Source organism: Nicotiana sylvestris, chromosome 7, assembly GCF_000393655.2.
Source record: "Nicotiana sylvestris chromosome 7, ASM39365v2, whole genome shotgun sequence".
In the NCBI taxonomy this organism is placed as follows: Eukaryota; Viridiplantae; Streptophyta; class Magnoliopsida; order Solanales; family Solanaceae; genus Nicotiana; species Nicotiana sylvestris.
In genome coordinates, this window is record NC_091063.1 from 42,863,721 (window position 1) to 43,007,899 (window position 144,179).

Consider the following 144,179-nt stretch of genomic DNA (forward strand, 5'->3'; position numbering starts at 1 on the left):
TATCATATTGTGCGAGTTAAAGATGTAGATGCTGGGATACCTACACTTAAGTCTATTGCAGTAGTAAATGAGTACGCGGATGTATTTCCAGATGAACTTCCAGGTATTCTTCCAGAGCGAGAGATTGATTTTGGCATCGATTTGCTTCCGGGAACGCAACCAATATCCATCCCTCTGTATAGAATGGCACCTGCCGAATTAAAGGATTTGAAGGACCAGTTAAAAGATTTTCTAGAGAAAGGTTTCATCAGACCCAGTACCTCACCTTGGGGTGCACCGGTACTATTTGTACGGAAGAAATATGGCTCGTTAAGGATGTGTATCGATTATAGGCAACTAAATAAGGTAACTATTAAGAATAAGCATCCCCTTCCAAGGATAGACGACTTGTTTGATCAGTTGCAGGGAGCTAGATGCTTTTCAAAGATAGATTTAAGATCGGGGTACCACCAGGTCAGAGTTCGAGATAAAGATATTCCCAAGACCGCCTTTAGTACCCGATATGGCCACTTTGAGTTCCTTGTTATGTCCTTCGGGTTGACGAATGCTCCTGCCATATTTATGGACTTGATGAATAGCCTATTCCGGCCATATTTGGATATGTTCATCTTTATTGATGATATTCTGGTTTATTCATATTCAGAGGATGAGCATGTGGATCACCTACAAGCAGTACTCCAAACCCTCCGCGATAATAAATATATGCTAAGTTTTATAAGTGTGAGTCCTGGTTAAAGTCCGTAGTATTCTTGGGGCATATTGTATCCGACGGAGTTATAAAGGTAGACACTCAGAAGATTGAGGCTGTGAAATCCTGGCCTAGACCTACCACTCCGACAGAGATTCGTAGCTTTCTAGGCTTAGCAGGATATTACCGGAGGTTCGTAGAGGGTTTTTCTTCTCTTTCGGCACCATTAACAAAGCTGACGCGGAAAGTGACTAAGTTTTAGTGGACAGAGGCCTGTGAGCAGAGTTTTCAAGAGCATAAGAATAGGTTGACCTCAGTGCCAGTTCTAGCACTTCCAGAAGGTCCAGATGGTTATGCCATGTATTGTGATGCCTCAAGTGTAGGGTTAGGATTTGTCCCGATGCAACATGGGAAAGTAATCGCGTATGCTTCACGGCAGTTGAAGAAGTATGAGCGGAATTATCCGACCCACGACCTCGAATTAGCTGCAGTTGTCCATGCACTTAAGATATGGCGGCATTATTTATATGGTGTTCATGTTGATGTGTTCACAGATCATAAAGGCCTGCAATATATCTTCAAGCAAAAAGAGTTGAATTAGCGACAGAGGCGATGGCTTGAGTTATTAAAAGATTACGATGTTAACATTCTCTACCATCTAGTGAAAACTAATGTTGTAGCAGATTCCTTAAGTCGCCGGTATATGTAGAGGCCGAGAAAAGACAATTAACAAGAGATATTCATCAATTGGCTTGTTTGGGGGTTCGGTTAGTAGACTCTGGCAATAGAGGAGTTGTACTACAAAATACTGCAAAATCATCTCTCATAGCTGAAGTAAAGGAGAGGCAGTATGAGAATCCAGAGTTAGTCAAGTTGAGAGAGCGAGTTCCACAATAGAAGAAGCTATTGTTAGAACTCAAAGAAGATGGGGTTCTCAGATACAGGGGTCGTCTGTGTGTTCCAGATGTAGCAGGTCTACTAGACAGGATTATGTCAGAGGCACATTATTCATGGTATTCCATTCAGCCTGGGTCGACAAAGATGTATCATGACATTAAGGATGTGTATTGGTGGAACGATATGAAGAGGGACATTGCTGAGTATGTCGCTCAATGCTCTAGTTGCCAGCAGGTGAAGATAGAGCACCAGAAACCCGGAGGGCTAATGCAGACTATAGAGATCCCAACACAGAAATGGGAGGCGATAAACATGGACTTTATCACGGGTTTACCTCGTTCTCAACGTAAGTTCGATTCCATATGGGTGATAGTCGATAGGCTCACGAAATCAGCTCATTTCCTACCGGTCAGATCTACATATACAACAAAAGATTATGCAAAGTTATATATTAAAGAGATAGTGTGACTACACAGAGTACCAATATCTATTATATCTGACCGTGGTGCCTAGTTTACAACACATTTTTGGAGGTCTTTTCAGAAAGGTCTAGGGACTCAGGTGAATCTCAGCACAACTTTTCATCCACAAACTGATGGACAAGCCGAGCGCACAATTCAGACACTCGAGGATATGTTACAAGCATGTGTGTTGGATTTTAAAAGAAGTTGGGATGAACATCTACCTCTTATCAAGTTTGCATATAATAACAGCTACCACTCCAGTATCCAGATGGCTCCATACGAGGCTTTGTATGGGAGTAAGTGCAGATCTCCTGTAGGGTGATTTGATGTTGGAAAATCTGGGTTGCATGGGCCAGACTTGGTTCAGCAGGCCATAGAAAAAGTAAAGCTTATTTGGGAGCGGCTGTTGACAACTCAGAGTCGTCAGAAGTCATATTCTGACGTGCGGTGACGAGATTTAGTGTTCAGGGTTGATGACTGGGTATTCTTAAAGGTGTCACCTATAAAAGGTGTGATGAGGTTTGGCAAGAAAGGCAAACTTAGCCCACGGTATATTGGACCTTATAGGATCATTTGGAGAGTGGGCCAAGTAGCTTATGAGTTAGAATTGTCCTCGGAATTGGAGTCTGTACATCCGGTATTTCACGTATCTATGTTACGAAAGTGCATTGGCAATTCTACCTGAATGGTTCCCACGAATGATGTACAGATTACAAAGGACTTGTCATACGAGGAAATTCTGATTACCATCCTAGATTGACAAATCCGTAAGCTACGAAATAAGGACATATCATCCGTGAAGGTTCTATGGAGAAGTAAGAAGGTGGAAGAGATGACGTGGGAATCAGAGGAATAAATGATGTCTAAATACCCCCACCTATTTTAAAATAGAAATATGGCTCGAGATGGGATACCTCAGCACAACCCTATTCAGTCCAGTAGATTCTCCGGTAAGCTCTTATTTTTTACTTTACGAATTTATAATAGACAGCTGCATGAGGCCAAGTATGGCATATATAGTACGTTTTCTGGCTGCGTGGTTTTAGTCTACTATACGGATAAGATCCCAAAGTATCCAAGAGTAGACATTCGAGGACGAATGTTTCTAAGGGGGGAAGGATGTTACATCTCGCGTTTTTCGTACGTTAAAATTTCGTCTCCAGTTAATTGACGTAGACTCGGGGGTGAGATCATCTTGATGATTAATGTATTTACGCTATTTATAACAAGCGATAAATAAGTGTCATGAAGGATAGAGGATGCACGAATTAGAGAAAACGAGTTTCGTTGAAAATGGCAAATTAGGGATAAAATACAGATCAAGTAATAATACCCGATAATTATAAACTAGTACCATACAAGATACCATATGACCACGGTAGTATATGTATATATGAAGTATTTTGAAAATAAATAGAATTTTAAGTAATTTTTAAACCCCCCCCCCCCCGGTTAAGGTGATTCATTGTTTCACCTTTACATGTGTCTTAAAAAGGGCTAAATTATAATTCTTATCAAGAAAAGATTTTTTGTAGGCATTATCTAAACATTATACCTTTGATTTTAAAAAACCAAGAATCTTTTGCTAAGGATTTAAGTGAATAAAGTAAGTCCTTTCCAAGACTTGAATAATCAGAAAAATTTCCCTATTAAATTTCAAACCAAGAAAACGTGAGAAGTAAGTATTAAGTAAAAACTTTTAAGTGTGTTGGATTTTATTCTTTTGAACAAGAGATTAGTAATCACCTTGATGTAAAAAGTTTGATTTTTGAAAAGGTTTCAAAGACACTTGGTCTTAAGAAAAACATTGAAGAAACACAACAGAATCCATTCGTTCAAATCCAAAGCGCAGATACTTAAATCCGATTTTTGGGTTCTAAATTCAATCCACGAAAGTTTCCAACGGGATAATTATACGGAGTTATTCCTACTCCAGGTATGTTAAGTCTAAGATTTTCCTTCATTTTAGCATGATATCGTAATTACACAAGTTTGATAACGAGGCATAAAGAAAAATTCGTATCCCGGAATTTGCGTATATTTTGCTAATCTCGCAAGTTACATATATTTTTTTAGTTTTGTAAGTTACCATATCCTTCTTATCGGTACTGCATGTTCAGTTGAGTATTTTCTTCTTCCGGTCAAAAGAGCAGAAAGTTTACATATATACTGTATTAAAAGTATTTTTATTACCATCGAGCTATAATCAATGGGCAAGCCTCTATTGGGCAACCTCTGATCAGATGGTAAGTTATATGCGATCCTACTGTAGCCAAGCGCATATGAGCGAGCCCAGTTGGTCAAGATATAGAGCCTAGTATGGCCGAGCGCTTATGAGCGAGGCTACTACGGCAGAGCAGATATATATGTATACCGAGCCTTATAAGGCCGGACAACTATTTTACTCACTATATTGAGAGAATTGAGTCAGTATCAACAAATGAGCATCTTTAGATTTTCTTTGACTCCCAGTTGTTTTCAGTTGTTATATTATCAGTTCAGTTTCAGCTTCAGTATATCGCCTTACATATTCGGTACATTATTTCGTACTGACGTCCCTTTCTGGGGGCGCTGCTGTCACGACCCAAAATCTCACCTGTCGTGATGGCCCCTATCGTGGTACTAGGCAAGCCTCAACTCAACATTTCAACACAGAAGAACTTTTAAATAATGGTGGAAGCAGTTAATATTAAATAAAACCTTTTAGAACAAAATATAACTCCAAAGCCCTAAACAATCCATCCCCAAAATCCGGTGTCACTAAGTGTATGAGCATCTAAATAATAGCAACATCCGACTGATAAAACACTATCTGAAATATAGAATAGTACAATATGTAATGAAAAATGAGTCAAGGTCAGCGAACGCCATGCAACTACCTCAATAGTCTCCTGAGTCTCACTCCTCAATCAACAACCACCGTGACCAGAAGTGTCTGGATTTGTACACGAGGTACAAGGGTAATGTGAGTACACCAACTCAATAAATAACAGAAATAAATAAGGAACTGAGAAGTAGTGATGAGCTATGCAAATACATTTATCTCAATAACTTTCAATTTAACAGTTTAAGTCTCATCAGTGCGTGCTCAAGTAAACCAGATATCAAATATTCCAGAAATATGTACGACAAGGACAAATAGCAACTAAGTTCAGCAATTAACTGGAAACAAATACAGCCTCTCCAGGCAACTGTCACTCAGCTCTTCTCAATAGCTCAATCACTCGGCTCTCAGCCCTCAATAATCATACTCAATCGGTACATGCGCTCATTGGGGGTGTGTAGACTCCGGAGGGGCTCCTCCAACCCAAGCGCTATAAACTGCACGGACAACTCATGTGCTGTAATAATATCTGAATCTGCACGGACAACTCACGTGCTATAATGTAATATCTGGATCCGCACGGACAACTCACGTGCTATAATATAATATCTGGATCCACACGGACAACTCACGTGCTATAATATAATATCTGGATCCACATGGACAACTCACGTGCTATAGTATCAATAACCTCACACTTAGGCCCTCGGCCTCACTCAGTCATCAATCTCTCCAGTCTCTTTGGCTCTTAGAAATCATATAAACAGCCCAAACAAAAGTAATATCATATATCAACAATGAACAGTAAGACGGAGGCATAATAAGCAAGAAAAGCTATGACTGAGTACAAATCAACAATTTAGCAGCTAATTTAGCAAGTACACGACGTCCCAGGTCTCAACAATGATCACATAAGGCCTAAACATGATTTCTAACATGAGTTACAGTCGATTTCCATGAAAAATAGAGGAAACATATATTAAACAGTAAGCCAATTGATTCCACAATCTCACGGGACGGACCAAGTCACAATCCATACGGTGCACGCCCACATGCCCGTCATCTAGCATGTGCGTCACCTCCAAAATAGTCATACAACACAATGTCCGGGGTTTCATACTGATAGCATCCTAGGAAGCTCAACTCTATTCAAGGACATGGATGAAGCTTTTGAATCTCAAAGATGGCCTTTAATAAGAGTTCAAGCTAAAGAATTACAAAACAAGATCATTAGACTTCAAGTGCAAATGAAGAAGTTATTAATTGGGAGGAAGAGCTCAAGGATAAAGGATGTGAATTGGCTAGGTGATAGCATCAAGGACAAGGATAGAGTTTTGGAAGCTCCAAGGCCATATACAAGATCTCAAGCTAAAGAGTTGCAAACTAAGGTTGCTAGACTTCAATGGCAAATAAAGAAGCTTTCAATTGTAGAGGAAGAGCTCAAGACCAAAGGAAATAAATTGTCCAAATTTTACAATTATATGGTGGTCCAAATTGAAGTCCAAGAGGAGGAAAATTGGGTTACCAAATCAGCCCTTGAAGTCCACCAATAGGGCTCAAAATGACCTTAAAAGAGGTCCAAAAGGGGGTGTTTCAAAAGGAGCCCAATTGGAGTCCAAACCAATGGCCCAAACTAGTTGTTTTAAGGCCCAAATCTGCCCCAAAGGGTCTTGGCCGCCCCCACCTAATTTTAATGACTTTTCTTACTCTTTAGCAACCACCCTACCTAATTGTAATGACTTTGTATGCCTTAGCAACCACCCTACCTAATTTTAAGGACTTTTATGCCTTAGTATTCCTATAAATAGGGAGTTCTTCTCATTCATAAGATACAACATTTTTTGATTAAGTATATCATACTTTGAGAGTTCTTTTGAACCTTTGTTACTTGTGCTTTGAGATTTATCTTTCAACCTTTACTAGTTCTTAGTTCAAGGTAGTAAGATTACTTCTCTTTTATGATATCTTTGATTCCTTTGTGGTATTCTTAGAAGGCGATTAATACTAGTTATTAATTGTTGTCTCAAGTTACTCGTAAAGTGGTCAAGATCCGAATCTATTGTTTTGATTTGCTTTTTAAGTAAAGGCGTTTGATTTCTTCCATAAATCAAGACGTTGTTACTTTGATCTTGTCAAGGCTATAGAACTTACGTTCTTGGAAGTTCTTGGAATTCTTTCCTTGAATTCGTCCCATATCCTTTATTCTCATCTCTTTAATTCTAGTTGTTCAATTCCTTGTTGTTATTGTTTCCGCATTTACTTCTCAAATTCTTACTCTAATTTGGATTCCCGACCTAGTTGTTATCACATACCCTCAGGACAAGATTTATAACCGTTACTTACCTCAATCCGAGCAAAATCCTACTCTGAAATGCCTTTACCTCTCAAATCGACCTCCGAATGCCTCGAATCTAGCCACAATAATTCGATTCAGTCAATACCATTTATAGGAATTAATTCCCCATGAAATTCTACATTTTCCATTAAAAATCCGAAATTGCACTAAATTCGCTCATGGGGCCCACGTCTCAGAACGGGACAAAAATTAAGGAATATGAACCCCCAACCACGAGTCTAAACATACAAATTTTAACAAAATCCGACAACAATTCGGCCTCCAAATCATTAAATCTCATTTTCAAATCTCTAGGCCCAAATTCTCGATTTACACCTCAAAAACACGTAATCTAGCCGGGATATTCAATAATAATTCAATAATATTGACTAACAATGATCACAAGGGACTTACCTCAAGAATTCCCGTGATTTCTCGCTCAAAATTGCCAAAATCTGAGTTTTGAAGTAAAAAAAAATGACCCAAAACCCGAACTAGTGGACTTAAATCTGTCCAGAATTTCTGGTACTGTTCACGGTACTGTTCATGGGAACTATTTACGGGTACTGTTCACATATGCTGTTCACATGTTGTAGAAAAAATCAGCAACTGTCCAAAGAGAAAAATTCAGCAGCTTTTTTTTATCCGTTAACCTTCCGAAATCCATCCGAGGCCCTCGGGACCTCAACAAAATACACCAATAGGTCCTAAAACATCATACGAACTTAGTCGAAACCTCAAATCACATCATAAAATGCTAAAATCGTGCATCACACCCCAATTCAAGCCTAATGAATCTAAGAACGTCCAATTTCTATATTCGATGCAAAAACCTATCAAATCAAGTCCGAATGACTTCAAATTTTGCATACAAGTCATAAATGACATAACGAAGCTATGAAAATTTTCAGAACCGGATTCTGGCCCCGGTATAAAAAATTCAATCATCGGTCAAACTTTCCAAAAATCTTCTATTTTCCAACTTTCGCCAAAATGCGCCAAATTATCCTACAGACTTCCAAATCCAAATTCGAACATGTGCCTAAGTCCAAAATCACCATACGAAACTATTGGAATCCTCAAAATTCCATTCCGGGGTCTTTTTCATAAAAGTCAAATCTCCGGTCAATTCGATTTTGGGCATATGACCAAGTCCTAAATTACGATACGGAACTACCGGAATGGTCAAAACTATTATCCGGGTTCGTTTGCTCAAAATGTTGACCGAAGTCAACTCAGTTGAGTTTAAAAGCTCTAGTTCACAATTTAATCCATTTTTTACATAAAAACCTTCCGGAAAATTATACGGACTGCGCACGTAAGTCGAAAAATTATTGATAAACTTTTCAAGGGTTTAAAATACCGAGATAATTATTTAATTTAAAGATGACATTTTGGGTCATCACAGCTGCATTTCATGCATGCAGGTTCGGACATACAGACGAGTAAACCTTCTCAGTAGGTGTATGCCCGAGTTCAGCCATATCGGTAAGCTTCCCGTATTTCGGAGTTACCGGGTCTAGCAATTTGGAGTGCATCTTGTGCATATATGTAGATAGGTTAAGGGTAGGTCGGGGCCCTATTCCGATCATAGTACATCTGTCAGTAGAGCCTTGTAGATATATCCTGTCATTTAGTACAATATGTTGGGTTTGTAGGCCTTGTACGTATATTTTGTTGGTTTGTTAGTTGTAGTAATTATGACGGCCTTGCCGGCCCAGCTTTATGTTGACGTTTAGTCAGTGTTAGTCTCTATTCAATTTTATATTTTGCATCGCACATTATCTTGCAATGTGGCCCATGGCCAAAATATGACATTACATGTTCAGAGTGATACGCAAGGATAGTTGAGGCACTGAGTGCCGGTCTCACCCCTAGGCTTGGGGCGTGACAACTAGTATGTCCAGAAAAATTTCAGAAGACAGGCAGTGGAATCCCAGAAGGGATAAATATTTACCTTTGTATGGCTCCCATCCCTAGTAAAGAGAGAATGCTAGGCGACCTGAAGAGCCAATGGATAGAGCAAGGGGATCTAAAAGCAAAAGAATATTTTGTAGAAGTTTTTAGCATAAGGTAATAAACAGATATATTAGCAGGAGAATAAGAAGAGAGTAAATGAAGCATTACGAGTAAGATGTGATAAAAGGGTGGTAACAGTAAATCATAATATGATATGATGACAGAGTCTATAGTCAAGTGAAGGAAAAGACAAGAGGTGACAGGCCTTGAGACACTAAAAGAGTACATGTCAAAAGTCATATCCTTATTTCGAGAAATAAGTTGATGAGTCCAATGTGATTACCAGAACAAAAATTTAGACCCCCGGAGTAAGATAAATTAGCATGGGCTAGTAAACAAGATAAACTGAACATCAATTAGGGATCGAATGATGTGATAATAGTCGACATCAAGAGAATTTTAAAGATCACATTCTAGCAATAATAAAATGGACAACGGAAGAATAACCTTTAAAGGTCATTCAGGAAGACGCTCCACCAAAGCAAAAAATTTGAGCAAAGTTAAGCTTAAGGGATTAAGTGTGCCAGTTACACTAGGTGTCACCATCGTGCATAAGGAATTCAGTTATCCCTCGTAGAGAAGGGTTACCGCAAGGTGAGTAAGAGTCAGTGAAGACGTGAAAAGATGCAAAAGATGAAGAGGTAAATCTTCATAGCATTAAATGCTAGTACTACCCTAAAGGGGGGAAGACAGTGTGATATGGTAGTAAGTCGGAGTTATGCAGTTCAAGTAACTATGAAATAGTAAAGAAATAATGTGGTAAAAAGGCGAAAGGAAGGTGATTGCATTTATTTAGATCCTATAGATATGTTACGACTCTAGAACATTATTCAAGCACGATGTCAGGAGAGGCAGTAAGTGTTCCCACACCAGATATCAATGATAAATAAGTGCGAATGAACATTTGATACATTAGGAGCCAGTGCAAAAGGTAAGTTAAGACAAAAGATGTAACCCAAGAGAGGTTACGCAGAATATAAATATGAGTCCTGGACTGACGAGTAGTTAGTAGTTGATTCAGGAAGAGCTTAATTATGGCTAGTCAAGAGGTATCAGATAAATAAATAGATCATGCAAGATAAACGTAATGAAACCCAGCATAGCAAATTCAGTCTCGCAGAAATAACATCGTAATCCTTGAGAAATATTCAGATAGGAGTTGGGGCAGTAGAAGGTATAGTATAAGTGTTACGGAAATAAAAAAGAGTGTCACTAGGGAGATAATTAAAATTTTAATCCAGAAGCAACCCTACGAGCACAAGGGCGTGGAGGTATGTAACTAAGTATAATGATAGGCAAGTAAGAATATTAGAAATTCTATGGGGTATACAATGTAATAAGCTCGTAGATTTATAAGAGTCAGAGGGTCTTCCCTAAGCACTACAACGAAAGACTAGCTGAGGAAATAAGAAAGAAGGCTTCAACATAAGCATAATATTCCAGATCATATGAGTTGCACGAAATTTCAATAGGCATGGGCACTAAGATAAGTCAACTATTCATGCAACAAGTGGCAGAACGACCAGGAAAAGTAATTGCTTACTTTTTAAAGAAAGTTGAGAAGGCGTGAATGGAATTACTCAATCAATGACCAGAGTTAGTTACGTTATGAACACACTTAAGATTTTGGAGTGTTATCCATGCAACATATATGTTGACAATGATACAGCTGCAGGAGACTCCAGTATAAGTTAAAAGAAAGAATTGAGTCCACGTCACAGGCAAAAGCTTGAATTGATAAAAGGTTATATCATGGATGCTCCATAGTGTCCACGAGGGGCTAAAGTAATAACTAATACCCTGAGTCGTAGATCGGAAGATAGATTAAGCCTACTTAAAGGCTGAGAGAAAATATGAAACTAAAGAGTTACATCAGCTAAATGAATTGGAAGTCTGATTATTAGACCCCGATGAGTATAGAAATCGTGATTCAAAACATTATAGAATCACTCTAAATATCAGAGGTATAAGAGAGATAGTACAACAGTCAAATTCTAAAATGGCTCTATGATAAAGCCAGTTAGAAAAGTACCAGCCTCATAAGGAGTAAGTATGAAACTCCCACTGGATTGTATATACACCAAAGGTGCAAGTATTATAGTAGAGCTTCAAGTTGTGGATGTGAATTTCACCTATGTTGAAGGGTAGTTATGAAAGAGACAAAAAATACGATGCTAGATTTAAAGGTAAGTAAGGTAAAAGTGAATAAGGTATGAGATACTCAAGTGTAGAAGGTTGTGAATAGACCAGACTTCGAATAGAGGGTTAGAAGTACTGTAATTCAGTATCCACAAATGATAGTTGTGTCGTTAGTGACATATCTTCTAGCCTATGGTTTTTAGGTACTGAGAGGTCTAGTTAAGAGAGTAAAGAAGAGTTAGGGATGATGTGATATCTTGCTTGAGGTTCCAAAATAACATAAGAAAATCTGTGGTGCTATCAAGTTAAAGGGAGGTTGCAAGTAGTATAAATAGATATGTGTAGGTCGCAAGCTAAAGTATAGTAGAGTGACAAGGTTTTAGGTAGACTTGAGTAAGGATAAGAAAAGGTAAATGAGAAGGTGACGAAAATAGGTAAGGCCTTAGGATTAAGCCCATCAAAACAAGAGAGCTTATGGTTCCCGTAAGTTATAGAAAGCCATGTATAACCTGAATAATCTCAGAGGAGTTTAATACTAGGAGCATTTGGAAAAGAGGGAATGCTACCCTGGTAGTAGAATAAGGGTGTAATTATGATAAATGTTAAGAGGATGATATGTAGGCTTTTGATTGAGTAATTATTCAAAGAGAAGGGATTTCATGAATTGCATGAGATTAGAATACCCCCATAAGATGAATCACATTGGGACGTGATGAAATATGGTTATTGAAGTATACTATCGTCCCTAGGTGGATTAGGAAAATAACTTCAGATGTTCCCCTATGATACGTGAGCCCTAGTGATAATGTATTACATAAGAGGTTTCAAGTTATCAGTGGTAGATTATAGATCAACATTAAGATAAATCAACAATAGGCAGGAAAAAAGTTCCAAAGTATGGGATGAGATTAGGCCGTCATTCTTAAGATGAACACGAATGAAGAAGAACTAAAGGACTTAGATTTATACTTATAGGATCAACAATGAGAGAGTAACCTAGTGTTGGGTAGCAAACATCAGTAATAATAAACCAAAGTAAGTGTTATGGTATAGTATAACCTACCTAGATGTAGTAAAGTAATAAGGATAGATATACAAGGCTATGAAACAAGATATAGCAATAGTCGTAAGTTCAACAAAGTACCGAGTGAAGGACTTCAGTTCACCTACAGATGCCTAGAGGGACAACTTGCCATAGTTTTGCATATATTCACAAAGTGGGCCTAGAGATTGGCTAAAAGATGGAGGAAATATGATAGAAGAGTTTCATAGGTGGCCGTACAAGGACAGAGTCATACAGGCTGCATGGCAGAAGGTAGCAATAATTACGAGATTGGAAGAATTTCGACCACAAGTCGTGGTGTGAGAAAGAGGCCTAAAAGGGGGGATGCCCTAGCCTTTGGATTTGTTCATAGAGCAGTGGCCTAGAGGGCAAGGATAATATTAAGATATCCATAAAAGCTATAAGTTATGAGACTGATAAGCACATAAGTCAACATTCGAGGATGAATGTTCTAAAGAGGGGAATGATATTACACCCCATGTTTTCATACGTGAGAGTACGTCATAAGGCAACTGATGTAAGCTTACAAATGAGATCATCTTTGAAAGTATATAAAGTAAGTTAATCATGTTAACTTGGAGGTTACAAATATTTAAGATCATGGACTGCAAATACCAAGAGGGTTGGAAGGCTTAGAAGCTAAACCAATTGAAGAAAATAAGTTTCGTTGAAAGTCGACAAGTTGGGAATGTTATAAAATGTACTTTTGGGGTGAGACTATGGTGCTCAAAATGATAAGGAGGTTATGTTATGAGTTAATTTTGTCTTATGATAGTCGTGTGTTATGTTTTGAAGTCAAGTGAGTTGTGGAACAAAATTTGGCAAAGATCAACACAAGTTACATTCATAAATATGCTGAAATTTAGGTCAAATGTAGTTGAGCTTTTCTCCCAATATAATTGGAATTAGGGGATGATCTACCTACAACATTGAAGATATACGAGTATATTTTCTAACTCATTAAACCGTTCATCGATAAGACATAGGAGTAGAGAGATATTTGAAGTTTTACGAGACTGCGCAGACTGCATAGGTACAAGTAGGTATGTCACTAAAGCTTTTTGAGCAATACATTTCGTGTGCTATATGAGGTCTTTTTGGGACATATTATATACCAAATTGAAGGTCTTGGAATTTAGTTTCTAACACTCTTAGCCATTCATTCATACGATATCCAGATAAAATGATATAAGCATCTGTAGAAGAGTCAATAACAGGGTGCCAAGCTAGCACCTCTTTGACTTTTCAAAAATGGATATATATATATATATATATATATATATATATATATATATATATATATATATATATATAGGCATTATGTCGTCTCTTTCGTCACTTTTCCACATACAACGACCAGAATAAAACCCATAAATCAATCCTCAAGCTCTCTGCAAGGGTTTCCAATAATATTAACATCCCGAGTACGAAATCAAGAAGCGATAACACTAGAACAATCCCTATGATATAAGTATCGCTATATCGCCTCTCTTTTTCTTTGTAGTTTGAGTTTTGGATGGTAATTCATAGTTAAGAAGACGTCTAATTTCTGTATTTAAGCTTTAAATATCAAGGAAGGTTGATAAACTCATATCCTAAGAGTTAAAACTCACGAGACGGTGATCGAAAGTCGTGAGTTTGAGTTATTCGACTTGTAGTGGACTGTTTTGTGGGCTGTTTCATATTGTTTTTGGGTAGTCTATTTTGCTGATGTTTTATGGAGTTTTGGAGGATAAAAGGTATGGAGAAACGCCACATAATGACGGAATGGTGGGCTGGTCATTCGTCGTTATATTTTTAGGTTGTTTGACACTACTTTTGTTATCGCTTTATTTATGAAGTGATTAGAGTGTGTGGGTTGTTTTGTGATATATTGTGATGGAGATAAGGTTGAAAAAAGATGCATACATATTTTTATAATTTTTTAATGGTGTTGTTGGTATATGATATTGGATGAGGCCTTGTTACATGGGAGATGCTGCCCAAATTTATGCAAACAAGCTACTAGTTTAAGTTGCGAACTTAGCCTTTACCCAGCACTGATTTTGAATCTCCTTATACTGTGGTAAATTGAGTTGAGTTGTTTGAAGAATTTCTTGGAAGTTATTAAGGACTTAACAGAGTTAAGGTATGTTAAGGCTAAACCTTTCCTTCATTTTGGCATGATCATGTAACTACATGTGTTTGATAACGAGACATAAAGAGAAGTTCATATTCCTGAATTTATGTACATTTTCCTAGTATCATAAGTTACAACATTCTCCCTTATCGGGACTTCATATTCAGTTTAGTTTTGTCTTCTGTCAGCTAAGAGAGCAGAGAGTCTATATATACATAGTATTACAATATTTTTACCACCATCGAGCTATAATCGATAGACAGGCCCTATTAGGCAACCTCTAATCAGATGGTGAGTTATATACCGAGCCTATTGTGGCCAAGCGCCTATGAGAGAACCAAGAATGGCCGAGATACAGAGCCTAGTATGGTTGAGTGCTTATGAGCGAGTCTATTACGGCAGAGCAGTTACACATACCGAGCCTTATAAGGCCGGACAACTATTTTAGTTACTATATTGAGAGAGTTGAGTCAGTATCAGTAGGTTAGTATATCTTCAGATTATCTTTGACTCCCAGTTACTTTAAGTTATTATATTATCAGTTCAGTTTCAACTTTCAGTTATTCTGTTAACTTACATACTCGGTACATTATTTTGTACTGACATCCCTTTTGCCCGAGATGCTATATTTCATGTCTGCAGGTCCTCATTTGGTAGTTGGACAAACCCTCTCAGTAGATAGAGTCAAATATCAGCTTGGTTGGTAAGCTTCACTTCCCCGGAGTTACCAGGTCTAGACCTTGGAGCCCATTTATATATATACATGTTTGATGGGTAGGTCTAGGCCCTGTCCCAACCATGGTACAGTTTAGCTATCTCTAGAGGTTTGTAGGCGAGTTTTGTATATTTTGTATATCAGTTGATGTTCATGGCGGCTTCATGAGCCTGTACAGTTATATATATCAGCTTTTGGGTATGTTTACCCCATAGATGAGAGATGCATTATTTTCAGACGATTTAGAATATGGCCTCATCGGCCTAAGTTGAGGGTTACCCCTCTAGAGTTCACAATCACAACGTGGTACGCTTGGGCTGAGTATGGCACTAGGTGCCGGCCATGCCTCTTCAGGTTTGGGGTGTGATAATTCAGCACTCCAGGCATCCTATTGTGCCTCTGGTGGTCGAGGCCCTCAGATGCATTATTCTGACCAGCTAGCCTGCAGTTCCCCACCAGCTCCTATTAGTGCACCTCCGCTCCAAAGTTTTGCAGGGTGGTTACTCAGGTCGATAGAGTCAGTTTCAAGGTCAGCGGTCGCAAGAGCCGAGGTCCTGCTATACTTGTGGTGATCCGAAGTATATTTTTAGAATTTGTCCTCGTGCATCAAGCAATTCTCAGCACCAGGGTACTCGTGCCATGGTCCCGGCACTAGGTGCTTCACCACCCGCTCAGCCAGCTAGAGATATGGGTCAGGCAGCTAGAGGAGGTGGTCAGGCCATTAGAGGTGGAGGCCAGCCAGCTAGGGCCCATCCTTGAGATGTAGTTCAGAGTGGTGGGGCCCAACCCCGATGCTATACTTTTCCAGCCAAGCCTGAGGCTGAGTCTTCTGACGTCGTTATCATAGGTACTATTTTAGTTTGCAGTAGAGATGCTTTAGTTCTATTTGATCCGGGTTCTATTTATTCCTATGTGTCATCTTATTTTGCTTTGTATTTGGTTGTGCCTCGTGATTTTTTGAGTGCTCCCATGTATGTGCCCACACCTATGGGAGATGCTATTATTGTAGATCGCGTTTATCGTTCGTGTATCGTTACCATTGGGAGCCTTAAAACTAGTGTAGACCTCCTACTTCTTGATATGGTAGACTTTGATGTTATCTTGTGTATGGATTGGCTATCACCTTATCACGCTCTATTGGATGGTCACGCCAAGACGATGACCTTAGACTTGTAGGGGTTGCCTCGATTAGAGTGAAGAGGGACTCGTGGCCATTCTACTAGCAGGGTTATCTCTTATATGATGGCTCAGCATATGGCCGAGAAGGGGTGTCTAGCTTATTTGGCTTATGCCCGCGACTTTAGTGCGGAGGTTCCTTCCATGGATTCCGTACCAGTTGTCCGAGAGTTACCAAAGGTATTTCTTGCAGACCTGCCGGGGATGCCACCCAACAGGGATATCGACTTTTATATTGACTTGGTTCCGAGCACTCAACCCATTTCTATTCTGTCATACCGTATGGCCCCGCCATAGTTGAAAGAATTGAAGGAGCAGTTGCAAGATTTGTTTGATAAGGGCTTCATTAGACCTAGTGTCTCGCCCTGGGGTGCGCCCGTGTTGTTTGTGAAGAAGAAAGATGGATCGATGAGGATGTTCATAGACTACCGACAACTAAACAAAGTCACCATCAAGAACAAGTATCCATTGTCGAGGATTGATGACTTGTTTGATCCGCTTTAGGGTGCCAAAGTGTTTTCAAAGATTGATTTGAGGTCTGGATACCATCAGTTGGGGATTAGGGCATCCGATGTTCCTAAGGTAGCTTTTCGGACTCGACATGGGCATTATGAATTTCTAGTGATGTCATTTGGGCTGACAAATGCCCCAGCAACATTTATGGATTTGATGAACCGTGTGTTCAAGCCTTATTTGGATTCCTTTGTGATTATGTTTATTGATGATATCTTGATTTACTCCCTAAGTCGAGAGGAGCACAAGCAACATCTTCGGATCGTACTTCAGAGTCTGAGAGACATCCAACTATATTCTAAGTTTTCAAAGTGCAAGTTTTAGTTGGATTTAGTCGCTCTCTTGGGGCACGTTATATCAGCAGAGGGCATTCAGGTAGACCCTAAGAAGATTGAGGTAGTTCAGAACTGGTCTAGACCTACTTCAGCTACGGAGATCCGGAGTTTCTTGGGTTTGGCGAGTTATTACCGTCGGTTTATGGAGGGGTTCTCATCTATAGCAGCCCCATTGACCAGGTTGACCCAGAAGGGTGCCCCGTTCAGATGGTCAGACGAGTATGAGGCAAGCTTTTAGAAGCTCAACATTTCTTTGACTACGGCACCGGTGTTGATGTTGCCCACATGTTCAGGATCTTATACGGTATATTTTGATGCATCTCGTATTGGACTTGGTGCAGTATTGATGCAGGATGGCAAGGTAATTGCATATTCTTTACGGTAGCTGACGAGAAGAATTACCCTATTCATGACCTAGAGCTGGCAACCATTGTTCATGTGCTGAAGATTTGGAGGCACTATCTGTACGGCATGCCATATGAGGTATTTACAGATCATCGGAGCTTGCAGTATTTATTCAAGCAGAAGGAGCTCAATTTGAGGCAAATGAGGTAGTTGGAGCTGTTGAAAGACTATAATATCACCATTTTGTATCATCCCGGGAAAGCCAACATGGTGGCCGATGCTTTGAGTAGAAAGTCAGCGAATATGGGCAGCCTTGCATACATTCCAGTTGGTGAGACCGCTTGCATTAGATGTTCAGGCCTTGGCCAATCAGTTAGTGAGGTTGGATGTTTCTGATCCCAGCCGTGTTCTAGCTTGTACAGTCACTCGGTCTTCTTTGTTTGAGTGCATTAGAGATCGACAGTATGATGACCCTCATTTGCTTGTCCTTAGGGATACAGTGCGGCACGGTGGTGCCAAGAAGGTTACTGTTGGGGGTGTTGGAGTTTTGAGGATGTAGGGCCGTGTTTGTATGCCTAATGTGGATGGACTTCATGAGGAGGCCCACAGTTCCCGATATTCTATTCATCTGGGTGCCGCCAAGATGTATCGGGACTTATGGCAGCATTATTGGTGAAGGAGAATGAAGAACGAGATAGTTACATATGTGGCTCGGTGTCTAAATTGTCAGCAGGTCTTTGTGAGCATCAAAGACCTGGTGGTTTGCTTCAGAAGTTAGAGATTCTTGAGTGGAAGTGGGAGTATATCACTATGGATTTTGTTGTTGGACTCCCACGGACTCAGAGGAAGTTCGATGCAATTTGGGTCATTGTGGACAGACTGACCAAGTTAGTGCACTTCATTCCTGTGGCAGTTACTTATTCTTCAGAGCGGTTGGCAGAGATTTATATCCGCGAGATCATCCGTTTTCACGGTGTGCCCATGTCTATCATTTCTGATTGAGGTACGCAGTTCACCTTGTATTTCTAGAGGGTTGTACAGCGTGAGTTGGGCATGTAGGTTGAGCTGAGCACAATATTTCATCCTCAAACGGACGGACAGTCCGAGCGCCTTATTCAGATATTGGGGGACATGCCCCGCGCTTGTGTTATAAACTTCAGAGGTTCGTGGGATCAGTTCTTGCCACTTGCGGAGTTTGCCTACAATAACAATTACCAGTCCAGCATTCAGATGGCTCCCTATGAGGCATTATATGGTAGGCGGTATTGATCGCTAGTTGGATGGTTCGAGTCGGAAGAGGCTCGGTTATTGGGTACAGATTTAGTACAGGATGCCCTGGATAAGGTCAAGATTGTTCAGGATCGACTTCGCATAGCTCAGTCCAGGCAGAAAAGTTATGCCGACCATAGAGTTTGTGATGTTACATTCATGGTCGGAGAGAGAGTGTTGCTTCGGGTATCACCCATGAAGGGTGTGATGAGGTTCGGAAAGAAGGGAAAGTTGAGCCCTAGGTATATCGGACCTTTTGAGATTCTTGAGCGAGTGGGAGAGGTGGCTTACAGGATTGCGTTACCACCTAGGTTATCAGCAGTCCATCCGGTGTTTCATGTGTCCATGCTCTGGAAGTATCAGGGCGATCCATCCCACGCGTTAGATTTTAGCACTGTCCAATTGGACAAGGATTTGACTTATGAGAAGGAGTCGGTGGCTATTCTAGCCCAGCAGGTTCATTATTGAGATCGAAGAGTTATCCTTCAGTTCGAGTGCAGTGGAGAGGTCAGCTCGTTGAGGCAGCTACCTGGGAGTCTGAGTTGGACATGCGAAGTAGATATCCCCACCTTATCACTAGTCCATGTACTTTTCTATGTTCATTCGAGGATGAATAATTATTTTAGAGGTGAAGAATGTGATGACCCGATATGTCATCTTATGTTTTAGGCGAAGCCTTAAACACCTCATTTTATCCGTCCTCAATTTGCGTGCACAATCCGGGCATGTTTCTGGAAAGCTTTTTTGTTAAAAACTGATAAAAATATGAAAATTTTACTTAGAAATCCATACGAGTAGACTTCGAACAACGTTTTGAGAAAATGGACCCGGATTCGTATTTTGACAATCCTGGTAGGTCCATATCATGATTTGGGACTTGGATGTATGCCCGGAATTGAATTCGGAAGTTCTTAGCCAAGTTGTCGGACTTTGTAGAAAATAGAACGTTAAAGGCTTAATGAAATTGAAATGTTTGACCAATGTTTGATGTTTTGGATATCGGGTCTATATTTTGGTTTCGGAACCTAGTATAGGTCCAATACTATAATTATGACTTGTCTATAAAATTTGGTGAGAAACGGAGTTGGTTTGACGTGATTCGGATGCCGGGTTGTGTAAATAGAAGTTTCAAAGTTTTCTTGAAAATTTCATTTGATTTGGTGTTCAATTCATAGTTCTATGTGTCATTTTGGTGATTTGATCACGCAAGCAAGTTCATATGATATTTTTAGACTTGTGTGCACTTTTGGTTTAGAGCCTCGAGGGCTTAAGTGAGTTGCGGATAGGCTACGGAGTGAAATTTGGACTTAGAACACTGCTGGTGTATTTCAGATTTTGTTGCAGGCCTCAGACCTCGCAATTTCGAGGTCAATCTTCACATTTGCAGCCATTGATGGACTCGCATTTGTGATCTACTCATCGCATTTGCCAAGAGTAGCTGGGGAGGCCAGAGTTCGCAATTGCGAACAAATCATCACATTTACGAAGTGGGGCTGGGCAAGCAGTTATGCAAATGCGATCAATAAGACACACTTGTGGAAGGATTAGAGTTCGCATTTGCGAACTATTCATCACAAATGTGATGAAAGCAGGGATGTGAAAACCTTCGCATTTGAAATAGGTGCTTCGCCTTTGCGGGGCTCGCATTTATGAACCCCAGGTCGCAAATGCGACACCTGCAACTGATCAAAACTTGACTTAGACGGGATTTTTGGTTCATTCTTCAAATTTTCAAACTTAGAAACCCTCTTCTTCTCCAAATTATTGGTAAGTGATTTTGAACTAGTTTCTTTCAATCTTTCATTACTTTTCCTAAGATTTCAACCTAAAATCTAAAATTTTCATGGTGAAAATTGGGGGTTTTGGGTAGAATTAGGGATTTTTTGTAAAATGGGTATTTAGACCTCAAATTGAGGTCAGATTCCAAAACAAATTACATAACCAGGCTCGAGGGTGAATGAGTAATCGGATTTTGGTCCGAATTTCGGGGTTGGACCAAGCGGGCCTGGGTATTGACATTTTTAATAATGACCTAAATTGAATTCTTTACAATCGTGGGTAGTTCCTAAGATTAATTCAAATCGTTTGGTTGGCAATTTGCTAGATTCTATTGGTTCAGAGGCTTGTTTGAAAGGAAAAGCTGTGGTTGAGCTTTGAGTTTGGTCATTGGAGCGAGGTAAGTGTCGTGGTTAACCTTGACTTGAGGGATTAGGACTTATTTGTCTATTTTCTACGTATCTAGATGTTGGGTACAATGTATATATGAGGTGATGAGTATTTATGCGTTGTTGTCGGGTCATAACATGCGGGTGGGACTTGTTCTTCGCAATTATTGCTTTCCTGAATCATATTATTCATGCTTAAACTAGTTAATTGTTAAATTGATCGTCATTATCGTATTTATGAGTTTTGGTGATAATTGAGTATTGATTCCGAATTGATATTGGTATTGTGGAACCGTTGTTGAACTAAGGCTTATACTAGTTGATTCTATCTCCATGTTATTACTTGTTCATTGTTATGTGGTAAGGGAGAGTGTTAATGCATGAAAGGTGATGGCGTGCCATATTGCGAGTGTTAATGCACGAAGAGTGATGTCATGCCATGGTGTGAGTATTAATGCACGAAGGGTGATGCCATGCCATATTATGAGTGTTAATACACGAAGAGTGATGTCGTGTCACGTTATGAGAGCTAATGCACGAAGAGTGATGCCGTGCCGTTTCTATTGTTTTATATGGCGAGGTTGAGTAAAAGCACGAAGGGTGATGTCGTGCAATTTTTTTACTGTGTTTAATTATTTTCATTGGTTCAAGGCATATTGGCTATTATAGTTATCATTGCTGTTGTGATTCTTTTATCTGGTATTCCCCCCAGTATGTCCATCTCCCGATATTACTTGTCTAGCTCTTTTTTGTTGTTATTATATACCTATACTGTTATCTGCACGGGTTTATTATGTAGGCATCTTGTCATAGCCTCGTCACTACTTCGTCGAGGTTAGGCTCGACACTTACGAGTACATGGGGTCAGTTGTACTCATACTACACTCTGCACTTCTTGTGCCGATTTTGGTACCGGCCCTAGTTGATCATGAGGTTAGCAGCTGGACTTGCTTGTCAAGAGACCCAAGGTAGATATCCTGGCGTCCGCAGACCCTAGAGTCTCTTCCTAGTCTTATTTTTTTAATGTTTCTATTCTTTCAGAATAATGTATTTCCTTTTAGACTCTATTTGTAGTAAATCATAGTAGCTCGTGAGTTATGACTCCAGATCCTAAATGTTATCAGATGTTATGGGTTTTTGTTATTCCGCAAATCAGTTTTAGCTTAATTGTTCTTGTTATTGAAATTGGCTAAAGGTGGCATTAAGAATCCTCTAAAGTTGGCTTGCCTAGCAAGTGAAATGTTTGGCAACATCACGGTCCCAATGGTGGAAATTTTGGGTCGTGTCATGATTCAACCAACGAGACCCGCAATGAAGAAGATGAAACAACTCAAGTTCGTGAAGGAAAAAATCCTCGACGTGTGAGGAGTCCAACTCCTGATGATGCGGATGATGAACACGTTGTTGAAACGACCAAAATCCCGAGAGAGCATCAAAAGGCAATTATGGATCACCTCTCAAAGCAAGATCAAGTGATGACGAACTTGAAACAGGAGTTATCGGGTGCTTCCAATAATACCAATGCAAGAGCCCCAATTCCGCCCAGCGTTCCAACTAATCAAAGAGTTCAAAGAACCGGTAACAACGCTCCAAGGGAGGAGTTAGATTTTGACGAGGTAGGAGGCACCTAAAGTGGATCTGGGAATGATAACAACGTAAATGGCCCATTCAAATCCGAGCTCATGAGATTCATGAGAGAAATGAATGAACGAATGGATCTGAATGCAAAGGAATTTTATGCTCTGATGGATCAAATCTCGGGAGCACCGCCGGTGTTAAAAGGGTCGGATTCCTAGAAGTATGCACAGCTGTCGTTTAAACAAAGCACTGGAGTTGATACCAAAGAGGTTTAAGATGCTGGATATACCAAAATATGATAGGACTTCAGATCCATAGGAACACATCACAACTTATACTATGACAGTAAAGGGAAACGATCAGGCCCAGCATGAGATCAAATCTGTTTTGTTGAAGAAGTTTGGCGAAACCCTGATGAAGGGTGCCTTAACTTGGTATTCTCTATTATCTAAGCATTTAATTGATTCTTTGGAAATGTTTGCAGATTCATTTATCAAAGCTCATGTTGGAGCAAGAAAGGTCCAGGCAAGGAAGGCGGATATATTCAGAATATCCCAAGGAGAATCACAACTGTTGTGAGAGTTCGTGATCCGGTTCCAGAAAGAAAGGATGTTGTTACTAGTGGTTCCGGATGAGTGGGCAGCGGAGGCATTTACAAAGGTTCTCAACCCGTTGAGCTCTGATACCTCCCAGAGATTGAACGAAAACTTGCTTGAATTTAAGTCAACCACAAGGGCAGATGCTCACAATCACTACGAGTCAAAGATTAGAATATAAAATAATCAATTAGGTTCTCGGTGTCTTCCAAAGGACGGAATCATGATCAGAATCAAGATAAGTTTAAAATTGATTTTGATGCAGATTGGAGGTCCTCTAGGAGTCGATTTCAACCTTATAAGAGGGCCGATGCACGTGGAAATAAAGGTTTTCTGTCATCGAAAAGGTTCGCTTCCAATAGAAAGGCGGACCGTGGTCGAAGTAACAGATCATTGCAAGAGAAAGAGATGTCGGGGTCTTAAGATTCGACATATCCCAGATTATCCGACTACAATTGTAACATCAGTTTGATAGAAATGGTGTTAGTAATGAGGAATATTAAAGAAGCTAGGTTCCCTAAACTAATCCAATCAAACCCTAGCCCTTCCTAACATATGGTGTGAATTTCATGGGACTCACGACCATAGGACTGGGGACTACCGACATCTTCGTGAAGAGGTGGTAATGCTGTTGAAGAATGGTCACTTCAGAGAGTTTTTAAGCGACCGCGCCAAGAAAAACTATGGGAGAAATCGAGATGTTGCAGAACTATCAAAGCCGGCAGCAGAGTCACCTCAAAAAGCTATTGGAGAAACCTTGTATTTATCTTAAAAAATTATTGAATTATGCGTAAATTATTAATTTAGAATCCAGTAACTTAAAAGAATTAGAATACTGAACCCATAAGTTTCAAATCCTGGCTCCCCTCTGCCTTGGAGCAATGGTAAAGTTGTTTCCGTGTGACCTATAGGTTACGCGTTTTATCCGTGGAAGCAACCATTAATTCTTGCATTAGGGTAGGTTGTCTACATCACACCCCTTGGGACACAGTCCTTTCCCGGACCCTGCATGAACGCTATATGCCTTGTGCACCGGGCTACCTTTTCTTTACTTGTAATTAGGATAGTTAAACTTTTACCATGACGAGAACTGTCTACAGTCTATCTTACTCAATTAGAGTTATGTGAAATTGAGCCTTTAGTCTCTAAATTATAGATAAATTCTGATTTTGATCTTTGTGATATTTGGTTAAACACATATAACATTCAATAAATTAAAATGTGGACTTTTGACCCTTGTGCTTGTGATCTTCATAAATTTAACCAATTATTAATCATTAAACTATTTAATTATTCATGTGTTATGTTAACTTCATATTGTTATAGTGTTACTCCATATTTTAGGGCACTATAGTTATAAAAAAATCTATATATACTAACTATGTGGTGGAGATATTCACATTGCAAGGCCAACATTTGTAACATATGTGATTTTCTATTTTACAACTTTAATTTGCAGATTTTTGCCCACCAAAAGCAACAAGAAAATGAAAGAAACTGAAAAGGAAATTCGAGAATCGATTAGGCGTATTATTGACAACAGACTAAAGGCAAAAGAAGCAGGGCACGCTTTTGGTGATGACCTATTGGGTACATTATTTGAATCTAATTCCAATGAAATTGAAGAGCAAGGAAGTAAGGAGTTTGGATTAACTATTAATGAAGTAATTCAAGAGTGCAAATTATTATTTTTTGCTGGTCAAGAGACAACATCAGTGTGGCTTGTTTGGACTATGATTTTGTTATCTAGACATCAAGATAGGCGCGCAAAAGCTAGAGAGAAAGTTTTACAAGCCTTTGGAAATGATGAACCAATTTTTGATGAATTAAGTCGGTTAAAAATTGTAAGTTCTTTCACCATAACTTGGAAAATAACTCATGCATACATAGAACAGAGGAAATTTGAGAGACTAAATTGCAGTCAATTTTTAATAGTAATAATCAAGATTTGTGATATCAGCTGGAAAATCTTATATGTCCATAGAGTCATCTAAGTTGTAATAGCAGAACATTTTGCCTAGATTTTAACTTCTATAGACTGAGAGTGTAATTTGGAGAACAAAATCTTTTCAGATTACATGCTACAACTGGTTAAAATACGTAAAAGTTCATTGTGTGTACGAGCTAAATTCATCTTTTGTTAAAACCAGCATATTGACGGTATCAAAGATATCTATTAGCTTCTAGTTACCATATGTTATAAAGGATTGCTTCTCTTGACTTAACTATCACAAGCAAACATATACAAAGGACTAATGGAGAAGCTAAATTAGGAGATCAACTTTCTTAAAGTTCTGTAGTATGCTTCTATTGGCAATAAGGTAGCCCGGTGCATTAAGCTCTCGCTATGCACAGAGTCTGGGGAAAGGCCGGACCACAATGATCTATTGCACGCAGCTTTACCCTGCATTTCTGCAAGAGGCTGTTTCCACGGCTCGAATGTGTGACCTCCTGGTCACATGACAACTTTACTAGTTACGCCAAGTCACATGACCCTTCACTTCTATTGACGATAGATGCTCATTTGAGTTTATCCATAATGCAGATTGATTAATGAGAGGATTATTTTCAACCTTATACATCAATATATATTTTTTCAGGTGACAATGATCTTGTACGATCCTTAAGACTATATCCACCACTAGCAACACGTATAAGGAGGACTAATGAAGAAACTAAATTAGGGGATCTTCATCTACCAAATGGATCACTGCTCATCATACCAACAATCTTATTACATCAATATACGAGGAAATTTGGGGCGAAGATGCAAAGGAGTTCAAGCCCGAGAGATTTAGTGAAGGTGTCTTAAAGGCAACAAATGGGCAAATGACTTCTTTCCATTTGGAGCAGGACCGCGAATATGCATTGGACAAGACTTCGCAATGTTAGAAGCGAAATGGCTATAGCCTTGATTCTACAACTATTCTCTTTTGAGCTATCTCCATCTTACACACATGCTCCACATTCTAGTGTAGCTTTGCAACCTAGGCGCTCCCTTAATTCTGCAGAGGCCCTAGTTCTTCAGACAAATGAGCCAACTATCTTGTAAGCAAAGGTAGATCTAAGGCAGGGTTCTATAGGTTCAACTGAACTCATAAATTACTTTCGACTTAAATTATGTATGCATATGCAAAAAGACATTTAAAAAGTATACATATGATAAGATCATATTCATTCTGGACTTGCCTCTCTGCTTGTACGAGCATGTTATCTGAAGTTGACTCTACTATTTTATTGTAAAAACCCGGCCAGTCATTTTAAGTGTATTAGCTCTGATCCCCTATTAAATGCTTTTCCCGTATCTCTTTCTGCTTATGTGACTTGCCGGGAGGTTCTGTTTGTGGTTTCTGAGTAATATGAGACACTTAGTCCCTAAAACGAAAGCTTAAGTTCTAAGATTTTTTACCGTAGTTGGAACTATGTGAAGACGACTCCAGAATAGAGTTTTATTTGTTCTGTTAGCTCCGTTGGGTGATCTTGGATGTTAGGAGTGTGTCTGAATTGTTTATTGGAGGTATGTAGTTGAATTAGGCTAGAAATGACGAAAGTTGAATTTTTGGGAAGTTTGACTGGAGTGGACTTGTTGAAATTGAGGTCGGATTCTGATTCTGGAAGTTGGAATAGGTCCGTAATGTTGAATATGTCTTTTGTGCAAAATTTGATGTCAATCGGACGTGGTTTGATAGGTTTCGCGATCAGTTGTAGAAGTTTAAAATTTTAAAGTTCGTTAAGTTTGAATTGGAGGGTGATTCGTGATTTTAGCGTTGTTTGATGTAATTTGAGGGCGCGGCTAAGTTCGTATGGTATTTTAGGACTTGTTGGTATATTTCGTTGAGGTCCCGGGGGCCTCAGGTGGATTCCGGATGGTTAACGGATCAAATTTGGTTTTTTGGAGAATGGCTGAAGGCACCAACTCTGATGTAATCGCACCTGCGCAAGATTGACCATAGATGCGAGCCAAAGGGTACAGGTGCAGTCTGGAGGAGTTTAGCTTGTGGTTGTAGGTGTGACATGAAGGCCGCAAAAGCGGAGTCGCTTTTGCGGAAGTTTGAGCGCAGAAGCGAAGAGGCCTCAGAGGCTTGGGATTGCAGAAGCGGAACGGTCTCCGCAGAAGCGGGATCACGGGTGCAGTCCCTAATCCGCAGAAGCAAAAACCATGGCCATAAGTGGAATCTGCACCTGCGATAGTCTTTCCGCAGGTGCGGCGTCACAGATGCGACTAAGAGCCCACAGTTGCGAAATCGTTGGGCAGAAAAGGCTAAGTTCGAGGGTTTTATCTCATTTTTAATTTTGGGACTTTGAGACCTCGGATTGAGGCGATAATTCAAGGGTTTTTCAGAGAAAGCTATTGGGTATCAATTCTTAACTCATTTATGGTTATATTCCACTAATCTATAGTTGATTTCATCATTTAATTAAGGAATTGAGTTGAGAAAATTGGGAAAAAGGTCGGAGAGTTCATCAACTAAGTTTTTGAGTTTTGATTCAGTTTTTGATATCGGATTTGAATAATTTTGGTACGAGTAAACTCGTGAGAATGGGTGTTCATATTTTGTGACTTTTACCCGATTTCGAGACGTCGGCCCGGGTCGACTTTTTGGGGGGAATTTCTAATTTCTTGCTTAAGCCTTGATTTCATTAATTAAATTAGTTTTTTCTAGCTATACTTATGGTATGTAATTGCTTTTGGCTAGATTTGGGCCATTCGGAGTTGGAAAATTATGGAAAAGGCATTCTTACTGATTGATTGAGCTTGGTTCGAGGTAAATGGCTTGCATAACCTTGTGTGAGGGAGATCCCCTTAGGATTTGGTACTGTTATATTATGTGAGCGTCGTGTACGCGAGGTGACGAGTGCGTACACGGGCTAGTTATTGTAAAAATCCAATTTTTACTGAGTAGTAACCCGTTTTCATTTTGATTGAGTTATACCAGCATGTGTAGTTATTCTGTTTAGTCTAATATCGCATGTCTACGTGTTTTAACTGCTTATTTGAAACTCCGTGCAACATCCCTAGTTGATTTCCTGTTTTTCCTTGATCCGTATTAGTCTTAACTGTAGAATTCTTGCTATTAATTGTTGTATTTATCGGTTGACCTGTGTGTTTACTTTTGGGACTACGAAGCGGTATCTCGGGAGATCCCCTGCACCTTTACTTTTGAGATCACGGGGCGGTACCTCGGGAGATCTCCCTGCACATTTACTTTTGAGACTATGAGGCAATACCTCGGAAGATCTCCTTGCATATTTACTTTTGGGACTACGAGACAGTATCTCGAGAGATCTCCTGTTGTTTTATCCCTGTGTGTTGTACTATTATTTTGCAAGGTTTTCTTCTTTGTTAAATACCAGTCTCTTATTATATTGCTATATTCTCCTACTTTATTTATTATATATCGGTAGGTCCTGACCTGACCTCGTCACTACTCGACCGAGGTTAAGCTTGACATTTATTGGGTACCGTTGTGGTGTACTCATGCTACTCTTCTGCACATATTTTGTGCGCAGATCCGGATACTTCTTATCAGCCACGTCATTAGTGAGCAGTGACAGTTTGGAGACTTCAAGGTATATCTGTCGCGTCCGCAGACCTCGGAGTCCCCCTCTATTCCCTCCTATGTCATTTACCTTCCGTAATTCTTTTCTTAGACTCTACTGTATTGACATACTAATTTTCTTCTGTAGCTTGTGACTTATGACGTTCCGGGCTTTGGGAATACTGTGTATTACTAGAGTGTTGGTTATTGTACATATTGAGCGGCATTGTTATTAGTTATTTAATTATCTGTTGCAGTTAGTTGTTAAGTTTTTACTTCCATCTTTGCTATTTCCGCAATTTGTTAGGCTTACCTAATCGTAAAGTCTAGGTGCCGTCACGACATCTTATGGAAGGAGTTTTGGGTCGTGACAAGTTATTGGTTTCAACATGTGATCGGGATTAACAATTGATAAAGTATCTAACATATTAAAATAACCCAAGTTGACTCTAGCAATTTATATACTCATATGTACTGTAATTAAGATGAAGCAGCTGAGAGAAGCCTTTCATGGAGTACTTGTCACTTCTGAGAGTAGAGATGCTGTGCAACACAATAGCAGCAGCCAGTGTTGCAATTTTTTTGGTATATACATGGAAAGTGTTGAATTGGGCATGGTTTAGGCCAAAGAAATTGGAGAAATACTTAAGACAGAGTGGTCTTAAGGGAGATCCTTACAAGCTACTCTACGGAGATCTGAAGGAGCTGACAACTAGGCACAATGAAGCTAAATCAAAGCCCATCAATTTCCATGTGCTAAATATCAATGACTTTCCATGTGCTAGCTGAAGTTTTAATGTTGAAGTCATATATAGAACTATCAGATATGTCCATTTATAAGTAGCTCATTATAAAAATTGGTTAATTTATAAAATATTATTAATATTAGTCAAATATTATTAATATTAGTCAATTAACTATTTGTAACAAAAAAAAATTAAATTTTTGCTTTTTTTTTGAGTGATTGTTATTAGAATAGATTGGGTATATCTGAATCTCAGTTTTGAAATGATTTGGTGAAGTTTTGAGGTGGTTTGAATTGAAAATTCGAAGTAAAAACCGAACATGGAAAAAAAAAAGTTATGTGTATCATTTGTTTATCACATATGTATCATATTTGTAACAATTTTGTCTAACATGTATATCCATGTATACCTGCGTGTGAGATACATGCGTGATATATGTTTGATACACGTGTTGCAGAAAAAAAATTTGAACTCGATTAAATTATGAATTTTGATACAAAACCGGTCCAAATCACCTCCAATCTTCCTCAAATTTTGTATATTGACTTATCTATATGTTTTCAATGCATTTCAACTATACCCATTGAAAAAGTTTCTGATTTGCTTATATATATATATATATTGTATTTCGTCACCTTATTTGGTATCTCATCTATGAAATTTCCTTTCCGTCTTGCATCTAATGTTGCTAATCACGCTTAAAAATATGAAAGGAGATTTTTGCATGTGATTCTTTGAGAGAAAGAACCTTATTTATTTGGTTTTTTAATTTTTATATGTGCTTGGCTAGTTTTGGTAAATTTATGACTAATGGCTAAATGTTGATAAGTTGAGACTTATTTGGGACATCTGTGTAAGTTTCCCTATATACAACTTCAAGAATATATAGATCTTCCCAGTTCCAAGTACGGTCTTTTTTTCTATACTTGGAAAAGTTGTGAAAATAACATGGGTTAGCCAGTTTTCTGACTGATAATTGAAAAATAATCAGTGTTTGCAAAGTCATTGATATTTAGCTGAAACACGGAAAGTACCAGCATAATATGCTGGAGTATGGAGCTCTTGCGTATAAACTTCCAGCATATTATGCTGGAATATTTCCGGATTTTTGAGGCTATTTTCGTTCAGATTTTATTTTTACATGAAAAAAATAGCTAAATTTTGATTACTTTTGAAACTATGACTATTTTTCAATTATCAATTATAAATCAGGCTATTTCAGATTTTTTTCGCATGCAAAGTTGACATTGTGCTTGACCCGTTAACCCAACGTTCAATAATTTTTATCAAAACCGTCCTTCAATTATACACCAAACTGAAATTATATCCTTTAGTTATTCTCATGAACAAAAAAAATCCCAAAACTATAACAAAGGGAGCAGATGCATCCTAAATCTTCTTCTTCTTTTCTTTTTACTGGAGATGCATCTAGTCCCTAGATCTACTCCAACATTTAAAGCTAACGGTTGCCCAATTACACGTGCACTGCACGTGATTTCCCTCCTCTCCTTCCCTCAAATTCCCCAGCTCATTTGCTACGCTTCAATGACCAGATAAAACTCCAATCAACAACCTTCTCTTCTTTCTTGTCTCCGTTCGTTTAATTTTAATTGGTCATTTGATATTAATCTTTTAGTAGTAATAATTTGTGACTTCAGTGGTAATTTTTGTGGATTCTACATTGCTTTCATGGTAGACACATCGACTTGTCTGAATGAGCTGTTTGATTCAACATATTGTATTTGAAAAAGTGAGCTGTGAAATGCCTATTACATGTTTGGTAAAATGCCAGAGTGAACTGTTTGATTTTGTTGTGAAATGCCTATTGCTTGGTTTTACAGTTATCTGCTGATTTTGTGAAATTGCCTGTTCGTTGAAAAACGGAAAAGATTTGACAGAACAGAAGAAGCAATAAAAGCCCTAATTATTTCAATTACTTCAGGATTGAGAGAGGTGAGAGAACTTGGTTCGTAGGTTTCAATGGATGTTCCAGTTGTAATGACATTGAGGGGAGATTTCACGTGCAGTGCATGTATGGTTAGACAACCGTTAGTTTTTAACGTTTGAGCAGCTGTAGGATGTATTCTGCTCAATTTTCTATAGCTTAGAGATGTTTCTTGTTCACAAGGATACACAAAGGATGAAATTTAAGTATTGGGTATATTTTTGGCAAAAAAACTCCAATATTCAACTGAGCTAAAGGCTGCACTTGAGCTGCTGGAAATTCATTTACCTTGACTTGCTGGAAACCCAAAAATCCGAAATCTCACCCTTAATAGTACAAAAGGTGGTAGTGCAGAGGGAAGCTGTCAGGAAACTGACGCCATTACTTAAGAGAATAGACACTATGAATTCTTAGTTGGTTGGCCACCGCCTCTTGAATAAATGAATGATACATTATGATTTTGATGAAACTTCCTAGGTTTTCCATAAATACAGTAATGGATTTACATTACCACGTTGCCATCACATCACTAGTCAAAATTTTCTTCAGCCTATTATTTTCTTTGATTATCCACTACATTCTTCTTGACTTTTCTTTCTTGTATATGTTTTCCTCTAGGTTGATCGAATGTTGCCAAGGCGTTACACTTAGGTCTCTATCCCATACAACTTTGTACTTAGGTTTTGTCATATATTTCATCTTTACATTTTAGCTAGCGATATTTGACTGAACACGGGGTTAATTCGAAAGAAAATATGTCATTTGATATATACCAAAAGTACCATTAGAGCTTGTGGTCGAGACCGACTCTAAGGTGAAGCCAGTAAGACTGCTACTCTATGCCCCTAAATTTGGGGGGGGGGGGGTCCTATTTTCAGAAAAAATAGGTTATAGGCTTATCGTTTTGTATTCCCTAAATATTGAGAAGATGAATTTGAGAAAGACATAAACATACTTTACGGAGTTCTATATGGAACCTTTAGACTTGAATTTTATCATTAACTGAAAGTGTAAGATGGGAGTGCGGACACCATTGTAAGTAAACTCAGTTCTTTTCTCATTTTTCATGCCTTTGTTTCTTATGCCAATGCCTCAAATATTGCTGTTGAACTACGTTAATTGATTTGAAGGTTCTTATTACTCATTACGTTATGCTCAACAAAAAAAAAAAGATTATCTTTCACCACTGAAATATAGAAATTGGATTTGATAATAATGGTGTAATTTATAAAAAGAAAAAAATTGATGAGCATGTTGATAATCACAAAGTCTCTTGAAGATTGTTTTTTAAAGTTGATTACTTCTTATATATAGTAGACCAAGCCAAGTTTCACTTCTGAGTAGATTTAAAACAATTTGAAGCGTATGTTCTTCAATATTCCTTAAAACATAATAATCACTTTAATATTGACGATTTAGACTTATTTCTGAATTAGAAGTGTTAAATGATTTAGACTTACCTAAGATCAACAATGTTCCAAGAAATATTAAAGAATTAGCTATATTATCAATTGAAAAAGAATAATTAGAAGAAATCAACAAAAAATAACTTTGCATCTCACAAAGCTAAAAAAAAAAAACTTCAAATAAATTAAGATTTTCTTTTTAAGTTTAAAGCCTCCCAAACTTTGGCTTTAGGCCGTAATGTGGTTGAGTTTCCCATGCTTGTGGTCTTAAATATGTCATGACATTTCTATAGCTATAAGAAAATTTCATTGAGGATAGAGTGAGAAGTATACAAAAAGGTATCAATCTTTTCTGAACAGAATAAAAAGGAAAGAGTTTCATATAAAATGGAACAGAGAGTATACTAATAGTGTTAACAATTTGTTGTTGTTGGTTTATACTATTTATGCATCAAAGTATGTCTAATTTAATGAACATATGCCCTTGTTTCATGCTACTTTCTATGAACTTGCTAGATCCCATGTAGTGCAGCGAGGAAATGGACAATGTATCCTTTGCATATTATTTTCACACACCTGATTTAAGAAAAAAAGAAAGAAAAGACTTCTGGAACATGACAAAAGTAACCTTAGAATTTCCAGACTCCGCTTGTGAGATTTTACTGGGTTGTTGTAATAAAAGTAACCTTAGTGTGAGTACGTGATTTTTGCTTCACGAGACAATCGCTCCAAAAGAAACAAAAAATAATAACAATTGATCCTGTTGTACAATTTTTGGATTGTTACATGGCACTGTGTTAATTATTTATGACTTTGGCCCATTTTTACTTTATTAAAACAAAATACAAAAATGTACGTGTCATGCATAATTCGAACCGTAATCCGGTCGCTAAATAGAAAATCATAAACAGGCATCTTCGTCCGTGATTTTGTTTTGTTTGATTTTACCTGTTTTGAATTATTTTAATGTGTGTGCAAATAATTGTATTAGGTGTTTATTTTAATTTGATTTTACTTAGTTTTGTATTTTTATAATAAAAAAAGAAAAAGAAAAAGAAAAAAAAAGAGAGGCCCTTCCTTTTCCGGACTTGGGCTAACAAATTGGCCCAAACAAACAATGCACAAAACCAGGCCTGCCCGGTCCAGTCCAACCTGATACCCAGGGTGTCCAAACGACGCCGTTTTAATCCAGTTTGATCCAGGCCGTTGATCTCAGATTGATCAACGACCAAGATCACCTCCCCATAACCCACTAATGGCCCCGACCCGTTTCCACCCGGACCAACCCAAACCCTTTACCCCCGAAACGGCACCGTTCCACTTAAGCCCTCAGATCCAGACCGTAGATCTAGATTGATCTAACGGTTGAGATCAACCCACCCATTCCATATATAAGCCTTTAACATACCCTGCCCCCTATCCAATACCCCAGCCTTCGTCTCCACAGACCCTTCCCCTCAAACCCTAGCTGCCCCCATCTCCCTTCACCAGAAACCCGGCGGCATGAACGCCGGTGACCCCACCCTCAACATCATAGAACCCCCTTGCCATCCGGAACACGGATCTGTTAACCATGTAGTTCGAATCCCTTCCCACCTTCTCGAATCTTCATTTGAAGATTCGAGTCAAAACTCGATCTACACGGTTTAACCCCAGTTTCACACCAGACACTCCCCAGACCCCCCTCGTGACCAAACCATGCTTGGTTTGGTCTGAATCTGATCAGGGAAGCATGAATCCCAGATCTGAGTTTTGGAACTTTGTGATTCTTCGTCACTGGTCCGTATCCGTTCAACCGAAGAGATTAAGGTCTAATGGACTTTAATCAAAGTGTTTCTCATCTGAGAAACACTTCGATTAAAGTCCGTTCAGCCTTAAGAAAGGCCTGACCAAGTCCGAGTTAAGGTTTTGATTTTTCAAGGTTTAAGGTGAGTTCTTTCTTTTTCTTTATTTGTTTTGGTCCATCTGATTTATGGTGAAGGTCTGTTCATGTTTTGTTTGTGTCCCCGAATTTTATCAACTATGCCCTGTCCATTTTGCCTGAACTTTTTGCTGTTTGGTTAAGTATCTTCTTGTACTTGTTCTGATAGTGTGTATGTAGGTATTTGTTGTGCAATTAGTTGAATTCCAAATTTGTATTGATTAACTGATTCCTCGAAGAACAATTCTGCTCAGTCAATATAATGCGAACCTTGTGTGATACTGTTAAATGTCGGATTTTTGGCTACGATTGTATGTGTTATAACTAATATAGTCGAGTCGACATATGTCGTCAATTGGTTTCAACTGTCTGAACAAAAATAAATCGATTTGCTTCTGTTGAACATTGCCTGAATCAATTAAGAACCAAGTTCAATTACTTATAGTTGTTAATATGATTTCAGAAACCTAAGGCTTGGTCTGTAATTGAAATCTGAGTTGATGGCATGTGCACTTGTGCACAGCATGTGCATTATGCACAGCCTGTTTCCTGCGTAAAAGGGCTTTTGATTTAAAAATGGTTTGACAGCATATGCTGTCAGATATATTCTACTGCCCATACCTTGCTTTAGTTTAAGAAGTATTAAGCCTTTTAAAAGGATAAGTCTGCCAGGGAATGTTGATGGGGGTTAATACTTAAATAACTAATTGAAATCTGAAAATGTGAAAGCACATGGGAGGGGTATTTTGATGGCCTAAAACAGGCTGTTAAAGTGATGTTAAGGCTTATAAAAGGGGGAGAGATAGACAGAGGGAGTGGACCCAGAGAGAAAAAAAAAAGATTGAGAGGAGAAAAATACACACACTGAGAGGAATTTTTGAAAGAGAGAGTTGAAATACATACAGATATATATACATACAAACAGAGCATACAGAGATAGAGAGAGACACTGAGAGGGAACATCCGAGAGTTCAAATTCTGAAAACAGGAACTGGAAAAGATTTCTTTTAATAACTTCAGTATAATTTCAAAACTGAAGATTGGTTTTAGATTTTGGAAAGAAAGGAGATAGAGGGTGGATATACAGAAAGCAGAAACTGTCTTTTCTTCCTGCTAATTGTTCGATTCCCAGTTTGTTTAACCTGTTTCAAATAAGTGCTGATTTCCCCTCAAGTATCAGCTAGGTTTCTTTTGTTTTGGTTCTTATTGGTTTGCCTTCTTTTGGAGTTGGACCGTTTGAATCCTGAGCCCACTTCTCTGCTTGTTGCTGTCATTTTTGTTGCCTCTGCCCATTGGCTATAACTGCATCTTGCACTGGGATTTTGTTTCTATTTGGTTACCTGCTGCTGCTGCTGTTATTTGGTTTCCTGCTGCTGCTGACCTTTCCCTGTCATTCTCTTCTTCCTCTTTGCATTTCAGCATTCCAGGTACACATTTCAAATCCTATGTGGGTGTAAACTGTAACCGTTCGAAAGCATGAAATGAAAGGAATTCCAAGAAGTTTAAATGTCTGTCTGTAATGCTCGTGGTCTATTGCTCCTTTCGTATGAATTGATCAGTGTATAATTCAATAGTAAAAATGCCAGTTAGTTAATGCTTAAGCTGAGTTTTAGCCTCTTGTATCTTAGTTTATAGTTGTTTGTTGATATGGGTTAAGTAATGGTGTGGTACGTAGGATGTACAAATATTTGACACAGTGACTGATCAGATTCTTGTTTTAGCTATAATGATATGCATAGGATAGGATACTTCCACCTTACACAATGATGTTCTGTTTTATTTTAGTTTCTTTCGTCAAAACCCGCTAGGCAGTATATAGGAGCGCGTTCGAACCCCCAGTGATAATAATGCTTAGTGGGTTAATTCCCTTAACCTAGCCTAAATGAGTCTAGTTTGAATTCAATTCAAGAGATGTTTTGGATATGAGCATAGCATTTGTCACGTAATTTCTTTATCAAAGTAGAACATTTCTCATAAAAGTAGGACGTCTTTTACTTTACAAATAACTAATCAGAAATTGATAAGATTTAGGCCCAAAGCATATACTTGAATTGACATGTATCTTCTTTCTTCTATTTTAGATTGAACATAGTTAGAAATGTAGCCACTTTAGGATATCCTTTTCTAAAATAGAGGCGAGCCTCGCCAAACAAAAATGCAAAATTGCGTGGCCCTCAATAAATAACCATAATAATTATTTAGAGTCCAGGATAGGCCGTTTAGCGAATTTCATGGCCTTCCACAAAAATAATAACGCGTTAGACTCTTTAGGCGCGGCTTAATTAAACCATATTCTTAAATTCGGGTGCACATTGATGTGACCCAAATCCAAATCTCAACGAAGTCCAAATGTGTTGACGATCACGGGCGCATTGATTGTGACGTGGTTCGAGATGCATTTTCACGACGTTGCAATTCTATAAAAATAAGTGATAATGATAAAAGCGGTTTAAACTTAATAAAAGCACGTAAGTCATAACATGTATTTAAATCAGATATTTAGCCATTATAACAATTTAAGCGACCGTGCTAGAACCACGAGATTCGAGGGTGCCTAACACCTTCCCTCGGGTCAACAGAATTCCTTACTTAGAATTTCTGGTTCGCAGACTTCATTTGGAAAAGTCGAAAATTTCCTCGATTTGGGATTCAAGATAAACCGGTGACTTGGGACACCAAAAGCTAAACCTTTCCCAAGTGGCGACTCTGAATTAAATAAATAATCCCATTTCGAATATTGTCACTTAAATTGGAAAAACTCCCTCGCGCATTTAACCCTTCGGGGCGGGCGCGCAAAAAGGAGGTGTGACAGCTCTGGCGACTCTGCTGGGGAACTTGTAAACCCAGAACCACTGGTTCAGGGTTCAAGAATTCGAGCTTAGAATAATTGTTATATTTGGCTTTATTATCTGATCTTTATTACATGTTTTTGCATAACGTGCTAAATGTTGTCTTTTACCGCTTTGATATTATCTGAACTGTATATAAACTGTGCCGAAACCCTTCTCTTCTTACCTCCGGGGAGAAGCTCGCTGGTCGAGACTCCCTATTCTGTTAGTGTCAATACCTGAAATAAGAAAGAGGTCGGACAAGTTACAAAGCCGGACGATCTCGCGGGTCCCCGGTACGTAGCCCCCTCCTCGACTCGAGTTGTCCGCTCGGGTACACAGTCTAGAACAAATACCCAGGTTACGAACCTAGAATAACTTGACTTCATGCCGGATCCCTAATAGGAACGCTTATTTGCATCACGTTGCATTTGACTTAGGGGACTCAACACAGGGGTTGGGTCCGTCTAGGACAGGCAACCTGAAATGAAAAAGACCACCCTGTTGCATCCTATTTGTTTTGTGCATTTATTTGCTTCGGTTCCGCATGCTGACCGGTTTCTAAAAAGGGGAAAATAGCAGCGTAGGGAGATAATTACTTATTTTGGAAAAATAAAACCAATGTTCAAGTATTGTCAAAACCTCGCCGGAATTTTTCTAAAAAAAGGGGGGAATAAAAACAAAATTTGTCTTCTTAGTTTGAATTATTAAAAAAAAAAATACAAATTTTTTTTTTCTTTTTTTATCATTTCCAAAATCAAAAAGGAAGGTATTTATAAAAAAAAACGGAAAATTCATAATTCAAAAAATGTGTTGTTTCTTTTGTAGTACCCCTTTTATAAATTCAGACTAATAGTCCAAATATTGCCTAAAAAAAATATTTTCTTTAGTCTTTATCTTTTTTCAAAAATAATAAAAAAATACTTATTCTTGATTTCTAGGTTTATTTGATTTTCTCTATTCATGATATGCCCGAACTATGCCGGTTTGATTCTCACCGGATGTGAGATACGTAGGCAACCCTCGTCGGGTTCAACCCCATTTTGCTAAATAGCCAGAAATCAATAAAAAAAAATGTGTCAAATTTTTAAAGAGCCATAAATAAGTCAGGTGACGTTGTTTTGTCATAAATAGCCGAATGTTCCCGAAAGGGACGCCGGAAGGCTGACTTTGCATAAACAGCCACCTTTGGGTCTTGTTTAGCATTTTATCCAATAGACCCACACAGCCTTAAAATCTTCGTCCCCGAAGTGTTTAAAGGCCGTGTTCAAACTTGATCCCCTTTGTAAAAATATTTTTGAGTCAGTCATTTTTGTTAAAATCACCTTAATAAATGTGCAGGATGAGCACGATGCAAAATGAACATTTTTCAATAATGACCAAAATCCCTGTCAAGTTACGGCTATGGTGGAATGATCTAGGTGTTGAAGGACAAAATGAGGTTAAGAAATATCTGAAAGGTCTTGTGGGTCTGTTGGAAATCCAGCCTCGGGGAGATATCATAAGAGCTTTGGTTACCTATTGGGACCCGGCGCACAATGTTTTCCATTTCTCTGATTTTGAGCTCACCCCGACTTTGGAAGAAATGGCCGGATACATCGGGAATACTGAACTTCCGTTGAGGGAAAAATACTTGGTCGCCCCGAGAGTCGTCACGGTACATCGGTTCCTAGATTCATTGAAAATACCCAGAACAGTCCACAACCCGGATCTAGCAGCCGAATTCTGTACTCCATGCTTCATATATGATAGGTACGGTCATGAGGGGGATTCAATAATCCAATCAACAAACTGTGCAGCAAAGGAGTTCGTCAGAAGTGGGACGAGCACAGACGGGTAGCGTTCATGATAATATTCCTGGGCCTTCTGGTATTTCCAAGGAAAGATGGAAACATTGATTTGAAGATATCTGGGGTCGTCAGCACTTTACTCATGCAAAGTGACAGTACTCTCGCGCCTATGGTAGTATCCGACATCTTTCGAGCTCTCACAGCTTGTAAAGCTGGGGGAAATTTCTTCGAAGGTTGTAACTTGCTCCTACAGGTATGGATGACCGAGCACCTCTGCCATCATTCCGAGATTTTGAGCCATGGTTCCCCGGAAAAGACCCGCTTAGAAGAATCTTACACGAGAACCAAAGAGATCATTTTGCCCAAAGGAGTCCTGGCATGGACCTCGTTCTTTCAAGCTCTTACTGCCAGCCAAATACAATGGACGTTGGGATGGTTGCCTGTTGATGAGATCTTATATATGTCGGCGGCTAAAACTCATTTCTTGCTGATGGGGCTTAAGAGCATTCAACCTTACGCACCCGGCCGAGTTTTGAGACAGTTCGGAAGATGCCAGACAGTACCTCATGAGGAAGATCTTAGCGCTCAAGCAGTTGAGATAAGTCCTAACGGACAGTTCCCAGAAGCAAAGATTCGCCAAATCTGGAATGAGGGTCAATATTTGAAATCAGATACTTGCGTGCGGGATCGAGCCAAAGGAGAGACGGCGCCAGGTTACCTTGCATGGTATAGAAGGGAACTTGAGCATGAAAGGCCAGCTAAGAGACCCCACATCCGGAATTTCACCGAATCATCGCAAAGACAGTGGGATTGGTTAGCGAAGGAAAGAGGCTATTGCGCCGAAATCAGCAGGTTGAAGCAACAAGTAGAAAGCTTGAAATATGAGCACAATCTGCAAACTGCTACCAATTTGGGAGAACGGAACGGGTTAGTTCAGGAGAACGAAATGCTCAAGGCCCGAATCAAACAGATAAGGTGGGAGGCGGATAAACAGCCAAGGCGTCGATCAGACGAACACCTGATAAAAAGGCTAAAAAGTGAAATCAGGGAATGGCAAGATGGTTTGGAGAAATCTGAAAACATCATAGCAGAGCTCAGGGCACAGTGGGATACAAGAGCAGATAAGCATCGTCGATACCTGAATCAATTGGAAGGCGGCCACGAGAAAACTGTTGCTGAAATAAAGGGGGAGATGGCTACACTTAAGACCAAAGCAGCTAATCAGGCCAAGGATTTCCAAATTGAGAGCAGATACTGGTACGACTCAATAGCCTAGATGAAGTTAGAAGTACGGCGACTGAAGCATCAGCATGTACAAGATGCTCAAGTCTTCAAGATATGCAGCGATCAGATAAAACGCCTGCTCGAAGAGAAGAAGCAAACCAGAGATAGGATCAAGGCCATTGCCCATGCCATCACCAGACGATGTCTACGATGTGAGAACATGTCCAGCGTTACCGTCCTCTCGGCAGTAATGGGTTATGTCAAGCAGACTATGCATGAGCTGGAGCAACTTGAGAGGGATCTCACGCCTAGGACCGCGGTGAGGCCGAACGATGCCCCGCGGACACCAATTTTCAAAACCATAATGCACTCATAGGTCGAATCTGTATCTTAGCATTTTCTGCCTGTTTTCCATCAGGGTGATTTTAGTCTATGTTGAGTCTAGGTTTATTTTCGAAGTTTGCTTTTTCTTTCGCAAAATGTAGTTTGTAATAGACCACTTCAACAATAAAAAGGTTGCTTCTTTTACGCCATTTGTGTTTTTCGAACTACGTAATGATGTGATTCACGTAGGCATCGTGATACGTAGGCAATCCTCATCGGATCCGATCGCATTTCTGTTACTGCAAAATAAAAAAAAATAAAAAAAAAATAATAAAAAAAAACATAAAAGAAAAACAAAAGAGAAAAAGAAAAAGAAAAGAAAGAAAAAAGAAAACTAATAAAATGCCGGAATGACGCATGCTCTCGTAGCAAACATATAGTAATCCACTTAACTGTATAGGTGCATCATGCCCAACGTGAGATTAACTATATGTTATTTGCTACAAATTAACCGTGCGTTTGTCATTGAGTATTCCAGGGTTTTTGAAAAGACGGTTGGTTTGGTGAAAGTCTGGCCTCGCACTCATATTTCACGAGGTCAAGGAGAAGTGTTCAACTACCTGTTGTTAGGGCCAGAAGCAGTACTCACACTTACTTCACCAGGTCAAAAGGAAGTGTGGAAATGTCTTCAGAAATTCCATTGCAAACGATCCCTGTTTCTGAGGAGAGCTCAATCTCAGCCGTCCTCACACCTGAATCCACAACTGCGGAGGAAAATAGAATCCTACGGCTCCGCATGTTGGAAATGCTGGACGACTGGAACAATGGGAAAGAGCCGCCAAGTGTCGTCCCCGGATTCCCTGAATTATTCTCCAGGTCAAGCGGGACTTCTAATGTCCCCATAAATTATCCTGCTACCCCATTCGGGTACCCAGCCACCTCAGCCTTCTCTGCTGGATCGCCTTCTGAGCCTCATCCCCGAATGTCGGCCACTGATGCAAGCATGAACATCTTTACTGCATCGCCTTGCCCGGTTACAGCACAGCCTACCACGTACAAGCCAAGCTTTGACTCATCCTCTTCTACATTCCAAGCACCATCGTTCTCAATGGAACCAACTAGGTTCGCTACCAGTACTAATCCTCTACCGCCTCAGTGCGAGCTTGCACCAGGGCAGGATCAGAACCCCAGAATTGCAGAACAAAATGAGATTGCCAAGAGAATGAGAAGCCTTGAACAAAGTTTGAAGAATATGCAAGGATTGAGCGGACAAAAGAGCGTCTCTTACGCCGACCTGTGCATGTTCCCTCACGTGCACCTGCCAACGGGTTTCAAGACCCCCAAGTTCGAGAAATACGATGGGCACGGTGACCCCATTGCGCATCTTAAGAAATACTGCAACCAATTGCGGGGAGCCGGCGGAAAAGAAGAACTGCTAATGGCATATTTTGGGGAAAGTCTAGTAGGGATAGCTTCGGAATGGTATATGGATCAGGAAATGTCCCGATGGCATATATGGGATGATCTCGCCAGAGATTTTGTAAAACAATTCCAGTATAACATCGACATTGCGCCAGACCGAAACTCTCTGTCGAATTTGAAGAAGAAGCCTTCGGAAAGCTTTAGAGAGTATGCTATTAAGTGGCGTGAACAGGCGTCGAGAGTGAAACCTCCCATGGATGAAGTGGAAATGGTCACTACCTTTCTCCAGGCTCAAGAGTCTGACTATTTCCAAAACATGATGTCAGCCATGGGTAAGCCATTCGCGGAAGCGATCAAGATTGGAGAGATGGTGGAAAATGGTTTGAAAACAGGTAGGATTCTGAGTCAAGCAGCCATAAGGGCGACCTCCCAGGCCGTCCAAAGCGGGTCCGGAGGAACGACAAGGGGGAAGAAGAAGGAAGAAACGACTATGGCAGCCTCTGAAGCAAGGGAGTATCGTCATCCCAGGCCCCATTTTCCGGAAAGAGCCCCACAACACTACTACCCCCACTCAAATTTGGCATATGCTCATCAACCTTATATGGTCATGAATGCCCAACCTTATAACCATCCACCACAACAAGCCAACCGAGGCCCAGCTCCACCTCCCAGAAATCAGCCTCCTTACCGCAACCACTATAACCCACAACCCCCGCAGAATAACTACCGCCCCCAGGAGCCACCTCGACGGCGGACTTTCACGCCCATCGGTGAACAATACTCTACTTTGTTCCCTAAGCTAGTCCAGTTGGGTTTCTTGCAACCAATCCCCCAAACGAGGCAAAACCCAACATCGCCTTCTTACAAAGCCGGAGTCAGATGCGCCTATCATTCAGGGGCCGAGGGACATGATACAAACGACTGCTGGTCATTGAAAAGAGTGGTCGAAAATTTGATAGAGCAGGGGAAAATAGTGCTAAGGGACGAAGAGATCCCGAATGTGACTAACAATCCATTGCCCGCTCACAATAATGGGCCGCTGATCGGAATGATTTGTGAAGACAAAGAGTTCGACCCTGCTCTGAAAGCCATAATTGCCATTGTCGACACGGGGAAGAGGCCTGAAATAGACCAGAAACCAGAAAAGGGGGAGGAGGCCAAGGCTATAAAGAGCAAGCCTGAAAAGAAGATAGAGAAGAAAGTGGTCCCTGTAAAAAATGAAGTTCTTTACATACCACGAGGTCGAGCTGAGAAGACGCAGAACTTCGGGATCAAAAAGACAAAACCTATGTACGTGCCGAAAGGGGCCTATGTGGTCCGGGGGACGATTCAACCACCTCGGCTGAATGAGCCAGTGGTTATCGGACGCGTGCCACAAAAGCCAATGACCAACCCGTCCACAGTGCCGTGGAATTATCAAAAGACTTTGGTGATGTACAAAGGTAAAGAGGTCATGGGAGAACTTCCAGAAAATACTTTCATTGGAAGGTATTCAAATACCCAAGAACTGAACAACGCCACACAAAGGCGCTTCCCGCCAAAGAAGCCCGTGAGTGTTGAAGAAGCGGAAGTGTTCTTCCAACAAATGAAAATGCCGGATTACGAAGTGATAGATCAGCTGCGCAAGTACCCTGAGCAAGTATCCATGCTGTCATTATTGATGAGGTCGACTGAGCATCAAAAGATCCTGCTGAAAACCCTGAATGAAGCATACGTACCAGTCGAAACCTCGGTGGAGCAACTAGAGCGGATGACAGAAAGATTCTTCGCCGTCAAACCAAATCTCTTTCAGCAAAAATGATTTACCACCGGAAGGAGCAGCACACAACAAGGCCTTGCATTTAACAGTTAAATGCGAGGACTACTATGTCAAGCGGGTAATGTTGGATGGGGGATCAGGTGTTGACATTTGCCCGCTCTCCACGCTACAAAGAATGGAAATTGGGACAGGAAGAATCCGACCCAACAATGTCTGCGTAAGAGCTTTCGACGGCATCAAGAGAGATACCATGGGAGAAATAGACCTGTTGTTGGTCATAGGACCAGTCGAATTTCGAGTCACCTTCCAGGTGATCGACATGGACACATCCTACAATTTTCTCCTTGGCAGACCTTGGATCCATGCGGCAGGAGCCGTTCCTTCCACTCTTCACCAGATGGTGAAGTTCGAGTACGAAGACCGAGAGATCGTGGTCCATGGGGAAGATGAGCACGCCATTTATCGGGACCCATCCATCCCGTACCTTGAACCAAGAGAAGGAAGCGAACATACGGTCTATCAAGCTTTCGAGGTTGTACTGGCAGAACAGCACGAAGAGGGAATACCCTGCCCCCAGCCTTTCCTGTCTAACGCCTCGTTTATGGTGGCCAAAGAGATGATCCGGCATGGATTTAGGCCAGGGAAGGGGCTTGGGCGAACCCTTCAGGGAATAACAGAACCCATTACTTTGCCAATCGTCAAGAAACCTTTTGGACTAGGTTTCAAACCTACTCCAGCAGACGAAGAGTGGGCAAAGAAAAGGAAAAATGAGGGTTGGAAGTTACCACAACCACTGCCGGATTTATACGCAACTTTCATCAGGCCGAGCTACATTGAAAAAGAAGATGATGAGGTCTTCACAGCTGAGGAAATCGAGGAGATATGAGGGGCAATGAGAGAGATGCTCTACGAGGTCCACATGGTTCAACCAGGTGAAGGCACAAGCACTGCTGAGATGCTGTACATGGGGCCGAGCGCCCAACTTCAAAACTGGGAGGCCACGCCATTCCCGACTAGACGGAAGTCCGGGTAGACCTGTCCTGCCACCTTTCCTGTGTCACAAGTTATCTCCAGGACATAACTTGAACGTTTTCTTCCTTTCAATTGTTGTTTTGAATTCCTAAGTTGTAAACATTGTTGTCTTCCAACTTTCCAAAGAAAATATAAAAAAAATCATCATTGCTTTCCCATTCTTTCTTTTGTTCTGATTTTTATTACTTTTCCTCTTATCTTCCTTTTCAGTCCTAATAATGCGGCTTTAAATATGACATGCTTGCGGACTTCACGCCCAGATCACAATGAGTTATTTAACTGCGAATTAATGAACCCAGAACCAGAATATGATGCGGAAGAGGCTTTTAGGGAGATAAACCGAGAGTTGGAATATTTCGAGAATAAACCTAAGCCAAATCTGAATGACACTGAACCGGTAAATTTAGGAACCCCGGAAGAAATCCGGGAGACCAAGATAAGCATTCACACGGACAAGAAAACGCGAGAGGCGATAATTCAACTTCTTTTTGAATTCAAAGATGTGTTTGCTTGGTCATATGATGACATGCCGGGACTAGGTGTTGATCTAGTGGTTCATAAATTGCCGATTCATCCTGATTGTCCTCCAGTTCAACAAAAGCAACGAAAGTTCAAAACTGAGGTCAGTGACAAGATTAAGGAGGAGATCACCAAGCAACTGAAAACAGGAGTGATCCGGGTAGTCCAATATACAACATGGTTGGCGAATGTGGTTCCAGTACCAAAAAAGGACGGGAAAACTCGAGTATGTGTAGATTACCGAGATTTGAACAGAGCAAGTCCTAAAGATAATTTCCCGCTGCCCAACATCCACATCCTCGTTGATAATTGCGCCAAACACGAGATACAGTCTTTTGTAGATTGTTATGCTGGGTATCATCAGGTACTGATGGATGAAGAGGACGCCGAAAAAACTGCCTTCACCACGCCTTGGGGCACCTACTGCTACCGGGTCATGCCGTTTGGTTTGAAGAATGCGGGGGCTACTTACATGAGGGCCATGACTGCCATTTTCCATGACATGATGCATCAGGAAATAGAGGTGTACGTGGACGATGTGATAGTCAAATCCAGGACGCAGGATAATCACATCCAAGACTTGAGGAAATTCTTCGAGAGATTAAGGAAGTATGACTTGAAGCTAAACCCAGCCAAATGCGCTTTCGGAGTTCCGTCGGGCAAACTTTTGGGCTTCATCGTAAGCAGGAGAGGAATCGAGCTAGATCCCACTAAGATAAAATCCATCAGAGATCTACCTCCCCCGAGAACAAAGAAAGACGTGATGAGTCTTTTGGGCAGGTTGAATTACATCAGTAGGTTCATTGCCCAGCTGACAAGCACGTGCGGGCCCATATTCAAGCTGTTGAGGAAAGACGCAGCGATCAAATGGATAGTTGAGTGTCAAGAAGCCTTTGATAAAGTCAAAGAATACCTTTCGAATCCCCCGGTCTTGGTCCCTCCAGAACCGGGAAGACCACTTTTCTTGTATCTAACAGTCTTAGAGAACTCTTTCGGTTGCGTCCTCGGGCAACACGACGTAACCGGAAAGAAGGAGCAAGCAATTTACTACTTAAGCAAGAAATTCACCGGCTACGAGGCCAAATACACTCTGCTGGAAAGGACATGCTGCGCTCTCACATGGGTTGCTCAAAAGCTGAGATATTATCTCCAAACCCACACTACGTTCCTCATAAGCAGGTTGGATCCTTTGAAGTATATATTTCAGAAACCAATGCCTACTGGGAGACTGGCTAAATGGCAAATCTTGCTTACGGAATTCGACATAGTTTATGTCACTCGCACGGCAATGAAAGCCCAGGCATTAGCAGATCATTTGGCCGAAAATCCGGTCGATGAGGAATACCAGCCATTGGATACCTACTTTCCAGATGAAGAGGTAAACACCGTAGAAGTGATCTCGGAGGAAGCTCATGTTTGGAAGATGTTCTTCGACGGAGCCGTGAATGCCAAGGGTGTAGGGATTGGGGCAATTTTGATCTCGCCTTCTGGTCAGCATTATCCCGCCACAGCTAGACTTCGTTTCTTTTGCACAAATAATACAGCTGAGTATGAAGCCTGCATCATGGGCATGCATATGGCAATCGATCAGGATGTCGAAGACTTACTGATTATGGGAGATTCTGACCTGATCATCCGGCAAGCTCAAGGCGAATGGGAAACTCGGGATGTCAAACTTATCCCATACCGACAACATGTGGAGGACCTCAGCAAGCGCTTTACATCAATAGAATTCAGGTACATTCCGAGGTGTCACAATGAACTGGCAGATGCACTTGCTACTTTGGCTTCAATGCTACCCTACCCGGGCAACGCCCACGTCGATCCTTTGGAAATCCAAATCAAGGAAAGACACGGTTACTGCAGTGTAATCGAGGCGGGATCAAATACGCAGCCTTGGTACCATGACATCAAGAGGTTCCTGAAGACGCAAGAATACCCCGAGCACGCTACTGGAGATCAAAAGAGGACCATTAGGCGACATGCAAGTGGTTTCTTTTTGAGCGGTGAATTGTTATATAAGAGGACCCCGGACCTCAATCTCCTAAGATGTGTCGATATCGAGGAAGCGAGAAAGATCATGCACGAAGTACACGCAGGTGTGTGCGGACCTCACATGAACGGGTATGTCTTAGCGAAGAAAATCCTTAGAGCAGGTTACTACTGGATGACCATGGAAAAGGATTGCTTTAGCTTCGTTCGGAAATGTCATCAGTGTCAGGTGCACGGTGATTTGATTCATGCACCTCCCACGGAACTGCATCCCATGTCCGCACCTTGGCCATTTGTCGCTTGGGGCATGGACGTCATTAGACCAATTGAACCAAAGGCCTCGAATGGACATAGGTTTATACTGGTTGCCATAGACTACTTCACAAAATGGGTAGAGGCTATCACCCTCAAGTCGGTCACTAAGAAAGCTGTGGTGGATTTTGTACACTCAAATCTTATCTGTCGCTTCGGTATTCCTGCGACTATCATTACAGATAACGCAGCAAACTTGAACAGTCACTTGATGGGAGATGTATGCGAGCAATTCAGAATAACGCATAGGAATTCCACGCCTTATCGGCCAAAGGCCAATGGTGCTGTGGAAGCGGCAAACAAAAACATCAAGAAGATTTTGAGGAAGACCATCCAAAGTTCCCGACAGTGGCATGAGCAGTTACCATTTGCATTATTGGGGTACCGCACTACGGTACGCACATCGGTGGGAGCGACTCCTTATCTTTTGGTTTATGGGACCGAGGCTGTAATACCGGCAGAGGTAGAAATTCCTTCGCTTCGAATCATTGTCGAAGCAGAAATCGAGGACAGCGAGTGGGTCAAGACTCGGTTAGAGCAATTGACGTTGATTGATGAAAAGCGGATGGCCGCAGTTTGTCACGGACAATTATACCAACGAAGAATGGCCCGTGCTTACAACAAGAAAGTCCGACCCCGGAATTTCGAAGTAGGACAATTGGTACTGAGGCGTATTCTGCCGCATCATGAGGAAGCAAAAGGGAAGTTTGCTCCAAATTGGAAAGGCCCATACATCGTAAGGAAGATATTACCAAGAGGAGCATTGTATCTAGGTGATATCGAAGGAAATGACCCCGACACAGCAGTAAATGCAGATGCAGTCAAGAGATACTACGTCTAAATCATACTCCAGTGGTCCTGACACGTTTGAAAATGGCGAAGGTTTTATTCCCCACTACTCCCAAACACTACCCAATCCTCTCTACAAAAAAAAAAACAAAACAAAACATTGATCGAGGCCTGAACTACGTTTGACTTGATTCCGAAAGGATACGTAGGCAGCCTCTCCTTGAGGTTCAGTCACACCAACAATAAAATCCCATTCGCCCTGAAATTGAAACCGGGGCACGTCGAGCAGTTTAGAAGTTAGTATCATCTACCTCTCTTTACCAAGCACAAGCCTTCAGATCAATTACCAAAGATAGTGGGAAACCAATAAGCGTCACAAATGGAGACCGGCACACTCTGAATTGAGAGAGATAAAATGAGAGAGTCTCGTCGGTGAAAACCTTCGGGCACCACGAGGCGACGGGAGTAGAGAAACCAAAATGAGAGAGCTTGTTTAGTAAAAACTCGCAAAGAGTGCTATCAAGCGATGACAGGAAGAGAAATGAGAGAGGTCAGCCAGCGAAAACCCGCAAAGGGCGCTGTTGGCCGAAAAAGAATGACTCTACCCCAAGGAAGTCTCGGCAGAGTTTCCGCCGATTTGGAATCACAGATCCGTTCTGGTTCAGGGAAACGCAAGTTCATGGAAGATCAGGCGTCCAGTCCAAAGAGCATGTCATGTCATCTAAAGCCAGCGTTATCTTCCTCATATAAGTCTTTCTCGTCCCGAAAAGGACACTCCCTTCCTGAAATTTGTTTTCTCCTTTCTTTGCCTCTCTTCAAATCCCTTTTGTGTTTTAACCCCAAGTTCAGGATACACCGGAAAGGGCAAGTGGCAGGTTTGTTTGCACGGAATCCCGTCTCATGAAAGAAAGCGCCTCATTTCGTTGGTACGATTGCCCAAGCCTGATGGATCATGACGTTTGATGGTGTTTAAAGAGGAAAGAGAGAAATCTTCCCCAGCAAGTCCGCCTTCGGACGAATCCCCACAGAGTCTCCCCCTGTACAAATCCCCACAGAGTCTCTCCTTTTGTACAATCTCCCACAGAGTCTCCCCAATATAAAAAAAAAAGGGAAAAGAAAAAAAAAAGAGCCTTACGAAGCAAGTCATCACAGAATCCGGAAATACAAGCCTGAGCAGTCTAAAGGTTTCGCCATTCGAATCAAATCAATGGCGGGACTTCGCAACAGAAATAGAGATGCAACAAAGCAATTGGGAACGATCAAGGTCACCGAACCGACCGTCATTTCCGAACTAACAATTGTTCTTTGTCTGAAAAGTTGAAACAGGTATAATCCAAGACAACCGTGCAAGAAGCAGGTGTCGCCCAAAGAAGAAGGTACACGGGTACAAGAAACATTTTGGCAATAAGGAATTCACTCAAAAGGTAAGTTCCCGCAAAACTCCCTTTTATCTTCTATTAAAACAAGAAAACTCAAAAATAGATCGTGTAGTATTCTCGAGCTTTATCCCCAGCCAATCAGCATTAGGGTTTTAAACCCTAAACTGAGCTTTTCCATGTAATCAGCATTAGGGTTTTAAACCCTAAACTGAATTTTTCCTTTAGTCAGCATTAGGGTTTTAAACCCTAAACTGAACTTTTTCCTTTCAGCCAGCATTAGGGTTTTAAACCCTAAACTGAGCTTTTCCATGCAATCAGCATTAGGGTTTTAAACCCTAAACTGAATTTCCCTTTTAGTCAGCATTAGGGTTTTAAACCCTAAACTGAACTTTTTCCTTTCAGCCAGCATTAGGGTTTTAAACCATAAACTGAGCTTTTCCATGCAATCAGCATTAGGGTTTTAAACCCTAAACTGAGCTTTTCCATGTAATCAGCATTAGGGTTTTAAACCCTAAACTGAATTTTCCTTTTAGTCAGCATTAGGGTTTTAAACCCTAAACTGAACTTTTTCCTTTCAGCCAGCATTAGGGTTTTAAACCCTAAACTGAGCTTTTCCATGCAATCAGCATTAGGGTTTTAAACCCTAAACTGAATTTTTCCTTTAGTCAGCATTAGGGTTTTAAACCCTAAACTGAACTTTTTCCTTTCAGCCAGCATTAGGGTTTTAAACCCTAAACTGAGCTTTTCCATGCAATCAACATTAGGGTTTTAAACCCTAAACTGAACTTTTCCTTTTAGTCAGCATTAGGGTTTTAAACCCTAAACTGAACTTCTTCCATTCAGCCAGCATTAGGGTTTTAAACCCTAAACTGAGCTTTTTCATGCAATCAGCATTAGGGTTTTAAACCCTAAACTGAATTTTCCTTTTAGTCAGCATTAGGGTTTTAAACCCTAAACTGAACTTTTTCCTTTCAGCCAGCATTAAGGTTTTAAACCCTAAACTGAGCTTTTCCATGCAATCAGCATTAGGGTTTTAAACCCTAAACTGAATTTTTCCTTTAGTCAGCATTAGGGTTTTAAACCCTAAACTGAACTTTTTCCTTTCAGCCAGCATTAGGGTTTTAAACCCTAAACTGAGCTTTTCCATGCAATCAGCATTAGGGTTTTAAACCCTAAACTGAATTTTTCCTTTAGTCAGCTTTAGGGTTTTAAACCCTAAACTGAACTTGTTCCTTTCAGCCAGCATTAGGGTTTTAAACCCTAAACTGAGCTTTTTCATGCAATCAGCATTAGGGTTTTAAACCCTAAATTGAACTTTTCCTTTTAGTCAGCATTAGGGTTTTAAACCCTAAACTGAACTTTTTCCCTTCAGCCAGCATTAGGGTTTTAAACCCTAAACTGAGCTTTTTCATGCAATCAGCATTAGGGTTTTAAACCCTAAACTGAATTTTCCTTTTAGTCAGCATTAGGGTTTTAAACCCTAAACTGAACTTTTTCCCTTCAGCCAGCATTAGGGTTTTAAACCCTAAACTGAGCTTTTCCATGCAATCAGCATTAGGGTTTTAAACCCTAAACTGAATTTTTCCTTTAATCAGCATTAGGGTTTTAAACCCTAAACTGAATTTTCCTTTTAGTCAGCATTAGGGTTTTAAACCCCAAACTGAACTTTTTCCATTCATCCAGCATTAGGGTTTTAAACCCTAAACTGAGCTTTTTCATGCAATCAGCACTAGGGTTTTAAACCCTAAACTGAATTTTCCTTTTAGTCAGCATTAGGGTTTTAAACCCTAAACTGAACTTTTTCCATTCAGCCAGCATTAGGGTTTTAAACCCTAAACTGAGCTTTTTCATGCAATCAGCACTAGGGTTTTAAACCCTAAACTGAATTTTCCTTTTAGTCAGCATTAGGGTTTTAAACCCTAAACTGAACTTTTTCCATTCAGCCAGCATTAGGGTTTTAAACCCTAAACTGAGCTTTTTTCATGCAATCAGCATTAGGGTTTTAAACCCTAAACTGAATTTTCCTTTTAGTCAGCGTTAGGGTTTTAAACCCTAAACTGAACTTTTTCCATTCAGCCAGCATTAGGGTTTTAAACCCTAAACTAAGCTTTTTCATGCAATCAGCATTAGGGTTTTAAACCCTAAACTGAATTTTCCTTTTAATCAACATTAGGGTTTTTAAACCCTAAACTGAATTTTTCTTTTTAGTCAGCATTAGGATTTTAAACCCTAAGCTGAATTTTTTATTTTAGTCAGCATTAGGATTTTAAACCCTAAGCTGAATTTTTTATTTTAGTCAGCACTAGGGTTTTAACCCCTAAACTGAACTTTTTCTTTAGTTAGCATTAGGGTTTTAAACCCTAAACTGCATTTCTCCTTCGTTCGGCATTAGGGTTTTAAACCCTAAACTGAACCTTTCCCAAGCTAGTCGGTATTAGGGCTCCAACCCTAAACTGAACATTTTTATCTTCCTTCATCAATTTTATGAACTTCCTGGCGAATAATTAACGAAATTTTCCTAGTGGAACTGGGGCAGAAAATTTCGTTCGTTTGTTTGTTTTTCTCCTGCAGGTCTAACCTCGAGCCACATGGATCGAAACGATCCCACGAGATGAGTCCCGGTTCAGAATCAATGAAGAAAAAGAAAAAAAAAAGAAGATGTCCCGAGACATCGGAGTAAATGGAAGGCAGATTGACTCCAACATTTGACTAAGGCCCCGAACTCTGCCGGTCGCGTTTCACTCAGTATCCCAAAGATTGAACAGGTCGCCGCAACTCGCAAGCATCAAGATTCGGATCAAAGTCTCCAAGCACAATCAGCTAAGACCCAAGATCAAGTCGCAAAAGAATCATAGATAGGAATCTTGTAACTCGCAGTTGACATGCATATAAGTAGTTAGTTCAGTTCCAATTTTCCTTTGGTTGTAATAAGGCGGTCAGTGACGCAGCAGTGACAACAGCAACAGCAGTAGCAGCAAGCATTGCAATCCCATGGTAGTCCCAGCTACCAAAACTTCCCGAACTACATTGACCTGATTCCTGTTTAGCCCAGGATATGTAGGAAATCTTTGAAGCAAGATTCGGTCAGATCTTTCAAAAACATGCTTCATACGGAGTAGTCCATAGGCAAAAATCGCTCATACACGCTCACTTTATCTTTGCACGAAAACTCTTCGTGTTTCCGAACAAAGAGGGGCAGCTGTGAGCACGTGATTTTTGTTTCGCGCGACAATCGCTCCAAAAGAAATAAAAAATAATAACAATTGGTCCTGCTGTACAATTTTTGGATTTTTACATGGCACTTTGTTAATTATTTACGATTTTTGCCCATTTTATTTTATTAAAACAAAATACAAAAAATGTATGTGTCATGCGTAATTTGAACCGTAATCCGGTTGTTAAATAGAAAATCATAAATAGGCATCTTTGTTCGTGATTTTGTTTTGTTTGATTTTACCTGTTTTGAATTATTTTAATGTGTGTGCAAATAATTGTATTAGGTGTTTATTTTAATTTGATTTTACTTAGTTTTGTATTTTTATAATAAAAAAAGAAAAAGAAAAAGAAAAAAAAAGAGAGGCCCTTCCTTTTCCGGACTTGGGCTAACAAATTGGCCCAAACAAACAATGCACAAAACCAGGCCTGCCCGGTCCAGTCCAACCTGATACCCAGGGTGTCCAAACGACGCCGTTTTAATCCAGTTTGATCCAGGCCGTTGATCTCAGATTGATCAACGACCAAGATCACCTCCCCATAACCCACTAATGGCCCCGACCCGTTTCCACCCGGACCAACCCAAACCCTTTACCTCCGAAACGGCACCGTTCCACTTAAGCCCTCAGATCCAGACCGTAGATCTAGATTGATCTAACGGTTGAGATCAACCCACCCATTCCATATATAAGCCTTTAACATACCCTGCCCCCTATCCAATACCCCAGCCTTCGTCTCCACAGACCCTTCCCCTCAAACCCTAGCCGCCCCCATCTCCCTTCACCAGAAACCCGGCGGCATGAACGCCGGTGACCCCACCCTCAACATCATAGAACCCCCTTGCCATCCGGAACACGGATCTGTTAACCATGTAGTTCGAATCCCTTCCCACCTTCTCGAATCTTCATTTGAAGATTCGAGTCAAAACTCGATCTACACGGTTTAACCCCAGTTTCACACCAGACACTCCCCAGACCCCCTCGTGACCAAACCATGCTTGGTTTGGTCCGAATCTGATCAGGGAAGCATGAATCCCAGATCTGAGTTTTGGAACTTTGTGATTCTTCGTCACTGGTCCGTATCCGTTCAACCGAAGAGATTAAGGTCTAATGGACTTTAATCAAAGTGTTTCTCATCTGAGAAACACTTCGATTAAAGTCCGTTCAGCCTTAAGAAAGGCCTGACCAAGTCCGAGTTAAGGTTTTGATTTTTCAAGGTTTAAGGTGAGTTCTTTCTTTTTCTTTATTTGTTTTGGTCCATCTGATTTATGGTGAAGTTTTGTTCATGTTTTGTTTGTGTCCCCGAATTTTATCAACTATGCCCTGTCCATTTTGCCTGAACTTTTTGCTGTTTGGTTAAGTATCTTCTTCTACTTGTTCTGATAGTGTGTATGTAGGTATTTGTTGTGCAATTAGTTGAATTCCAAATTTGTACTGATTAACTGATTCCTCGAAGCACAATTCTGCTCAGTCAATATAATGCGAACCTTGTGTGATACTGTTAAATGTCGGATTTTTGGCTACGATTGTATGTGTTATAACTAATATAGTCGAGTCGACATATGTCGTCAATTGGTTTCAACTGTCTGAACAAAAATAAATCGATTTGCTTCTGTTGAACATTGCCTGAATCAATTAAGAACCAAGTTCAATTACTTATAGTTGTTAATATGATTTCAGAAACCTAAGGCTTGGTCTGTAATTGAAATCTGAGTTGATGGCATGTGCACTTGTGCACAGCATGTGCATTGTGCACAGCCTGTTTCCTGCGTAAAAGGGCTTTTGATTTAAAAATGGTTTGACAGCATATGCTGTCAGATATATTCTACTGCCCATACCTTGCTTTAGTTTAAGAAGTATTAAGCCTTTTAAAAGGATAAGTCTGCCAGGGAATGTTGATGGGGGTTAATACTTAAATAACTAATTGGAATCTGAAAATGTGAAAGCACATGGGAGGGGTATTTTGATGGCCTAAAACAGGCTGTTAAAGTGATGTTAAGGCTTATAAAAGGGGGAGTGATAGACAGAGGGAGTGGACCCAGAGAGAAAAAAAAAAGATTGAGAGGAGAAAAATACACACACTGTGAGGAATTTTTGAAAGAGAGAGTTGAAATACATACAGATATATATACATACAGACAGAGCATACAGAGATAGAGAGAGACACTGAGAGGGAACATCCGAGAGTTCAAATTCTGAAAACAGGAACTGGAAAAGATTTCTTTTAATAACTTCAGTATAATTTCAAAACTGAAGATTGGTTTTAGATTTTGGAAAGAAAGGAGATAGAGGGTGGATATACAGAAAGCAGAAACTGTCTTTTCTTCCTGCTAATTGTTCGATTCCCAGTTTGTTTAACCTGTTTCAAATAAGTGCTGATTTCCCCTCAAGTATCAGCTAGGTTTCTTTTGTTTTGGTTCTTATTGGTTTGCCTTCTTTTGGAGTTGGACCGTTTGAATCCTGAGCCCACTTCTCTGCTTGTTGCTGTCATTTTTGTTGCCTCTGCCCATTGGCTATAACTACATCTTGCACTGGGATTTTGTTTCTATTTGGTTACCTGCTGCTGCTGCTGTTATTTGGTTTCCTGCTGCTGCTGACCTTTCCCTGTCATTCTCTTCTTCCTCTTTGCATTTCAGCATTCCAGGTACACATTTCAAATCCTATGTGGGTGTAAACTGTAACCGTTCGAAAGCATGAAATGAAAGGAATTCCAAGAAGTTTAAATGTCTGTCTGTAATGCTCGTGGTCTATTGCTCCTTTCGTATGAATTGATCAGTGTATAATTCAATAGTAAAAATGCCAGTTAGTTAATGCTTAAGCTGAGTTTTAGCCTCTTGTATCTTAGTTTATAGTTGTTTGTTGATATGGGTTAAGTAATGGTGTGGTACGTAGGATGTACAAATATTTGACACAGTGACTGATCAGATTCTTGTTTTAGCTATAATGATATGCATAGGATAGGATACTTCCACCTTACACAATGATGTTATGTTTTATTTTAGTTTCTTTCGTCAAAACCCGCTAGGCAGTATATAGGAGCGCGTTCGAACCCCCAGTGATAATAATGCTTAGTGGGTGAGTCTAGTTTGAATTCAATTCAAGAGATGTTTTGGATATGAGCATAGCATTTGTCACGTAATTTCTTTATCAAAGTAGAACATTTCTCATAAAAGTAGGACGTCTTTTACTTTACAAATAAACTAATCAGAAATTGATAAGATTTAGGCCCAAAGCATATACTTGAATTGACATGTATCTTCTTTCTTCTATTTTAGATTGAACATAGTTAGAAATGTAGCCACTTTAGGATATCCTTTTCTAAAATAGAGGCGAGCCTCGCCAAACAAAAATGCAAAATTGCGTGGCCCTCAATAAATAACCATAATAATTATTTAGAGTCCAGGATAGGCCGTTTAGCGAATTTCATGGCCTTCCACAAAAATAATAACGCGTTAGACTCTTTAGGCGCGGCTTAATTAAATCATATTCTTAAATTCGGGTGCACATTGATGTGACCCAAATCCAAATCTCAACGAAGTCAAAATGTGTTGACGATCACGGGCGCATTGATTGTGACGTGGTTCGAGATGCATTTTCACGACGTTGCAATTCTATAAAAATAAGTGATAATGATAAAAGCGGTTTAAACTTAATAAAAGCACGTAAGTCATAACATGTATTTAAATCAGATATTTAGCCATTATAACAATTTAAGCGACCGTGCTAGAACCACGGGATTCGAGGGTGCCTAACACCTTCCCTCGGGTCAACAGAATTCCTTACTTAGAATTTCTGGTTCGCAGACTTCATTTGGAAAAGTCGAAAATTTCCTCGATTTGGGATTCAAGATAAACCGGTGACTTGGGACACCAAAAGCCAAACCTTTCCCAAGTGGCGACTCTGAATTAAATAAATAATCCCATTTCGAATATTGTCACTTAAATTGGAAAAACTCCACCCGCGCATTTAACCCTTCGGGGCGGGCGCGCAAAAAGGAGGTGTGACACTTAGAACTTTGGTCTTAAACATGCGATGACAATTCTATGACTATAAGAGTATATCATTAAGGATAAAGTGGAAAGTTTGAAGAGCTTCCGAATACAAAAAGGTCTCGTTCTTTTTTGGAGCAGTCTTAAAAAGAGTATCATATAAAATGGAAGAATGGAATATATACTAATAGCCTAGAATCCACGTAGTGCAGCAGAGAATGGACTACATAATATTTGCATTTTATTTCCACCCTTTGTAAAAATGAAAAGTTCTATCGTGAGGAAAAAATCTTGAAATGCCCACCCTCTATTAAAAAAGATGGATAATAATATTAGGTCTCATATAAAAATGTTTGTCAGTAATTAAAGGACGTTAAATCATGAGTAGCATATAAGAAGATATCCTAATTCATATGCCCTTCTCTGTTTCTTTCTTTTGTTTCATCCTTTTCTGTTTTCAGTGAAAAACCAGAAATGGCCAAGTCTTGACTCATCCAAAGGGAAGAACGTCATCAAGTCATGTATTAATATGTATCGTGGATAAATATAGACATTTTCTTGTGCATTTCCAGCATAGTAAAAAAAAGGATTTTTCTCTAACCAAAACTGATTACTGGCAGGTAAAACTTCTTTTGTCTGGCTAGGCCCATATCCAATAGTGTTGATCACAGCTCCTGAACATGTAAAGGAAATTCTGACAAAGAATCATGTTTATCTAAAGCAAACTCATCCCAATCCATTGACCAAGTTATTGGCTCAAGGTCTTGTAAACCTTGAGGAAGAGAAATGGGCCAAACATAGAAAAATTATCAATCCTGCCTTCCATGTGGAGAAGTTAAAGGTTATACTTCTTTCTCTTATTACTTTCTCCGTTTCATTTTATATTTATTTTGATGGGTTAGTTTAAGAAAGAAAGAAAACTTTTGAATCTTGTGGTCTTAAACAACAGATATGTATAATAAACAAAAATGTCTTTTAAATCTTATGTTCTTAAATATGCCACGTCGGATATTGGAAGCTAACGGTTACTATATATAGAAAATGGCATTCTTTATTAAATAGACTGAAAAGGAAAGTAAGACATATAAATTGAAATAGAGGGGGTACAAAATTTAGAGAAGATGGTAAATGTCAAATGCCTTGGACTTAAGATTGTATATTGAGATGTCTAACCTTAAGAAGTTGTCCATTTATAACAAGCTTTCGCTTTTCCAATTGTTTTGTACAGCATATTGTTCCAAAGGAAACGTCATTCGACCTCGACGTATGGCCAGCTCTTCAAGTAATGACCAGTGAAGTCATTTCTCGCACAACATTTGGGAGTAGCTATCAAGAGGGAAGAATAGTATTTGAACTTCAGAAAGAACAAGCTGAGTATGTAATGGAAAAAGGACGTTCAATTTATGTACCAGGATCAAGGTACAATAATTACTTCTCAGATTTCCGCGTTTCATAACTTTCTTTGTCATTAAAAAGGAAATATCTTACTCTTAACAAATTAATAAAAAAGGAACTGAATTTACTTTGTCTTTCTACTAAAAGACTTATCTTGTTTGCTTAAATTTGTTTTTATAGGTTCTTGCCTACTAAAACGAACAAGAGAATGCTGGAAATCGAAAAGGAAATTCAAACAACAATTAGGCGTATCATTGACAGAAGATTGAGGGCGATGAAAGCGGGGAAGACTAATAATGAAGACTTGTTAGGCATATTACTTGAATCCAATTTGGAAGAAATAGAACTGCATGGAAGCAAAGAGTTTGGAATGACAACATCAGAAGTGATTGAAGAGTGCAAGTTATTCTATTTTGCTGGCCAAGAAACAACTTCGGTGTTGCTTGTTTGGACAATGATTTTGTTGTGCTTACATCCAGAGTGGCAAGTACGTGCCAGAGAGGACCCCCTAAGTTGACAAGCAATTTAAGAGGTCGATTTGCTTAAGTATTAATTGAAAGTAGTTTATAAGCAGCAAGTGCTGAAAAATATTTTTATATGCTGAAACTGATTTTATAATTAATAAATTTGTATAGAAGTACAAACAATTGATGTGTTTGGTAAAACAGATAGTCATAATTTTTTTTTGTTAGAATGATTAAACTGCCCTTAAAGCTACTTATAAAATATATAAAATAAAAAGTATCTTTACAAGGAGAAGTACAAACTACAATGGAATGGACTGAGTTACTGCTTTATTTTGGGAAGGTATTTAGTGGATTACAATAATATTAAGGATAAAGTAGTCATAATTTTGGTCAAACCAAACGCACTTATAAGCTGAAACCAACTTATGGCTTTTGGATTATATATACTTTTGGTGTTTTCCAAACACGTAAATTAGCCAAAAATGCTTATAAACTTGTTAAAGCTTATCCAACTACCCTCTAATTCTACTGCCAACTTATGCAATGCTTTTTTCACAGGTGACCATGATCTTGTACGAAACGTTAAGGCTTTCCCACCATTACCTGTATTTGGTAGAAGGACTAAAGAAGAAGTGAAATTGGGAGAGCTAAATCTACCAGATGGAGTGGTAGTCCTTATACCTGCAATTTTGGTACATTATGACAAGGAGATATGGGGTGAAGACGTAAAGGAGTTCAAACCAGAAAGATTCAGTGAAGGTGTGTCAAAGGCAACAAATGGACAAGTCTCGTTTATCCCATTTGGTGGGGGACCTCGAATTTGCATTGGACAGAACTTCGCAATGCTGGAAGCAAAAACGGCAATAGCTATGATACTTCAACGATTCTCTTTTGATCTATCCCCATCTTATACACATGCTCCATTTGCAGTGGTGACTATTCATCCTCAGTATGGTGCTCCCTTGCTTATGCGCAAACTTTAAAATTATATTTTATATCATTGGCGTTGTATTCTCCATGCATTGAATGATCGATACTAAATTGTCGCGTGATGGCTGAAGTTGCTCTTCGAATTTAAACATAGCAGCTTGGTTAATGTTATCAGAATTGTTCACTTCTTAATTATTATTATTTTTCCTTTCCTTTAGTTGGTGTATTTATTAAGCTTTTGATAACGTTCCATCTAGTCTTCTGCAGAGTTTGTATAGTAGTACTTCCTATTGATGCAACTCAAACATTAAGCTACATTTCAAAAAACAATAAGTAGATTGAACTGTGCATATCCCTCACATTAAGTTTTGCAAGTCAGTACACGTACCTACATCTCAAAGTGTTAAAATCGTAAGTAGTCTAAAGAAACACATTACGAAGAATTAGGATTCAATGTGCAAAAGGCCTGATATCTCGTTTCCTGATATAGTGAAACTCTTTAATTTCTGTTACCACCACCCTTCAAATGAGCAATATGTTTTTATCCCCACTACTAGTATCACATTAAATTCCAATCCCATTGTCTTATCTAAAGGACAAATTACAAATAATAACCTATTAGGAATACAGATGTAGATCAAGGATTTGGGTGTCGTGTTGTACAACCATATACGTACGAATGATTAATGAAAATCATATACGCATCCTGGCTTACCAAGGTAAATTAAGAAGCCATTATCATAAAACATACGTATATGATTGTACTAGATGCAAATGACAAACACAATTGAATAAATATTCAACATAAATCCCATCAATTGCAGAAATTTCCTATTTCTCCTTGTCTGTTTAACATTTTGGTGAAGGACAATAGTTTGCACAAGAAAGAAGAAACAAGACACTTACTCCATATAGTAAATACAAGTATAAAGAGTTAAATTAATATATGGGACACGACTATCCCACGGTAATGATCAAATGAATTTGATGGATATGTCTGCTCTCACGAAACGTGCTATTTGTACCCCGTTACAATTTTAAAATTAAGGAAAAGATCTTTTTAGATTTCTTATGTGTAAAAGACAGATCTCTTATGTGTAAAAGTAAATCTTTCATGTGTAAAAAAAAAATATAGGGTCATAAAATAAAAAATATGTTTGTAAAGAGCCACAAAACTAATTGACCCGAAACAGTGGTGAGCATTTGTGATTTCTTGCATGGCACTTACGGTTGGACAAGAGGTATGAACAAGTACAAGAATATAAATTCCACTTCAAAGAGAATAAAGCTAAGAACATAAAGGAGGCATTAAGTTCAATTAAGAATACGTTTTCCATCTCAATTTTTTTAAAATGGAATCTTTCTTGGATCTGGTATTAAAACAATAACAATTTTATACTGATTGTGTAAGGATTTGGAAATGTTACGAGTATGTCCGAAACGGCAATTAAGTACAATATTGTGTAAGAATCCAAGTCACAATTAGTATAAGTTTTGCGAATTTTTAATAACAATTTGAAAAACAGATTAAAAACTGCAATATACATATCAATATTAATAATTTTGTATAGAATTCAAAGGAAAAAAATAAAAAGAAAATTGTTAACCATTTTGTTAGATTAAATATATGGGAGTATCTACAAAAAACCTAAGGCGTAAAGTTTGTATGGGACGAAAGCTCTCCGAGGGGTTGTTTGGTAGGATGTATTAGGGAAATAATATATGTATTAGTTTTGTTATTATTAATCCTTTGTTTGATATTGTTTTTCAACATATGTATAAATAATACTTGTATTAGTTGTACATTCTATTCATTACTATTCTATTCATAGTAAATCATGGTATTAGCAATATCATGATTTTAATACATGGATAAGCATGTATAAAAAGAGAGCTGGTTTTAATACACCAAACCAAATAGTCGATAAGAAATAATCTCAGCATTACTAATACACGTTATTCAGTATATTCTTATACACCTGATGTCGTGCTATAATTACATATATTTTGACGTTATTCACCTTGCTTGTTTGTTGTTTGGATGATAATTCCTGCAACATTGGAGCTTAATTGTGTTTATTTTACATGTAGGAACACTTGGATGCGAAGTGGAGGAAAGTTACATGAAATGGTAACTCGAAGCTACAAAATAGAGCAATAAAAGTCACAACTTTAGACAGTTCAAGGCTTTATTCAGGGCATCAACGTTGGCGCCTTGCAGTGTATGTTGGCGCCTTGCAATGTATTTTGGTGCCTCTGACGATGCCCAGCGCCGACGATGCTTATCCGAACCACTTTTATTTTCTTTCTAATTGTAACGACCCGATTGGTCGTTTTGAGCAATTGCATCCGGTTTGGTAGTTTGACGTTACGAGTAGCTTCACACAGTGTATTATGACTTGGGTGCATCATCGGTTCGGGTTTTTGAGAAGTTCGGAAAGGATTTTTAGAAAATACTTTTATTGAGAAGCTTGATGTTGAAAACATTGACCAAGATTTGACTTTTGAGTAATTGACCTCAGATTGGTGTTTCGATGGTTCCGATAGGTTCGGGTGGTGATTTTGGACTTGGGCGTATGTCCGGATTTGGATTTGGAGGTCCGTAGGTTAATTTGAAGCAATTTGGCGAAAATTAGAAAGTTGAAGTTTTGGAAAATTGAAAGGTTTGACCGAGAGTTGACTTTGGTGATATCGGGATCAGATGCAATTTGGAGAGCTGGAACAGCTCTATTATGTCATTTGGGACTTGCCTGCAAAATTTGGTGTCGTTTGGAGTTGATTTGTTATGGTTCAGACTCTCGGTTGCGATTCTAGAGGTTCTTGAAGTTCAATGTGATTTTCATATATTTTGGCATCTGATTCGTGATATTAGTGGTTATTTTGTTGTTCCGATTGCGCGAGCGTATTCGTGTTATGTTTTCAGACTTGTGAGTGTATTTGGTTTAGAGCCCTGAGGGCTCGGATGAGTTTTGTACGCATTTCGGAGTGTTTGAAAGAAGGTTCATCTGTGTTGGTATTTCTGTTCTCGCATTTGCTATGACCGCATTTGCGAGATCATTCTCGCATGCGAAGATGGGCTGGGCAGGGGAAGTTCGCATTTGCGAACATTTGGGCCACATTTGCGAAAGCCCTACTTCGCATTTGCAAAGTGTCTTGTCGCAATTGCGAAAGAGACAGGATAGTCCAGGCTTCGCTTTTGCGAAGAATTCTTCGCATTTACGAACCCAGTGTCACAAATGCGACATCTATAGCTGATAACAACTAGGTCGGGAATCCAAATTAGAGTAAGAATTTGAGAAGTAAATGCGGAAACAATAACAACAAGGAATTGAACAACTAGAATTAAAGAGATGAAAATAAAGGATATGGGACGAATTCAAGGAAAGAATTCCAAGAACTTCCAAGAACGTAAGTTCTATAGCCTTGACAAGATCAAAGTAACAACGTCTTGATTTATGGAAGAAATCAAACGCCTTTACTTAAAAAGCAAATCAAAACAATAGATTCGGATCTTGACCACTTTACGAGTAACTTGAGACAACAATTAATAACTAGTATTAATCACCTTCTAAGAATACCACAAAGGAATCAAAGATATCATAAAAGAGAAGTAATCTTACTACCTTGAACTAAGAACTAGTAAAGGTTGAAAGATAAATCTCAAAGCACAAGTAACAAAGGTTCAAAAGAACTCTCAAAGTATGATATACTTAATCAATAAATGTTGTATCTTATGAATGAGAAGAACTCCCTATTTATAGGAGTACTAAGTCATAAAAGTCCTTAAAATTAGGTAGGGTGGTTGCTAAGGCATACAAAGTCATTACAATTAGGTAGGGTGGTTGCTAAGGAGTAAGAAAAGTCATTAAAATTAGGTGAGGGCGGCCAAGACCCTTTGGGGCAGATTTGGACCTTAAAACAACTAGTTTGGGCCATTGGTTTGGACTCCAATTGGGCTCCTTTTGAAACACCCCCTTTTGGACCTCTTTTAAACTTATTTTGAGCCCTTTTTGATGGATTTCAAGGGCTAATTTGGTGACCCAATCTTTCTCCTCTTGGACTTCAATTTGGACCACCATATAATTGTAAAATTTGGACAATTTATTTCCTTTGGTCTTGAGCTCTTCCTCTACAATTGAAAGCTTCTTTATTTGCCATTGAAGTCTAGCAACCTTAGTTTGCAACTCTTTAGCTTGAGATCTTGTATATGGCCTTGGAGCTTCCAAAACTCTATCCTTGTCCTTGATGCTATCACCTAGCCAATTCACATCCTTTATCCTTGAGCTCTTCCTCCCAATTAATAACTTCTTCATTTGCACTTGAAGTCTAATGATCTTGTTTTGTAATTCTTTAGCTTGAACTCTTATTAAAGGCCATCTTTGAGATTCAAAAGCTTCATCCATGTCCTTGAATAGAGTTGAGCTTCCTAGGATGCTATCATTCCCCTCTTCTTGAAGAAAATTCGTCCTCGAATTTTGACCTTGCAAGAAAAAGAAAACACGCACTAGTAAATGGTATCCACTAATCTGAAAAAATAGTAGGAATAAAATAAGATAGTGACAATGTGTCCATTTAACCCAATCAATCCTAATAGGTATAAATACTCCCTTATAAAGAATATGGACATCATCATCCCAATAAAATTTATGTCTACCTAGATTAATACAATAAAAACCTCTCTTAGATGCACCATGCAATGGAACTTGCAATTCGATCTTGTCGGTACGACAGTCCATGAGTATACATGATAAAGAAATTATAAGAGAGTAACTACACATCCATTTAATATAAGTACCTTTACCACATTTAACAAACAAGATACATTCATGATATAGACTACTAACTACAATTACAAATCTCATGGATTCCTCTACATGAAAGAGTATTTGATCACCAGTATTACAACAATCATGCATATCCTCTTTACTAGAAACAAATACTTGTACAATCTTACAATGAACATGACTTGAAGAATGACTCCCCATCACATAACAAAGATCACATTCTTTAGCACATGAAAACTCATTAGCCACTTGAATAAGATAAGAAGAAATATTTAACTCATTTGCAAGCCTCTTCACAGAAATTCCATGCCTCTTTCCACCAAGTTGGAATAAGTAATCATCTATGTCATACACAATTTCAAAAGGAAGCGAATTACTCTTACACATTAACTTAGATATTATAGTTAATGACTTGATGTGCATCAAAATATCATCATCTACAAAAATTATAAAGTCACCAATATAAGAAATAAGAGTGTAATTCATTACCTCCAAAAATACCTTAGGTGTTCTAGAAAGACCAAGAATGCAAATAAACCAATTATACATACCATACTTGGACTTATTTACCAATGGAACATCATCACCTTGTATTCTTTTATGCATTGGCTCCACCTTAGCAATGCTTTTAGGCAACTCCATGTCATAACCCTGTAAATAAGAATCGAAATAGTCAAAAGGTTTAATAACAAAGAATTTAATCAAGCTTTTGTCTTCCACCATCCAACAAGAATTGATATTGCCGAATTTATGTTGGAATCCAATTGGATCTTTTGCCACCATCTCTTGCGCCTCACCACTCCTTTCAAAAGGTATTTCATCACGTGGCTGCACAAAATCACAAGAACTAAAACAAGAAAGAGTTAATGGGTTAGGAAGTAAAGAAACGTTTTTCTTGCTTACACTCTCTTTGGCTTTTATCGCAAGACTAATGTTTTCCTCACCCTTAGCCTCTTTTCTCTCACTAAAGAGTTCTTTTCCTTCACTCAATCTCTCTTGTTTCTCTCTCTCTACCTTACAAACTTTGTTTCTCTTATTGCTTTCTCTCTTTTCTTTTTTCTCAAGATCATTGTTTACCTCACTTGACATCCCACTCTTTTTACTCAAGACAACCTCTCCTTTTTCCTCTCTTGGAATGTCAACATGCACTCCCTTACTCCTCTCATTCTTTTCTCTCTCGTATTTTTCCATATTCTTTTTAACAATCTTTTCATCTGCACAAATTTGTGAGGGAGTCAAAGGTCCAAGACTGAGTTTCTTCCCATTAACCTCAAAAGAGTATCTATTTTTTTCGATACTATATGAAGCACTTCTATAGATATTCCATGGCCTTCCCAACAAGATATGAAAACGATTCATGGGAATGACATCACACCAGATCACATCCTCATACCTTCCAATAGAGAATGGTAATAACACTCTTTTATCTACCTTTACTCCTTTCAACATATAGGGATCAATATGTTCAACACAAGGCAAGTTCAATTTCTCAACCATATAAGTGCTAATTAAGTTATAGTTAAATGCTTTGTCAATTCTAAGGGTATAAATTGTAGACATCACTTTAGCTCTTGTTTGAAAAATAACTTTACCATTGTCTTCTTTCCATTCGATATATTGTAATATCGACCTTTCAAGAGTCATAGATCTACTCCTTCCACTGCAACTACCTATTTGAGATATCTTGACATAGATTAAAGGAAATATGAATCTCTCAAATTTGGCTTCTTTGTTTTTTTTTTCAATTGTTCTCTCACACACTTTATCCTTTTTTTTTCTCGAAATGACCTTTGAACAAAATACTTTGTAGATTTATAGTTAAACCAACTCGTATGAAGTTCTTAGTAGTAAAATTCAGATTTTTGGGGAACTAATGAAAGAAAAACCAAGTCCTAGAACTATTAGGCTCGGTTAAAACATGACGCGAACAAAAAGGAAAGGATTATATGTTTAGATTAGAAAGAGTAAGAAAATCTAGGATCCCCTCTTCTTGTTTCCTTTGTTAATTTTTGGTAACAAATTAGATACAAAAGAAATATCCCGGAGAGCACTCAATACTATTTTTTTTGTTCTAAAAACTGATTTTCGCTTCTTTTTTTTTTTTTAAATTTTTTTTTCTTTTCTTTGCTCTTAGTATTCAAGAAATCCCAAGACTTACCAAGAACGAAATCTTGATAAAAACCGCTCTGATACCACTTGATAACAACTAGGTCGGGAATCCAAATTAGAGTAAGAATTTGAGAAGTAAATGCGGAAACAATAACAACAAGGAATTGAACAACTAGAATTAAAGAGATGAAAATAAAGGATATGGGACGAATTCAAGGAAAGAATTCCAAGAACTTCCAAGAACGTAAGTTCTATAGCCTTGACAAGATCAAAGTAACAACGTCTTGATTTATGGAAGAAATCAAACGCCTTTACTTAAAAAGCAAATCAAAACAATAGATTCGGATCTTGACCACTTTACGAGTAACTTGAGACAACAATTAATAACTAGTATTAATCACCTTCTAAGAATACCACAAAGGAATCAAAGATATCATAAAAGAGAAGTAATCTTACTACCTTGAACTAAGAACTAGTAAAGGTTGAAAGATAAATCTCAAAGCACAAGTAACAAAGGTTCAAAAGAACTCTCAAAGTATGATATACTTAATCAATAAATGTTGTATCTTATGAATGAGAAGAACTCCCTATTTATAGGAGTACTAAGTCATAAAAGTCCTTAAAATTAGGTAGGGTGGTTGCTAAGGCATACAAAGTCATTACAATTAGGTAGGGTGGTTGCTAAGGAGTAAGAAAAGTCATTAAAATTAGGTGAGGGCGGCCAAGACCCTTTGGGGCAGATTTGGACCTTAAAACAACTAGTTTGGGCCATTGGTTTGGACTCCAATTGGGCTCCTTTTGAAACACCCCCTTTTGGACCTCTTTTAAACTTATTTTGAGCCCTTTTTGATGGATTTCAAGGGCTAATTTGGTGACCCAATCTTTCTCCTCTTGGACTTCAATTTGGACCACCATATAATTGTAAAATTTGGACAATTTATTTCCTTTGGTCTTGAGCTCTTCCTCTACAATTGAAAGCTTCTTTATTTGCCATTGAAGTCTAGCAACCTTAGTTTGCAACTCTTTAGCTTGAGATCTTGTATATGGCCTTGGAGCTTCCAAAACTCTATCCTTGTCCTTGATGCTATCACCTAGCCAATTCACATCCTTTATCCTTGAGCTCTTCCTCCCAATTAATAACTTCTTCATTTGCACTTGAAGTCTAATGATCTTGTTTTGTAATTCTTTAGCTTGAACTCTTATTAAAGGCCATCTTTGAGATTCAAAAGCTTCATCCATGTCCTTGAATAGAGTTGAGCTTCCTAGGATGCTATCAATAGCCTACTAAAAGCTGGGCATTTTGAATCTTAGCTTCATTTTAGCATAATTTGAACCCTAGGTCCAAGAGTGGACGATTTTGAGAGAAGATTTTCATACCAAATCATTAGGTAAGTGTCTCTAATCAATTTCCAACTACATTTTGTGATTATATCTTAGATTTAACATCAAATTCATGAGAATCTAAAGAAAAATTTACGGAAAATTGTAAAATCTTTCAACAATGAAAAATGATGATTTGAAGGACGAATTGGTATTGGAATTTGATAAATTTTGTATGGTTGAACTCGTATCGGAATGGGAGTTCAGGTTTTGTAAATTTTATCGGGTTCCGAGGTGCGGGCTCGGGGAGTTGACTTTTGTTGATTTTTTGCAAATTGTATAAGAATCATAGCTTTGTTAATTGAAATTATTTTCTCTTGCATTGTTTGATGTATTTAAGTCGTTTTTGGCTAGATTGAGCCGAGCGTTGATGAATTGGAAAGGAAAAGCTAAATTGAGTATTGAATTGGCCGAATTGAGGTAAGTATCTTGCCTAACCTTGTGTGGGAGATTTTCCCTTAGGATTTGAGTCTTCTATGCTAATTGTAGTCTGTGTACCCTAGGTGACGAGTGCGTGCTCGGACTTATTTGTGAAAAATTTGCCTTTTAGGGTTCTTAGGTCCTTAAATTCACTAAGTAGGAAATTGTTCCGATATGATTGAGTTTCCTATTTGCTAGTTTTACCTCTGCATGCTCTATACGATGTTGTTAGCACTTCTTTACCTCTTACTTGTTATTTGGCCCCTATTTGCCTTAATCGAAGTGATTGCCTTCCTTATTCTATGACTTTGTGCATATATACTACATGACCAAATTGTTGTGTTTGCCTGTGTAGTTATTACGTGCCTTACATGTCTTGTTATTTTTGTAAAGATTATTGTATTCCTTTGATTTTTACGTGATTCTCTTGTTGCCATGTACTCATACCCTTGGTGGTAGAAATTCTTGTAATTGAGTTGTTGATTTATTATTGTTGAATTAAATTATATACGTTGGGATCGGGTTGCACGTCGCAACAGGAGGAATAAGGGTGGTATATTGAGGAGGAATAAGGGTGAATTGATATTATATGGTGGGATCGGGTTGCACTCCGTAACAGGAGGAATAAGGGGAATATATTGAGGAGGAATAAGGGTGAATTGATATTATATGGTGGGATCGGGTTTCGCGCTGCAACATATTATGTTTATTATTATGATATTGATATTGTACGGTAGGATAGGGTAGCACGTTACAATAGGAGGAAGAAGGGCGATATATTGAGGAGGAATAAGGGTGAATTGATATTATATGGTAGGATCGGGTTTCGTGCCGCAACATATCTTTTATTTTGGTATCCCACGTTTTACTATACTGACTTTAGTTCCTTCGTGCAAGACTTTGATAAATTGTATTTCTAGTTTTCACTGAGTTTTGAGGATCGAGTTATTGTCATTGACTTATTGACTTGCCGTCATTTCCTGAGTTCTTCTCCTAATACTGTTATTCTTGTGAACTAATTTTCAAAGTAAATTTACTACGTTGAGTCATTTTCTCCTGCCCTGCTGAGTCATTCGTAATATCGTGATTTAAAATAAAGGAATTAATATCAGGCTTCCTTGTGTACCTTTAAGTTAGAACTCGCTGTGTGTTTTAGTATCTACTATTCCTAATAATTGTTATATTTTATTTCAACTGATTTCTCAACTAAATCTCCTTAACCTGTCTAAGGTTATATTTTTCTTAAAAAGGAATTTCTGTTAAGTTTTAATTTAATGAATCCTATATTAAAGGCGATAGCTTATCCGATGTTATATTTCTATTTGAAAAATGTTATTTGCTTCACTCAAATGATTTCTAAAAATAACTTCATCTTTTCTCGCTGGTTTTCCTATTTGGTCTAGAAACTGTAAATTTACTTTATGATATATAAATGGAACTTTTTGAACATCTTAATTAGCGTTTGTCACGGATATTATGTACTGAGTAGCACGTGGATCTTTGACGTGCAGAGTGAAAGGGAAATATGCGGGCACAAGGTGCCATGTGTGTTAAAGATTTGGAAGTTGTGATTGTGATATAAGACTTCGAGGATTGGGATGGTCGGAATTGTATGTATTAGGAATGATGCGATTGGTTGAGTTAATATCACTTTCCTTATTTGAGCACATTTTTACTTGTCTGTATCCCAGTTATGTTGGTGTTAATTTACTTGGCTACTTTTCGGTACCATCTGTGTTTTTCCATTATCGTCTCTACTGTTTGTAATTTGATTTCTTCCTGCTATTAGCATTACTTTGTTATCTTTATCTTGTTAGTTTATTATCACATCTTGTTCAGCTTATTAGACCAGTAGGTGTCTTGACTGTTCCTCGTCACTACTCCATCGAGGTTAGTCTTGATACTTACTGGGCACCGCTGTGGTGTGCTCATATTATACTTCTGTACATTTTTGTACCGATCCAGGTAATTGATCATTAGTGGTTGTGCGGATCATTGCTGTGGAGACTCAAGGTAAACCTGCTGCTGCATTCGCAGGCCTCAGAGTCACCTTCACCTTCTATTGTACTTATTTCCATTGTTTTCTTTTGTTTTGGAATAGTGATGTATTCATTTTGTATAACTACTCTTAGAAAGGCTTATGACTTGCACTACCGATTTTGGAAATTATAAATTGTTCAGAGATATCTAATTCGAAGTTAGTGAATATTATCGTTGTTTCTGTTAATGTTAGGCTTACTAGTTTTAGAGACTAGGTTCCATCACGACCCCTTTGGAGGAATTTTGGGTCGTGACAAGTTGGTATCAGAGCTCTAGTTTCATAGGTGCTATGAGTCATAAGCAGGTTTAGTAGAGTCTTGCGGATTAGTATGGAGACATGTGTACTTATCTTCGAGAGGCTACAAAAACTGTTAGGAAATTACACCTCTTCCATTCCTTATCTTTTGACATTTAGCTCGAAGCATATAACTTATGTTCCTTTATAACCACTTGTGTATGATATTGCGCTCTCAATATCCGCTATGCGCAAGTGGTTTGTGATGCTACAGATGGACTACAAGGGAGCCAAGGATGCTCAAACATTGTCTCAATGTGTCGTCCATACTGAAGATACAGATGTATTGAAAGACTATTCAGTTGTTCATATGGAGGTGCAACAGGTTCCGACATCTGGTGGATGAGTACGAGCTTGGGAAAGTTTAATTGGTTGACTAGTCGTCGAGATTGTGGTGGTGTCACGAGGTGAATGTTGATTGAGTTGGTGGTACTGGAGACAATGTGGGTTGTATGGGATTTCTACTTAGTGAAAGGTACATATTGTCATTCAAGGCATTGGAGAAAGCGAATTTGACGGTCATGATAATGAACGGGCGCTTAGTAGATGACTTGGAGTACCTTGTCATTGGTGTTGTGCGAGCTGTGAAGGTTAGTTTTGCGGATCATCAGATGTTATTTTCTATGGCTTTGCACCAAGTGGGGGAGTCCACCAGTGGTATTCAGATTCCAAAATCAGATTTAGATCAGTTTTGGCCTGAGGTATGTATATATGTGGTATTGGAAGGTTTCCGAGATTTGTATATGACTAAGGTCTGAAATCTTCCATGGGATGATATTGGGGCTTACGGTGTCTCTATGTCATTAATGAATCTACATTTCAGTATCAAGGGGAGTCGGAGGAACAATTTTAGATTCACAGAAGTTCTATTCAGCGTGGGCATCGTGGTTGCGGCAGAACTGGGTGCTTCAGAGAAAATGCGGTGGTTTATGAGCTTCTAGGCTACGTGGTCGTGCTAGGATTATCTGCATTTGGGGCTTTGATTAGGATTATTGCATATCGACTATCCGAAGAAATGGGTTCGCTATGTGGTGTTGGGTCACATAACAATAGAAGTAATTGGTCCTTTTGAATAGGAATTCTCTACTGGAAATTGTGACAGTACTCTTGAGTTTGACGGTTTGTGTGACTCGCTTGAGTTGGGGAGATGCGCTCCCAATGGTTTAGTTGCGTGCGGGCGGATCTCGGAGAAGTTCTCAATGGTTTCGGCAATGGCTTGAGTTGGCTGTCTACTATGGGCATAAGGAATATGTTATACATTATGGTTTCTCATGGATGGATATCGTAAGTGAATAGAAGGTTGGTATTATTGAATATCATATGTGAAGAACGTGCATTTTAGGAAAGACCCTTGAGTTTTGGTTAGCATGGCTAGTGGCATGGTGATTATTGGGTTTTGAGGCTTTTGAGGTTCAGGCTTTGTTACGCGGCTGGAAAATCTATATGGGTGCTTCAGTAAGATGATAGGGTGTGAGTGATGTATCGGCCATTCGATTAGCGTAGTTGAGTTCAGGTATGGAAATTTCGGTATTCATGAGATTTTGGGGTTGGATGTCCTCATATGTAGACTATTTCTTGTTTGCGGATTGTGAAGAAATGTTGAGGATGGGATAACTAATAGCATGCATTATCGATAGGTTGCTAGGGACTTTTGGAATGATATTTATCTAATCAGGAAGGATCAGGATTTGGTTGGGGGCTATTTGGAAGCTCAATGAGAATATGTATTTTATATCAGGTCAAGTTTGGGTGCTCTTGTTTGATTGTTATCACTGATATGTTACCGGACGCAATGGATATTATGCCCCTAGCCTATGTTATGTGCTACTCTCTTATGTTGTGATGGGCTGTAAGGTTGTATGATAATTCTCCACACATGTTGTAATTCTGTTCAGGCCTTATGGCGATGTGGGCAGGATAGCCCTCGTGATGTTGATTTGCTCATTGCGCCTTAGTTGTGCTCGCTTTCTTTCATGTTTTATTATTTCTAATCATTTTCCCCCAGTTATACTTGTGCACTATGCTGTGCTTGATATCAGTATTCATGTGATCAGGAACCGGAGCACTTTGGCTTGATGAGTATTTTGGATCGGGCTATATGTCGCAGCGGATGTTATGTGGGATACCCTTTTCTTGTGTTTATTTGATGTTTTGTTTTCCCTCTGTGGAATAATTTAATGAAATTGTACTTTTATTGTTACATATGTTGTACTTTTTAGATAATCCTTATACCTTGCTTTTCTTCTATTGTACTACATAATTGAGCTATTGTTGGGTTGGTGTATGAGCTGTGTGGTGTGAGAATCCGTGTGGTTCAGTGATGAGTTGTTAGTTAGGCTGCTTATATTGGCTAAGATGAGGTTCTTAGACCTGAGATTCGTGGGGGTGAGGAGTGTTTGGAAGTATGAGGTTGTTTCTGCTAAGATTTGGGCAATGACCCTTGACGGACGAGAGAGCTTCTTGACTTGTTGACTTTATGGGCAGTTATGAGGCCCCGCATGTTTCTTTATCATGGGCAGCACTATGGAGGTCCGGAACAAGGTTCTATTCATTGTGAAGTGTATTTCTGACATCCAGAATGTTATTTGGGCAGTCATGGTGGTTAGAAGTTATTACTACGGGCATTTGAGTTGTGTGGAACATCATGTGATTGTACTCTGGGTTGGAATTATGGCTCGATTCGGCTTGTTCAGGTTTATACGGTGTGATGATGCAAGATTTAGGTCCTATGATGAATTTCAGATATTGAGATTTGGGTTTTGTCTTAAGGCTATGGACTAAGGATCAAGTGAGATCTTCAGTTAAATTACGTTGTCAGTCCTACATAGGTTTGGGTGATGGGAAATCACCACCGGGTGTATGTATTGTGAGCTCATGCAGTGGTTTGATGGCTTTGGAATGACTCCAGGGACGTTCGAGGACGAACGTATGTTTAAGTGGGGAGGATGTAACGATCCGACTGGTCCTTTTGAGCAATTGTGTCTGGTTCGGCAGTTTGATGTCACGAGTAGCTTCACATAGTGTATTATGACTTGGGTGCATCATCGGTTCGGGTTTTTGAGAAGTTTGGAAAGGATTTTTAGAAGTGACTTTCATTTAAAAAGCTTGAAGTTGAAAGAATTGACCAAGATTTGACTTTTGAGTATTTGACCTCGGATTGGAGTTTCGATGGTTCCGATAGGCTCGGGTGGTGATTTTGGACTTAGGAGTACGTCCGGATTTGGATTTGGAGGTCCGTAGGTTAATTTGAAGCAATTTGGCAAAAATTGGAAAGTTGAAGTTTTGAAAGATTGAAAGGTATGACCGAGAGTTGACTTTGGTGATATCGGGGTCGAAATGTAATTTCAAGAGTTGGAACAGCTCCGTTATGTCATTTGGTACTTGCCTGCAAAATTTGGTGTCGTTTGGAGTCGATTTGTTATGGTTCGGACGCTCGGTTGCGATTCTAGAGGTTCTTGAAGTATAATGTGATTTTCATGTGTTTTGGCGTCTGATTTGTGATTTTAGTGGTTATTTTGTTGTTCCGATCGACTTATTGACTTGCCATTATTTCCTAAGTTCTTCTCCTAATACTGTATTCTGCTGAATTAATTTTCAAAGTAAATTTACTACGTTGAGTCATTTCCTCCTGCCCTGTTGAGTCATTTATAATATTATGATTTAAAATGAAAGAATTAATATCATGCTTCCTTGTGTATATTTAAGTTAGAACTCGCTGTATGTTTTAGTATCTACTATTTCTAATAAATTTTATATTTTATTTCAACTGGTTTCTCAACTAAATCTCCTTAACCTATCTAAGGTTATATTTTTCTTAAAAAAGAATTTCTGTTAAGTTTTAATTTAATGAATCCTATATTAAAGGCGATAGCTTATCCGATGTTGTATTTCTATTTGAAAAAATTATTTTCTTCCCTCAAATGATTTCTAAAAATAACTTCATCTTTTCTCGTTGGTTTTTCTATTTGGTCTAGAAATTGTAAATTTACTTTATGATATATAAATGAAACTTCTTGAACATCTTAATTAGAGTTTGTCACGGATATTATGTACTGAATAGCACGTGGATCTTTGATGTGCAGAGTGAAAGGTAAATATGTGGGCACAAGGTGCCATGTGTGTTAACGGTTTGAAAGTTGTGATTGTGATATGAGAATTCGAGGATTGGGATGGTCGGAATTGTGTATTAGGAATGATGCGATTGGTTGAATTAACATCGCTTTCCTTATTTGAGCACATTTTTACTTGTCTGTATCCCAGTTATGTTGGTGTTAATTTACTTGGTTACTTTTCGGTACCATCTGTGTTTTCCCCTTATCATCTCTACTGTTTGTAATTTGATTTCTTCCTGCTATTGGCGTTACTTTGTTATCTTTATCTTGTTAGGTTATTATCACATCCTGTTCAACTTATTAGACCAGTAGGTGTCTTGACTATTCCTCGTTACTACTCCACCGAGGTTCCTCTTGATACTTACTAGACACCGCTCTAGTATGCTCATACTACACTTCTGTACATTTTTGTACAGATCCAGGTAATTGATCGTTAGTGGTTGTGCGGATCATTGTTGTGGAGACTCAAGATAAACCTGCTGCTGCGTTCGTAGGCCTCAGAGTCACCTTCTATTGTACTTATTTCCATTGTTTCCTTTTGTTCTGGAACAGGAATATATTCATTTGTTATAACTATTTCCAGAAAGACATATGACTTGTACTACCGGTTTTAGGAATTATAAATTGTTCAGAGATATCTAATTAGAAGTTAGTGAATATTATCGTTATTTCTGCTAAAGTTAGGCTTACCTAGTTTTAGAGACTAGGTGCTATCTCGACCTCTTCGGAGGGATTTTGGGTCGTGACATTAATTTTGGACGTGTCTACTTTAGCCCTACCATATAAATACCTCTTAAAATTAATTTTTAGAGAATTAGACATTATTGAAGAGGCAAAAGGCTACAGAACACTTGGAAGCATGAATCACAAGAGTTTTTCTCTTCGTTCTTCTTTAATCTATAGTTTAGTGCTTTTGAATATTATTATGATTATGCATACAATTATGAGTAGCTAAACTCTCTTATCTAGGGTTTGATGGAACCTATCGAAAGATGATTTTCTAATGTATTTAATAGTAATTTGGCTTTGGCTTTTCTCTACTTGTTCAACTATGTTTTCATTGTGGTTAATTGAAGAGCTCTCGATTGACTGTGCTTATTTAGTGTGTATTGTTTGGAAAAGGGTACACATTTAGGTAGTTGTTGAACAACATTACTCCTGACGTATATGAGGAATCAATACGGAGGGCTTAAAGGGAGGACGAAACCAAAATGTGGGGTTTTTTTACTCAAACTACACAAATAGGTGGTAAAAAAAATTACATTTTTATATATAGCGCCACAATACCTGGCGCTATACACTAACAGTAACGGAACCGTTAATGTATAGCGCCAGGAATTGTGGCGCTATACTGCAAAAGCTGACATTTACAGGTATAGCGCCACAATACCTGACACTATACATTAACGATTTTGTTACTGTATAGCGCCAGGTATTGTGGCGCTATAATAGATTTTTCTGGCCCCACCAATAATTTCGGACTTCAATAATTCAAAAGCATATAGTTCCAACGTTTTTGGCGCTATACATATAAAAAAAAAATCCAGCTAGCCATTTTCTATATAAAGAGGTTAGGATTGTATAGAAATTCATCCAAAAAAATTTGTTAACTCTTGTTGAAACGTTTAGTGTTCTTAAATTCTCCAACAGTTTTTCATTATGTCTGAAGAACGTAGAATAAGAGTTTCATTATATTGGGGGGTGATGTTGTGATGGAGAATAATTCTGTGGGCTTTACCTGCTCAGTGTCATGTTAAATTGCCACTTACAATAGAGTACGATAAATTGATATCGTTATTATGCAAAAAACTGAGTGTGAGGAAACGTTCAGTTATAGTTAAGTAACCGGAAGATATCCGTATTTCGTCACTCCGCAAGGGGTTGTTTTTTACTCGGAGTTTAACATCAACGATGATGAAACTTTGAGTGATTTTTTGAGGACTCCGGACGAATGTCGGGAATTTCTTGTAATCACAATGTGGGAGATGTACGTGAAGGTCGAAGACGTTCCAAAAACGAGGTTGTGCGTAGCAGAGATAACCCTCAGTCATCGGGTGGTTATTCTGGAGCAGTTTTTGCCGGACAGGTTCCGGATGAAAGAGTTTTCATTGATTTAAACTTATCACCGGCGGCGAATGAGCAACGAGAAAATAATTTATACCCTGCTTTCCATAATTCACTAGACGAGTGGTAAGCTTTAATTTTCATTTGTGTTAATTATGTATATTTTTGGCGTACTTGAATTTGTATTAACGCTCATATATTTAATAGGGGGTACCGGCCGGATATGAATTTTACAAGTGGCCCATCCGGTAGTCATCACCTAATTGAAAACGTCCATCATGGAATTTCATCACATTACGACTTGTAAGTGAAGTGATATAAAACCATATGGATGAATCCGGAATTTCATCACATTACGACTCGGGATCTGGCAGATGCACAGAGTGAGGAACAGAACAGTGATTACGATAACAATGCCGATGAATCCGGAGACGAGACACCCTTTTTTCGTGAGGATGGTGATGAACAGGATGAGGAGGAAGGACCTGATTTGAAGAGAGACCCACCTAGACGAAGAGTGTACGAGTCCGAAGTGTCATTTCATTCAAGGGAGATTCCTTACATTGATAACTTGCCAACCGTGCCGGATGTGGAAGCTCTCACAAGGGATTTTGATGAAATCCGGACAGCAATGTGGGATGAGTCTAGACCAACGGTGCTTGCAAAGGGGATGCTTTTTCCTGATAAAGCACGCTTAAGCAGGGCTTGTAAAATGCACAACGTAAAAGAGTGTCGTGAGATGCAGGTATGGGAGTCAAGTTCGATGGTATACAAGGTTGTTTGCCGTAGGTGGTTTTGGCCATGTAATTGGATGTTGCGTGCGACCAAGAAGAAGACAGGTATGTGAAAAGTGGGTAAATATATTCCCACCCACACATGCGAAATGGACACATTCAACGGTAATCACTTCAACTTGGATATTGACTTGATATCTCTTGTACTTATTCCGCACCTCGAAGCATCCATAAGGTATACAATCAAAGAGTGCATTACATCAGTCTACCAGGAATATGGCCATACCATTACGAAAAGAAAGCCATTTCTCGGGCGCAAACGAGCATTTGAAATTGTCTAACGGTAATTGGGATAAGTCATTTGCATCTCTGCCAAAGTACATGGCCGCACTGCAGCACTTTAACCCCGAGACAGTTGTTGAATGAAAGCTTGAGCAGAGTCCGGGAACACCAGAATACATATTCAATTACGTGTTCTAGGCGTTTAAGCCAACAATTGATGGTTTTTTGCATTGTCGGCCCGTAATATCCATAGACGGAACTCATGTCTATGGAAAGTACGATATCAAGCTATTGATAGTCGTGGCAGTGGATGCTAATGGACAGATATTTCCTCTAGCTTTTGTTGTTTGTGCCAATGAAAGCACAGAGACGTGGACGATGTTTTTGAACCACATGAAAGAGCACGTTGTCAAACAACGTTCAGGTATTTGTCTAATATCTGATCGGCACGGTGGTATATTAAGTTCTATGGAGAACTTGCCTGCATGGCAAGAACCTTATGCATACCACCGTTACTGTGTGAGGCACTTTAAGGCCAATTTCCAGAAGCACATCCCAACAAGGATCTATATGATTTGATGTGGATGGCAGCAACACACCACCAACATCATAAATTCCGGAGGCATATGGATTCTATCAGGCAAGAAGACGAGGCAGCCTATCGTTGGTTAATGCGACATGACCCTGAAAAGTGGACGTTGCATGCGGATGGTGGCAGACGATGGGGAATTCTTACTACAAACGTGTCAGAGTCCTTCAACGAGTTATTAAAGTCAGCAAGAGGATTGCCCGTCATAGCCATGGTGTGGATGTCGTTCAAGCAGATGGCGGAGAGGTTTGTTGAACGGTCTGCAGCTGCAACGGAATTGATGGAGAGGGGTGTTGAATTTATGCCAGTGCCTATGAAGAGATTTGAGAAATACAGACGGCGAGCACATTGGCATTCATTTTTGCAGTATGATAACGAAAGAGGTGTTTTTGAATTTCGCACCGCTATCCATAATAATCGAGGTAATAATGTACATAATGTAAATGAATCTGCAAGGTTATGCTCCTGTGGGAAATGGTCCATTTACCACATGCCTTGCTCACATGCCATCAAGTGTTTTCAACGTGTTGGTTATGCGGAGACCAACTATGTTGAACAATATAGTGTTTCCAAGTACCTAAACACATATAGTGGTCAGTTGCAGCCAGTGGGTGCTGAGCATTATTGACCTCCGGAACCATTTAAAATGGTGTGTGACAAGTCCTATTTGCGTAAAAGACAGGTGCAGAAGAGAACGCGTATACGGAACCAAATGGATGTTAGTGACATCGTTTATGCGCGCAAATGTGGTATATGCTCGCAAACAGGACACGACCGTCGTAAATGTCCTTCAGCTGGTTTGGGTGGCAAAACTAATCAAGCTCGTGGTGGGTGTTCTTCAAGTGTACCTAACTACCCATGAGTTTATGTTGTAATAATTAGTTGTTATGTCTATGTTGCAAGATTTATGAAATAAAATTATGTTTGTTAACTATGATTTGTACTTTTCCATTTTACCTATTTAAATATTAATTTAATAAAACTATCCGTATATTTTTTATGTATTTGTTGTCTTATCGAACTGAAAAGGCTGACCAACTGACATAAAGTTGTCTTGTCAACATCATGATATTTAACACGCAAAATATAGCGCCATTACATAGTACGTTATGTGTGTGTTGTCTTGTCGAACTAAAAAGCTGACCAGCTGACATAAAGTTGTCTTGTCAACATCATGATATTTAACACGCAAAATATAGCGCCATTACATAGTACGTTATGTGTGTGTTGTCTTGTCGAACTGAAAAAGCTGACCAGCTGACATAAAGTTGTCTTTGTCAACATCATGATATTTAACACGCAAAATATAGCGCCATTACATAGTACGTTATGTGTGTGTTGTCTTGTCGAACTAAAAAAGCTGACCAACTGACATAAAGTTGTCTTGTCAACATCATGATATTTAACACGCAAAATATAGCGCCATTACATAGTACGTTATGTGTGTCTTCTCTCGCCTATAAATAACGGGCTCATTGTAATTATTTTGTGTGCTCAAAATTTAGTAAAAGCAAATATTTCAATACAAGTAAGGTTTTTTTTACATTACAGACAAATTTATTTCACAAATGGTTCAACCTCTTCGTCCACCAAAGTGCAACTGTGGAATAGCATGCTTGATGCAAAATTGTTGGGACGGTGGTGAAGTTGGACGCCGCTACTGGCACTGTATGAACCAGTTTTACAAGGTTCCTGGCGAACCAATTTGTGATTTTCAGGAATGGGTCGATGAACCATGTTATCAAGAATGTTACAGAGAACAACTGCAGTTTCTTTATAATACGTGTTTAAGACAACGAGAAAAAGAAAAAGAAAGCAATACAATTATTGCAGACTTGAGGGCGAAACTGAAGGAGGTGGGAGAAGAAAAATGGAAAACGCAATGGAATTGTGAAGCACAAAAGGAACGTAAAAAAAATATAAATTGGAACTTGCGGAGGTGAAGGCGAAACTGAAAGATGTAGAAGAAGAAAAAGAACAACTGCAAGAACGATTTAAGTGGTTGGAGCGGAAAATAAATGGCAACAGGGGCTAAACAGGCCATGTATGTGTTTAGTGTATTTTTCATATTTCATGTATTTTGATTGTGTTGGCCTGCTATGTTTGTGTTTGTGCTGTAGTAATGTTTTCCTTGTTTGTTGTACTAAATTTTATTTTAATTGAAGTAGAAGTTAAGTTTAACTGCTTGTGTTGTTCTACATTTTATTTTATGAAATTATCAAACGAATGGAGAACTAAAAAAAGTAATGAGCATATTCGATTAAATATTGTTGTTAATTTATACAAAAATATTGTCTGGGCAATGTCAATGTGTCCCGCATCCGGTGTGTCGCAATGCAGCCGTTGGCCTGAGGCGCATCCCCTCCCGCCCGGGTACGCTATCAGGATCATCATCATCAAGCCGTCTCCTTATAGCTGGATGCGGCGCAGGATGACATGTATCTGTGGTGCTGTCAGCTCCAGTAGAAGGCTACATAATAATATGAAATTTAGTATAGGAAAATACATAACAATTCACAACAATTTATATTGTCTTACCATCATCATGTCTGGATCCTGAATATAGTCATCTGTCGCATCATTGCATGAACCCTTAAAAAGGAAATTAATAAAGTTAAAGAAAATAAATAAGTTACAGTTAAAACAAATTCAAATTCAATACTAATAAATTCATACCTGCGCATGTGATGTGGAGCCATAACTCAGTCGGCGCCCACTATAAAAATCTCGGGTCGGTCGATCCTCAACAGTGGTGGACGGGCCTGGGAAGTATCTACCCCAGTCCACTCCTTGAATATTCGTGTCCGTGATCAATAATTGACCCGATGGGGTCACCTGCGATGGCACTGGAGTGTGATAAATTCCAAGGCTGTAAGACGGCATGTCCGTCTCATGCATGCCACCTGCCATATCAGCAGCAGGAGCGTCAATGCCCCCTTGCTGGGGACCACCTCCTCTCCGCCCACGACCACGTCGTCCGGCACAACCTGCACGTTGGGCACCACCAGCTCGTAGGATACCACGACCTCGATGGTACTGCGTTGGGTCCATATAATCAGCCTCGTGTGCCAAACGATGATCCGATCGGGCTCGCTGCAGTGTCTGGGAAGCCACATCCATGAATCGACGACTATACTCCTGCATGGCCACAGGATCGTAGACATAACTTTGCATCTGCTGCCCCATATGATAGACGGTATGCAATCCAATCGCCTGCACAAAGTAAAAGACATAAACTACATATTTGACACTAAATTACAGGTATATAATTAATAATAATAGAAAACATACCAGGGCCTCGTGTCTCCTGGCGTATGGGACGTACCGACCGTGTGCCTGATGAACTGGGTTCCCGATAAAAAGTTGGGAAACAGTGCTGCGGAGGTGGGGTCAAGTCCCCTCGCCTGTCCCAAGTACCTAGTTGCTCGTTAAGCCATGCCATAAATGTGTCGTCCGCCTTGGACCGATCATCCCTCTCATAATGTAAAGCATGCCATGCAGGCGGAGTCGGTATAGGCTGCGACAGGCCAAACTGGCGAAATACCCGCTCAGAGGCATGATGCTCGACAATATCGAGGCATATGAGCGGGACAGAAGCTCTCCAAATATGTCGGCCGAACGTGCAATACGTTGGCAGGGTACCTATCACCTCATCGCTATACGGCGTCCAGATGAACTATCAATAAGAACACAAAAAGTTAGTATGCGCAACACTAAGTTAATCTATAACAGGTAAGTTTAGTTAGATATTCACCTGTGCGTCATCCAGCAGATCCAACACAACCCTGCAGAGGAGGAGATTATGATGGGCATCATACTCTCGTGCAAGAGTACGACGCATAACCCACCTACAGGCTAGAGGGAGTTGCGGAATTTTTACATTAGCCGGTAGTTGTGGTAGAGGTGGCTGAAACTGCAGAAATCACTCCCAGGCCCAAACCTAACATACAAAGTTGACGTAAATTATAAGATTAACAATAACTAAGTAGAATTGTAACTAATGGACATATTATTTGAATATATTGTCACCTGTAGAAGCGGCAGAAAGCCACAAACGTCTCTCTGTGTGCCGATGCAAGCCCGACACATCTGCCTGTACAGGTATGAGATGACAGCACCACCCCAGCTGTAGATGGTTGTATCCTCGAACCGGCCAATATGATGCAAAAAACGGAGGCTCACTAGGTTCCCCGAAGTATTCGGGAACAAGACCCCCCAAATAGAAGGAGCAACAGCAGCCTCGTATATCGCTGTACATCCACCTCCGCTGACTCGTCGGTGATAGTATGGTGGATCTGCACCAGGTGGTCTCTAATGGGGACCAACTGTATACGACTGGACCCAGACGCTACCTCCTCGTCCTCCGGCATGAAACCCGTGAGCATGTGCAGCATATCCCAATATGCCTGCCGCGAATAATATCTCATGGTCGCAGGCAGTAAAACTAGCAAGCCATCAGCGGATAGGCCATATAAAATCTCAGCGTCCTGCAGTGTGAGCCTCGCCGATTGGCAAATGGAAAGTGTGTGTCTCCAGTCGCCAGCGCTCAATCAAGGCCGTGATCAAAGCATAGTCGAGTTGTATCCGGCCAATCCTAATAATCCTATATAATCCCATTTCCTTCAGGTAATGGACCACGCGGGGATGTAGAACGCGGGGAGGACTCAAAAACTCCCACAATAGATCCACTCTCCTAGCCCGGAAAGTCTGTGTAAGCAACTGTCCGTCCCATATATACTCGGATCTATGCTGGGACTGTAGGGCTAATAGATCCAACGTCCGAGGGCCGGGATGTATAGTCGCGTCCATGTCGTCAACTGTAAACTATCATTAAACTATCATTAATAATTATGTGTTTTTTATTATAATTTAAATTCATATTTTTTAATAACTTAATTGTACAAATTATATATATATATATATATATAATTATGTGTTTTTATTATAATTTAAAAAGTTATTAAAAAATATGAATTTAAATTATAATAAAAACACATTATATATATATATATATATATATATATATATATATATATATATATATATATATATATATATATATATATATAATGTATTTTTATTATAATTTAAATTCATATTTTTTAATAACTTAATTATACAAATTACTAATTATGTGTGTTGATACAATTATTAACTTAATTGTACAAAGTTTGCATTTTCAAATACCAGTATAAGATACTTAAACAAAAAGAATTCTAAGCTAAAATACTACACATTACTATGCTACAAGGCTCTAAATTTTACTACGCTATAAGGGTCTACGTTTTACTACGCTAAAAGGGTCTGGATTTTACTACGCTAAAAAATAATCTAAACTAAGCATAAACAACAAATAAATTTAATTGCAAATAAAATACAAAATGGAATAAAAAAACATATATATAAATCAGGATATTAACAGACAAATTTATTTTACTAATTTATATTTTATTAGAAAATACTAATATTAAATTCGGCTAAATTTAACATGCTAGTTTCGAAAAAAAACACAAACCGAAATAGAACACATACAAATCATGCCATATACATTATTATAAATGTTTCAACTTAAAATAAATCGAAATACCTCGATTTAGAATTTTGGCAAAGCAAAAAGATTGAAATTTTGACTCCGAAATTGTGAATCAACAATAGCACGAAACTCTACTCGAATGTGGGACCCTTTTTCTTCGACTTTTATGTGTCGGGGGGACCCAATTTTTTTTTTTTTTTTTTACAAAAACGGGCAGAATCAGGGGGACCAAGAAGTGGGGAAGAGTTATAAAAAAAATGGGGGATGGATGAATTGAAGAAGAAGACGGAGGGCTTTTGAAATATCTATGTATAGCGCCACAATACCTGGCGTTATACATTAATGCGCTATGTATAGCGCCAGGTATTGTGGCGCTATACCTGGCCATGTCAGCTTTTACAGTATAGCGCCACAATACCTGACGCTATACATTAATGGTTCCGTTACTGTTAATGTATAGCGCCAGGTATTGTGGTGCTATATATAAAAATGTAACTTTTTTTTACCACTTATTTGTGTAGTTTGAGTAAAAAAAAACCACATTTAGGTTCCGGACTCGCTTAAAGGTAGGAGTAGGAATAACCAACCTTGGTGCGATCATAGCAAGCTGTAAACTAGTGCCAGCTAGCGTCCCTACCAAACGACCCCTTAGTCATTAGCCCCGTAAAACTTTAACACAGTAAATTGTAAGTATGACGTATAGCTGTCTCATCTTTAGACTAATGCCCATCAAGTCTAGATTTATCTTAATTTTTAGTCCTTGATTGTCACCACCAACTAAAATTCATGAAAATGTCTTGCCCCTCATGCATTAGTATATATTTTGTGTTTCTACCCTCTTATAAAACTCCACACATTTGACAAATTGGGAGAAACATTTTTATTAGTTGTGTACAATTTCAATTACCTCATTTTCTCGTCGATGTTACAGAAAAGCAGGTACTCTTAACTTTTTATAGTATTTACAAGATAAAAGAGTATACTTGAGAGAGTAAGCCTTTAATTTCATGGATTACTTGTCACTTTTGAGATTAAAGATGATAGCAGCAGTTTGTGTTACAATTTCGTGGTAGTATATATATGGAGAGCGTTGAATTGGGCATGGTTTAGGCCGAAGAAATTGGAGAAATACTTAAGACGGAGTGGTCTTAAGGGAAACCCTTACAAGCTACTCTATGGAGATTTGAAAGAGTTGACAAATAAACTCAAAGAAGCCAAGTCTAAGCCCATCAATTCCCGAGAGGAGGTTTTGCAGGTCTTCGGAAATAAGAAACCAGATTTTGAAGGACTAAGTCGTCTCAAAATTGTAAGTACTTTTCACAAGTTGGCTAGTACTACTGCCAATTTATGCACTTAATTGTTTACAATATAGGTGACAATGATCTTGTACGAGACGTTAAGGCTATTTCCTCCTTTACCATCACTTGGAAGAAGGAACGAAGAAGCAGTCCAATTGGGGGAGTTAAATCTACCAGCTGCAGTGCTACTCGTTATACCAGCAATCTTAGTACATTATGATAAGGAAATATGGGTTGAAGACGCAAAGGAATTCAAACCAGAAAGATTTAGTGAAGGAGTGTCAAAGGCAACGAATGGACAAGTTTCATTTATACCATTTGGAGGGGGCCTCGAATTTGCATTGGACAAAACTTCGCGATGTTGGAAGCAAAAATGGCAATAGCTATGATCTTGCAAAGATTCTCCGTTGAACTATCCCCATCTTACACACATGCTCCTATTCATATACTGACTATTCATCCACAGTATGGTGCTCCTCTGCTTATGCGCAAACTTTAAAATTATATATGCTGTGATATATTAGATCACTGGCATTTCAAAACTGCTGAGACATACTTTTTATGAGCCGAGGGTCTTCCAAAAACAACATCTCTACCTCCACAAGGTAGCAAGGCCTGCATGAACACTACCCTCCCAGACCCCACACCGTGGAAATACACTGGGTTTGTTCTTTTTGTTGTTGCTGTTGTTGTTGTTGCTGCTGCTGCTGTTGTTGTTGGAGTTGATTCTCCATGTATCAATCGAGTGAATTGATGCTAAAATAATCGCGTGACGGCTGAAGTCAGTCTTTGAATTTAAAAATTGCAGTTTGGTTAACGTTATCAAAATTGTTCCCTTCTTTTTTTCCTTATTCTACGGAGTTGTATTAGTTCAGCTTAATTTTTTTATAATGTTTCATCTGTTCTTGTGAGAGTTTGTATAGCGCTTTCCATAGATGCAACTCAAACTTTCAACTACATTAGGAAGAGCTAATGGATTGAATTTTGCATATCAATATCCACCAAATTAAACACCTCATAATTTCGACATTTCAAGAATTGTTTTCATAGTTGAAGATGTCAAAATCATAATATTGTTGCCAAGAATAATGCATAACAAATTTTTATATTACATGCTCCTAACAAGAAGACATCATACTTCTAAGATATCTTCAACCTTTAATATATATATACACCAACTTTCAAGTATAGATATAATCGTCACAAAAGACATGTTTTATATGATTTCACGAAGTTAAAAAATATACCTTTAGTCTTCATGCATGTGACATATATGTATGGCATGTAATTTGCATTTTGGCAAATGAAAAACAACTAATGTATCCTTTGGACATATGTTATATAACCCTAATAATCATGATTGTAACATGATTGTAAATGACGATGTGGAGAACTACACTATCATTTATAAATGACGGATTCTACCAAGATCACTATAAACAAAGCCGGCTCTAATTTTCTACCTAATAAGGCTTGTGCCTTAGGCCTTCAAAATTTGGGGCCCTATTTTTAAGAAATAACAGGTTTACATGTACGTTAAAATAATAATATTTATTACTTTTAATACAAAAGTAGATTTTTCATACCGAAAGAAAGAATTTTTTTAGATACGTTAATAAAGTAATCGTTTGACTTACAATGTGAATAATTCTCCTAACATATAACACCCCGTGCATTCGGACTAGGTGTATATATATTAAATGGGTATTAATTTGATATTTAGACATATGAAGTCCTAGAAGGATGATCATTGGTGAAAATAGTTGTTTCGGAATCAAGATGGAGAGTGAGGTGCATAAGATTCGACAAAATCGACTAAGTTTACAAAAGGTCCGTCTTCCAGCAGTAGTTAGTGAAAAATTGAAAGGAATTTGTGAAAACTCAAAAGATGAAAGTTGTAGGTCTTTGAAATATCTTTCCAACGATATATTATAATGCCTCAACGTTATGTGCATTTTACAGAACAATATGCAATATGCACGCTCAGTGCGTTACCAGAGCGCGGTCGCACACTTGTGGCAGCGTTACTGCTATTTTACGCGGTCACGTTTGCGGTCAGGCCTACAGGTGCACACTTGGGGGGCCATTTTAAAGCCCTACTTCGTCTTCCACACCTCCAAAACATAAAAACTTGCTTTAGAAAGGAGAGCTCTCAAAAACCTAACTCCTTAAGGGTCCCTCCACCACCCAAGGTAAGTTCTAATAGTGATTCTAAGTTAATTTCAATTTTCCAATATCTTATTAACATAGGTAAACCCTCCATATCATTAGATATTCGATTGGGACATCATTATTGAGAGAAGGAACCCTAGAACTCGAATTCAAGGGGATTGAACTTCAAAAAGGTAATGTCTTCACCCTCTAATTGATTCTAGCATTGGATTAATGATTATAGACTCTAGTTCATGAGATATGAGTTGATGAGTTTGATAGAAAAATATGAACGGTTATAGGTTTGGGGTGTTGATTGTTGATTATTGGTTAAGGATGTTGTTTACCTTATGGGTGATAAAGAATGATGTTGATTATAACCATTTCAGATTTTAAAATTTATCTAGGAGCAAGAGAATGGGTTATTGGGTGTAGAGACACCATTAATAAGGACTATTAAGCTTTGTGCCACCAAGTGCTTGAGAAAATGCCTAAGTAACCAAAACATGAATATTATTACTAATATGGAATCCCTTTGACTTGTATTGATATAGATTAAAGTTGAAAAGGTTGGCGAATGTACTCAAGAGCAGGAAGCTAAGGTATGTGAGGCTAACTCTCTATGTTTGAAAATGTTAATGATTCTCCCTACACTACATTTCTTTTACGATGTTACTAATTGCCTCAGAAATATAGTTTAGCCTAGTTCCTTGAATAGTTGTAGAAATTCTATTCTCTAGCTTCATAACTCATTCATGAATTTCATTCTGAATGTTGTGAGCTCAGTGCGTATTCAATAGACTTGGGTTTGATGCCCTCGAGTCTTAGTATAGATTACTCAGTATTCCATAACAGTTAAAGTTTTAGTGTTCATAATCAGTTCAAGAATACATGTCTCGGTTTAGTCCTATTCAGTATTCCAGTATTATGTAACTCAGTGTGATCTAGTATCATGTAACTCAGTGTGATTCAGTATTTCACTATCATGTATTGCAGTATGATTCTCAGTTCCTGATTTTAAATCCCTGAATGTCGAACACCTGCATTTGGGCCTGAGGCCGCAGTTAATGTTTTATGCATCTTTGGGCTTGAGGCTGCAGTTTAGGCTTTATGCATCTTTGGGCCGGAGGCCACAATTTATGCTTGTGATGACCCAAAAGGTCATCACTTTATTTACGAGTAAGTTCTGCGTTCCGAGGACTTAGAAACCTCCTCTTTCCTCACCTCGATTTGCGTGCACAATCCGGGCACGTAACCGGGAGGCCATTATGTGAAAATCTGTGAAAAATGATGAATTATAACTTTAAAATGAATTTGAGTTATCTTCGGTCAATATTTTGGGTAAACGGACCCGTGATTTGCCGGAAAAATATGGGACTTGGGCGTATGTCCAGAATCGAATTCTGAGGTCCCAAGCCCGAGAAATGAATTTTTGTAGAAAATTAGTTTTTGGAATATTTATGAGTTTTTGGAAATAAAATGTGTTTAAAATTTGATGGTATCTGGCCCGTATTCTGGTTCCGGAGCCCGGTACAGGTCTTATATGTGATTTAAGTTGAGTCTGTAAAATTTGGTAAGAAACAGACTTGAAATGATGAGAATCGGACCGTATTTGAGAAAATTAGAAAATTTGAGGTTCTTAAGTGATTTCATGATTTTGATGCTAAATTCATGGTTGTTGATGTTATTTTGGCGATTTGATCGCACGAGTAAGTTCGTAAGGTGTTTTTGAGGTAGTGTACATGTTTGGTTTGGAGCCCCGAGGGCTCGGGTGAGTTTCGGATAGGTATTGGAAGGTTTTTGAACTTAGGAAAATTGCAGAACTGATGTTTCTGATGCACATGCCTTCTGTGCTTCGCGATCACGAAGCTTATCACGCGATCGCGAAAGGGAAATTTGGGCTGGGGTAAAATTGTTCTATGCGAACGCGAAGTAAGGGACGCGAACGTGGAGCACTGGGGGGTTGCTCTACACGAACACGACCCATATCCCGCGAACGCATAGTGTAAATGGGGGGCTGGTGTGGGAGGTGATCGTTCTTTTACGGGAACACGTGCACAGGACCGCGAACGCAAAGGTCAAGGGGGCCAACCCTTCGAGAACGCATAGGAGGACTCGCGATCGCGTAAGTCCACATTTGGCAGCTTTTCGCGATCGCGATAGTGTTCTCGCGAACGCAATGAACACTGTCGAGCTCTTTTAAACAGTAACAGAAACGATAATAACCTATTTTTCTCACATCTCCTTCCCCAAAATCGGAACCTAGGTGATTTTTGAAGAGTAAAATCAACACCAAATCATAGGTATGTAATCTTAAACTCGTTTTCTTCAATTTCCATTAACACCCATTAGATTTCTAGGCTTAAATATTGTTCTTCCATGGTAGAATTTGGGATTTTGGGTAGAGTTAGGGCTTTTTTGAATAATTGGAATTTAGACCTCGTTTTGGGGTCGGATTTCGAAATTAATTACATATTCGGGCTCGTGGATGAATAGGTGATCGGGTTTTGACCCGAACCTCGTGTTTTGATCAAGCGGGCCTGGGGTCGATTTTTGACTTTTGGGAAAAATGATAGAAAACCTATAATTAAGCATTGGGTATGAATTCTTTAGCATTTATTGACGTTGTTAAATCAATTTGGACTAGATACGAGTTGTTTGGAGGCGAATTCTAAAGGAAAAGTGGTGTTTTGAGGCTTGAGTTGGCCGTGGAAGTTCAAGGTAAGTGTTTGGTCTAACCTTAGTTTGAGGGATTAAGAGTTGTGTCCTATTTGCTATGTGTTACTTGTCGAGTATGACGTATAGGCATGGTGACGATTATCTATACGTTGGTGTCAAGCATGACCGTGAGTCTTAAATTGAAATCGTTGTGTTCTTAATAAGTACTACGAATGCCTAAGTTGTTGATTCTCTGTGTTGAGCAAGAAATATGATTATTTTCATGGAAATTGCTTACGGTTAGGTATTGGTGTTAGTTGAGATTTCTTAGTGAAGTTAGATGTTGGAACAAGTTTGGTTATAGCTGATTCCCTTGCCGGGACTCTTTTGTGATTGGTGTTGAATTGCATGATATGGATCGGGCATGCACGCCGCAACAATATTATATTTGGATCGGGTTGCACGCCGCAACAATATTATATTTGCATCGGGTTGCACGCCGCAACAATAATATAATTGAATCGGGTTGCACGCCGCAATAGTGATAAATGATATGGATCGGGTTGCACGCCGCAACAGTGTTTTATGATTTGGATCGGGTTGCGAGCCGCAACAATAAATAATAAAAGTGTTTATTGGTTGGTTACGATTTCCTTATTCTTTTGCTGTGAATTTTAAATTGTTCTATATGCTTTTTCTCTTGAATTACTGTTGGTAAATAATATTCCCCCGCAGCATGTCCCCCTCCCATCTTTAATTGTTTATTTCTGTTTTATTTTCCCCTGTATATGATATAACTGCACAGGTTTATTTGGTTGTCTGGTCCTAGCCTCGTCACTACTTTGTCGGGGTTAGGTCAGGCACTTACCAGCACATGAGGTCGGTTTTGCTGATACTACACTCTGCACTATGTGCAGATCCCGGAGCGGTAGCTTTTGGACCATAGCTTTGGGTGGCTGCCTTCATTCCAGACAGGGATTCCGAGGTAGTCCTGTAGGCGTTCACAGGCCCCTGCATTCTCTTCCATCTTTATATTCTGTTTTCATTTACTTTAGAGACAGATTGTATCTTTCCTTCCAGACAATTGTTTGTAGTATTCGTACATGGTCTGTGATATTGTGACACCAGTTCCGGGTAGAGATGTACTTGGTATTGTCGTACTTGTTTTTGCCTAAGTTATCAGATTACGTCTTCCGCATGTCTTTATTTATTGTTACTATTTCACTGTTGATTGTATGTTGTTTTAAATTGTTAAAAAAGGCTAAATAAAAGAGTTAGTGAATCTATAATACTCGGCTTGCCTAGCTTTCACGAGTAGGCGCCATCACGACTCCCGAGGGTGGGAAATCCGGGTCGTGACAAATTTGTATCAGAGCTCTAGGTTACATAGGTCTCACAATTCATGGTGAAGCTTAGTAGAGTTTGAGGGATCGGTACGGAGACGTCTGTATTTATCTCCCAGAGGCTACAGAGTTAGGAAAAACTTCACATTTATTCTCTTCGGTCGTGCGGTTTGGTTTCTCAATGCTAATTGAATTTCTACTCTGTTCTTTCGAAGATGGCGAGAACACGCGCTTCCTCATCCACCGATCAGCAGCCGGAGCCCCCAGCAGCAACTCCCATAAGGGGCAGAGGGTGAGGTCGAGGTCGTGCTAGAGGCCGAGGTAGGGTAGAGCTCAGCCTAGAGAAGCAGCACCAGCGGCGGAGCCTCAGGTTGACTTTGATGATGATGTTCCGGCCCAGATAGTTCCGGTGGGCCCAGCTCAGGTCCTAGAGGGTTTTATTGCTAACCCAGTAATCCAGGATGCTCTGGTCCATCTAGTGGGCCTTATGGAGAGTGTTACCCGAGCAGGCTTGCTTCCTGTAGCACCAGCCGTCTCTCCGGCTGGAGGAGGAGCCCAGACTCCTGCTACTCGCACTCCGGAGCAGATGGCTCCCCAGTTTCAGACTCCAGCAGCTCAGCTAGTGGGAGCAGTTCAGCTAGGTGTGGTAGTTCAGACCGGTGATGGAGTAGCTATGTCTGCCGATGCTTTGTGGAGATTGGATAGGTTCACCAAGCGCTTCACTACTACTTTCAGCGGTGCATCTTTTGAGGATCCCCAGGATTATCTAGACAGTTGTCATGAGGTTCTTAGGAATATGGGGATAGTAGAGACCAATGGGGTTGACTTAGCTACTTTCCGCTTGTCTGGATCCGCCAAGACTTGGTGGAGAGATTATTGTTTGGCTAGACTAGCCGGATCACCAGCTTTGACTTGGGAGCAGTTTACTCAGCTATTTCTGGAGAAGTTTCTCCCTATCACTCAGAGAGAGATCTATAGGAGGTAGTTTGAGTGTCTCTAGTAGGGTTCTATGACCGATACTCAGTATAAGACCAGATTCATCGACTTGGCCTGTCATGCTATTATCATACTTCCCACCGAGAGAGAGAGAGAGAGAGAGAGAGAGAGAGAGAGAGAGAGAGAGAGATAGAGGGTGAGGAGGTTCATTGAGGGACTTATTCAGCCGATTCGACTTCAGATGGCTAAGGAGACGGGGAGTGAGGTTTCTTTTCAGGAGGCGGCCAATGTGGCTAGAAGAGTTGAGATGGTTCTATTACAGGGGGTTGGTTAGGGGTCTGACAAGAGGACTCGTCATTCAGGAAGATTTAGTGGTGCCTTGTTTGGAGGCAAGGATTTGTATGGTAGGGTCCATCCTCCTAGGCCTTTTTAGTTAGCACTTCAGGTTTCTCACGGTGCTTCAGGTGGCCATGGTTCTCATATGCAGTATTTTGATTAGCAGCCGTACAGTGCACCACCAGCTCCTATCAGTGCACCGCCGCTCCAGAGTTTTCGGGGTGGTCATTCAGGTTGCCAAGGCTAGTCTCAATTTCCTCAGTCGCAACACTCAGGTAGATGCTTTGAGTGTGGTGAGTATGGTCATATCCGGAGGGCCTGTCCGTGATTGGTGGGTATTCTATCACAGCAGTAGGGTTATTGTGCGATGGTTCAGGCACCGGGTGTTCCACCGCCCGCTCCGCCAGCTAGGGGTGGGGGTAGAGGTGCTAGAGGTGGAGGTAGAGGTATTAGAGGTAGAGGTCAGGCAGCTAGAGGTGGAGGACAACCAGCAGCAGGCCGTCCCAGAGAGGTAGTTCAGGGTGGAGGGGCTCAGCCTCGATGTTATGCTCTTCCAGCCAGGCCTGAGGCCGAGGCTTCCAATGCGGTTATCACCGGTACTGTTCTGGTTTGTAGTAGAGATGCTTAAGTTCTATTTATGCTTCAGTTCTATTTGATCCAGGGTCTACATACTCCTATGTGTCATCTTATTCTGCACCGTATCTGGTCATACCTAGTGATTCCTTGAGTGCCCTTTATATATGTCTACACCGGTGGGTGATTCTATTGTGGTAGATCGAGTCCATCTTTCATGTATCGTTGTGATTGGGGGTCTTGAGACACGTGTAGATTTTTTACTTCTGGACATGGTTGATTTTGATGTCATATTGGGGATGAACTGGTTATCACCTTACCACGCTATCTTGGACTGTCATGCCAAGACTGTGACCTTAGCCTTGTCGGGTCTGCCTCGTTTATAGAAGAGAGGGACTCCTAGTCATTCTACCTGTAGTGTTATCTCTTTTGTGAAAGCTCGGCGTATGGTCGAGAAGGTGTGTTTGGCCTATTTGGCATATGTTCGTGATTCTAGTTCTAAAGTCCCTTCTATTGATTCTGTGCCTGTTGTTCATGAGTTCCCTGAGGTATTTCCTTCAGACCTGCCCGGTATGCCACCCGATAGGGATATTAACTTCTGCATTGATTTGGCTCCGGGCACTCAACCCATTTTATCCCGATGTATCGCATGGGGCCTGAGTTGAAGGAGTTGAAGGAGCAGTTGCAAGACTTGCTTGAAAAAGGTTTCATTAGACCTAGTGTTTCGCCTTGGGGTGCGCCGGTGTTGTTTGTTAAGAGAAGGATGGATCGATGAGGATGTGCATAGATTACCGACAGTTGAACAAGGTTACAATCAAGAATAAGTATCCATTGCTGAGGATTGATGATTTGTTTGATCAGCTTTAGGGTTCCAAGGTATTTTCGAAGATTGACTTGAGATCTGGCTACCATCATGTCACGACCCAAACTGGAGGGCCATGACTAGCACCCGACCATACTTGCCGAGCACCAACGTACATTTCATCTAACCTTCTTTATTATCTTTTAGGGCTGACGAGATCAATATAAATGGTAGACATGGATCATGGACAACCAACCATAAAATATGATGGCATGAACATACATAACATGGGATGACCAGACAATCAAGAAACTATATATATATGGTACGAGCTACCACGCTACCATGAAAGATTATACAACAAAAACCAGCCGACAAGGCATACCAAACTATAAATGAGTCGACACCTGTCTAAGAGCCTCTAAAGGAACATAAGTGATGCAACATAGCCGGAACAGGGCCCCGACATACCCATAATGTCTATAACAAAAAATGCATACCAAGACCGCGGCAAGTCCGGTGAAGGGATCTCGCCAATTACTGCTGAATTGGACAGCCTACTGTGGCGGGGGAGCTGCACCTGCCTGTCTATCAGGACCTGCAGCACGACATGCAGCGTCCACAAACAAAAGGATGTCAGTACGAATAAAGTACTGAGTATGTAAGGCAGGGAACCATAAATACGAACAGTAATGTAAGTAGGGATAGAGAATATACAACCTGGAACATCTGAGTACCTCTGAGGGCTACTGACATGCAATGCATGATACATATGTATGCATACATAAACTTTTAATACATACGCCTCTGTGGGCATCATCATCATCATTTTGTACCCGACCATAATAGACTCGGTAAAAACATACCCGGCCATCATAAGGCTTGGTAGAATCATACCCGGCCACGTGGAGCCCGGTAAAACCCAAGTGATCAGTGGTTGCACAATATGTGCCGTACCCGGCCGACTATAGCGCGGCTCGGTAGAGTAAAATAGATATATACATAATGCATGCTCGACTCATGGAATCACATTCTAAACCTTTCGGAGTGACGTAAGGTCGGTATCCTCTGTACACGTTATTAGGACCAACTCTTCATTACGAACCTTATAAGAATCAGGAAGTACCAACAACATTGATAACATAAGAATAAGAGAAGCAACATTAACATCAATCGTTCCATAAGAGGGAAAGCAATGTAAGTATTGCTAGCTTCTAAGAGAAGAGTATCTTTGGAAGCTCGTTCATTACATTATGTACAATCGGAGTCGTGCAAAAGAAGAAAAGGGATAGCCTCACATACCTTGTATATACTGCCCCAATCGCAAGCTATGCAATTGTCACAACTCCTTAGTCTACAATAAGAGAAACAATACTATCGTTATCATTTAAGCGACATAACTATTACGTATCGATCACAACCTATTTTACGTTGAAACGGATAGCACCTCCCCTATATATATGACTTCACACCATTCAAAACAATCACCAAACAGCCCAAACAACATCAATAATAAACATATTGAGCCTCCCAAAATAGTCCACGCACAACCTAATTATATCATACATACGACGGCCACCGTAGTCGTGTTAAACGATCCAGAAATGTTACGAATAACTATCAGCCCACAACCCTACATATATATGGTGTTTATCCACACCCTTCCACCTCCAAAACTCCACAAAATAGTAGTAAAATATGCAACCCAACAGCAACACAAAACAGTCCACAAAACAGTCCGCTACAAGTGAATAACTCGAACTCACGGCTTCCGATCACCGTCCCGTGAGTTCTTACATGTATAGAACGAATTACCATTAATTCACAGTAGAGAAAAATGTATGAAAGATGGCAGTAACTTACCTTACTTGTTGGATAACTCAGCCCTTCCCTTGGTTCTTCAACCTCTAGGTTTTACCTTCAAATAGAACTTGAAAGAGAGGGAAAATCGATTAGGGTTTGTGTGGGATTTTTGGGGAGGAGTTGCGGGGGTTAACTTTGGTTTTGAGAGTCTTAAATATGGATGAAATAACTGAGTTCATAACCCCTTAAAAGTCCTCTCTTGGCCGACTTAGGTCTTTTAATTTGTGCTATCATTTTGGCAAGTAGGTGATGCACCTACTTGTCATCTACCAATCTGTGCAGGCTTGCGAAAATATGAATATCTCTATGCTCCAAGATCGTATTTACAAACGGTTTAATGCGTTGGAAACTAGACTCATATATATTTAATTTGGTGAGTAGATCAACCCGTAATTCCTTGTAAATTGGGAGAAAAGCGTAGAAACATTTGACCTAATGTTTAAGTAAAAGTATGAACCTAAGTTGCGACAACGTTTGTCGACTTTTGTTTCACAACTCGGTTGACTTCAAGACTTATGATACGGATATTATATGATTCAAATACCTTAATACATGACCTCTTGAGTGTATTAAGAACCTCTAGGTTTACCTGAAAATACGAGTTACAACATCCTTGATTCGTTTAACTTCTAATACTTGTTAATCACCCTTATACACCCTTGTATCACTTAAGACCAATAGGATTAACTTCTTATCATCTCAAAGGTAATTCCTTCTTAGATTTATGTTAACTAATATATGGCATGAACTAACGCGTGTGGATATGGGTTGTAACACCCTTCCCCCTTAGGAACATTCGTCCTCGAATGTAAGGGTTCATGGGGAGTTTAAATCATCGTGGATTCCGGCCAAGTTTCTCCCATAAATAGAGGACAAACTTGCAAGTAATTAAGCCCAACATATGGCTTCACAAGGCTACACAAAGCATTATGCGTATTTACATTATCTACATATCACCATTTTGTATTAAGGAGGAGTATTCTCAAATTATTGCTTACCTCATAGAGCCGTTTCACCTTCCAATGTATCCTGTCTTCCACCAGCATCCTTGTTATCTTCATTCTGGAATAAGTAAGGGTATTTAGACTTCATCTCCTCTTCTGCTTCCCATGTCATTTCTTCCATATTTTTGTTCCTCCACAATACTTTGACGGAAGCTACATCTTTTGTTCTCAGCTTGCGGACTTGCCGATCTAATATCGCCACTGGCACTTCTTCATATGATAGGTCCTCTGTAACTTGTACATCTTTGATAGGGACGACTCGAGAAGGGTCTCCAATACATTTTCTCAACATAGATACATGGAATACCGGGTGGACAAATTCCAATTCGGATGGCAATTCTAACTCATAAGCAACCTGTCCAATCCGTCGAAGAATTTTATACGGCCCGATATACCTTGGACTCAGCTTACCTTTCTTCCCAAAACGCATAATACCCTTCATTGGTGAGATCCTCAGGAAAACCCAATCACCAACCTCAAACTCTAGATCACGACGTCGGACATCAGAATAAGATTTTTGCCTGCTTTGTGCCGTCCTCAATCGCTCCTGTATCACTTTCACCTTCTCAATAGCTTGGTGAATCAAATCTGGCCCATATAATTCTGTTTCACCGACTTCGAACCATCCAACTGGTGATCTACATCTTCTCCCGTATAGTGCCTCGTATGGGGCCATTTTAATACTGGAATGGTAGCTATTATTGTAGGCGAATTCTATGAGTGGAAGATGGTCATCCCAATTTCCCTTAAAATCTAGAACACATGCTCGTAGCATATCTTCCAGTGTCTGAATGGTACGTTCAGCCTGTCCGTCAGTCTGCGGATGAAATGCAGTGCTGAGATTCACTTGTGTGCCTAAACCCTTCTGAAAAGACCTCCAAAAGTTAGCTGTAAATTGAGCTCCTCGGTCTGATATAATAGATACCGGCACACCATGAAGCCTAACAATCTCCTTGATATACAACTTCGCATAATCTTCAGCCGTGTAAGTTGTCTTAACTGGCAGAAAATGGGCACATTTTGTAAGTCGATCAATTATCACCCAGATGGAGTCAAACTTATGATAAGAGCGAGGTAATCCAATAATGAAGTCCATATTAATCACCTCCCATTTCCAGGTCGGAATCTCTATATTCTGAAGCAATCCACCGGGTTTCTGATGTTCTATCTTTACTTGTTGACAATTGGGACACTGGGCTACAAATTCTGCAATAGACTTCTTCATGTTATCCCACCAATACTGCTCCTTGACATCATGATACATCTTTGTCGAGCCGGGATGGATGGAATATCGGGATTGATGAATCTCATTCATAATCTTCTCTCGCAACCCTGCCACATTAGGCACACATAATCGGCCCTGGTATCTCAGTGCCCCATCTCTTCCGATCTCAAAAGCCATACTTTTACACTGCTGAATGCTCTCTCTTAATCGTACTAAGATAGGATCTTCATATTGTCGTGCTTTTACCTCGGCTACCAAAGATGATTCTGATGTATTCTGTACAGTAACACCTCCGTCATCAGAGTCTAACAATCTGATTCTCATATTGGCTAGCTGATGAAGCTCTTTAATCAACCCCCATCTACCTGCCTCAATATGTACTAAGCTTCCCATTGATTTACGGCTGAGAGCGTCTGCCACAACATTGGCTTTACCGGGATGATACAATATCTCGACGTCGTAGTCTTTCAATAATTCAAGCCACCTACGCTGCCTCAAATTCAACTCTTTCTGCTTGAAGATGTATTGTAAACTCTTGTGATCTGTGTAGATGTCAACATGGACGCCGTATAAGTAGTGCCGCCATATCTTCAAAGCATATATTATTGCAGCCAATTCCAAATCATGGGTTGGATAATTCTTTTCATGCTTCTTCAATTGTCTTGATGCATAAGCAATCACCTTCCCACGCTGCATCAATACGCACCACAAACCTATACCTGAGGCATCACAATATACCACATAACCTTTTGTTCCTTCAGGGAGAGTGAGCACTGGTGCAGATGTCAATCGATTCTTCAGCTCCTGAAAACTACGTTCACAAGTGTCAGACCACTGGAACTTGGTAGCTTTCTGTGTTAACTTAGTCAATGGTGATGATATAGAGGAAAACCCTTCCACAAACCGCCTATAATATCCTGCTAGCCCTAGGAAGCTGCGGACTTCTGATGGTGTTGTAGGTCTCGGCCAATTCTTTACTGCATCGATCTTCTGAGTGTCGACACTAATACCCTCGTCAGATATCACATGGCCAAGGAACGCTACTGAGTTCAGCCAAAATTCACATTTGGAGAGCTTAGCATATAACTTACGATCCTGAAGCGTCTGTAATACTATCCGCAAGTGGCCCGCATGTTCCGCCTCCGAACGAGAATATACTAGAATGTCATCAATGAATACAATCACGAACACATCAAGATAGGGCCTAAATATAGTATTCATGAGATCCATAAAAGCTGCTGGGGCATTTGTTAGCCCGAACGACATCACCAAGAACTCAAAGTGCCCGTATCTTGTCCGGAAGGCCGTCTTTGGAATATCCTTCTCCTTAACCCTCACCTGATGATACCCTGAACGTAAATCAATCTTGGAGAAATACTTGGCACCCTGGAGTTGGTCAAACAGGTCATCAATTCTTGGAAGTGGATACTTGTTCTTTATAGTAAACTTATTCAACTGTCGATAGTCGATACACATCCGTAACGACCCATCTTTCTTCTGCACGAATAGGACTGGTGCACCCCAAGGTGAAGTGCTAGGTCTAATGAAGCCCTTATCAGCAAGTCCTTCAACTACACCTTCAACTCTCACAACTCTACCGGGGCCATTCTGTATGGAGGGATAGAGATCGGTTGAGTGTCAGGCAACACATCAATGCTAAACTCAATCTCCCTTTCAGGAGGAAGGCCTGGGAGTTCATCTGGAAAAACATCTGGGAATTCGTTGACCACGGGGATTGATTATAAAGTAGGCAGTTTTGCCTCCGCATCCCTAACGCGATCGAAATGATAAATGTAACCTTTTGAGATCATTTTCCTTGCCTTAAGATAGGAAATAAACCTACCTTTCGGTGTAGCAATGTTCCCTTTCCATTCAATGATGGGTTCACCAGGAAATTGAAACCTAACCATCTTCGTACGACAGTCAACATTTGCATAGCATGAGGCCAACCAGTCCATTCCCATTATCACATCAAAATCAACCATTTCTAACTCAAATAAATTTGCCGAGGTTTGACGACTACAAATCATCACAGTGCAACCTCTATATACCCTTCTAGCAATCACAGAATCTCCTATCGGAGTAGATACCGCAAGGGGTTTACTTATCAATTCAGGTTCAATGCCAAACTTATTAGCCACAAAGGGTGTAACATATGATAATGTAGATCCCGGATCAATCAGCGCATATACATCATAAGAAAACACAGATATAATACCTGTAACAACATCTGGAGACGACTCGAGATCCTGTCGACCTACTAGAGCATAGGTTCGATTTTGAGCACCACTCGAACTCGGCACTGCACCTCTACCCCTACCACGACCTGTCGACTGCTGAAAACCCCGTGCTGGAGGTCGAACTGATGAGGAAGAACCAGACACAGATCCAGTCGGCTGAGCCATACCATCACCTCCTCTATTAGGACAATCCCGCATCATATGGCCAGGCTGCCCGCACGAATAGCATGCATCAGAACCTCGACGACACAGTCCAAAGTGGGCCTTGCCGCACTGATCACAATGTGGTGTTGGGGGTCTCATCTGACTAGTATCCCTGTGATGTTGCGAGCCAGATGCCCGCGAACTCTGACCTGGACCAGAATAGGATCGATCATATCGAGGCCTCTGAAACTGTGGAGGAGCACTAGCTACAGGTGGCGCCGAACTCCTCGAAAACTGTGGCCTGATGCGGCCTCTGAAGTCATCAGAATACCCTGCAAATCTCGCCCTCTTATGCTGGCCCCTATCCTGCTCCCTAACTGCCCTCTGCTGGCGCTTACGATCCTCTAGGGTCTGGGCATAAGCTTGAATACGGGAAATATCCATGCCCTCCACCAAGGAGGCTGTCGTACACTCATTTATCAGATGTGGTCCCAACCCATTCACGAACATATGCACCCTATCACTCATCTCGGCCACCATATGGGGAGCATACCTTGCCAAAGAATCAAACTGCATACTGTACTCTCGCACACTCATATTACCTTGTCTAAGGTTCAAGAACTTATCAGCTCTAGCTCGTCGTATCTCAACTGGCAAGTAGTGACGAAGAAAGGCCTCAGAAAATTCCTTCCACACAGCTGGAGGAGGGTTCGGACCCCTGGATCTCTCCCAACTATCATACCAGAGAACCGCTAAATCCCGTAGCCGATAAGAAGCCAACTCTACTGCCTCTGTATCACTAACATGCATAACCCGAAGTGTACGATGAACCTGGTCAATAAAAGTCTGTGGGTCCTCCTTGGGGTCTGATCCGGTAAACACTGGAGGGTCTAAATTAATAAAATCACGAACTCTTGTACTAACTGGTTTCTCAGCAGCACCTGTATTCTGCCTCTGAGCCTGAGCAGCTACCAAGCTAGTCAATAACTGCAAAGCACTCCTCATATCCTGATCTGAAGTGTTAGACGGAGGAACTGGAGGTGCTGGGTGCCTCCTAATATCCTCTGGAGGAGACGGAGTAGATGAGGTATGAGACGACATCTCACTCTGAGCCTCACTTTGGCCTGCTCTGGCTTGGGGCACCTGACTGGTACCCTCTCCCGCAGTTGTATCAAGCCGTCTACTAATTGTTTGCTTCCTAGTCGAAGGCATCGCTGAAAGAAAACAAGGTGAATATTAGAGACGAACACTTACGACTCAACTCTACGCACGATCTAGATTCAGGAAGAAGGTAACAACCCTAGATGTCATGTAGCCTCCTGATTATAAATGTGGCGCGCTACACATCCATAATCAAGACTCTACTAGACACGGCTCATAGACAACCCCTAGGACAGACTTGCTCTGATACCAAGTTTGTCACGACCCAAACTGAAGGGCCATGACTAGCACCCGACCACACTTGCCGAGCACCAACGTACATTTCATCTAACCTTCATTATTATCATGGATCATGGACAACCAACCATAAAATATGAAGGCATGAACATACATAACATAGGATGACCAGACAATCAAGAAACTATATATATATGGTACGAGCTACCACGCTACCATGAAAGACTATACAACAAAAACCAGCCGACAAGGCATACCAAACTATACATGAGTCGACACCTGTCTATGAGCCTCTAAAGGAACATAAGTGCTGCAACATAGCCGGAACAGGGCCCCGACATACCCATAATGTCTATAACAAAAATGCATACCAAGACCAAGGCAAGTCCGGAGAAGGGATCTCGCCAATCACCGCTGAACTGGACAGCCTACTGTGGTGGGGGAGCTGCACCTGCCTGTCTATCAGGACCTGCAGTGTCCACAAACAAAAGGACGTCAGTACGAATAAAGTACTGAGTATGTAAGGCAGAGAACCATAAATACGAGCAGTAGTGTAAGCAGGGATAGAGAATATACAACCTGGAACATCTGAGCACCTCTGAGGGCTACTGACATGCAATGCATGATACATATGTATGTATACATAAACTTTTAAAACATACGCCTCTGTGGGCATCATCATCATCATATCGTACCCGGCCATAATAGGCTCGGTAAGAACGTACCCGGCCATCATAAGGCTCAGTAGAATCGTACCCAGCCACGTGGAGCTCGGTAAAACCCAACTGATCAGTGGTTGCACAATATGTGTCGTACCCGGCCGACTATAGCGCGACTCGGTAGAGTAAAATAGATACATATACATAATGCATGCTCGACTCATGGAATCACATTCTAAACCTTTCGGAGTGACGTAAGGTCGGTATCCTATGTACACGTTATTAGGACCAACTCTTCATTACGAACCTTATAAGAATCAGGAAATACCAACAACATTGATAACATAAGAATAAGAGAAGCAACATTAACATCAATCGTTCCATAAGAGGGAAAGCAATGTATGTACTGCTAGCTTCTAAGAGAAGAGTATCTTTGGAAGCTCGTGGAGTCGTGCAAAAGAAGAAAAGGGATAGCCTCACATACCTTGTATATACTGCCCCAATCGCAAGCTATGCAATTGTCACAACTCCTTAGTCTACAATAAGAGAAACAATACTATCGTTATCATTTAAGCGTCATAACTATTAAGTATCGATCACAACCTATTTTACGTTGAAACGGATAGCACCTCCCCTATATATATGACTTCACACCATTCAAAACAATCACCAAACAGCCCAAACAACATCAATAATAAACATATTGAGCCTCCCAAAATAGTCCACGCACAACCTAATTATATCATACATACGACGACCACCGTAGTCGTGTCAAACGATCCGGAAATGTTACGAATAACTATCAGCCCATAACCCTACATATATATGGTGTTTATCCACACCCTTCCACCTCCAAAACTCCATAAAATAGTAGTAAAACATGCAGCCCAACAGCAACACAAAACAGTCCGCTACAAGTGAATAACTCGAACTCACGGCTTCCGATCACCATCCCGTGAGTTCTTACATGTATAGAACGAATTACCATGAATTCACAGTAGAGAAAAATGTATGAAAGATGGCAGTAACTTACCTTACTTGTTGGATAACTCAGCCCTTCCCTTGGTTCTTCAAACTCTAGGTTTTACCTTCAAATATAACTTGAAAGAAAGGGAAAATCTATTAGGGTTTGTGTGGGATTTTTGGGGAGGAATTGCGGGGGGTTAACTTTGGTTTTGAGGGTCTGAAATATGGATGAAATAACTGAGTTCATAACCACTTAAAAGTCCTCTCTTGGCCGACTTAAGTCTTTTAATTTTGTCCTATCATTTTGGCAAGTAGGTGATGCACCTACTTGTCATCTACCAATCTGCGCAGGCTTGCGAAAATATGAATATCTCTATACTCCAAGATAGTATTGACAAACGGTTTACTGCGTTAGAAACTAGACTCATAGATCTTTAATTTGGTGGGTAGATCACCCCGTAATCCCTTGTAAATTGGGAGAAAAGCGTAGAAACATTTGACCTAATGTTTAAGTAAAAGTATGAACCTAAGTTGCGACAACGTTTGTCGACTTTTGTTTCACAACTCGGTTGACTTCAAGACTTATGATACGGATATTATATGATTCAAATACCTTAATACATGACCTCTTGAGTGTATTAAGAACCTCTAGGTTTACCTAAAAATACGAGTTACAACATCCTTGATTCGTTTAACTTCTAATACTTGTTAATCACCCTTATACACCCTTGTATCACTTAAGACCAATAGGATTAACTTCTTATCATCTCAAAGGTAATTCCTTCTTGGATTTATGTTAACTAATATATGGCATGAACTAACGCGTGTGGATATGGGTTGTAACACCCTTCCCCCCTTAGGAACATTCGTCCTCGAATGTAAGGGCTCATGGGGAGTTTAAATCATTGTGGATTCCGGCCAAGTTTCTCCCATAAATAGAGGACAAACTTGCAAGCGGTTAACTCAACGTATGGCCTTACAAGAGTATGCAAAGCATTATGGACATGTACATTATCTGCATATCGCCAGTTTGTATTAAGGAAGAGTATTCTCAAGTTATTGCTTACCTCATAGAGCCATTTCACCTTCCAATGTATCATGTGTTCCACCAGCATCCTTGTTATCTTCATTCTAGAATAGGTACGGGTATTTAGACTTCATCTCCTCTTCTGCTTCCCATGTTATTTCATCCATATTCTTGTTCCTCCACAATACTTTGATGGAAGCTACATCTTTTGTTCTCAGCTTGCGGACTTGTCGATCTAATATATAGCCTCTGGCGCTTCTTCATATGTAACTTGTACATCTTTGATAGGGACGACTCGAGAAGGGTCTCCAATACATTTCCTCAACATAGATACATGGAATACCGGGTGGACAAATTCCAATTCGGATGGCAATTCTAACTCATAAGCAACCTGTCCAATCCGTCGAAGAATTTTATACGGCCCGATATACCTTGGACTCAGCTTACCTTTCTTCCCAAAACGCATAATACCCTTCATTGGTGAGATCCTCAGGAAAACCCAATCACCAACCTCAAACTCTAGATCACGACGTCGGACATCAGAATAAGATTTTTGCCTGCTTTGTGCCGTCCTCAATCGCTCCTGTATCACTTTCACCTTCTCAATAGCTTGGTGAATCAAATCTGGCCCATATAATTCTGTTTCACCGACTTCGAACCATCCAACTGGTGATCTACATCTTCTCCCGTATAGTGCCTCGTATGGGGCCATTTTAATACTGGAATGGTAGCTATTATTGTAGGCGAATTCTATGAGTGGAAGATGGTCATCCCAATTTCCCTTAAAATCTAGAACACATGCTCGTAGCATATCTTCCAGTGTCTGAATGGTACGTTCAGCCTGTCCGTCAGTCTGCGGATGAAATGCAGTGCTGAGATTCACTTGTGTGCCTAAACCCTTCTGAAAAGACCTCCAAAAGTTAGCTGTAAATTGAGCTCCTCGGTCTGATATAATAGATACCGGCACACCATGAAGCCTAACAATCTCCTTGATATACAACTTCGCATAATCTTCAGCCGTGTAAGTTGTCTTAACTGGCAGAAAATGGGCACATTTTGTAAGTCGATCAATTATCACCCAGATGGAGTCAAACTTATGATAAGAGCGAGGTAATCCAATAATGAAGTCCATATTAATCACCTCCCATTTCCAGGTCGGAATCTCTATATTCTGAAGCAATCCACCGGGTTTCTGATGTTCTATCTTTACTTGTTGACAATTGGGACACTGGGCTACAAATTCTGCAATAGACTTCTTCATGTTATCCCACCAATACTGCTCCTTGACATCATGATACATCTTTGTCGAGCCGGGATGGATGGAATATCGGGATTGATGAATCTCATTCATAATCTTCTCTCGCAACCCTGCCACATTAGGCACACATAATCGGCCCTGGTATCTCAGTGCCCCATCTCTTCCGATCTCAAAAGCCATACTTTTACACTGCTGAATGCTCTCTCTTAATCGTACTAAGATAGGATCTTCATATTGTCGTGCTTTTACCTCGGCTACCAAAGATGATTCTGATGTATTCTGTACAGTAACACCTCCGTCATCAGAGTCTAACAATCTGATTCTCATATTGGCTAGCTGATGAAGCTCTTTAGTCAACCCCCATCTACCTGCCTCAATATGTACTAAGCTTCCCATTGATTTACGGCTGAGAGCGTCTACCACAACATTGGCTTTACCGGGATGATACAATATCTCGACGTCGTAGTCTTTCAGTAATTCAAGCCACCTACGCTGCCTCAAATTCAACTCTTTCTGCTTGAAGATGTATTGTAAACTCTTGTGATCTGTGTAGATGTCAACATGGACGCCGTATAAGTAGTGCCTCCATATCTTCAAAGCATATATTATTGCAGCCAATTCCAAATCATGGGTTGGATAATTCTTTTCATGCTTCTTCAATTGTCTTGATGCATAAGCGACCTTCCCACGCTGCATCAATACGCACCACAAACTTATACCTGAGGCATCACAATATACCACAAAACCTTTTGTTCCTTCAGGGAGAGTGAGCACTGGTGCAGATGTCAATCGATTCTTCAGCTCCTGAAAACTACGTTCACAAGTGTCAGACCACTGGAACTTGGTAGCTTTCTTGTTATCTTAGTCAATGGTGATGATATAGAGGAAAACCCTTCTACAAACCGCCTATAATATCTGCTAGCCCTAGGAAGCTGCGGACTTTTGATGGTGTTGTAGGTCTTGGCCAATTCTTTACTGCATCGATCTTCTGAGTGTCGACAATAATACCCTCGTCAGATATCACATGGCCAAGGAACGCTACTGAGTTCAGCCAAAATTCACATTTGGAGAGCTTAGCATATAACTTACGATCCTGAAGTGTCTGTAATACTATCCGCAAGTGGCCCGCATGTTCCGCCTCCGAACGAGAATATACTAGAATGTCATCAATGAATACAATCACAAACACAACAAGATAGGGCCTAAATACAGTATTCATGAGATCCATAAAAGCTGCTGGGGCATTTGTTAGCCCGAACGACATTACCAAGAACTTAAAGTGCCCGTATCTTGTTCGGAAGGCGTCTTTGGAATATCCTTCTCCTTAACCCTCACCTGATGATACCCTGAACGTAAATCAATCTTGGAGAAATACATGGCACCCTGGAGTTGGTCAAACAGGTCATCAATTCTTGGAAGTGGATACTTGTTCTTTATAGTAAACTTATTCAACAATCATGTCCGATGATATGCCCGGCAGCAGGAAACACATCCAGAAAAGTCCTTCATCACTAGAACTGAACCAATAGTGGGAGTCTCTGCACTGACATCCATCACAAAGGCCAAATAAGATAGACAACCCTTCTCAGCCATCCGCTGGGTCTTCAAAAATGACACCACCCTACTGGGAACATAATCCGTCGAACCTCGCCACTCCATCTGTGGTATTCCCGGCATAGCCAATATCGCCGCCTTAGCGCAATAGCCCAGAATAACACAACACGGAGACAACCAATCTATACCCAATCTTACATCAAAATCTAACATACCAAGCAGCAAAGGATCCACTCGGGTCTCTAAACCTCGATAGTCACTATACAGTGCTGATACACATGACCCATAACCATAACATAACCTATAAATGAGAACTCCCAGTCTCCAACTCCATATAGCACACGAATCACCATACCTAATCCCAATTCCGCCGTTCGAATATACAACACACCTCTAATACCCAATTATTCCATGAGAGATACTCTTATAATTCTTCTATGCCACCAAGCAAACTCGAATATCAGTAGTCGATCCAATAAGAGAGCGCTGCAATACTAATGAAGCACCATCAACTCAAACACTTGCCCTTTTTCTGAAACATATACCCCCGTCAAGCCACACCAATTAGTAATATCATTTCCTTAATCATCTGGAGATTATTTCCCTAATCATCTGAAGCTGCCAGCTGCCTAAGGATTTTATGATCTTCCTTTCAGAACTGAACCAAGACCTTACACATGCAAATCTCAAGCCTACACCACATACCACACAAACCATACCGTCCTAGGATAACCATGAGAACTCCGTATCCCTTCCGAGCCATAAGCAACTATGTACTCAACTAGCCAAGAACATTCCATTGATCCCATCTAGAAGGAAATCACTGCACATCCCATGCTCCTCACACTCGTAGAAAATATGCACCTCTAACCGCGGTAGAAACCATCAAGAACTCCCCGAATTCCACTTGCACAAAACTAAACCGTCAAGACTGAATTCTTCTAACTCAACCAAGCTACGCAGGTCACTAAAACCCAAGAGAATTTTCACGAAACACCTATAAGAACTCATTACCTCGTAAGCATCTAAAGAACTAATCATATCCTCACCGTACCGATTTGGCCTACTACCAAGCTATCACATCTATCCAAGTTTACTTCTGATTTACCTTCAACTTGATACTCCTTCTTGCTATAACACCACAATTTCTCAACCCAGACTCACCACACGATACCCCAAGCATAAAACCACACTATCTAAGGCTCATAAGTCGCTGAGTACTCTCTTAAATATTCCCAAAAGCACCACGTTCAAAATACCTACCCCGAAGAGACTTCCTGCGAATCCGGATCCATTACCTTCCTAATACTGATATATAGAATCCGATAATTGATATAGAAATGACACAAATCTTGATACCCTCCAATGCGTTTCAGTTTCTAGCCAATTATTACATGTAAAATCTTGAACCCATTAGAACCATCCTCAGAAGTCATCCACTCTACTCAAACCGCAATTAGACTAATCAAATGAACTGAACAACCTATGCCTCATTAGCTCTCCGACACCGCAGAATGTAACCTCACCTACAACCAAGCAACTTCCTGCTCTATGCACCGCACATCCTTTACCAATAACCACTTAAGCCATTCCGTGATTCTCACACACCTATGAAGCATAATATAACCTTTGTCAAAATTTTCCTTTACTCGAACCATCCTTGGTCTCACTCTCTATAAGCCATAACTGACTCACTAGCACGCCTCAAACTGGAACCAACGTAGCACATAACCGTTCAATCAACAACTCAATAGCAGACTCTCCCACTTGGCTCGAAGCCATAGATCAAAACACACACAATAACTCATAACGCATATACTTTATTGCTGCCTTAATACCATAGTGAGATTAAACTCCATCCTTCATAAGCTCGTGAAACACAGACCATCTAGTACTTAAATCTTCTGCAAATCTCGCATTCTCTCTCGTAACAGTTAAACCCACTCCCTTAGGCGACTCAAATTCAAATTGCAACACATATATTTCCCTGGTAACAAAGATCTTCCAATAAACGCCATAAAGGATTACGCAAACTTTCGAACAATCCACACCTGATCCGCCTCAACTAACATCTCTTCATACCCTTCCACCGTCATAGACATTACGCAGTCACTTGCTCTTCTTGAGTCTGAACTCGTATCGCAACATGGAATTTACTTCACTCCCCAACAAGAAAACATGAAAAGAATCCTCACATTCCCCATAACTCGGGGCTATACATCAAATCAAGATGGAAATCAAGCACCAAATAGTTCTTCTATCCTCCAGCAGACCCTTCTCACCGCTTCTAAATCATATGAATACATATCGCGGTCATATCATACTCATCCCATAGCTACTCAGTCATCACTCCCACTAACAGGGACACTATCGGACATACAAATCCACAAGCACGTGCTCACACAATCAACGCCTCGGTGCTCAAGCGGTAGACAAAAACCCAGCCTCAAGTCCTCTAGACTGGCCCAACATCAACATATAGAGATCACGTCTCGCCCCTCGATCAGGGAATCACAAGCCATCAATGCACATCTAATATTGAGCGCTCATGCACGCATGCGAACACGTGGGAGGAATTCAAAGAGTTACATTTCAAGCTGAATCAAGGACGCACTATAAGAATTCAAGAAGTGTAAAGTTTTTCCTAAAGGTTCTGCAGCCTCCCGAGGATAAGTACAGACGTCTCTGTACCAATCCGCAAGACTCTACTAAACCTGTTCATGACTCGTGAGACCTATATAACCTTTGCTCTGATACCAACTTGTCACGATCTCAAACCGGACCCGGTCGTGATGGCGCCTCTCGTGAAGACAAGGCCAGCCGACACAAATCCCAAATTCATTTTTAACAATTTAATAAGTCAATTTAAGTCATTTATAAGAATAAATCCCCAAAAGCATAAATTTAGCGAAATAGAACAAGTGCGGAAATAGATACAACCCGATATCGGGGTGTTACAAGTCACGAGCATCTACTAAGGTCTAAATATAACGGAAAGTCTGAAAATGTACTAAAATACAGTCTAATGAAATCAAGAGGGAGAAAAAGCAGTGCTGCGAACGTTGGGCAACTACCTTGCTAAACTCCGATGACTCTGCCTCTGATCAGTCAATACCCGATACCGGGTTTAGAAATACCTGAATCACAAGGTGCAGGGAGTAATGTGAGTACTCCGCCTCAATGAGTAATAATAATAAATGAAGACTGAGCGATAAGAAATCACATAAAGGCACGTCAACAGGCTATAAAGAAGCAGTAAAAGCTGGTAAAAATAATGAAACAATGGAAATACGTGAAGTCATTTTAGTCCAGTTTAAGTTTCTTTAGAAATGCCTTTTAAACAGTTAAGCAATTACATGCAAAGTAGCTAGATCGGATAAACACATAAGAATCCGCCCCTCGGCCACAATGTCAATAGAATCCGCCCCTCAGGCAATATCATGAAACAATCACCAGCCCATCGGGCTATATCTCTTATAACAATAGGTACTCGCGCTCACTAGGGGTGTGCAGACTCCTGGAGGGGCCCCTTACTGCCCAAGCGCAATATCAAGCCATCTCGTGGCATAATCACATAGGCTCTCAGCCTCATATCAACAAGCCACCTCGTGGCGTACAAATCTCAGGCCCTCGGCTTCACAATCATAATCAGTGTATCACTGCAGCCGTGTGCAGCCCGACCCAAAGTATCCTCACAACGCAGGCCATCGGTCTTACTTAGTCAAAATCTCATAAGCCACTCGGGCAACAGTAAACCATGATGCTCAGCCTAATTTATCATTTAAAATGTCATTTAATGTTTAAAACAGAGTAAACATGGCTGAGTTATGAAAACAGTAGAATATAGCATGACTGAGTACAAGTATAAAGTCAAAACAGTGAGAAAATATCAGTAAAAAATTCCCTAAGGGCTCAAATAGTTGGCACGAGGTCCAAATTGGCATTCAGCCCAATACATGATGATAGCAAATAGTTTTCAATCAAACGTGGTAAAACAGCCATTCGGGATGGACTAAGTCACAATCCCCAACGATGCACGACCCCACGCTCGTCATCTAGCATGTGCGTCGCCTCAACATAGCACCACGATGTGCAATCCGGGGTTTCATACCCTCAGGACAACATTTAAAATCAATACTCACCTCGATCCGGTCCAAACTCTAGCCTGTGATGCCCTTGCCTCTCGAATCGACCTCCGGATGCTCCAAATCTAACCACAATCAGATTTATATCATCATAATATGTCAAGGGAACAAAGCCCACTCAAAACTATCCAATTTATACCAAAAATCCCGAAATTTACCAAACCCGGCCCCCAGGCCCGCATCTCGAAATCCGACAAAATTAACATCAATGGGAACCTCATCCTCTCACGAGTTCATACATATCAAGAATACCAAAAGCCGACCTCAAGTGGCCCCTCAAATCCCCACTCAAAGGTCTCTTAATCTCAAGCCTTAATCCCTCAATTTTCTTCCTTAATTTACACTAATACCATGATTAAACAATGAAAAAATGATCATAAACATGAGTAATGAAGCTTAGGGAACTTACCCAACTGATTCTCTTCGATTTTCCCTTGAATTCACTGCCCTAGCTCGCTTCCCGTCTTCAAAAATGGAGAACTTAGCAAAAATTCATGAAGGAAACATTATATACTTTCTGACCTAGGTTTTTCGCACCTGCGGTCCATTTCCCGCTTCTGCGACCAAATCCACCGCATCTGCGGTTTTCACTAAATTGCTAATTCCCACATCTGCGTTTAGAATCTCGCACCTGCGCTACCACAGGTGTGTCCCTTTCACCGCTTCTGCAGTCCCTGGTGATCTTCTCCTTGGCCACATCTGCGGCTGCCTTCCGCTTCTGGGGGCATCGCACCTGCGGCCTCCCAACCGCAGTTGCAGTTATGATAGAACCACAATGCTTCAGCTGCAATAACTAAATTCCAATTTTTCCGTCACCCATCCGAAATCACCATGAGGTCCCCGGGACCTCAACCAAAAGTACAAACACATCATATACCACCACCCAAACTTGTACTGATCTTCGAAACACCTCAAACAACATCGAATCCATCAAATCACATCGAATTCAAGCCTAAGGTTCCAAAATCTTCCGAATTCCGCTTTTGATCAAAAAGCCTATCAAACCACGTTCGAATGACCTGAAATTTTGCACACACATCTCAAATGACACAAAGGACCTACTGCAACTTCCAAAATTCCATTTCCGACCACTATGTCAAAATGTCGCCCATCAACCGGAAAACGCCAAAATCCCAATTTCGCCAATTCAAGCCTAAACCTTCCACAGACCTCCAAAACACATTCCGATCACGCTCCTAAGTCCCAAATCACCTCACGGAGCTAATCAAATCATAAAAATTCCAATCCGAGATCATATACTAACAAGTCAAAACTTGGTCAAACCATTCAAATTTTAAACTTCAAACTGAGGGATGTTCTTCCAAATTCATTCCGATTATCCTGAAAACCAAAACCAACGATTTACATATATCATAATACATCACACGGGGCTAGTCATGCCCGAGAACTGGCGAGCGAAGTGCAAAAGCTCAAAACGACCGGTCGGATCATTACACGTTTCCATTACCAATTACTCGCACTTAAGTTTTCATTAAATCATATTCATCTAGCTTAAATAAATATTAAATAATTAAAATGAACGAGAAGAAATCGTGAAAGCAATCACTAATGTTTGCAGTAAATTAAACTGTCTAAATCATACACTTGAGGTGTGGCCCTTCTCCAAACCTCAGGTGAATGCGAGATATTTTGTACGTTGAGCTACCTTTTTCTATTAAATAATTATAATCATTAACAATTAAGTATACTAAAAGAGTACAGAATATATAAAAAGACAAGATTTAATGCAGGACAAATTTTTTTGACATCCATCCTCTTCTAAAATTCCTGTCAATGGAGTGGGTCCAGGCTCCACACCGATTTGACAACCGTCTTTATTACGTAGTATTGGACAATGATTATAGTCGTCGATATTTTAGAGAGAATAGGTGGTCTTATCTTGTCCAAATTAGAGCAAGAAATTAACAAGTCTGCTTACCTTCTCCCCTTTAAGAGTACTAGTACTAGTATTTAAGATGAAGCAGCTGAGGTAAGTCCTTTCATGGAGTACTTGTCACTTCTGAGAATGGAGATGATGCTGTACAACATAATAGCAGCAGTCAGTATTGCAATTATCTTGATAAATACATGGAAAGTGTTGAACTGGGCATGGTTTAGGCCAAAGAAAATGGAGAATTGCTTAAGACAGAGGGGTCTCAAGGGAAATCCTTACAAACTACTCTATGGAGATCTAAACGAACTGACGAAAAGCGTAATAGAAGCCAAGTCTAAGCCCATCAATTTCTCTGATGATATAGCTCAAAGGCTAATCCCTTTTTTCCTTAACGCCATCAATAAAAATGGTACGTTTCCTTTCCTTTCCGAATAGATAACTTAAGAAGTTACTCCCTCCAATTCATTTCATTTAATATAACCTTATTTGATTTGATATGGAGTTCGCGAAAGAAAAAAAGTTTAAGAATCTATAATCTTAAATATGTCATATAGTAACATTATTGTCATTATAAAACTTTGAAACATCTCGTCTTGAACATATCATAATATTTATGTAACTATAAAATGTTATTGTTAAAAGTAAATTGTAAAGATTAAATTAAATTATTTACAAATTTAGAAAGAATTCATTCTTTTTATACAAAGGGCACATAAACTTGAATGAAAAGAGTAGTTTATGTACATATTTTTGTTCTTTTATGGTCATGTTTTTAAGTCCTAGTGTTGAGTGCCATATAAAATTACCGTTGTCTCCATGATGATCTGACATTACTGTTTGTTTGCTAAGTCTTGTTTCAGTAGTTAAACGGTAGAATTTACATAGGAAGAAGGTAGAAATATTATTTGCAATGAAAATGATTAAGAGAATTTGAACCTTATGTCAATTAAAGTCTATTTTCATTTCGAGCTTCAACTTGACATGACAATTAAGGGAAGAATAAAATATAAATGGCTTAATGCTTCTTGAAAGACATATAAGGTTGTAAAACATTCTATTGGCAATAGTATTCTACGTTATTATTAGTTAAAGGCAAAAGTTATGAAAAGAGAGCGATCCTCGAACGAGAAAAGGGAAGACAATTAAACAAAGTCATGGTAGAGTGGTTAAAGGAAGGGATTGGTTGACTGAAGCCATTGCTTGAAAAATTAGACCATATATGAATTCATAGTTAGTGGCCAGTGCACTGTTGAATTAATGGTGTTGGTCGAACCTAATTCCCTTTGTGCCATAAATACATTAGTGTATTACTAATCGGCCGTTGGCTAATATGCAAAAATCAGCTTATTTTGAGAAATGAGTGTACTTTTGGTGAGAAGCAATTTGTATTTGGCTAATTAATTTAAAAAGCACTTTTGAGCAGCAATTAGTGTTTGACCACGCTTATAAAAACTGCTTCTAAATGTATTTTTTCTCAAAAGTGATTTTCAAAAAAGTGTTTTTGGATAGAATCTTCTCCAAAACTGCTTATGCTTCTCCTCAATAACATTTTTTCCTTCCTAAAGTTTGGCCAAACACTTTAACTTAAAAAAAGTAATATTTTTCTTTTGAAAAAAAAAAAAGGTTCTTCTAGGATTTGAGAAGTTTGGTCAAACACGCTATAAATTGGTAAGTCCGTGCTGTCCCCATCACTGGCCAAATTAGTCTTGGGCCTATTAGTTATCTCTTCTTTGATTATCAACTACAATCATTCTTGACTTAATTAGGTTTTACCATAAAATTAGACTTTCACCAATAGCGATATTGTTAAAAATTTACACTATCTTACAGAGGATGGAGTGCAGTTGGAGTAGAGCAGGGATTCATACAATCGTTCTCAACTAATTTAGAATTGAAGGATTGTCGATTGGTTAGTTGATAGAGTATTTTAATCGATTGTAACACGTCTTTCTAGTTAAAACGCCTTCCTTTGTTTCTTTCTTTTATTTCATTTCCGTTTTCCTGTTCTCACAGCAAAAACAGAAATCATTGAGTACTCTTGACTAATCCTAAGGGAAGAAAGTTATCAAGACCTACTAGCTACTACATGTACAAACTATTTCTTTTTGCTTTTTACCTTTCATTGCATTCCAACATTCATGTAAAGGTAAGAAAGACTAGCATATATAGAAAGTTACTCCTAGTGCAATGGATTATATGTCATGGATAAATGTAGATATTTTGTTGTACCATTTCCATCCTTATACACTACTTTCCCTTGAAATCAGGCCTAGTGGAGAAACCGGATTCTTTTCGGAAAAATGACATTGTATTGCTGTTGTAAAAATAATAGCAGAAAAAATATATAAAATTTGTGTATTTGTTGTAGTGTGTGTGTGTGTATATATATATATATATATATATATATATATTGTATGTTATATACAAAAATTATATAAATTTTATACACTTTTTCGACAACCACATGCAAAAAGTTTCTGGCGGGGCTAAAGGTGATAATTCCCATTCTTTTCTAACCAAAAACTGATTATTGCAGGTAAAAACTCTTTCGTCTGGCTTGGACCGTATCCAATAGTGTTGATCACGGATCCTGAGCATTTAAAAGAGATTTTCACAAAGAATTATGTGTATCAAAAGCAAACTCATCCCAATCCATACGCCAAGTTATTAGCTCACGGTCTTATCAGCCTTGAGGAAGACAAATGGGCTAAACACAGAAAAATCATCAATCCTGCCTTCCATGTCCAGAAGCTAAAGGTTATTGTTATACTTATACCTCTTTCTTATTACCAAATTTAGTGAACATTGTAATTTCGCATGCCATTGACTTAAGATTGCATATTGAGATGTGTTGAACTTTGAGTTGTTGTCCATTTATAACATGCACTGGTTTTTACTTTTTAAGAAGTTGTCCATTTATAACCAGCACCGGTTTTTCCATTAATTTGTTTTGTACAGCATATGCTGCCATCATTTTATCTGAGTTGTAGTGAAATGATAAGTAAATGGGAGGAGGTTGTTCCAAAAGAAACATCATTCGAGCTCGATATATGGCCAGACCTTCAAATAATGACCAGCGAAGTCATTTCTCGCACTGCATTTGGAAGTAGCTATGAAGAAGGAAGAATAGTATTTGAACTTCAGAAAGAACAAGCTGAGTATGTAATGGAAATAGGACGTTCAATTTATATACCAGGATCAAGGTACAATCATTTTATTTTGCTTGCAGAACCTTTAATTCTTACCAAATATAAAAGATTTGCCTCCTAGCAAATACAAAAGCAACTGTCCTACTCTGCCTTTCTACTAAAACACTAATCTTGTTTGCTTGAATTTGTTTGTATAGGTTCTTGCCCACTAAAAGGAACAAAAGAATGCTGGAAATCGAAAAGCAAGTCCAAACAACAATTAAGCGTATCATCGACAAAAGATTGAAGGCGATGGAAGAAGGGGAGACTAGTAAAGATGACTTATTAGGCATATTACTTGAATCTAACTTGAAAGAAATTGAACTGCATGGAAGAAAAGAGTTCGGGATAACAACATCAGAAGTGATTGAAGAGTGCAAGTTATTTTATTTTGCTGGCCAAGAGACAACTTCAGTGTTGCTTGTTTGGACAATGATTTTGCTATGCCTACATCCAGAGTGGCAAGTACGTGCCAGAGAGGAAGTGTTGCAGGTCTTTGGAAATGATAAACCAGATTTGGAAGGACTAAGCCGCTTGAAAATTGTAAGTACTTTTCTCAAGTTATATTGGAAGGACCTAGCTACAGTCAAACATCTCTGTAACAGTCTCATTTGTTCCGATATTGTTTGGCTGTTATAATGAAGTGTTGTTATAGAAAACATATATTATAACATAACATAAAAGTCGGTTCCGAAAAAAAGTTGACTTTTGTAGTAAATGGTTGTTATATAGAGCATTCTGTTATATAAAAGTCTGATTGTATATGTATAAAGCTTTGAAAGGCATGACCCCTGAAGTAGTTTATAAGAAGTGAACTAATTCTATTGCCAACTTATGCAATACTTTTTCCATAGGTGACAATGATCTTGTACGAGACATTACGCCTATTCCCCCCATTACCAGCATTTGGTAGAAGGAACAAAGAAGAAGTCAAATTAGGGAAGCTACATCTACCGGCTGGAGTGCTACTCATCATACCAGCAATCTTAGTACATTACGATAAGGAAATATGGGGTGAAGACGCAAAAGAATTCAAACCAGAAAGATTCAAAGAAGGAGTGTCTAAGGCAACAAACGGACAAGTCTCATTTATACCATTTAGCTGGGGACCTCGTGTTTGCATTGGACAAAACTTTGCAATGATGGAAGCAAAAATGGCAGTAGCTATGATACTACAAAAATTTTCCTTTGAACTATCCCCTTCTTATACACATGCTCCATTTGCAATTGTGACTATTCATCCTCAGTATGGTGCTCCTCTGCTTATGCGCAGACTTTAAAACATATATTGCTGATATTTAAGATCAGTGGCGTTTTATTCTCCATGTATCTTTCTAATACTAAATAGTTGTGTGATGCCTAGCGTCGCACTTTTCGAATTTTAACATTGTTGTTTTGAAATGTTATCAATGTTGTACATGCACGTTTCTTTTCACTTTATTTTGTGGGTGCATTAGTTTAAACTTGTTACTATTATGTTCCACGTTGTCTTGTGAAGGTTTCGTATCAGTGCTTCCTATACTTGAGGCAAGTCTAGCATTTAACTAGATCCTGAAGAACTAGATAAATGGCATATTGGCATTGAATTTTGCATATAATTACTTGTGAAGGCAGACCTAGGATTTGAAATTGTGGGGGCACATGAGCGGATTACTCAACTAGTGTCCCCATCTTACTTTTGATCTTAAGGGTTCCAAGTAAAATATATGACTATTATCAACATTTATATCCAAAAATATTACCGAGGTTTACGGGTCATGTGACCCTCTACTCCACACATAGGTCCGCCTCTGATTACTCGAACTTGCAATCCTGCAAGTTAGTTTCTACTTATAAGGTCTTAACATCAAGTTAAATCGGCAAAAATGAACGGTAAAACTTACAAAGAGACTTTCAGGTAAAACTTGGGCTAGACTTTGGTTGGGCAATGGTAACTGGTAAGCTGATTTGCTTTTGCGATGATGTTTGGACTCGTCACTCTCCTATGAGATGCATGCCATAATTTTGATCAAAATCAATAAGTTTTTTGATTGATTTCCGATTGCAGCTATGCCCAGTTCCATCAAGCCAAGTGGCATACTTCTGTTGAGGCTAATTAATCCCATTCAAATTTTAGCTACGCTAATGGATGAGGAAAAGTTATCCCCAAGAGATGAGCGAGAATTCCAATTGCTTAGGAGTCGCACTTTGTCCCACGTGGCAGACGAAATCTCTCTCTTTTAATTTTTTTTCCGCCACACACCTTATTTCCTATTTCACCCAGGAGGAAAGAATAATCCGTGGTAGTATTTTTAAAATAAATGAGTCCAAGTGTTGTGCCTTAAACCAAATGTCAATATGCATGTAAAGAGTTTTTAAGAGTTTTTACATGTGGCAAGCCTTTTATAAGCTATGAACAAATGGCTTATTTTTCCAAGTGTCATCTTGCATGAAGGAAATTTGACAAGTAAAACACTTATCTTGTGTAGAAGCTTTCCTTAGGCCTATATATAGCCATGATTAGGCCATCATTCTTCAATCATCAAACACCAAGAAAAGCTAATCATTAGCAAAGAAGAAATTCTTCTATCTTCTTTCCCTCCTATACGTCTCTCTCCAACTAATTTCTTCTTCTATAATATTTTAATTGGTATAAGATATTAGTTTCTCTTTTTCTTCTAACTTGCTGGATTTATTATTTAATTTTGCTGATTCATGTATCCTCCAAATAAATGGAGATGGGCTTGTTTAATCCTGGGGAAACATTTCACATTGCTGAAATAGTTTCTTAGGACAGTGCCTAGCACGACTCAAGCCAATCCGTGTATTTCCGCTCACAAATAATTTATTGTAGTATTATTATTGTTGTTGTTATTTTCCGGTGTCATTTCCCTACAATCTAAGAAACTATGGCAAGTAATACTACTGGCAAAATTTTTTATGGTGCTACCAATTTTGGTGATTTCTCCGCTGCTACTGTTCCAGCTTTCTTGCCAAATATCCATGGTGTTGCAAATACGTTATTGCATCCATAACTTTGGCAGACACTAATGTCAAAACACAGGTATGTAAATAGACATGGTTACATATCCAATACTAAAATTAAAACCTTCAAGAAAAATACACCTCAATGCAAGAGGAGCGTTAGAATAAATGACAATCTCGCTAAGTCAAAATTAAATTTGACTAATGTGGATTATATAATTGTTGCGATCATTTCCCAAATAAATAATGTAGTCAATGTGAGAAATTGGGTGATAGATTCTGGTGCTACTAGGTACATTTGTATAGACAAAAATAAATTTTTGTCTTACATCCAAATTGAAGAAGGAGAAGAATTTATTTATTTTGATGACTCAAGAACAGCTCGCGTTCTTGGGAAAGGAAAAATTCTTCTCAAACTTACATCTGGTAAAACTCTAGCATTGAGTGATGTATTGCATGTCCTTAATATTCAAACCAATTTGGTTTCTGTGGGGTTATTAAGAAAGTTGGAGTGAAGGTTTCTTTTGAAAATAATGAGGTCGTATTGACTAAAAATAATAATTTTGTGGGAAATAGATATGTAACCATGGTTTATTTGTGCTTAATACTTCCGATAATAGCAATAAAAATGCATCTTCTTCTGCTTATATGGTTGAGTCAATTTCTTTGTGGCATGGTAGACTAGGACATGTTATAAAGAAAATGCAGTCACTAGGATTAATATTTAGTTTGGACTCAAATAATATTAACAAGTGTGAAATATGTGCTGAAGCTAAAATTACTAGAAAGACATGTTTTCCGTAAATAGAGAAACTGAAATATTATCTTTAATTCACACTGATTTGGACGACTTGAAGCAGATTATGACTAGAGGTGGTAAAAGATATTATGTGACTTTTATTGATGATTTTTCTAGATATACTAAGTTATACTTGATTAGAAATAAAGATGATGCTTTTAATGCTTTTATTTCTTATAAAATTGAGGTTGAAAATCAACTAGTAGAAAAATCAAGAGAATTAGATCTGATAGAGGTGGAGAATATTTATCTTTGAATCAATTTTGTGAAAAGAATGGAATAATTCATGAAGTAACTCCACCTTATTCACCTGAGTCAAATGGAGTAGCTGAAAGAAAAAATATAACATTAAAAGAAATGATGAACTCTATGTTAGTTAGTTCTAATGCTCCTGGTAATTTGTGGGATGAAGCTATATTATCTGCATGTCACTTACAAAATAGAATACCACATAGAAGAACGGGCAAAACTCCTTATGAATTGTGGAAGGGTTATAAACCTAATTTGAAATACTTAAAAGTGTAGGAGTGCCTTGCTAAAGTTCTTTTGCCTGAACCTAAAAGGAGAAAAATAGGTTCTAAAACTGTTAATTGCATGCTAATTGGATATGCTGAACATAGTGTTGCATATAGATTTCTTGTTTTAAAAAGTGATGTGCTTGATTGTAATACTATAATTGAGACAAAGAATGTTGAGTTCTTTGAATATATTTATCCATTATCTGATAAAATTTCTCATACACCTGTTGAAACAAATTATGAAATTACCTCTAATGAGGAATTGAGAAGGAGCAAAAGGCCTAGGAAAGAATATTTTTCTTATGGAAATGATTTTCAAACTTTTCTTGTCGATAATGAACCATCAAACTATTTTGAAGCTATATCTTCTTTAGATACTAAATATTGGAAAGAGGCAATAAAAGTTGAAATTGATTCCATTATGAAAAATAATACATGGATTTTAACTTACTTACCTCCTGGTGCAAAACCTATTGGTTGTAAATGGATTTTCAAAAGGAAATTTAATCCCGATTGATCTTTAGATAAATATAAAGCTCGGTTAGTAGCAAAAGGATTTTCTCAAAAATAAAATATAGATTATTTTGATACATTTGCACCAGTGACTAGAATTTCTTCTATTCGAGTTTTAATTGCCTTAGCTTCAATCCGTAAGCTTTATATCCACCAAATGGATGTCAAAACTGTTGTTTTTTAATGGTGATTTAGAAGAAGAAATTATATAGTTCAACCTGAAGGCTGTGTCATTCCTGGACAAGAAAATAAAGTTTGTAAATTAATTAAATCTCTTTATGGCCTTAAATAAGCTCCTAAGCAGTGGTATGAGAAATTTGAACAAGTCTTATTGAGAAACTGTTTTTCTTCACTTGAGGTGGATAAATGTGTTTATACTAAAGTGGTAGATAATGAATATGTGATAATATGTTTGTATGTTGATGACATGCTTATATTTGGTACAAGTTTAAATATTGTGTAAAGTACTAAATTATTTTTGTCTACTAATTTTGATATGATAGATTTGGGTGAAGTAAATACAATATTGGGAGTTAAAGTTATAAGGAGTAAAGATGGAATAATGTGATCTCAAGAACATTATGTTGAGAGACTTCTTAAGAAGTTTGAATATTTTAATGTCACATCTGTGATCACTCCTTTTGATGCTAACTCTCAGTTGAAAAAGAATAATGGTGACCTAGTTGTTAGGTCTAAATATGCTCAGATTATCGGGAGTCTGATGCATTTAATTAATTTTACAAGGCCTGATATAGTCTATGCTGTGTGTAGACTGAGTAGATATACTCATAATCCCAACAGATAGCATTGGTCTGCATTAGATAGACTAATAAAATATTTGAGAGGAACCATGAATTATGGTACCCTATATAGCAGATTTCCTTCTACTTAGAAGGGTATAGTGATGCAAACTGGATCTCTGATTCATATGAGATAAAATTCACTAGTGGTTATGTAGTCATCCTTGGTGGTGGTGCAATAACGTGGAAATCAGCTAAACAGACGATTATTGCTAGATCGACTATGGGATCAGAGTTTGTAACTCTAGAGTTAGCTGGTTCTGAGGCTGAGTGGTTAAAAAATTTCTTAGCTAATATCCCTTTAATAAAGGACGTATTGCCTCCTGTGTCTATACATTGTGATTGCCAAACGTCAATAGCCATGATTAGGACATCATTCTTCAATCATCAAACACCGAGAAAAGCTAATCATTAGCAAAGAAGAAATTCTTCTATCTTCTTTCCCTCCTATACGTCCCTCTCCAACTAATTTCTTCTTTTATAATATTTTGCATTGGCATAAGATATTAGTTTCTCTTTTTCTTCTAACTTGCTGGATTTATTATTTAATTTTTGTTGATTCATGTATCTTTCAAATAAATAGAGATGGACTTGTTTAATCTTGGGGAAACATTTCACATTGCTGAAATAGTTTCTTAAGATAGTGTCTAGCACGACTCAAGTCAATCCGTGTATTTTTGCTCACAAATAATTTTATTGTAGTATTATTATTATTGTTGTTATTTTCCGGTATCATTTCCCTACATAATCTTCAACTACTATTTATACCAAACAAGGTGCAACCGTGCAAGTGACTCGACGTGCAAAAGGCATGATGTCTACTTTTAGATATGTCCACAACTTCGAATTACCAAAATGTTTTTATGCCCACCAGGTGTATTAAAATTATTCTTGTGGAAAAAAAAAGACCGACGTTGAGAATCCAAGACTATTCCCAAGTAGCAGAACTTCCATAGTTGTAGTTCAATTTTTTTTTTAAATGACAAAACTAGCTAGTTGAGAAGACTGTCCATCAAATTCTTAGAAATGACATAATTATTTGATTCTGACATAGCACTGCATTACGCTACGTGCAGGTAGCCTAAGGGAGTGGTATTATATGACATTCCCTAAGAGGTCGTTTTGTTAGGGAAAGAAAAGTTATTCCGGAATTAATTATTATTTATTCCTCGTACAAAATGAGAATTATTTTTTGGAAAACTACCAACTATGTTCATTTATAAGTAGCTTATTACAAGAATCGGTCAATTCATAAAATATTACTAATATTAGCCAAATATTACCTATAGTAGCTAATTAGCTATTTGTAGCAAAAAAGTTAAATTTTTTGCTTTCTTTTGAGTGGTGTTATTAGAATAGATTGAATACATCTTAATGAGCTTGAGTCTCAGTTTTAGGATGATTTGGTGGAGTTTTGAGGTAGTTTGAATTGAAAATTTGAAGTAGAAGATGAACCAAAAAAATGATATGTGTATCACATTGTGTATCATTTGTGTATCACATATGTATCATATTTATATCAAATGTGTATCACATGTATACTTGTGTGTGAGATACATGCGCGATACATGTTTGATACACGTGTTGCAGAAAAAAAATTGAACTCGATTTTAACTACGAATTTTGATACCAAATCAATCCAAATCACCTTCAATCTTCCTCAAATTTTGTATATTGACTCATCAATATGTTTTCAGTAAATTTCAACCATACCCATTGAATAATATTCTTTTTTTCTTAGATTTTTAGAATCTTATATTATATATATATATATAGATAGATAGTTTTTTGTATTTCAATACCTTATTTCTACCTCTCCATGAAATTTCCTTTTCGTCTTGCACCTAATGTTGCTAATCACACTTAAAAATATGGAAGAAGATCTTTGCGTATGATTCTTGGAGAAAGAACCTTATTTATTTGGGTTTTCAATTTTTATGTGTTTGGCTAGATTTGGTAAGTCTATGATTAATGGTTAGAGGTTCGTAAGTTGAGACTTATTTGAGACATTTCTGTAAGATTCCCTTATTAATTTTCAGAAACCACTATGTTTTAGTAATTATTAGCTTGCTATAGTTATCATTTACTAAATTACTTCCTATAGCTATATTTGGTGCAGATGGCGAGGATGCCCAGGGTTTCTGAGACAAGTGTCAGCGGATTCTTCACACAATGGGTATTCTGGAGACCATGGGAAGATCACTTACCTATGATTGAATTTGCTTACAATAGAACAATCCATTCTTCTACAGGTATGTCTCCTTTTGAGGTTGTTTATGGTTTTAATCCCTTCACTCCCCTTGATTTATTACCATTACAAACTAATGATATTGCTAATCTTGATGGTAGGACAAAGGCTGAGATGATGAAAAAAATTCATGAACAAACAAGGCTTGCAATTGAGAAGAAAAATGAGCAAACTGCCTTGAGAAAGAATAAGGGACGAAAGCAAGTTATTTTTAAACCTGGAGATTTAGTTTGGGTTCACTTTAGAAAGGAGAGATTTCCTTCCAAAAGGAAGTCAAAGTTGCATCCTAGAGGAGATGGCCCATTTCAAGTCCTTGAAAGGATTGGAGACAATGCTTACAAGTTGGACCTTCCTGGTGAGTTCCAAGTAAGTGCCACATTTAATGTTGCTGACTTATCTTTGTTTGATGTAGGATCGAATTCGAGGACGAATTCTTTTCAAGAAGGGGGGAATGATAGCATCAAGAACAAGGATATAGTTAAGGACAATGATAGAGATGATAGAGTTTTGGAAGCTCCAAGGCCATTTACAAGATCTCAAGCTAAAGAGTTGCAAGCTAAGGTTGCTAGACTTCAATGGCAAATAAAGAAGCTTTTAATTGTAGAGGAAGAGCTCAAGCCCAAAGGAGATGAATTGTCCAAGTTTTACAATTATTTGGTAGTCCAAATTGAAGTCCAAGAGGAGGAAGATTGGGTTACCAAATCAGCCCTTGAAGTCCACCAATAAGGCTCAAAATGACCTTAAAAGAGGTCCAAAAGGGGGTGTTTCAAAAGGAGCCCAATTGGAGTCCAAACCAATGGCCCAAACTAATAGTTTTAAGGCCCAAATCTGCCCCAAAAGGATTTGGCCGCCCCCCACTCACTTAATTTTGATGGCTTTTGTTACCCCTTAGGAGCCACCTACCTAAGTTTGATGGCTATTGTGACCCCTAGCAGCCCCTACCTAATTTAGATGACTTTTTAGCAACCCCCTACATTATTTTAAGTGCTTTTAACTCCTATAAATAAGGAGTTCTTCTCATTCATAAGACACAATATTTATTGATTAAGTATATCATACTTTGAGAGTTCTTTTGAACCTTTGTTACTTGTGCTTTGAGATTTATCTTTCAACCTTTACTAGTTCTTAGTTCAAGGTAGTAAGATTACTTCTCTTTTATGATATCTTTGATTCCTTTGTGGTATTCTTAGAAGGCGATTAATACTAGTTATTAATTGTTGTCTCAAGTTACTCGTAAAGTGGTCAAGATCCGAATCTATTGTTTTGATTTGCTTTTTAAGTAAAGGCGTTTGATTTCTTCCATAAATCAAGACGTTGTTACTTTGATCTTGTCAAGGCTATAGAACTTACGTTCTTGGAACTCTTTCCTTGAATTCTTCCCATATCTTTATTTTCATCTCTTTAATTCTAGTTGTTCAATTCCTTGTTGTTATTGCTTCCGCATTTACTTCTCAAATTCTTACTCTAATTTGGATTCCCGACCTAGTTGTTATCAATCGGCTCGGTACTTGGGCTCACGATTCGAATTCTCACTACACACACTCAAGGATTTCCAAAGACGGAGTCGAGGGCCCACAACGACCTTAGATATGATTCAAGCGCACAATGGCCCAGAATGACCACATGACGATTGTTTGGTCAATACAAGAGTCTCAAGGCCACAACTTTCAACATCCTAAACACAACATAATGTCTTTGACCATATGATCAAAGGCAAATGTGCTAGGCCCAAGTGAAGCTTTGCCTGAGGTACCCTTAACTACAAAAACTTGAAAATCAAAAATGGACTCAAACCCTTAAGAAGGTTGTCACGCCATCTATCATTGGGAAGAGCCACCCTGTTCGCACAACACTCTACCCTTGGAAAGAACCGTGGCATTAAGAAAACCAAGGGCTTATTGCAAATGCCAAAACAAAACAAAAAAGCTACGAGCCTGACTTTGCAACTAAAACGAAAAATTTTAACGAAAAATAGAAAACCCAAAATGAAAACCGAATGAATATGTACAAAAAGGGAGTAGAATATACAACCAGGGGGAATGAATATGTACAGAGTTTAAGAGCATCTAGCATGAACAGTTATATACAAGCCATCTACAACTACGAATGTGCTAAAAGTAAAAGAATATATACAGTAATCCAACAGTCAATCAAAATAGTAGGGCCACACCCCCATGAATAAAAGCTAGCATTGTCCCCAATTCTAACTATCAAAATAAGCACCAAAATGAAAGAAAGGATATAGAAAGGCCCCTCAACCCGCATCCATCACCCTATGCTAGTCAGTGGCTCCGAAGTCCTCTGTACTGGCGGGGATCTCAGACTGGTCCCCGACCTGCTGCTGCTGTGTTACTGGGACAGGTGCCTTCTCAAGAACTGGCTCATCAACTGGTGGGGCAGTGGAGGGACTCTCCTGTACCGGTGCTACCTCAATCACAACTCCCTTAGTGCTAGGGAGTTTCCTCTTCTTCATCGGCCTCTGCTCCTCTTCATGTACCTGTGCTACTGCTGGCTCTACAGCTGGATCCCCAAATAGTAGGTCTATTGGCAACTGATCCGCCATGAGCTTGTCCACCTCCTCTCTCAACTGTGTCACTGACTCCTTGGAAGCCTTCTGCTTCCTCAGCTTCTTATGCTCCTGACCAATTTCTCCAATGCTTTGCCATGTGCCCCAACCGCCTTAGTCAAGGCATCCTGCGTCGCCATCATCGTTTCCTAGTTGGCCAGGATCTTCTTCAGTGCATCCTCAATGGAGGAAGGAATCTCAACAGTAACTGGTGCTCCCTGTGCCTGTACAGCAGTGGTCAAAGTAGACAACTTGGATATCACAGCTGACATCCAGTTGTTCAAACTGGCAAGGGAATGGGTGAGCTGGTTTGCAGTGAACCGGTGAGTCTTTGATGAAGGGACTATCGGGTCTGCTGCAATAGACGGACCAGTTGATGACGACGGACCCGGAGGCAATGCCTCATCAGTAGTAGGAATGGTGGGAGGCTCACTAGGCTGCTCAATGACCGTTGGCTCCTCAGACTGGCCAGGTGTGGTGGAAGTGGATGCCACATTCTTCTTGCCCCTCTTCAGGTTGTCTGGACCCAAGTGACTATACCATGAGTACGGGGCCACCGGAGGTACCTTGACATCATATTTCTTTTTCTTCACTTTCAATTCTCTGAAGTACAAAGAGAGTATGTTTGGGAAGGAGTAGTTTGTTTGGGTCTCATTACCAACTGTAGAAATCACTCTCAACAAAATATTACCCACATTCAGAGGGAAACCCGCCATGATAGATGCTACCAAGACAATACGAGGAAGGGGAATGGAGTGATCATGTGTAGACGGGTCAAGTCGACTACACACGAAAGTCAACCACCCTTTGGCTTCAAAGTTCAGGGTGTTCCTGAAGATCTTTTCTTGTGCTTTCAACCAGACTAGGACTGTACCCGGGGCTGCCAAGTGCTCGGCCAACCAAGGACGAACCTCCTCTTTCATTGCTAGCTTTTCTAAATATTGTGATTCATCCTTTTCTTCGAACTCCAGGAATTCAACGATTTGCCATCAAACACAACTGTCTTGTCCCTCACTTTAGTTGTTTTTGAGTCCCGAACTACATGGTGAACATTGCTGTAGAACTCCTTCACCATATGCTCATTCTCCATCTCAACACGTTCTTTGAAGAAGCTCCAACCCTCTCTAGTGCGGAATTGTGCTTGCACATGAGGGTTGAGAGGGACAAGATCGACATCTATGAACTTCCTCTCCGGAATCAGTTTCCTTTTGGGCCACCACTCCCGGAATCTTTGGAAAGCAACCTCACTAACAAACCTGTCTGCTCATGCCTCCGATTTTCTAGTACGCTCTATCCCCCCGAGCTGTGGCTCACCTCCCTCAGCATACCCTCCACTCTCCTGTGATAATGAAGCTGTGGGAGATGTGGAGTATTGCTCTTCTTCTCTTGCTACGGACTCATCAGACGAGTCCGAGATGACATTAATGGGCTTCTTGGAGGAGGCTACATTATCATGATCCCGGGAAGGGGAATCATGGAGCTGAAATGAAGTGGACATGTGGGTGGGGGCAGACTCCGAGGTAATGCTCCGTGAAGGGGCATACTCACTCCCCGTGGAATAAGATGCTGCTCTATCAGCTTCCCGGATTATCTTCCGGGTTTTCTTTGTCAATTCCCTGGTTTTTGGAGTGAGTTTCAGAATCTTCTTGCTTTTCCCCCCTCGGGAGGAACCACCTCTCCCGGGTTGTTTTTCTTTGCCCGCTCGTTTTTGAACCATTGTCTGCAAGAAATAAGGTGAAGTAGACAGTTCAGTTGAATGCAAAGAATGCAAACACAGTGACACAGATAGAGGGGTGCGGACCGCACCAAAAGGCACGCGGTCCGCGCAGTATACTGACACCCATACATACCTTTCTGAATAAACCGACGCGGACCGCACAGAAATGGTACGCGGTCCGCGCAGGTGAAATACCCAATCGTTGACCTTTCTGAACTCTTCACACGCGGTCCGCGCTGTTTTGGACCGCGGCCGCGCTGGGCTCACGCGGACCACACACAAATGTCACGCGGACCGCGTAGAGAGATTCATCATCTCTTAACCATAGTCACGCGGACCGCGCACAAATGTTATGCGGCCGCGTAGGGCTAATTTAACTGAGCCGGGTGTTTGTTCAATTAGATCCAATTTTTGTTCACCTTTGTGGGTCCTAAGTGTCCCTACTCAGTTATTTAACAAGATTCCATGCCCATGATTGAACAAAAACACACAAAAATCTAAGCTAACAGTTAAACTAAGAAGAAAAAAGACGAAAGTAAGAAGTTGCACTTAGTAAAAAGCAATTAAACAAAACAGAAATTAGACTATGATTGAAATGAATGAGAGTTGTTACCAGGGATTAATGAGATTTCAATTATGTGCACAATTAGTCTTGATGAACAGTGAAAATAATAGCTCAGGTGTAAATTTGGCTAAAAGGTTAAAATGATGCCCAAGGCCTCTATTTATAGAAAAACCCTGGGACCCAGTACCTACCTACCAGCGCGGCCGCACAAAAAGGGACGCGGACCGCGCTGGATGTTGCATCCTACACGTTAGCTATTCAATCCATGCGGACCGCACTATTTGGTGCGCGGCCGCGTGGGAACTTTGTCATAGAGCGTGTAATTTTGGGTCCTCCAGCGCGGACCGCACAAAAATGTCACGCGGCCGCGCTGGGTCTTCTGGGCCTTAACCCTTCAGCTACTCAAACCTACGCGGACCGCACTGTTTTGCTGTGCGGCCGCGTAGGCAATATTTAGAGACTAATTATTTTGCACTTTTGCCCTGCACCGATTCAACATTATCCCTGCAACACTTCACAAACTATCAGCTCAAAAATCCTACTCTAGAACAGAAAAACAAAGAAAAAGAAAAAGACATGGGTTGCCTCCCAAGAAGCGCCTGATTTAACGTCGTGGCACGGCGCATGTTACCATCACAGTCATTTCAAATGAATGAGTGCCGCCACGTGGCTGTCATCAATCTTGCCCAAATAGTGCTTGATACGATGCCCATTGACCCGGAAAACTTCACCATTCTTATTTTTGAGATCAATGGCACCCAAAGGAGTTACACCAACCACTTCAAATGGGCCGCTCCACTTAGACTTCAGCTTGCCCGGAAATAACTTCAACCGGGAGTTGAAAAGAAGAACCATGTCACCAACTTTGAATTCCTTCCTCGGGCATACTTGTCGTGAAGGTACTTCATCTTGTCCTTATACAAGGACGAGCTGGTGTAAGTATGAAACCTAAACTCATCAAGTTCATTCAATTGCTCAACCTGGAGATTTGCAGCGACATACCATTCTAAGTTCAACTTTTTAGGGCCCACATAACCTTATGTTCCAATTCTACCGGAAGATGACAAGCCTTCCCAAACACCAACCGATACGGCGACATACCAATTGGAGTCTTGAAAGCTATACGATAAGCCCAAAGAGCATCATCCAATTTTTTCGACCAGTCGGTCCTATTTGCATTGACAGTCTTGGATAAAATACTCTTGATTTCACGGTTCGACACCTCAACTTGGCCACTCACTTGAGGATGATAAGGAGTGGTCACCTTGTGATTTACCCCATACTTGGCTAGCAACGAGTCAAAAACCCGGTTGCAAAAATGAGAACCCCCGTCACTAATGATAGCACGTGGAGTGCCAAACCTCGTGAAGATACTCCTTTTCAAGAACGCCACCACACTTCGAGCTTCATTATTTGGCAAAGCTATGGCCTCAACCCATTTCGACACATAATCAACCGCTACCAAGATGTAGGTGTTGCCACAAGAACTTACGAATGGTCCCATAAAGTCTATCCCCCAAACATCAAAAATTTCAACCTCTAGAATCGTGTTAAGGGGCATCTCATCTTTCTTCGAAATCCCTCCTGCACGTTGGCATTCATCACATCTTTTCACAAAGTCACCGACATCCTTGAAGAAAGAAGGCCAATAGAAACCACAACTCAACACTTTAGACGCCGTTCTCGCCCTGCCATGATGGCCACCATAGGGCGAAGAGTGACAAGCTTCCACAATACTCAATTGCTCTTCTTTGGGAACACACCGGCGAATCACACCATCGGTGCAAATTTTGAAAAGATACGGCTCATCCCAATAGTAGTCCAAACAATCCTGCTTTAGCTTCTTCCTTTGGTTAGAAGAGAGCTCATACGGAACCACACCAGTAACAAGATAATTGGCAATGTCGGCAAACCATGGCATGAAGCATTGAAACCGAGAGGAGTTGTTCATCCGGAAAAGCATCATTTATCTCAAGGTCGTCCAAAGGCCTCCCTTCCTCCTCCAATCGAGACAAGTGGTTCGCCACTTGATTTTCATTACCCTTTCTATCAACAATCTCCAAATCAAATTCTTGAAGAAGAAGCACCCATCTCATTAACCTCGCTTTTGAATCTTTCTTCGTCATCAAGTACCTAAGGGCGGCGTGATCGGTATGAATAATCACTTTTGCCCCCATAAGGTATGGGCGAAACTTCTCCATGGCAAAAACAATAGCAAGCAATTCCTTTTCGGTGACCGTGTAGTTCCTTTGAGCTTCATTCATTGTCTTACTTGAGTAGTACACCGGATGGAACAGTTTGTTGATTCTTTGGCCCAAGACCGCCCCCACCGCAACATCACTAGCATCGTACATGAGCTCAAAGGGCAAGCTCCAATTTGGTGCGGTAATGATGGGTAGTCGTCAACTTTTGCTTTAGAAGCTCGAAAGCCTCCATACATCTCTCATCGAACACATATTTGGCATCTTTCTCTAGCAATTTACACAACGGGTTAACTACCTTAGAAAAGTCTTTGATGAATCTTCGGTAAAAACCCGCGTGTCCAAGAAAACTCCTCACCCCTTTGACAGAAGTAGGGGGAGGGAGCCTTGAGATAACCTCAATTTTCGCCCTATCAACCTCAATCCCTCTTTTTGAAATTTTGTGACCCAACACAATTCCTTCTTCTACCATAAAATGGCATTTCTCCCAATTGAGAACCAAGTTTGTGTTTTTGCATCGGGCCAACACACGATCCAAGTTTTGCAAACATTCACCAAATGAGTCCCCAACCACACTAAAATCATCAATGAAGACCTCCAATATGTCCTCCACCAAGTCGGTGAAGATTGCCATCATACATCGTTGGAAGGTCGCCGGTGCATTACATAATCCAAATGGCATTCGAGAGAAGGCGAATGTGCCATAAGGACATGTGAAGGTTGTCTTTTCTTGGTCTTCCGGGGCAATGAGAATTTGATTATAGCCTGAATACCCATCCAAAAAACAATAGAAAGCCCGGCCCGCAAGACGATCAAGCATTTGGTCCAAGAACGGCAATGGGAAATGATCCTTTCTAGTCACCTTGTTCAACTTCCGGTAGTCCATCCATACCCTCCAACCCGTCACAGTACGAGTCAGAATAAGTTCATTGTTGTCATTGGTCACCACCGTCATTCCTCCCTTCTTTGGCACACATTGTATTGGAGAAGTCCACGAACTGTCAGAAATTGGATACACCACACCGGCGTCAAGCCAGTTGATGACTTCCTTTTTGACCACCTCTTGCATGGCCTCATTGAGTCTCCTTTGATGTTCAAGAGATGGCCTAGCATCCTCCTCCAATATTATCTTGTGCATGCAAAACGCGGGGCTAATACACTGAATATCCGCCAAGGTCCATCCAATCGCCCACTTGCGCTTTTGAAGAACCGCCAAAGTGGCGTCAACCTGCACTATCAAGCAAGAAGAAAGAATAACCGGTAAAGTGAAATTAGGACCAAGAAATTCATATCTGAGGTGAGGAGGAAGTGGTTTTAACTCCAACACCGGTGGCTCCTCAATAGATGGCTTGGTGGGTGGAGTTTTGCGATTTTCAAGATCAAGAGATAACTTCCTCGGTTCATAAGAATATGAGCCCATGCCATGTAATGCGTTCACACAGGACCCTTCTAGCATCATCATCAACATCCATGTTCAATAGCACGGCCTCAAGTGGGTCCTCAACATTTGCCATTGCGCTTGTGTCATCCACTATCACCGCCGTGACAATGTCAACAAACGAACATACCTCGGTGCTATCCGGTTTCCTCATTGATTTGCACACGTGGAATACCACCTTTTCATCTCCAACACGGAAGGTCAATTCTCCCTCTTCCACATCAACCAAGGCCTTCCCCGTAGCTAGGAAGGGCCTTCCAAGAATGATAGGCACCTCAAAATCCACTTCGCAATCCAAGATCACGAAATCGGCCGGCAATATGAACTTATCAACACGAACAAGGACATCATCAATAATCCCCAAAGGCCGCTTCATTGACCAGTCCGCCATTTGAAGCCTCATAGAAGTTGGACGAGGTTGTCCGATACCCAAGGTCTTGAAGACCGAATATGGCATGAGATTGATACTTGCCCCCAAGTCACATATGGCTTTTGCGAAATCGGCACTTCCAATGGTACATGGTATTGTGAATGCTCCAGGATCCTCATTTTTGGAGCCATAGAATGCACAATTGTGCTCACTTGATGGGTCATCTTGATTGTCTCACACTCCATTGATCTCTTTTTTGTAACCAACTCTTTCATGAACTTTGCGTATCCCGGCATTTGCTCGAGTGCCTCCACCAAAGGCACATTGATATTCAAACTCTTCATCATTTCAATGAATTTCTTAAATTGGTTGTCACTCTTTTACTTGGCCAACCTTTGAGGATATGGCGGAGGAGGTCTAGGCAAGGGTGTCTTGGCTTTTGGCACCACCAGTTCGGGCATATCAATGACGTGTTCCCTCGACGGGTTCACGACCTCTTGAGTCTCCTCCTCACCCTCATCAATCTCAATTCTCACATCCTCACTTGCACTTTATGCAACAACATCCTCAACTACCAACGGGATCTCATCATTTCGTAACTCATCTTCATCTACCGTAACTTGGTTTCCTCGTGAGGCATGCACATCACCGCCTCTTCCACTTCGCGTTGTCACTGCCATCACATGATTATCACTTGGTATAGCACCCTTTGGGCGAGTATTTAAAGACTGAGAGATTTGGCCTAATTGCACTTCCAAGTTTCGGATAGATGTGTTATGCGAAGCTAATTAGGCCTCGGAATCTTGGTTCTTTTTCATCATTTTCTCGAACATGCTTTCAATTCTCCCCATCTCGCTTCCGGACAAACTTGGACCTTGAGAAGGAAAGGGGGGTGGATTGTTTGGTTGTTGGTACATGGGGCCCCTTTGAAAACCTTGCCCCCGGTTGCCTTGGTTCCCGCCATTGTGCCACCCTCCTTGATTGTTGTTGTTGCCCCAATTATTGTTATTACCATGCCAATTTCCTTGGTTGCCTTGATTACCCCAATTGTTGTTTTGGTTGTTGTTATTCCAATTACCTCCGCCTTGTTGGTTTGAGGAGTTACCTCTATTCCCTTGATAGTTGTTGACATATTGGACCTCTTCGCTTTGATCCTCATAACACTCATTTGAATAACCACCACCATCATTGTTGTTGTCATATTGTTCACAATTACCTTGAGGTTGTTTCCCTCTTTGCCTCCTTTTCAACATAGAAACACCTTCCATTGCGTTGACTTGGCGTGGGTTTTGGACTTGTTGCAATTGCGACTTTGCCAATTGATTCATAGTTGTTGTAAGCTCGGCTATAGCTTGGCCATGATCGTGCAATTCCTCGTGCAAATGGATTACCGTAGGGTCACCTTGGGGCATGTTTGCTCGGCTTTGCCATGCCGAAGAGGTGTCAGCCATTTCATCAAGTACATCACAAACCTCTTGGTAAGAAAGTTTCATAATGTCCCCTCCGGCCAATTGGTTCACAATGCATTGATTTGTGGTGTTGATGCCCCGATAAAAGGTTTGTTGAATCATAGCCTCAGTCATGTCGTCATTAGGGCACTCTTTCACCATTGTTCTATATCTTTCCCATATCTCATGCAAAGGTTCCGTTGGCTCTTGTTTGAAAGCTAGAATTTCATCCCGAAGAGCTGCCATATGACTTGGAGAGAAGAACTTGGCAATAAATTTGTCCGCCAATTCATCCCATGTTGTAATAGAATGATTGGGGAGCCTTTCTAACCAATCCAATGCTTTACCCCGAAGAGAAAACGGGAAAAGCCTCAATCTCAATGCATCCTCGGACACGTTTGTCTGCTTGCTACCCCAACATGTATCCACGAACCCCTTCAAGTGCTTGTAGGCATTTTGATCGGAGGCACCCGTGAAATAACCTCTTTGCTCGAGCAAGGTCAGCATAACATTTGTGATTTGAAAGTTCCCCGCCCGGATTCGGGGAGGAACAATAGTACTGGCGTATCCTTGATTTGGTAGAACTCTGGGAGCCACTCTCGGCGGTGCCGGAGGAGGGTCTGGAATGTTGTTGTTCTCATTTGCATTTATATTGACATGTCGGCCTCTCCGAGGAAGTTGAGGTAAGACCTCATCTTGTTCTAGATCATCTACCTCCTCCCCCGCTATCACATTGTCGAGAGGGTCATTTGTATTAAGAGCCATTGTACCTGATTGATCGATACAAACAACGTCAGTAAATAAGAAGGAAAGAGAAGCAAAACACAATACTAGCTACACAAATAGTCAACACCGTAAAGCTCCCGGCAATGGCGCCAAAAAGTGATCGCAGCGGACTCAACCTAAGGAAGAGTGGGCGCTAATACTTTTACCCAATAGCAGTATCGGGGTTAATTTTCCACAGGGAGCTTCAATTTGGAGTTGAGTGTTTGTATGGTCTAGGACTATGTTTTAGCTCCTAATTGATCTTCTAACATTTTTGGTTTTCTTTTGATTATCAACTACAATTTATCAACTACAAGTTTAAAGCTAAGTTAGGCTAAGATATAGATTCTAAGTTGTATGCAATATAGAGAAAGGCACTAGGGTCGTGGCATGTACCTAGGTGGTCAACTAACAGGTAGAGATTCCTAATGCAAGAATGATGAATATGGGACTTATGCTATAACCATTGCACTTTTGTACCCACTCTCACACCTCTCGGTAGAGAGAGTGATTTTGCCCAATTGCCTCTCTCGAGACCAATTGGGTAGGCCAATTTGCCCAAGCAACTTATGGTTCAAGTTGGGTAATTACTCTCTCGAGGTTTAACCCGTTAATTGGGACTACCATTCTCATGGGTCCATTCCAATTCCTTGTTTGAATTAATCTTGGGGTCATAGACTCTCTTTCTCAAGAAGAGTCAAAACTCACTAAGCTAGACTTAGTGTTTGCAACCATCAAATGTTAATGAAAACATAAGATTAATCCAAATAACAAATACCCAACATCATTCATGTACCAAACAATCACACCCATTAATTACCCACACTAGGGTTGAGCCACAACCCTAGCTTATGGGTTTAGCTAGCCATAATAGAAACAGAAATTGAAGAAATAGTAGATGAAATTGACATAATAATTAACTACAATGTTAATTTACTCAAATCCACGTTAATACTAGAAGAAATTTCCCAAAATAGGCTAAAACCATGAAGTCTCGAGTTCAGCTGCTATCTGATAAAAACAATGCCCCAGCAATGTTCATACATTTGATATTCTTAAGACGGCTTTCAGGACCCGAAATGGTCATTATGAGTTCTTGGTGATGTCTTTTGGGTTGACCAATGCCCCAACAATGTTCATACATTTGATGAATAGCGTGTTCCGGCCTTATCTTGACTCGTTTGTCATAGTCTTCATTGATGATATTCTGGTGTATTCGCGTAGTCAGAAGGAGCACACGGAGCATTTGAGAGTTGTGTTGCAGAGATTGAGGGAGGAGAAGCTTTATGCAAAGTTCTCCAAGTGTGAGTTTTGGCTTAGTTCAGTGGCTTTCTTGGGGAACGTGGTGTCCAGCGAGGGTATTCAGGTTGATCCGAAGAAGATAGAGGCAGTTCAGAGTTGGCCCAGACCGTCCTCAGCCACAGAGATTCACAGCTTTCTTGGTTTGGCGGGTTATTATCGCCGGTTTGTTCAGGGATTCTCATGTATCACATCGTTCTTGACCAAGTTGACTTAGAAGGGTACTTCATTTGTATGGACGGATGAGTGTAAGGAGAGCTTTCAAAAGCTCAAGACAACCTTGACCACAGCTCCAGTGTTAGTTTTGCCATCAGCTTCAGGTTCCTATACCGTGTATTGTGATGCTTTGAGAGTTGGTATTGGGTGTGTATTGATGTAGGAAGGTAGAGTTATTGCTTATGCTTCTCGTCAGTTGAAGCCCCATGGGAAGAACTACCACGTTCATGATTTGGAGTTGACTACCATTGTTCATGCGTAGAATATTTGGAGGCATTACTTGTATGGTGTGTCTTGTGAGGTGTTTACTGATCATCGTAGTCTCCATCACTTGTTCAAGCAGAGGGATCTCAATTTGAGGCAGCGGAGGTGGTTGGAGTTGCTAAAGGATTATGATATTACTATCTTGTACCATCCGGGGAAGGCCAATGTGGTGGCCGATGCTTTGAGACGAAAGGCGATGAGTATGGGGAGTTTGGCATATATTCCAGTTGGGGAGAGACCTCTTACAGTTGATGTTCAGGCCTTGTCCAATCGGTTCGTGAGGTTAGATATTTCGGAGCCCAGTCGGGTTTTGGCTTGTGTGATTTCTCGGTCTTCCTTATATAATCGCATCAGAGAGTGCCAGTATGATGATCCTCATTTGCTTGTCCTCAAGGACAGAGTTCAGCACGATGATGTCAAAGATGTGACTATTGGTGATGATGGGGTGTTGAGGATGCAGAGCCGGATATGTGTGCCCAATGTAGATGGGCTTTGGGAGTTGCTTCTGGAAGAGGCCTATAGCTCGTAGTATTCCATTCATCCGGGTGCCGCGAAGATGTATCAGGATCTGAGATAACATTATTGGTGGAGGAGAATGAAGAAAGACATTGTGGGATTTGTAGCTCGGTGTCTCAATTGTCGGCGGGTGAAATATGAGCATCAGAGACCAGGTGGCTTGCTTCAGCAGATGGATATTCTAGAGTGGAAGTGGGAGCGGATCACTATGGATTTTGTAGTTGGGCTCCCACGGACTTTGAAGAAGTTCGATGTTATTTGGGTGATTGTGGATAGGCTCACCAAGTCCGCGCACTTCATTCCCGTGTGTACTACCTATTCTTCAGAGCGGTTGGCGGAGATCTATATCCAGGAGATTGTTCGTTTGCATGGTGTCCAAGTTTCCATCATTTCAGATAGGGGCACTCAGTTCACTTCGCAGTTTTAGAGGTCTGTGCAGCGAGAGTTGGGTACTCAGGTTGAGTTGAGCACAGCTTTTCACCCTCAGGTGGACGGACAGTCAGAGCGCACTATTCAGATATTGGAAGACATGTTGCGTGCTTGTGTCATTGATTTCGGAGGGTCATAGGATCAGTTTCTACTGCTTGCAGAGTTTGCTTGTAACAATAGCTACCAGTCGAGTATTCAGATGGCTCCATATGAGGATTTGTATGGGAGGCGGTGTAGATCTCCAGCTAGATGGTTTGAGCCAGGTGAGGCTAGGCTATTGGGGATATACTTAGTGTAGGATGCTTTAGACAAGGTGAAGGTGATTCAGGAGAGGCTTCGTACAGCGCAGTCGAGACAAAAGAGTTATGGTGACAGGAAGGTTCAGGATGTGTCCTACATGATTTGTGAGAAGGTTCTGTTGAAGGTTTCGCCCATGAAGGGTGTTATGAGATTTGGGAAGAAAGGTAAATTGAGTCCTCGGTTCATTGGGCCTTTTGAGGTGCTTCGGAGGATTGGGTAGGTGGCTTATGAGCTTACTTTGCCACCCAGTTTATCGAGTGTGCATCCGGTATTTCATGTTTCTATGCTCCGAAACTATATTGGGGATCCGTCTCATGTTCTAGATTTCAACACGGTTCAGTTAGATGATGATTTGACTTATGATGTAGAGGCAACAACTATTTTGGAACGTCAGGTTCGAAAGTTGAGATCAAAGGATATAGCTTCAGTGAAAGTATAGTGGAGAGGTTGGCCCATGGAGGAGGCTACCTGGGAGACCGAGTAGGAGATACTGAGCAGATAACCTCGCCTGTTTGAGGCTTCACGTATGTTTCTTGACTCGTTCGAGGAGAAACGTTTGTTTAAGAGGGGGAGGATGTGACGACCCAGCCAGTCGTCTTATGAGTTACCACTCGGTTTCCCCTATTTTTGCTTCTTATTGCTTTGTTTATCGGTTCTATATGTGATCGGGTTGGTTGGCTCGGGTTCGGAAAGGTTTTGAAAAGGTTTGAGACACTTAGTCTCTTTTGAGGAAGCTTAAGTTGGAAAAGTCAATCGGATGTTGACATATGTGTTAAAGGGCTCGGATGTGAGTTCTGATGGTTCGAATAGATTTGGGAGGTGATTTGGGACTTAAGAGCGTGATCAGAATGTGTTTTGGAGGTCCGGAGTAAATTTAGGCTTGAATTGGCGAAATTGGAATTTTGGCTTTTTCCGGTTGATAGGTGAGATTTTGAAACAGGGGTCGGAATGGAATTCCGGGAGTTGCAGTAGTTCCACTGTGTTATTTGGGATGTGTGTGCAAAGTTTCAGGTCATTCGGACATGGTTTGGTAGACTTTTTAGTCAAAAGCGTAATTTAGAAGATTTTGGATTCTTAGGCTTGAATCCGATGCGAATTTAGTTTTTTGATGTTGTTTTAAGCGATCCGAAGGTTGGAACAAGTTTGAATGATGTTATGGGACATGTTGGCATGTTTGGTTGAGGTCCCCGGGGCTTCGGGTGAGTTTCGGGTGATCAATCAAACCATTTCATGTTTTGTAAAGTTATAGAAAATCTGCTGGAGTGTTGCAGACATTTGGCCTTCGCATTCGCGAAGGGTTAGCAAGTGAGGCTGAGGATTTAGCCTTCGTGTTCGCGAGGGAGGCTCCGCGTTCGTGAAGGGCTGGGGTCTTGTGCATCGGGTTCGCGAGGTTATGCCGCGTTCGCGTAGAGGAAGTTGAGCAGCTGGGTTCTAGTTGAATTGTTCTTCGCGTTCGCGGAAGGGGAGTCGCATTCGCGGTGAGTAAGGGAGCTAGGTCTTCGCGTTCGTGAGCTGGGAATCGTGATCGCGATGAAGGAAATTTGGTCAAAGTAAGTTTGTGCTTCGCGAACGCGAGGCATTGACCGCGTTCGCGAAGAAGGATTGGATGCCTGCGCAGAATGTTTAAATAGCCATTTGTCCGCGACTTTAGGGTTATCTTCCACCATTTTTGAGCGATTTTGGAGCTTTTTGAAGAGGATTGAAGAGGGATTAAAGGGGAAACACTTGGAGGTAAGATTTATGGAGTTAATCCTTGATTCTTCTGTGAATTTTACCTAATTAATCATGGAATTTAAGCCTAATATTGAAGAACTAGGGCTTGTAATTGGACACCTAGAATTTGGGATTTGAGGGGTCGTTTGTGGTTGGATTTTGATGCTTTTGATATGAATGAACTCGGGGAGTGATAAGGAGTCTATTGATGTAATTTTTATCGGAATCCGAGACGTGGGCCCAGGGGTCGGGTTTGGCCAATTTCAGGATTTGTGTTTTAATTTGATTTCTTTCGAGTGAGTTTGCACTGATTTTGGTTAGATTTGGAGCATCCGGAAGTCGATTCGAGGGGCAAAGGCATCGCGAGCTAGATATTTAGACCGGGTAAAGGTGAGTAATGATTTTAAATGTTGTCCTGAGGGTATGAAACCCCAGATTTCACATCGTTGTGCTATATTGAGGTGACACACACGCTAGATTACAAGTGTGGGGTCGTGCACCATTGGGGATTGTGAATTAGTCCATCCCGTATGACTACTTTACCGCTTATTTGATTGAAAACTGTTTGCTATCATCATATTTTGGGTGGAAAGCCATATTTGGGCCTCATGCCAACTGTTTGGACCCTTAGAGGATTTTTACTGATATTTCCTCATTCTTTTGACCTTATACTTGTACCCAGTCATGTATATTCTACTATTTTCATAACTCAGTCATGTTTACTCTGTTTTAAAACATTAAATGATATTCTAAATGATAATTTGAGCTGAGCATCATGTTTTACTAATGCCCGAGTGGCTTATGAGATTCTGACTGAGTAAGGCCGATGGCTTGTGTTTTGAGGTTATTGAGCTGATTCATGATTATGAGGCCGAGAGCCTGAGATTGTACGCCACGAGGTGGCTTGTTGATATGAGGCCGAGAGCCTATTATTTATGCCACGAGATGGCTAGATATTGCGCTTGGGCCGTAAGGGGGCCCTCCCGGAGTCTGTACATCCCTAGTGAGCGCGGGTACCCATTGTGATATGAGATATAGCCCGAAGGGCTGGTGTGGTTCCATGATATTGCCCGAGGGGCAGATTTTGTTGACATTGTGCCCGAGGGCGGATTTTTATGTGTTTATTTATTCTAGCTGCTTCTCCTTTAATTGTTTAACTGTTAAAAAGGTGTTTTAAAGAGGCTTCTATTGAACTAAGCATTTTTACATGTTTCCACTATTTTATTGCTTTTACTGGAATTTTACTGCTTCTTTATAGCATGTTGATGTGCCTTTACGTGATTTCTTATTGCTCAGTCCTCATTTATTATTATTACTCACTGAGTTGGAGTACTCACTTTACTCCCTGCACTTTGTGTGCAGATTCAGGCACTTCAGGTCCTGCTTGCGAGGGTTGAGAGAGCTTCCAGCAGATTCCGGAGATTCACTAGGTAGTTGTCCGGCGTTCGCAGCCCAGTACTTCTCCCTCTATCTTATTTTCTTCTATTTTAGTTATGTAATAGCTGTGTAGACTCTTTCAGACTTGTAGTTTGTATGATAGATGCTCATGACTGGTGACACCCCAATACCTAGTTATGTCTATTCCGCAAACTATATTATTCACCTTATATTGCGATTTTTATTATTATGTTAAAGACTTAGTTTTATTATCTAATTGCTTAAAAATAAATTGGGAGTGTGTCGGCTGGCCTTGTCTTCACGAGAGGCGTCATCACGACTGGGTCTGGGTTTAGGGTCATGACACGACCCCATGTACTGAGTAAGTGTCAAGCCTAACCTTGGCGAAGTAGTGACGAGGCTAGGACACAACAAACAACATAACCTGCAGTTAAACAGTATCTAGCAGAATAACAGTAATAGAAGCAATTCAAAAGTAACGGGGAGGAGTACATGCTATGGGGGAATACCAACATAAAGAATCACAGTAATAATGGAATAAAATAATTAAGGCACATGAACCGATATCAACAAGAAATCATAACAAATAGGTAATAAGTGCACGACATCACCCTTCGTGCTTTTACTCTCAATCCTCACCAATGCAATCAAATAATGAAAATGTACACGGAATCACCCTTCGTGCTTTATCTCTCTTCCTCACCATGTAAATATTATAAATGTGCACGGCATCACCCTTCGTGCTTTATCTCTCTTCCTCACCATATGCATCAATCTCAATGTAAATGTGCACGGCATCACCCTTCGTGCTTTATCACTCTTTCCTCAACATATGCATAAGTATGAATGTGCACGGCATCACCATTCGTGCTTTATCTCTCTTTCCTCACCCAAACAATAGCAACAACAACATCCCGGCAAGGGAATTAACAATAAGAATAAATACGTCCCGGCAAGGGAATCAGCTATAACCAAACTTGTACCAACAATTAATTTCACAAATGAACCTTAACTGGAGTCAATGCTCAACAATAAACAAATACCAAGAAGATATTCATAAGTCTTGCTCAACATGGATAATCAACAATTTAGGCATTTGTAGTAATTATTAAGAAACACAACGATCACAATTTAAGACTCACGGGCATGCTTGACACCAATGTATAGATACTATCACCACACCTATATGACGTACACTACATTAGCACATAGCAAATAAGGCACAATACCTATTTCCTCAAGCTAAGGTACCAAACACTTACCTCAAACTTCCACGGCCAAACTCAAGCCTCAAACACCGCTTTCCCTTTAGAATTCGCCTCCAATTTACTTGTATCTGACCCAAATTAATTTAACAACATCAATAAATGCTAAAGACTTCATACCCAATGCTTAATTATAGGTTTTCCATCATTTTCCCCAAAAAGTTAAAAATCGACCCCGTGCCCGCTTGGTCAAAACTCGAGATTCGGACCAAACCCCACCACCCATTCACCCACGAGCGCAAATATGCAGTTAGTTTCGAAATCCGACCCCAAAACGAGGTTTAAATTCCAATTATTCAAAAAGCCCTAACTCTACCCAAATTTCCAATTTCTACCCTAAAATCCCTAGATTTTTGGATGAAGATTGATGAAATGCAAAGGGAAATCGAAAGAAAAAGGTTTAGAATCATATACCAATACTTTGGGGAAGAACTTGCTTCTTGAAAATCGCCTCAATGCTCTCTAGTTTTGAAAATATGAAAATGTGAGATAAATCCCGATTTTGCTACTGTTTTAAGTGTTGGGCAACAGTGTTCATCGCGTTCGCATGAATGAGCACTGTCGCTTTCGCGAGGAGCTGCCAGTTGTGGACTTACGCAATCGCGGGAGAAGCTTCGCGTTCGCGAAGGCTTATCCCAGATTTGCCTTCGCGTTCACGTTATTCTCCCTTGGTTCCCGGACCAACCCATCCTAAAGCTACGC

At 39.9% G+C, this 144,179-nt stretch overlaps 1 protein-coding gene and 2 pseudogenes across 1 annotated transcript; all 3 read left to right on the forward strand.

Moving 5' to 3' along the window:
* Nucleotides 1–23,865: 23,865 nt before the first annotated feature.
* On the forward strand, nt 23,866–26,292 carry LOC104243424 (cytochrome P450 CYP72A219-like; annotated as a pseudogene).
* A 2,998-nt stretch (nt 26,293–29,290) lies between these two features.
* LOC104232022 (cytochrome P450 CYP72A219-like) lies at nt 29,291–86,566 on the forward strand (annotated as a pseudogene).
* Nucleotides 86,567–113,970: 27,404 nt separating this feature from the next.
* Nucleotides 113,971–118,550, forward strand: LOC104211148 (cytochrome P450 CYP72A219-like). Its single transcript, XM_009760158.2, has 5 exons — nt 113,971–114,386; nt 116,514–116,734; nt 116,936–117,180; nt 117,324–117,708; nt 118,020–118,550. Exons 1-5 carry the CDS (start codon nt 114,086–114,088, stop codon nt 118,443–118,445), a joined length of 1,578 nt encoding a protein of 525 aa, XP_009758460.1. The 5' UTR covers nt 113,971–114,085; the 3' UTR covers nt 118,446–118,550.
* Nucleotides 118,551–144,179: the final 25,629 nt, after the last annotated feature.

Bases quoted from the DNA above. Each gene is read 5' to 3' on its own strand.
- LOC104211148 (XM_009760158.2), top strand. From the start codon at position 114,086: ATGGAGTACTTGTCACTTCTGAGAATGGAGATGATGCTGTACAACATA. The intron at 114,387-116,513 runs GTACGTTTCCTT...TGATTATTGCAG, and splicing joins TAACGCCATCAATAAAAATG to GTAAAAACTCTTTCGTCTGG. The intron at 117,709-118,019 runs GTAAGTACTTTT...CTTTTTCCATAG, and splicing joins GACTAAGCCGCTTGAAAATT to GTGACAATGATCTTGTACGA.